This window comes from Netta rufina (genome assembly GCF_964035555.1).
Source record: "Netta rufina genome assembly, chromosome: 1".
Lineage (NCBI taxonomy): Eukaryota > Metazoa > Chordata > Aves > Anseriformes > Anatidae > Netta > Netta rufina.
This window is the reverse complement of record NC_140123.1, coordinates 45,886,050-46,030,228: the sequence shown is the minus strand read 5'-3', so window position 1 is coordinate 46,030,228 and position 144,179 is coordinate 45,886,050. Positions and strand designations below refer to the sequence as shown.

Sequence of the window (144,179 nt, the reverse complement as noted above, 5' to 3'; positions counted from 1 at the left end):
TCCGTCTAACTTCTGGACCTAAAAAGACATGGGTACTTTTTTACAAATATAGAAAAAATGTCCAAACTTTCTGACATTAATGTCACACTACTGTTTTAGGCCCTAAACCTTCAAGTTCCTCTCTCTGGGAAAACATCAACAAGTGCCCCTTTTTGCTTAATTTCCAATTCTAGATTTTACAGTAACTTTTCTGAGAACAAGATCAGGCCTCAGTCATTTGTTTTCATTGGGGGAAAAACAAGACAAAACAAAACAAACAGAACCCTTTATTACTCTTTGACAGAAACAGAGTTAAGCCTGAGGGGGTTATTTTTCTCCCATTAACTTTTTCTAACCTCATCCCTCCCTCATTCCTTTTCTCATATTTACTCCCAAACAGTTCATGCATATGTGTGGATGTTTCTATGTGCCTATCGGTGTGTGCATGTATGTATATGAGTACATTTATCCATGTAATGAAAAGGAATCTATCTGTTCAGATAACTTGCTGTTGTTTGCAACATGATACAGCTAGTCCTTTTGACTTCAGTGTGAATAAACAGTGTGATCCCATAAAATAGGACTTTTCTCTCCCAAGAGTTTGTTCCAAGATTGCGGAACCCAGGCTAGCAAAGAACATCTGCAACAGTTAGTGGAAACCCTAAGAATTCTTGTGAATAAATAGATTGGAAACTAAGTTGGAAATTTCTCAGTGAGATATAAATTTTAAAAAAATGAAATCCAGTTTCCCTGGGAGAATACAAGTCTAGCCAACCCAAGTCTAAATACATGTGGTAGTGATCACTGTATGCTGTTTCCAGTTTATTATCAAAAACAATCATAGCTAAAGTATTGTCATTTAAATTTAGCTTCTAACAAATAAATGTTACACTTTTTATCATAAGTGTCATTGCAAATCTCCATTATAAAGAAGATGCCGGAAAAAGATGGAAGAATATATTTTTTTAAACTTCCTATATTTTTCCCTATTGCCAGATGTACCTTGAATCCTAGATGAACATTAAATATGTCAGTAAAATCTACTGATAGTGAACAATACAGATCAGGTAGATATAAGTGCTATAATCAAGGTTTCATATCAGTCTGCTTTTCAATGTATTTATAATGGTAACTCTGCAAATCACACTCAGTGAAAAAACCTTTCAAAGGCTGAGGTTTCTTAACTACATTGACTTTCACTTTTATACTCTCACTTTCCTTAAATATGAATTCTTCATTTCAGTTGCATGCTTTCTCTCTCTCTCTCTTTTTTTTTTTTTTTTTCTTACCACTGGCACAAAAGGAAGACATTTGGGTTATATAGATTATAAGCTAATAGATAGAAGTTACCAGCTTCGTGGGAAATACTTCACTCTTATTAAAGAAAAAAATATATATTGTTTGGCTTGATTTAGTATAGCTTTAGTACGTAGAATAAATCATTTGCAGCTGGCTTACCCATGCACATGCTCTGGCAGTGAGGAACACATGCATGTTATCAACTCATTATTTGTGCTGCAGTTCATTACCACTTATGTGCTGGACAGCGACATCACTGTCTACCCTACATCTGAGGGTATAACATTAATGGCAACAGATATCAAGCTGTTGGGAAGAAAGCAAAAGCTAGACTGTGGTCGGATTAACATTTGATTGCCTAAACAGTAAGCTTTGAAAGCATGGGAAAATTTGCCTAGTGAGCAAGCTGGATTTTTTTAAAAAACATAAAGCCTGCCAAACTCCTAAACCTAAGGGGAAAAAAGAGCTTGTGGAGAACTTTAATTAAAGTAAATGGAGAAATCTCCCCTCCTCATTCTGAAAAGGACTTAAATATGTGATTTTAACTCTATGTTCATTCTGTCTTTTTTTTTTTTTAACTAAAAAAAAAAAAAAAAAAAAAGAAGTTAATCATGAAACTTTCACAAATGTTTTCTAGTTTCCAAGCCCTGCTTCATCTTCTCTGCCTATTATGGTGAAGAGGAGAAAACCTCTTCTAGTGAATACTGACCTGTATTGATCCACAAGACCTAGAGTTTTTCATAAATATGCACATGTACCAAGTGTTTTCTCAGTTTGAGCTGTTTTGGAGGCAATATGAAGTTTGCTCCCACTCTTTGCTCTATGGATACAGTCTACTGAAGTGACTGTACTAAGGATGCCCTCTACTGAGAAAAAATGATAGAAGTCTAAATATTAGAGCTGCAGAGAATCTTCATTAGTTAGTACAAGTAACAAAAGACTGTTTTCAGGAGGAGAGAACACTGAGCTTTATTTATTTTTTCGATTTGAAAATGGTTCTGATAATTGTGTGGGTAGACATGACCACAGAATTATAGGTTAAATCTATACTAGCAAATTAAACTGGGTCAGGGAATGTTTCTGAACAATTCTGACCATTTACACTGTTCAAGTGCTAGAAGCATCTCCCCAAAACTGTCTGACATAGTTAGCAGCCTCCAAAACAATTTCTGCGCACAGCTTAGCAGTTGTCACAGGGTCAGTGTCTCTTATGAGTAGGGTGGAGTTGGCCACCTTGTTTTGGGTGGCAAAGGAGTTTAATACTGTGGATACACACTGCTCTTTACTAGCTAGCATCATGCCAGAAAAAAATTATCCTGGACAGACTTAGCAGTATAGATGTGGCCTTAGAAAACAGGGGCAGAAGGAGCATAAGATCTTCTGCTTTTTGAAGGGAAGCTGACCATGCATGGCTCAGTGCTTCTGACAGGTGTTTGTTCTGTCCTCAAAAATCTTCAGGAAGAAAGATCCACTGGCAGCAAATTAACTGATAACCGTAGTTGATTTTCTTTTTTGTAGCCACCATTTAATTATTTGGGATGAATACATGGTTTCAGCCTTTTTCCTATTAACACTAAAAATACTCAATTGTTTTAAAGTTTCTTGTTTGTCATTGTTTCCAGATCGCTAATATCACATGCACATATATCAACACACAGAAAAGTAAAACACAAGAAAATTCAGAAAATTGTTCAGTAAATCAACCACTTCAGTGGTCACTAAACCATTTCTTAGCTCATACCCTTGTACCTTGCTAGGAAATTAAAACAGGCAAATAAACATATGGCTTCAGACTGTAACAAAAACAATAAAGAGCCTGTTCTGCACCTAGTTTCACACTCCTCAACCCTGCCATGAACATTAATAATGATATTTATGATACCTTCTCCAGGATGAGACCTTCTTTTGCAAATATACTGTAGGACTTTTTCTCTATAAGGTTTACTTATTATTGTTATATTATTTTTAGTCATAGTTACCCTGCTTCTTACAGACAGGAGGAGAGATTGAGGAATATTCACCTCCTCTACCTGAAGAGTTTGAAAGGCAGATTTCTAAGACTGCCTCTCTTTTGTCAATGTAAAGACACATAAATCATGAGGTTGAGTCATCTCATCCAAAACCAGACATCTAATAGACGTATGATGGGTATTTTCTCAAGGTACCTGTTTCCACTGACAACAGAATTAGTCCAATATTACTAACTCCTATGGGAATATCTTAGAGACAAGTGCTAAAACAAGATCTAGAGAAGAAAGGATGATCTCTCATGATTGTTCATGAACAAAAAAAGTCCTGCTGAAAAGTCCATCATCAAACCCTGAATGCTTGAAAACTACAACTCCTGTGAGGTATATTTGTGATAAATATTACAGGTCTAAACAGAATCAGATAGCTTCATGCCAGTGGGGGTGATTTTGCTCTTGCTCATATGTTTGCATGATCTGGTGTTTTCAGTCACCACATAGCATGCGGACATTTATGGGACATCACTAAATGTTCTACATACTGAGCAAGTGGATCTGATGACCACGATGTTTGTGTTCAGAGGAGTGTCCTGAGGGAAAAGCAAATATTCTCTCTACATGGTTTTCTTACTACAGTGCACAGGATGACATACTTGTAAGACACTACCAACCATTTAGGAATGCGCTCTCAAAAGTGACAGGTTCCATTGAGACCATTGTTAGAGAAGCGTCCAAAATTTGCCTGCCTACTTTTTATCATCCTTTTAGCTATGAATTAGAGACAGATATAACTGTTCTTGTCCATTATAAGAGCCCTCTTCCTGGAGCCCAGGCATCTTCTACAGTAATAAGGAAAATATTTGTATTTAAGGAAAGAGCATTTGTTTTATTTTTGTTTGTTTTTGTTCTTGTTCTTTTTTTGTTGTTGCTGTTTTGTTTTGTTTTGTTTTGTTTTGTTTGGTTGATTGGTTTATGTTTTGCCAGAAGGAATGCAATACAAGGAAAATTATTTTTCAAATTATGTTACCCACATGTATTTAGCAAATTTTCTCCACCCTATCAAAAGGAAGGCCTGTTTTATTACCAGTTTCTGGGTCAAAAGATGTGGCCTACTCCCTCCTTTAAAGTGGGAGGAGGGAGCCCACCAGTGTTTTTTCACTGACACAATCTGGGCACTCTCTTGATCCAACCAAGTCTCCTCCCTTTCCAAGTATCTTTGAGGTTTTTCCATGTCTTTGATCCCAGAAGAGATGGAGCCAGACAGGCAAATGCTTCCCATCACTCGATGGCCTAGCCATTGTTATCTGAACTCCTTTGAAGCTGGGAACCTGCAGCCCTTATCTGAGACCATTGTCTCACCTTTCCTGTTAAGTTCTGCAGCCATTCCTTTTACAGTTGCCTTTGACTTCACTTCGCATTCAGCCAGGCACAATTAGGAAAGAAAACAGAACCACACAGAATCTCTAAAGATCACACAGATAGTTTTCCAGCAATGTCAGAAATGCAATTTCAGGGGATAGAGGATCATATATAAATCTCTCTATATATATGCCTTAAGAGAATCTGTCTAAAATATGATTTTAGAAAGTGAATTCTTTCTGACTATTACAAATCACCCAGGGTACATTCTAGATAACATTCCCTGATTTCACCCTCTTTTGAATGGAATGTGCACCTGGAAGCTGCAACACAATGATGTGAGACTGCCTTCGGAGGCTGAGGCACCACTATCATTGGTGACAAGGAGTCAGTATGTAGCTAGATGTCTAAAAACATAAATTAATTCAACACTGTGTTCACACTTGCACTGCATGTTTTTTTCTGTATTGACATACAGACTATGTGACATAGAAATCTTTATCATTCTCGAATAAAGTTAGTTAATGATGAGACAGCAAGGGAGTATCAAGATGGGAGTAGACATCTTGCATGGAATATTCTCAAAGTAATTAATGAAGTGCCTAAATTGGGAGATTAGGGTGCCTTGCATTGCCCTGTAACCGATGAAGAGAGACAGAGAGAGAGGATCTCAAAAACTTTATCCAGAAAACTTCTCTCAAAAGTAGTTTTTTGCTGTAATGATAACCAAAAAAATACATGGAAGAAAACTATTGGAAGAAAAATGTAGTGTCTTGTTTGATCAGCTGATGTGGGTGGAAGAATTAGATAAACTTTTAGTTACAGAAGTCTTTCTTCAGGATGGAAAGAGAAGCAACAAAAGCTTTCACAGTTATGTCTCAAATTGGAATTGAATAATATATCCTTTGTTAAAAATTTTCAGGATGTATTAATACAAGCTTTTGATATGCAAAAGAGGGAATTATCAAAATGAATTGAACCAAAAGGGGAGGCATCCTTAAGAAAATCTAGTATCAGATAAGTAACAGAAGGAGTGGCCATAATTGCTGGATAATTTTACTTTGTCTCAATAGCTGTCAATTCTATCTTTATGGCTTCATATAACGGTAATAATAAAAAAGGTTTCTTAATAATCTTTTGATGTACTAGTACTTTCCTAGTAAAAGTTGTGGTCTCAGCTTGGACTGGAACATATTCAGAGAAAAAAAAACAGTCATCTCAGAAAAGAACTGAATGAATATTCTTTCTTTTTTTTTTTTTTTCAGAAAAAATGCCCCATCTCTTAAAAAAAAAAAAAAAAAAAAAAAAAAAAGGGGGAGAGAAAAAAAGAAAGAAAGAATGGGAAAGTGAGAATAATTTCAAAAGAACCAGATAGTCAAATTATTATTATTATTATTATTATTGGCAAAACAATAACCCAAGGTTTTAAAGAAGATTTTTGGAGTACTTAATTCCAAACTAAAGATATTATTTAATTTGTAGTTTAATTAACTTCCCATCCCTTTTTAATTTAATCTTTTTCTTGTTTTGGTGGTGGTGGTGAAGTTTTTACTTTAGGTCACCACTATGAGTGAAAATATCACTTAAAAATGAAAAGTCAGGAAGTTCAAATATGTCAAAAACTGATAAGCCGATAGACTGGGACCACTGTTTAACATGATAACTAATACCGTCTGATTGTTTATCTTCTTTTTAGTTCATCTGTTTTGATCTCATGTCAACAGTCTCTTGCTATCTCTGTGAGGCAGAATGGGTTTTTACACCATGTTTCTAGAAAAATAAATAAATAAATAAATAATCTTGTCTTAAAGTATCTTGATGTATGTGTAAGCCTCTTTGAAATTACAGCCAATAAAGCTTCTGGGCTTTCAGTAGAGTTTTTCTGGTTGAAGAGAGGTGATTATTCAAAAAAGTGAAATATTTCTCAGAAATGATATGAGGCTGACAAAATTTAGAAGCACACTTAGGTTTCAGAGTCTGATGATTCTGAAAGTTTCCATCCAGAATCTGACTGCTTGGTTTCCTGTCATTTCACTTGCTTTGCTGATAGGCTACAAAGTGCACTGCTGATAAGCTGAGCCTGAAAGCTGACAACCCTTCAATAGCTCATATGGTAGGTAAATATACTATATAGTTAAATGCATTATTCCCAGGGATGTCATTGACATCGGTTTTCTACCGTTGGAGACACAGCAGCAGGTTTGTCTTTATTGAACACTCTCTTTTGGAAGAGTAAATCACCATCTAGTTTGTATTTGGTAACAAGTTTTTTTAATGAAAATGAGTAAATATTTTGATGGTAAGGAGGCTACTAAGGTGTATGTAAATAGTGTTTTTGTCCAAGGAAAGATGATTGACGACCACAACTAAGGAATGTGAGCAGTTTCAGAATGAGCCAAAGATGTTTTGCTAAACAGAATTAACATTTCATAATAAACATCGTAGAAATTATGTCAAATAAGATTAACAGCTGGGTGAAAGAAATTGGACCACAGTAAGGTCAGGACCATGGGCTACTTGGCTGTACAGATGAGGAAAACATGAGAGAGAGGCCATTACAATGCAAAATTGGGAATAAGATACAAACCATGGAACATTATTGAAAAGGAACAAAATTTAGTGTAGGATCCTGACACCTCACTTGTCCATAGGTGCCTCCATGATAAGTGTAGTTCTCAGACAAAAGGAAAAGCAGAAGTGAAAATCAGTGATTTATGCATGGCCTACCAAAATCTAAGTGCTCAAAAGATGAATAATTTTGCTTATGGTGTTATGTTAAATGTTCCTGACTTTGTCTGGGAAGGCCACAGATAGCTGAAGCAGCCAGGGCTCAGAAAATACTCCTCAGAACATAGACTTTTTTTTTTCAGTTGCATATGTATGATTTGAAAATTAGTACCTTAAAAATGTTAATGTAACAATATATATTACTAGATTTTACAGTGAAAGCACACACATCTTAATCAGATCACAACAAAAACACACACACACAAAAAAAAAAAAGTAAATGTTTTTCTAACCTCCAATAAAAACACTTAGAGGCAACCCTGCAGAAAGTAATTGGCTATGCCTCTGCTGCTAGACACACACACACACACAGCAGAAACAGAAAGAGATTCCTTGGCTTTTAAGCCACATGACAAGGACTTTGTATCACCCTTGGTGTTCAACATGTGTCTCAGCAAGCATCATGCCACCCTCCTCCCCCCCCCATGTGAAAACTGGCCTTGATCTTATCTACTAAGTGTAGTATTCCCTCAGCCCTGAATCATGATGACTATTCTGTGTGTTTATTTCAGTCTGCAATGTCTAAAGACTGAGGGCATTTTCAAAGTCAACAAAGTGTGGGGTTTTTTTACAAAATTAATTCAAAGGTATGTGGGGCATGACCTGTGATGTGATATGAAGGCATGCAGGTGTTTCTTTGGGTGCAAAAACAGGTGGAATAAAATGAGATCTCTGTAGAGAGCTAGTAGATGCTAGACATTGTACAGTGTCATCTGTAACACCTTCAGAAATAAGTTCTGGAGTGAACTATCACCCAAACCACCTAGGAGGATTGACTTTGGTAGAACTAGCAGTCGATATTTTTTACTTCAACTTCAGTAAGGATTTGACATCATCTCACATAACATTCTCATAGACAGGCTGACAAAGTACAGGTCAAATAAGTGTACAGTAAATTGGACTGAAGTCTGGCAGAATAGATTGGGTCAGAGGATTGTGGTCAGTGGCACAAAGTCCAGTTGGAGACAGATCACAAGTGATGTACCCCAGGAGTCAATATTGGGACCAGTACTGACCCAACACTGGGATAGACTGCACCTTCAGAGAGTTCACAGATGAAAAGAACAAACCAATTAATGAACTAAAACCACAACTACCACCAACACTAACACCAAAAAAAAAATAAAAAATAAAAAAGGTATAGGAGGCTGATACACTGGGCCACTCAGGAGGACCCTGACAGGCTGGAGAACTGGACAAAAAAAGCACCTTATGTCATTCAATAAAGGGAAATGTTAAGTCCTATGTCTGGAGAGGAATAACCATAAACGTCAGTAGTTGGAGGGCTAACTGGTTGGAAAGCAGTTTTGCTGAGAATTTCAGGTTGCTAGTGGACATAATTGACAGTGAGGCAGACAGCCTCCTGGGCTTCATTAGAACGAGTGTTGTCAGTGGGTCAAGGACAGTGATCCCCACTCAGCACTGGTGAGGCTGTATCTGCAGTACTGTGTCCAGCTCTGGGATACCCAGCACAAGATGGATATGGACATACTAGAGAGAGCCCAATATAAGTCCATGAATATGAAGGGACTGGAGCACCTCTCCTGTGAGGAAAGGCTAATAAATCTGGGGATGATCAGCCTGGAGAAGAGAAGGCTGGGTGGGAATCATTAATGCATATAAAAATACACTTGGATATATTGATGAAGAAGAGGCAGACAGACTCTTCTCAGTAATGCACAGTGACAGCACGAGAGGCAATAGGCACAGGTAAAAACACATGAAACTCTATCTGAAATCAAAATAACATTTTTTTAATTATTATTTATTTTGCTTTGAAGCTGGTAAAATGCTGGCTTAGGTTGCCCAGAAAGGTTGTGGAACACCCATCCTTGGAGATATTCAAAACCTGACTGGACATGGTCCTGGGTAACCTGCTCTAGGTGATGCTGCTTGAACAGAGTGGGTGGACTAGAAGATTTGAAAAGCTCACCTGCAACCTAAACCACTCACTGATTCTGTGAAACTTGGAAATGACACAGAATCAGACAGGAAGTGAAATAGCAGTTAGCTGTGTGGACAATCAGGAGTCTGGTGCTTGTCATTTTCTTAGCAATGTGGGTGAACACATTTTACAAGCAAACTTTCTTCATATTCCAGAAAGGAGGGACATGAATGTCAGTGAGATAATTGCCTAGTAAGGTACATAAAGGCAGCAGCTCCAACGTGTACAGACAACTGAGGCCTCAAACATGACATAACTTGAATTAATTCAACAACTGCTAACTAGAAAAAAATTATGACTGATGGAAAAACTATGCTACAGCATACAGTGCATCAAGTCACATCTAAACAGCAGACAGATGTTTGCCATGAGGTGTCTTGGTGCATTGGTCATGCAGACTAGGGGAATGCACATGGCTTCACCACATGCGCAGGTTTCCCTTGCAGAATCAGGCCTGTACCAGGAGTAACATGCACACCTCAATCTGCCCCTCATGAACAGCACAGATGAAAAATGACAGGTATCTGAACTCTGAAACTGGGAAGTTGCCCTTTTTGAGACATACCTTCTGAGATTACTGGAACACAGTGAGTTGGCAGCAGTTGTTATAAGATATAGAGGCTTATTTTACCCTTGAGTGATCAATGAGGAATCAGGGACTGCAAGGAACATATAACTGCTAGATTCCTCAAGACTGCATGTATCATCATCTGCTGGACACACGTGATTCCATCTACACCATTGCTCCTGCCAGCCCAGACCATCTGAAACCAGAATTTGTTTGTGGCCACCACCTTTCTTTCTGCCACAAGGGTTATGTGAGGATAAAGCCATACAAGACAAAGAGATGTGTGCCACAGAAATGTCTGCTGACCAATGCACATTCAGAAATCAAGAGCTCACAAGGAACTCAGTCTATAAGCCCTCCTTTTTACTCCATTCATTCACTTGTTTTTCAGATGGATTTCCAAATAAGAGTGATGGAGTTCCCCTGTTAACCTGGCTCTTTGGTCTGTGCTTCCTACCTAGTCAGTGAATGTGTCCAGAGTCCAAATGTGTTCAGGAGGAACAGCCCCCTCTCCCACGAGAGCCCCCCCTTTTATTGCTGAGTGTGACATCAGGTGTTATGGAATATCCCTTTGGTTGGTTCAGGTCAGCTGCCATTGCCCGGCAATGTCCCCTCCCCATCACTTGCTCACCCCCATCCTGCTGGCTCTTGGGAGCTTGGAAGGAGTCCTGATGCTGTGCCAGCACTATGCAGCAATAGACACAACACTGGAGTGATATCAGTGCTGTTCCAGCTACGAGTGCAGAGCACAGCACTGTGTGGGCTGCTGCAGGGAAAAGGTGACTCCAGCTCAGACAGACCCAACACAACTATTTAAATGTGTTCTATCCCATTGACTAAATATCCAGTTAAAGTTTTCATATTCACTGATTTTTTTTAATGGGAAGTGAGTTTGAAAGGTCCCAAGCTTCTTCCTGTGACCAAAGACCCATGAGCTTTTTTTTTTTGCTTTTGTTTTATTTTATTTTATTTTATTTTATTTTATTTTTATTCCCCAGAATATCAGAAAGTTTTTAGTGCTCTTAGAAGAAAAACAGAAATACCAAAATTACTTGGTAATACCTGTTATCTTGCCAACCTAAGACTCACACTGTGAAGATATTACATTGAGCAAGTTGAAAACTTTTTTAAGAAGAGAGGTAGGCTCTATCTGTTTTCATCCACGCTGTTTGTAAGCAGAAAATGGTTCTGATATTGTTTGATCTTTCTTTTAAAAATTTTAATAAGGGGAAAATTAAATAATGGAAATTACTTCTCTTAAGATGCTGAAGGAAGTTTTGCAGAAACAGGTATACAATAAAGCTGAATGAAACAATAACAAGGTGGAAAATGGATTTAAGCCTCCAAAATGAAGAGAAGCATATTCACAAAGAGTTCACTGAATTACACAGTCTGACTCCATTACCATCAATGTTGCTACTATTTATTTTTTGGGTTATCATAGCACAGAACAGAAAATGTTTTATGTATTTCAGACAGTGAGTACAACTAGGCAGTTATTAACCAGTGTTATTGTGTCTAAATCTGAGACAAAGATAAACAAATGTGTTAAAAAAATCCATGTTGGAACCGCTAGTGTATAGACTTTAGTATCAAGTGTAATAACCAATCTGTAACAGGAGAAACCATGAGCATGTATATTTTTAGAGGTATAGGAATGTTTAAAATTCAGCCTGACTGGACTACGTCAAAAATGTTCTCAAAAAGGACGTTATTTGTGTTATTTATGAACTCATGGTGTTAATGATTTATTTTAGACAGGCAGGTGAGATGCTATGTTTCAGGGCATAAAAATGAAATGTTTAGTTTGTGCATATTATGTTCTTTTTCCAGCAAAATTGTCTGACTGTAAGAATTACTAAAATATGTTTTTGAAACTCACATTTGTGAGGCTAATTTTCTGAGACAAAAGGAAAGAGAAGAATAGGAAAAAAAATGGAAGTTGAGCTAAAAAAAAAAAAATCACTACCATCTGTAATATAGTTTTAATGTAAAGATTTTAAATATTAAACTTTTGATCATAAAAGTAGGTTTTGTACCTTCTAACCAAACTGAAAGAAAGGCAAAGAGAAGAGTCTGGAATTTCACTGCTTAGTATGAAATAGATCAAAATGCATGCTCATGTGAACAGTAAATATGTTAAACAGGTAATTCTAGAGGCTCAGTTCTGAATTTTTTAAACTAACTTATTAAATAGAAACAAGCATTTGAACCATGGGTTTACCTTTCTTATTTTAATTTATTTTCAGATAGCATATCAAAATCAGTGCAGTGCAAGAGTACCGGATCAAAACAGCAATCAGAGAATCAGAATTTATTCATTGGTTGGATTTTAAAGAATTTTGCAAACCAAAGGCACTTCCTAGAGACTATTTTATATATTATAAAATAGTATAGAGACTATTTTATATTTAAGCAAGCAAACACTATTGTTGACATTGGAGCCTAATAAGGAGGCTTGCAAAACCATTAATGATAATTAATGCTAGAACCAATGTGTATGAGACAAACCATTCTAAATACAGTCTAAGAAAGCACCTTCAGCAACAGTTCAGTTTCTTATATAAATACAGTACAAGAGAAGTAACCACTTTGTACTTGGTGCATTACTGCAAATGCATGAATGAGTGAAACAAAATATCCTAAAGCCTGTTTACAGAAACTTTTGAAACTTGACCAAGAATGTTATAATTTGGTCTTGTTTGTTTTAGAAGAGCAGGCATATTTCCTGACTCTAAAATATGGAAGTTGAAGAGAAAGTAATCCAATTTTCTTCCCCACATATGGTCATCCAACCTTCCCTGAGAAGTCTCCGTCAAAAAAAAAACTTGATAACTCTCCAAGAAACTCATATACTGCACATTTAACTTCTGAACAAGATGATGGGGTGATGGCAACCGGAGGACTAGACCACCATCTGTGTCTGGTCAAGTAACCCAGATGTAGCCACCCTCACTGTATCAGATGATAGGATTTGCCCCAAAATCTTGTCATGAGACATGGTGTGAAAATCAGTGGCAGGTAGCTGACCTATACCATAGCATTTCTTAGGGAGAGAGGGAAGCTGTAGGATGACATAGTCACCAAGGACTGGACGATGTGTCAGGGGATGAGAGAGGGGGACTGAAAGATTCCTGGATGACCTTAGTCTTCTTCTTCTTCACCCCTGATACAAGAACATCTGAAACAGTGGCAATCAACTGTGAGAGACAGACCAATGTCACATATGTATTCATACATACATGTATACATATGCATATGCATACGCATTCACACACACACACACACACACACACACATATATGTATGGAAAGAGGAAAATAGGGAGAAAGAGCCTTCGGTGCTGTCCTGAACAGCTAATTTTTTGATCTTCCCCAATTCACCCTTATTTTCCCTTTGATATTATCTCCACTTTTTTGTCTTTACATCTCAGTGTATCCCTCTTTCTGCCACATACTTTTCACTATACTGTGTAACAAATGCAAAAGACAGTCTCAGAAGTGCCAAAGAATTTGGGAAATAAATATAGCCAAGCTGCCCTATGAGCCTATGTAATCATATATTATGCCATTATTAGTTATATCCTCTCTGATACAAAGGTTTGTATCTCTGAAGTAACATAATATTTTAATTCTTTTACAGTCTTAGATGCAGAACAAGAATTGCAAGGAGTACGGATTTAAAAATAAATAAATCAATGATGTCCAAAGAGTACAGTGAATACATTATTTCCTTAAGATAAAAAGTCTCTATTTAAATCATTGCCAAGGCATGTTGTGATTGTCAATTGAATTTGACAAACCTGAATCATGCATTCATCTGTAACTATTTCTCTTTTGTCCTCTTTATCTGCTACAGAATTAGCGGTCAGAGTCAGTTTTGAAGATGTCATTTATCATTTTGAGTATTTTCCTGTGAATCAGCCCTACTTAGTCTACTCACTGGTTCATCTCGTATATTCATTCATTCATTCATTCATTCATTAAGGTCAAAGAAACTATAGTCATATTCACATCCAGTGTTCATGCAACATTCAAATATTTGTGTTTAGGCCTCAATGCCTCAATGCTGTAATGTGATGGACAGCTGGTGTTTGATATAGAGTTCCACTCTTTACCCTGAGAAATAAAAAAGAAATGCACAATTTCTGAATAAGCTTTTTTTTTTTTTCTTCTCATAAGGAGCTCACATGGACTAGCATACCTGCTGTTATTTGGTGCAAACAGAAAGAAAGATCAATTTCTACAGTTCTTTTTTCGTTATTGCAGTTTTTTTCAATGTGCTGTCATTGCAGAGGTTTCTTCTTTAAGCCTGCAGACAAAAGCATCATATTCTTATTTGTGAATAATTTGGGTTTAGAATAAGAACACATACCAAATGATTGTCTTAGAGACAGTCTTGGCAAAAGAAAATCATATGGAACTGCACTGCAGTTCAGGAGTATTTAAACTGTGAATGGCTTTGTCTCTCTTTTGATCTGTTTACTCACTTTCCTTATGAATGAACTCATGGATACTTTGTCAAAATTTATATTCAGTTAATGTTCTTCACATCTTGCAAATGAAGGCAAACTTTTCTATTGCATCGGGTAAGTCCTAGACAATAAGAAATCAATACTCCACAATTCTTAATTTCAGCTTTAAACAATAGGGGAAAAAGTAATTCTATCTGCATATCAAAAGAAAAGTATTCCCGTGATACCTGGAACTATTAAAGCTTGCATGTTTATGGGTATATGTTACTCTTGCAATTTACCTATTATGGACACACATTCCCCTCATCATTTAAAAAAAAATCTTTTGACAGAAACTTTTGATTATTACATTAAAATACAGAAATTACTTCACTGAAAGTGACCATGAACCCTGCAAGTTTTCTTTATGATATCTTCTCTACTCAGGAAAACAGAAAATTTCTATTTAAAAAAAAAAAATTACAAAATTGTAGGAACAATTCTGTCCCAGATCATACTGAAAGTTCTGGACTTCCAGTCTCCTCTGTCCTATTGAAAACAAGAGTAAAGCATGTTTTTGTTATTTTTTAAAAAATAAGTATTTGTCAGTTACCTATGAGCTGTGTTGCCTACCAGTTTAGCTATTGTTGATACTCTCCTGTGGCCTGATTTTTCTGCTATGTTTGATTTGTAGTTATCTGCAGCCATAAAAAGCTGATGGATATTGATAACAAGTCTGCAAGGCAGTTCTTTGCACATATTTTGTCCTGCCATTCAGAAGACTTTCCCTTTAATCATAGAATCATTAAGGTTGGAAAAGACCTTCAAGATTGTCTTGAAGATTGTCAACCATCACCCCACCACCAATGTCACCTTCTAAACCAATTCCCTAAGCACCATGTCCAAGCTTTCCCTGAACACCCCCAGGGATGGTGACTCTACCACCCCCCTGGACAACCCGTTCCAATGTCTGATTGCTCTTTCTGAGAAGAAATGCCTCCTAATTTCCAACCTAAACCTCCCCTGGTGCAACTTGAGGCCATTCCCTCTAGTCCTATCACCTGTGAGAAGAGGCTGACCCCCACTTCCCTACAACTTCCTTTCAGGTAGCTACAGAAAACGATAAGGTCTCCCCTGAGCCTCCTCTTCTCCAGACTAAACAACCCCAATTCCCTCAGTCGCTCTTCACAGGACTTGTGTTCCACACCCTTCACCACCTTCATAGCCCTTCTCTGGACATGATCCAGGGCCTTGATGTCTTTTTGGTAGTGAGGGGCCCAAAGCTGAACACAGCACTCGAGGTGCAGCCTCACCAGAGCAGAGTATAGGGGATGATCACCTCCCCGGTCCTGCTGGCCACACTATTCCTGATACAAGCCAGGATGCCGTTGGTCTTCTTGGCCACCTGGGCACACTGCCAGCTCATGTTCAGGCGAGCATCAAATAATACACTTTAGGAAAGATAATAAGTGCATATAATTGAATAATAATTAGAAACGGATTGTATCACAAGAGTATTTCTGCCAGTTGTCAAATTAATCACAAATATCCTTCCATATTGCTGAGACTCGTTTCAGAAACTAAACAGTTCTGAGCCAGAAAGTCGTTCCAAAATTTATTTATTATTTTTTGTGCATATGCAAGCAGCTAAACCAGGAATGGATTTCTACAGCCAGAGCAGCTGCAGTGTTGAGCTGAGCTCTTTCCTTCCAGGGCTTTTCCTTGCAACTCTGAGTTGCGTGCACCCAAGCATGGGCTGTAAAAAGGAACAGACTGTCACTCTTTTTCTTCCTTCCTCCAAATGCTGTGCCACACTATATGCATACAAGAACACAGCCAGACAGAGAAGCCTGTTGTACGTAGACTAAAGATTCTGCAGATCAGAATAATAGTTCTTTAAACTAAGTAGTTTAAACATTAAATATTAGTAGTTCCTTAAGGGTGTCTTTCTCCATCAAGCATGATCCATCCTACACCTAGTACAGAGCTGATATAATAGACTAATGACAAAAATGACAAGGAGAAAAAGTAGGCTGGGGTAAGTTCACTACCATTCTTGCGGTCTGGTGACACCTTGTTGAAGGCATTAGATAATAAATGAGAAATTATTGTGAACTTTCTATATTTTATAGAGCAGGGAGGATGTTTACTTCCACTTACCTGGTGGCTGCATATCAGAACTTCCTCAATATCTGACTTGAAGCAAACAGGCCACGTTATGATGACTTTGTCACCTCACTTTGGACTTATATGTAGTCTCTATAGAGCCTGAGAAGCAGATGGATATGAATAGTCTTGACCAACAGGTGAGCTAAACAAAGAAGTTGCCAGAGCAGGAAGATAGCATTCCTCCTGTACAAATGTATGCACCAATCAGCAAAAGAGAGAACAGGACCGTGAAAGTTGTGATGGAGAGTAGCATCTGGTTAAAGTTAAAACATTAAACAACGGTAATGAACAGGACTGAGAATGAGAAGAATGCAGAGGGAGCTATCTCAGAGAGGTTAATCAGGCCACATCAGTCCTGACTCATGGGGACAGGCAGGCACATGTGGCCTCTGTGTGGGGAAGGGAAGGGAAGGGAAGGGAAGGGAAGGGAAGGGAAGGGAAGGGAAGGGAAGGGAAGGGAAGGGAAGGGAAGGGAAGGGAAGGGAAGGGAAGGGAAGGGAAGGGAAGGGAAGGGAAGGGAAGGGAAGGGAAGGGAAGGGAAGGGAAGGGAAGGGAAGGGAAGGGAAGGGAAGGGAAGGGAGTAAAATTTTTATTTCAGAGTTTTCTTCCATAGAATGTCTGAATATCTTGGAAAATATTGGGGAGTGGAAGGGAAAAGAGTGGGCACCTACTATTCTGGTCCCTGCTCCCATGACAGTTCTTGTTTATCTACTAATAATCTAATATAATATAATCACTTTGCAGTTAGCTGGTTCTAGCTAGTCTCCAGTAGGAGCTCTAAGGGCACCACATGCTCTTTGGATGAATGAAAGATGCTAAATAGCATTTATCTTCTGTTGTCAGTTTTCTGTCACTGTGCTAACCACCCAGCATCGTCCTTCTGTCAGCATGCTAGACACCAAGCTAATCAGCAACACATGGGCAGAGTAATTTTGTCAAAGGAAACTAATCAGTGATTTGATGAAATCTCATTTTTCAGGTGGCTTTTTTTTTTTTTTTTTTTTTTTTTTCTTCCCTGAGGGATTTGGGCAGCATTTGAGCTCCTGTCTTCCTCAGCTTGAATCACAAACTGCTTTGGATGACAGACAGGCACCCATTTCCTAGCAACAGCAATCTGAGCATTTACAGGTGAATAAAATCAAGCTACATCAGAGAGGTTTCAACTAGGTAGTTGGCTTAGAGGCTTAGTGAATTTTGGTGCATACAGAATTAAGCAAGACAAGAAATGGAGTAGCTTTGGGGAATCTGTCTTAGCATAAGCACGATTTGCAGACTGGCTCCCTCTGAAAATTTTTTCCTGTGATATCTTAAATGAAACAATTCAAAAATCTACAGAAGAAGCCTGATTTCATTGTTTCTCCACCTCCCATATTTCCTTAACACAGAAGCTTTTGAGTTTAGAAATGCCTATGAAAATGCCTAAATTCATTTTCTGTAGCTGCATTTAACCACCAAATCTTGACAGCTTGAATCTATAGCAATCAATTAGAACGTAGCCAGTACAACTGTATACCCTCTCCCATAATCATGAACCAGTGATTATTTCAGTTATATTTTATACTGTGAGTCTATTCCCTATTAGCATTACATTGGAACTAGACAACATCACTCACCTTATATGACACAATTTAGTACTGTTGCAATAGCTGATAACACACAAGAGAGGAAGGGAGGGAGGGAAGGAGGGGGAGAAAGACATGCCAGGGAATGAGCAGCAAGTGCTTGCACAAACCTTTCTTTCAGTTCAAGTATGTAAAGTGAGATAAATGGTCAAGCTGCAGACATACTGTATGCAGCGAGAGCCAAAAGCTGCTCCCTGGATTGGCAGCTCCAGAAGCCATCAGCACCGGATCCTCTCAGCAATTACCAGCTCGGAAATGGCCTTCTATTGATTGTGATGGACGTAAACCAGCTGTGTTTCAATAGTGAGAGAACAGAGGGAGGAAGAGCCAGACGGCAGGACACAAACAGTACTGAACACTGGGACCAGCTGCAGCCTGCAGGTCACACTTCCATGTCAACAAAAAATGTTATTTAATATTTGCCAAACACTGAAGTAATTCATCACAAGGTATAAGTGGATCTATAACGTCTGAAATCGCCCGTTGAAGATTAACTGGACATATCATGTTTCCAGTGCAGTGACCTAAATGGGAAACAAAACAGTCTGAACCTTGTAGGCACAGCACTTATTCACTCCCTGCAGTAGCAGGGTTCCCATGCTGGTCAGCCTTGCCCATGTAGTTTAGGAAATCCTTGTGCCAGAATATTTGTGAGCACAAAGGACAGTGCTAAGACAGGACAGTGCCAAACTGTCAAAACACAGCTAATGTGAGAATCTGATCAAATGTATGCAGCTGCCTTCATCTAATCTAGAGCCTGTATAAGAAAAAATTACTGTGAATCACCAACTGAGAGCGGAAGAGGTCGATTATTGTTTAAACATAGAGATAAGCTGGCAAAAAAAATGCTCATTGCTGGAGGGTGCCTCTAAAAATATCTGTTTTCCCCTGCAGACGTTCTTCAAATGGACACGGGGCTTCCTGCCTGTAAAAGGTGGCACTTCCATGAGAAGTGGCGTCACAGCAAGCTGCCAACACTGAAACACCGTGCTTGGTTTGCACCCCCTCAAGCTTTTACAACAAAACAAAGAAAAGCCTTTGAAACACACAGAATGGAGGGAAGTCCCACAAGAACTTTATAGAGAGAAGAATTATCACACACATCCCAAAGTGGATACTAGAAAAAAAAAAAAAAAAAAAAAAAGGAAAAAAAAAAAAGAAAAAAGAAAAAGGAAAAGAAAAAAAAAAAAAAGATGAGAAGTGGCTTGTAATTTGTTTTATTACTTTTTAGTACATCTGCCTGAATCTATAACTGCATCTAACAGGAGAATAATTGTTAATTCAATCCAAAGAGTCATCTGACAACTGTAATGACTAACATTTCTGTTCGCTGACCTGTCTGTCTGCACCCCAGTTGGACTCTGGTACTGCTAGACGTTGCCTCAGGTAGAAAGCAAAGCTCAGGTAGTGACTATGGAGCAACACACTTCTGGCAGGGGCTGCAATACTGCCCCTTGTATTGCCCCTTTGGAACTGCAATTTCCTATTGCAGGCATCAAGAAGCAGTAAGCTAGCACGTTATGTACATTCTTGTAGTTTTTATAACTAACCCACAGAGTGCTTCTACAATATAGTATTTCACAGGATTTCCTCAATAATTTCTTCAGGATCTACTCAGGACTGTTGTGCAAAAGCCATAAGTATGCCTCTAGAGAACGGAGTAATTATAAGAGGTTTTAAATAACACAATTAAGTATTTAAAATAATAAAACATATCAAGGTCACACAGTGATGAGAAAGTACAACATGAAATGTTCTCCTTCTTGCCATAACAGTCTTCCTGGAACTCTGCAGAGCTCATTATGTGAGCTTTCCAGAGAAGCTTTCTGCACATCATAAAAGGCAGCAATCGAATCCTTTTTTTTTTTTTTTTTTTTGACCCCTGACACATGGGTTCAATGCTGCAGCAGTGTGAGACTCAAGCTCAACCTCTTTCACACTTTGAGGGTGTAGGTCCTGACCCTGCAGGCCCAGCTCTTCTTCAAGAATGGAGGCCAATGAGGTTTTATACCCCATTAATTCACCCTATTCCACTTGTCTTCTCTGCCATCTTTCACTCTTACTATCCTTCTGCAAAATCCCACTGCCAACCCCTATCTTCTCTACTCCACCCCACTAGTTCCACATTGTTTACCATTTCTAGAGCACATTATGCATTTCCTTAATACTTCTTTGTAAAAGTTACATTTTTACTCGAAAAGCCACAAGTCAAATGCTACATTAAAAGATTTCGAGAGTCTCCGAGATACTAATGTTTGCGATTAGAAAAAGACATTTTTTTAACATATGAATACCTAACAAGGTAGTGAATTTCACAGGTCATCCTTCACAAGTCTTTAATTAACCAGCAAAATTAACAAATACTACTATTTCACACAGTCTGTGTAGATCCCAAGACCCCACTTTATCCATTCATTCCCCTCTCTCTAGTCATTCTCCAATGCCAGAGTCAACAGTATTTTTGCTTGAAGCACTGAAGATGCATGACCCTACAATTCATGGAAACACTGATTAAATACAGAACTTACTGCAGTACCATTTTTTCCATTAGACTGCAGTCATAAGATTCATCAGCCCTACTGCAGGTGTCCAAAACTTAGATGGACAAGTCTGAATTCAGTAAACAAAAAGAGACACACAAAAAAAGTCACCATATAAGCAGAAATTTCATCTGATGCCCAACATTTATTTTTTTTTCAGAATGTTCCTTCAGTAATTTTTTTAATGATCTGTTACCACTGAGAATAAAGTTCAGCGCTGACAATCTGGAAGTCTGCTATAGCTTTTGCTTCCATATAGATCCAGTCAGCAGTGCTGGAAAAGCATTGCCAAAACCATTTGTTAAGTTTGAAGAGGGAGAAGAACATGCCTATTCCGGTTTACTTTTTCATTGTGTTAAAATTATTTTTAAGCCCTCTCTCATTTTTCCAAGACCTTGTCAATACACATCTCTCTGAAATTGAAAGCCTAACAAGCAAGAACTGATGGATATGCAGCCAGTAAAATTTCACCTTCCTGTCTGATAAAATTCCATCTTTCATCAGCTTTCTTAAGAGTTAATTTTACACTGGAGTAATGGAGAGGCAGAGTGGAACATTCCCTGCTACACTGCGAAAAGAAGAAAAGGAAAGGAAAGGAAAGGAAAGGAAAGGAAAGGAAAGGAAAGGAAAGGAAAGGAAAGGAAAGGAAAGGAAAGGAAAGGAAAGGAAAGGAAAGGAAAGGAAAGGAAAGGAAAGGAAAGGAAAGGAAAGGAAAGGAAAGGAAAGGAAAGGAAAGGAAAGGAAAGGAAAGGAAAGGAAAAAAGGAAAGGAAAAAAGGAAAGGAAAAAAGGAAAGGAAAAAAGAAGAGAAGAGAAGAGAAGAGAAGAGAAGAGAAGAGAAGAGAAGAGAAGAGAAGAGAAGAGAAGAGAAGAGAAAAGAAAAGAAAAGAAAAGAAAAGAAAAGAAAAGAAAAGAAAAGAAAAGAAAAGAAAAGAAAAGAAAAGAAAAGAAAAGAAAAGAAAAGAAAAGAAAAGAAAAGAAAAGAAAAGAAAAGAAAAGAATGTATGCAGTATGCATAACAATAACAATACGGCTATTGTTACTTCAATTTCATGTAAAAGTAAAGGAAGCAAGACCTTTTCTTTTTTTTTTTTTTTTCTTAGAAGCAGTCAGTGTAGTACAGTATCTCTGTGCTACCCATCATACTTAGCAACACCCTTTCAGGGTTCTGTAGCTGTCTAGCTGTGTTCAACAGAAGCCAGTTTAGCCACAGCACAGGCAACATGTGCCCCAGAAGTCAGATATATTAGTTAATAAGTGAAGGGGTGAAGCAACAAGCCTGACAAGAAACTTCCGAATGATGTCATCAGGACAAGGGCTCGTCTCAGCGTGATCCCAGCAGGAGAAACCACTGGAGAGAGAGAGAAAACTCGCCGTATAACATACAAGGGTTTGCTACAGCCAGACTTTTCAGCATAACAGACAGGAGCAGAGCAGGGAAGGACTTTGCCCTGCCTGGAGGAGATGTGAACTTCTGATCATTAATAAAAGAAGGATGACTGACAACTGATGACATCAATTTCCTTTATCACGGCTGGTGGTCTCACAATTAGCAAAGCTTTGGGCAGTTACAGGATTTAAATCTCTTCCCTTCTAGGTTTTGTGGGTTTTTTTAAGTGTTACTTTACAGTATAGTATTACTCTAGCATTTTGGGGCTGAAGTGAATTTTCAGACCATGCACTGAGGTCTCAGTCCTGCAAGCCAGTCAGACAAATAAAGTGGAGACTTTAATACCATGACTTCTGAGAGTCCATGAAATTAGTAGCAACTCAGAAAGAGGTAAGAAAATCTTCCCTGGTGAAGCCTGTTCACAAGATTTGGGCCTGTCAGTCCTGTTCAAAGTCCACCCGCCGCACACCCCTACACCTAAATTTGATCTTGATTTGTCTTTTTTAGAAAGATGAATGGATAAACAGGTGATATGTAATCCTAGGTGATGCATACATTTCAACACTAAAGTAATATACAACATTATTTGGTTTGCAGTGGTGATATGTACCTACAACATTCAAATCAACTCAGAAGTATACTGTGCTGTGCACACATGCAATAAAATCCAGTTCCCCCACCCCTTACCACCTTATTAAGGAGTTTCTAATCAAAATAAACACAACAGACAAAAGGTGTGAAGAGAAACAACAAATACTATGTTGAAATGTCCTTGTTTGCAGTGAGCCAGAGGCTCAGCAGCAGGGAAGATACTGATGCCAAGTCTGTCCACACTCTTCCACCTGAATATACCCTTGCTCAGCTCCACCAAGAGCTTTTCCAAGATCTACTATTGAAATTGAGAAGTCAGGCTTTTCTTCAAAAACTGTTCAGCCTTTTTTCCTTCCTTTCAAAATGTGGAGTGGAAGGAAGGAGTGTCCACTTCTATATAACAACACAGTATTTAGAGATCACTTCTGGTTTGTGGGAAGTGGAGAAGGCTCTGCCTTGGAAGGAAGGCTCTGCCTTGCCTTCAACAGGTTCCTTTCATGCCACTATCTGCAAAATGGAAACACAGGTGGACTTAATTAATTAGGTGGGTAGTTTGGACTTGCTGAGTGGCAGAGGCATGAAGCGTTTAGTTGTCTTTCATTTAGGAATGTCTCTAGGAGCATCCAGGACTGTAGGACCCCAGTGTGAAGCATTTCCAACTGACCAGGCAGGTGGCTCCTTTGAGGCTGCACTGGCTGACTCGCCACATTGGAAGTGCCTATGCTAGGTTATGCAGAGCATCCAAACACCTATGTTTGCTCACGAATTTGCACCTCTTGGTCCTCATGGGAAAGATGGCAATAAAAGGCTTCCTTGTTCCACAGGGTGTTGGGAATGCAAATATGTGAAAGACGTGCAAGGCTCAGATTCCATACTGAGGGAATCATCCTTTTGTCCCACAAGCATTATTTTAACAAGAAATGCCCATGATTAACTTTAAGACAGGGTCTTTTCAAAGTGGCAAAATATGTGTCCAAACACATTTTAGGAGAAAACTTGTCATGCATTGTCCTTTAAAAAGGCCAGACTCTTCTCTGCACTGAGTTTTTAAAACTTTCTCAAAAAAAACAATAAGCTGCCCTTCCACCCCCCCGGATCTCTTACCCAGAGTCTCCATCATGTGCCTAACTGAAGTGTTGTGTTATGATTGCCATAGAAACAGCAATCCAACAGCTGCCTTGACATTTCGTCTTCTGCTGCTTTTAAAATGCTTTCTTTTTGCCAAGAAAAACTTTTCTCAATTATTTATTTTTTTTCTTTGCTGCACACTGTTCATTCCACTTTTACAAAATAAACATTTAGAAAAAAAAAACAGCGGAAACTGCTTTGGTTCTAACCACATATTTTGCTAATTGCTTTTATTCTTCTCTCAAGTCATTTTAAAGGTTTCCGAGGCTGTGCACTAAAAAGCTTACGCTTTATTTTGCAGATAAAGTGATGATTATGCACCACTGTGCAGAGCCACTGTGGATTGCCAGAAGACACCTCCAACCCCCATGTGCAAGGGCAGCTGCGCAGCCCTACCCAGCCTCTTTAGATTGAAAGATGGAAACACTAACCTCCTCCTCATCCCCTGAGTCTGTTCAGATTTAACCTTCCCACTTAGATGTCTCCCCATTTTGCTACTCACTCTCCTCCCACCAATGCTTTTGGCTCCCAGCTCTATCTTACACATTTTCAAGGAGCTTTTCCTACTATTTCCACTTCTTTCTTCTATTGAGGAGTTTAGGAGATAAGACAGTAGGGAATATGAGTAAACACACCTTTTCACTCCTATTCTGGAAGGGGCAAGGTTGTGCATTGTGAAGCAGGAATTTGGGGATGCCAAAGAGGGTGCAGCCACAGAAGGCCACAATCCCCTGCTGGTGACCCAGTGTGCTCTAACATCTGAGCTACATTTCACATACAGAAAGTGATAAGAAAGCACCACATAGCTTTTAAGTATATACAAATGAGCTCTGCTAATTGACAATTTATTTTACTAATTCCACAAATAAAAAATAACAAAAAGCCCACGAGTTGTTAATTATCTAAGCTAGTCATCCCTTTCTTTTCCAAAAGGAGAGAAGGGCACAGTTTTCCTTCACTGCAGCAGCAGCCAGAGAGGTGTGAGAAAGCACTTTCTCTGCAGCCTCTCAGAGCGCTCCCCCCAGGATTCTTTCCCATCCCAGCCTGCACTTGAGCATGGTTTCAGGTAGCCTGGTGCCAGGAAGGTGTGGGCTGGAGACGTGCTGGGGCATGGAGACACACACAGGACATATTGAAAAGAGATTGATTCAAAGCCTCAGTAGGCTGGATTGTCTACAGCTTGACCAAGGTGGGAGAGGCAGGATGCATGTGTGTGTTGAAGGAGTTTTGGCAATTGTAAAATAAGGTTAAAACTCAGAGACATTTGGGCTAAGAAGATTTAGGGTTTAAAACGAGTAAAGGGGTGAGGGTGAAGGCATGGGCCTGACAGCTTCAAACTGCTTTTTAACTATTTTTCCTTCTTTAATTAGTGGATAAGCTGACAAATTAAAATTAACAACCTTTATCTGAAATGCATGTATGTTTAACATGAGGAAGAAGGAAAACACCTTCAGAGGCAGTCAGCTTCCTGTCTTATGTTTTTGAAATCTAGCTGATGGCTCGCAGAACGGATCTTAAATATGTATATATATAATCCGCACAGCTAAAAGTCATCTATTTTAAAAGACAAGTGTTTGCTCACATGAGGAACATTGTACTCAAGCGTTCAGTCTTTGTGATCCATATGGATTTCATCAACTTGTTTGCCAGGAATTTAGGAAAAACAAACTTTATTCATGTTCCTTAGAGAAATGAATTCAGTTCGTGGTCTGTGCAAAAAGAAATACAGCTTGGGAACAAAAAAGCCCAGGGCATTCCTGGAACTGGAAGGTCAGAGAGCCAAAATAAGTGATCTACTTAATATGTGAAATGAGTGACTTTCAATGGCATCTTCATCAGCACTTGAAGTATGGGGTTTCAGCTTAGGAAGTGATTTCATGTCACATCCCATAAAGGGCCCCCAAATGTGAAGTGTTCTCCCAAGCCGCCCTCTAAGCCAGGCACTCCTGTTGCTCTGAGAATAACATTAATTCCTAATATTGGATTCCCATTTCTGCTCTTCCTCTGGCTTGAGAACCCCTGAAATCTTCTCTTTTTTTGGACAGTCCTTCAGCTGGACTGCATGTGCCTTGTACATTGGGTGTGGGACCGAAAAGAACTACCCTCTGAGCACAGACCCAAATCCTCGCCTTCCCCCCAGCCCACTCCCCTGGTCAAAACACAACCACCATGTCTCCTTGGCCTTTCTGTGTAGCACCACACAAGTTACAAATTACTCATTTTCTCTGGGATCTCTTTTTTTTTTTTTTTCCTACTTCCTGGTCTGGACCTGGTCTGGAATTAATTGGGAAAGGATGGTCCCCTTGTTCATTTGAATGAACATAAAATCTTAGAGTTCACCACTGCAAAGAAGAGGAGAAGAAGAGGAGAGCTAACAAACACTAGAGGAAAGATGGAGCTGCCAAGACCAGACTGCATGAGTTTGTTTCCTGTCTTTCCTTTCTTGCATGAAACACATTTACACCAGTATCTGCAAGTGGAACATGCTTTCAAAAACGGGTACCTACTGCTAGCTAAAATATACTTGATATGCCTATATGGAAATCTGAGGTTCTTCTTCTGCATCTTTGAGGGGGTTTACTTCCAGCAAGAACACTTTTTTTTCTAATTCATAACGTTTTCCACGTCTCATAGTATTTCTATAGAGAAAAAAATGACAATTTGCCTCATTTGATGTGTTAGATGTTTAGGTATTTAGATGGGGGAGGGAGGGGAGGATGGAGGGAAATAAAAAAAAAACTTCAGATGAGAACCTTTTCAACTGTCTTAGACTTCCAACCTAAAAATGGGATGTATAATTGTCTAGAAGTACCTGAGGCCTGGTGCCTAACCTTTTGAAAGCTAAATTTGGGTGAAATACCCAAATTATCCTGTACTATGACTTAGTACATCATTTTTGAGTATAGGAAAAATTTAGTTGTATAACCCTGAGTTTCATTTTACTAGTGATGGTGAAAACCCGTGTTCTTTTATACAATGTACTGGTGTTTTGTTTTCTGTATCAGAAAGAACAGTTTTGCTTTTCTTTGAAGATGAGTTAACATATATTGCTACTGCAAACAAAGGCATTTATCTCCAATTACACTTATTTTAAAAGTACATTCTAATGCCAGAAATATATACTCTGATTCATTCTCAAAGTTAAAGTTAATAATTATGCAGGTTAATCTGTATGCTGCTCAATTTTAAATAGCCAGGTCTAAAAGTAATGCATTACAAATCTTTATGGCTGAGACATTATAATATGGTATCTCACTGACTTTTAAAAGGAAGTGTATTACTGCTCAGTGAGATGTTTGTTACATTGAATTAATGTTGCATTAGAGCCCTTTCAATAAATCAAATGGCATTACTCACTCATATAGTATTCTTGGCAAGCCTCAAAAAAACATTTTTAATACTTAGGAACTGTGAGATAGAGCCAGACAGTGATCTGATCTTTAAAACGGGACTAGGCACCTTGTTTCAAAATTGAAGCAGAGAAAAAAAAATAATTGAGTGATTAGTTTTTTAAGCCTAAAGGCACTGCATTTGGTAAATATTCCTATGCACCCCTGCATCCAGATCAAGATAGAGAAATCTAGTCTTTTCTTCATGTGTTACTGTGAAAAGCACTGTGTGAAACCAGAATTATTCTTCAAACAATGTTGAGAAAAATATTCTTAGCGGACATGTTCTGAGAAAATGAACCCAACTTTTTGCAGAGGCACTGAACACACACAGCCTGCTGCTGTCATGTCAGGACGGGGAGGGAGGGACGCCCTGTCCCCGGCTGCAGAGACCTCAGCAGTTTCCTCCATCTCTTTCTGTGCCCAAGCAGTGCAGAGGGGCCAAAACATGTGAGCACATCTGTTGTTACCCCTGTTTAACAGTGACACTTGTCCTGTCTTTCTCACAGCAACAACCACCCCCAAATGCCTCATTCAGCTCCTCAGCTGTGTCCATCTCTCCATGAGTCTTCGGGTGGTTATGCACAAGGAAAGTGAAAAATCCTGAATGGCATGGGTTAATTTTTATACTGGTGACGGCTGTAGCTGTTTACTTTTTAAACAAATGCCTAATATACACTGCAACTGGCTGAGTGCACAGCCAAAAACAGACCACAGGAAATCTCTTTGACAGCCAGGAAGGCAGAATTGTTAACATGGGTCTGCATTACAGTGAAATAATAATAATAATAAAAAAAAAGGAGGGGCAGGGGGGTTGTGAAATCTCAGTTGATGCTACAGAAAAACACCGCAAATGGCTGTTTTCTAAGAAGAGACATCTATTAATAGCACAGGCATAAATAACTCTTTCCATTTTGTCTGAAGGATTATTGTGGCTTTTCACCTCAGTTTTTTCAACGGAAGTGAAGAAGACAGTGTAATACCAAGCAAATAAACCAGCCTAATATAAAGTTCTCACTGGCGATAAGAAAGCACATGAGGTTATTTATTGCTATATTTTTATATTTTCTTTCAGTTCTCCTTTGATCTGTGTTAACATAGGCATTAAACTGACAGCTTAAGGTCAAAATATGTACTGCGATATTGAAAGCCAGCTATGTATAAGGGAGTATCAAATCATTCATTTAGAGTGAGTTACAAAGCTTGGTTAATATAGTTCTCCAGGGTCTAGCTCCATCCACACAGATTTACTGTCTTTTTCAGAAAAAAAAAAAAAAAAAGAGAGAGAGAGAAAAAAAGAGTTAATAGAAAATCTGTGCGTACTTCTCTCCTTTTTTTTTTAAGGTACAAACATCTGCACCAGACACTGGGTTTGATTCTCCATCCACTTACGGTGGTGTAACAAGAGTTGCTTTACAGACAGCAGTGGAATTTCAGCCTTAAATGAAAAAAGAATAAGGCTCATTGTGCTTTTAATTTTGTTTCATGTAGGCAAGAGGGGAGAAAATTGATTTTGGTTTTAGCCTTTTTTTTTTTTCTCTTACATGTCACTGATGCATTTCCAACCCTTGGAGAATTGGTGAATGTGGGAATACAGGCTCTAATACAAAACACTTGGCCTGTTTTCAGTTCCTAACACATACTCCAGAGTTCATGTTATGGTTATCAGAAAGAATCTATGAAAAATGAAGCTGTGCACAACTGCAGACCATCAGCGTGGCTTAACCTTGTCAAGCGGGGATGAAACAGGAAGTGCTTTGTGACACTGACTGGCAGAAATACAAACTGATGAAGAAAACACGCTGCAGGAAAGAGGATCTGAGACGGTGAGTTAACGCTGAGGATGTTAACTAGAGCTACACTCTGCTATGGCCAGGATCAGAGCAGCCTGACATACTTGTTAAATGTTTCATCAAAAGGATTAGTTCCAGCAGCTTTTTTTAACCTTTCCTACAACACAATTTACCCGAAGGTGGCTGGGGGCAGCAGGGCTGCCCTGTGCGATAACATTTTTAATTGTACAAATGCCATTCTTGATGTCATAATCCCAAGGTTAATGCAGCTGCAGGTCCTGAACAGATGTGCTGTAGGCTGCTAATAATGCAGAGAGGTGGCCACACAGGCCCAAAACAGTTAAAATAACTACATTTCAGTGGCAATTTAAGTGATCAAGGGTGTTTTCCTACATGTCACCCATGTATTTTTGCAGGCTATTAAACATTCTCAGCCCCTATATAAAACAAACAGATCACTCATACGATGTATGACAGAGGATCAGCAGCCAAATATAGCCACTGCCTACTGGGACAGCTCAGACAGGGCAAGACATCCTGTGATTTAAGGAGAGGACAAGCAGAAAGGGAAGAGACCGGAAAACTTACGGATACCAGCATGCTAAATCTTACACCTTGCAGTACTTTGTCAGTACTGATTAATAAGAAATACGTTTTGAAAAGAGAACCTCAACATGTTCTATTAAATATAAATACACCTGCTGGATTTTAAGAGAGATCATATTTTCCACATGCAGAGAACTTGTCGATGGGTTTGCACATGACGCACTCTCTCTTCACTTAGAACAAACATTTCTTAGAAGAGATGTTCACACCACACAGTTCAAAGAGCACAGTTTTCTTCACTTTTAAATCGAACTAAAGGTTTGTTCTACATGCTAAGCTGACGCCTGTACCACTGGTTCCTAAGTAGGGAGGCATGTCTCATTGATGTGACTCCAGAAGATGAGAGTTGCAGTTCAGTTAAGCAAATAAATGGAATATGGGCAGGTTTACACAGGGTCAGCTTGGGCATTTCTGCACCATGTTTCCAAAATCCATAGAGAGGGATAGCATAGTTCAGAGACATTCACACGGGGGTGGGAATGAGCAAAAAGCAGAAGGCTAGGGCACTGGAAGGGGGAGAGCAGTTTTAAAAAGGGGCAATTCCTATTGTGGGGTCAGAAATTTGGGTTTGGAGTGGCCAGGAGGTGTATCAAATTGGGCTACTCTCTTATGGGCTTCAGAAAGTTTGGGAAAGATCAACAATTGGTCATATTCCCCTTTCCTATGTGGTTGCAGCATCAGCTACAGGGAAGGAGTTGTTGCTCCCAGGTGCAGCAGTCACATCACAGGACTAAAAGGTATCTTACCATGTATCCACAGGTCCCCACTGCTGGCCACAATCTTGTACCACACATCTGGAGAGGATTTAAACAATCATGGCAGTGACACTTTGATTGTCAAAAACATGACTTAAATTAGGTTATTAAATCCTCTCTCAAACCCTTTCAGTTCTACTTGCCAGTTAAACCTTATGATCTTAGGCCATGCCCAAACTTCAGTAATATGACTGGTGTAGTATTAATGCAGTTTATCCCTGCACACATCTCTTTATTCCAGTATGACTACACAGACCTTAGGGCTGCTGCTAGTATGAAATTGCCACATAAATCCTCTCCTGAACTGCTCTTCACTGCTGCATAACTTGTAGCAAATGGTAGGGATATTTGCAGAAGTGTAAAGGAAGGTTACTTTTCTTAAATACAGGTTAAACTACAAATAAGGAGAGGAAGGGTCTTACATAGAAAGAAGTACTTAGTGTGGTGGAGCTGAGTTATTCAAAGGTGACAGAACTGGGAGGGGAAGGGGTTATTTAAAACAGGAATTGGGGAAAAACTAACAGGTGCTAGGAAGCACTCAGGTCAGATAAAGACATCTGCTAGAGATGTCAAAAGCACAAAGGTAACTTTGTATCTGGTAGTAAAGGGTCAGATAAAAATGACAACTGAACAGGAAATGGGAAAGACTGGGACTGTAGAAGTACACCCCAGCCCAGAAACAGGGTGTCAGATAGCAGAGTAAAATACAGACAGAAAAACTGTGAATACAGATTCTTGTAAGGAAAGGAAAGGAAAGGAAAGGAAAGGAAAGGAAAGGAAAGGAAAGGAAAGGAAAGGAAAGGAAAGGAAAGGAAAGGAAAGGAAAGGAAAGGAAAGGAAAGGAAAGGAAAGGAAAGGAAAGGAAGGAAAGGAAAGGAAAGGAAAGGAAAGGAAAGGAAAGGAAAGGAAAGGAAAGGAAAGGAAAGGAAAATGCTCTAGAAAGGTTGGCACAGAAGGCGAATAGTAACGTAAAATCATTTCTGAAATGTGGTGAAGTGGTAAATATGCAATATTTAGTAGTAAATATGCAAAATATGGTGGTAATAAAATAATGCAAAATAGATAGCTTAATTAATAAATAAAATTAATTATAATAAATTATATATATAAATAAATCATATTCTATATAAATATTATTATTATATTAATGTTATTGACATTGTGTAAATATATATTTAAATAAATAATAGATTATAATTAATTAGATGTAATTAAAATGAATAAATAAGGCAAAGTAACATGGTAAATATGCAAAAATGCCATTTTTTTAGGCATTGTAAGTCAATGAGATGTCTTTTAAGAGACACTCCAACTTCTATAGACAGCATAGGCTTGATTCAGCACTGTTAGTTAACCTATGGTCTGCATTGCATAGGAGATATAGGATCTTCATAACAATCCTCTGACTGAAATATAGAAATAAGTTGTATAAAATATAACAGATGGACAAATCAGCTTGCACAGATGAAGCAATTTATGTCAACAGTTCTGCGAGATTTTAAATCATTGAAAGCTGATCTTTTTCCTTCACTAAATGTGCCTACGTTTAGTCAGCTTATAGTAAAGCATATTGCAACATATGTGTTCATTCATTTAAAGGAGTGAAAAAAGAGTTCAAAAAATAAACTGCCAGAGCTTTTATGTAATATACTTTTGTTTAATACAAAGAACACGGAACCTTTTCATTTAATTGTATGTTTGATCATCAATATCCTGTCTTTTGCAAGTAAATACTCCCACGCAACAAGTTCAAATAAGGTACTTCTAAGTAGAGAAGCTTTCAACTACTTTCAGTTTATTTATCTAGATTGTTCCACATGTTGGTGTTCATCTTTCTCATAACAGGACTTAAAAACAATCATCATGATGAACTTTAACGAAAGGCAATAAACAGTGCTAACAATGTAAATTGAAAGTAAATACAGAGGACCAGTAGCATCATATAACATGATGAGATTTATGAAATGACTCTCAGTGCAAAAACACTCGATCGGATTTTTGTCCCCAAAACATCTATACCTAGGACACGTAAATTCAAATTGTCTCCAAATTAATTGCTTTTATGAAAGACAAGCATTGCTTTGCTTCTGGCTTCTCTGTAAAGAAAAGCTTGTAAGGTAAGTGTGAAATGTCATTTGTGGTAATAGCACAAGATAAAGTCCCCACATCAAGCAGAACAACCCCCAGGCACCTCAGCTCAAAGGCAGGGGTACCTTCTCTCTGCAGGTAATCTCTTTCCTACAAAGGATTTCAGATGCACCTAGAATCCTAATGCCTCTGAGGTTCTGAGTCTCAGGGGCTAAAAGCATGGTCTAGAAAATGTATGGGGTCTATATCTCTAATATAGTTAAAACTGACCCTACAGCATATGTAGAAATGTTCATAACTTGGGCAGCAAACCACAATTAAGTCAGTTGCTTCCACATGGGCCCACCTATTATTTAGTTATTTAGGAACTGGAAGTTCTCTAGCCCCCCAGTTACTTAGGAACTGGAAGTCCTGTAGCCCCTACACCCTGCAATTCATGGCAGACTGCACAAGTGAAATCTGATAAAGACTCAGAGGGTGATCCTGGTCGCCATACAGAGCAGCTATTAGGACATGCCCCTTCCACAACTGCTTTATTGCTATTTTATGTCTCTAGGGCTAAATTTGGATTTTCAAAATCTCTGATTAGATGCCATGTCACCTTGGAGGCACCTAACTCATGATTTCAATAGTAAACTTCCTTTGGTACCAAAATACATTTCTCCTGGGTACTCCCACAACAACCTAAGATGTGATGGTGTCAAGCAAGCTGACCCACAATTCACATCTACAGACAGAAAACTGAGAAACTGCTCACAGTTCTGCCTGCAAATTCCAGTCTGGGTGTTATTTTTGTGCCATCTTTCTACTTTTCTCAGAAAAAAAGTAGACACCTGTGTCTGAACAGCAGGAACCTGCGTCCCTCCATGTGTGGAATTCTCTCTTGGACTTCAGTTATTAAACCAGCCCTTTGTCTCAAATGACAGAAAAAAAGCAGAAAGTCAGGCTTTATACTTCTCACATTGCCAGGGAATACTTTAATTGCTGTCCAGAGATGTGGTTCCCATCTTCTGGTGACCTTTGTGAGAAAAAATACATTAAGGTAACCAGCTCTGAGAGTTGTTTCATAGTTATGACCCCAGTTAGCAATAGGCATTTCTTTGCGGCCTCAAAGTAGGTATTGCCCTTTCAGAAGTATTGCCTAAACCACACTATCTCATAAGTATTTCCTAACAGCCAGCTAAGTTTTTCCACTCTGTACTGACTTCTGTGAATTTGCTTTCTGGCACTTTCTCTCCTAGTGGTTTGATTTCACTAGTGGCAAAGAGTTAGATGCCTCTAATCTGATGTCAGCAGTCTGAAAGATGAATGTGCAAGCTAAGCTAGTCCTTTAGGCTCCCTCTACAGTAAGTGAAGAGGAACTGGTGTTTCCAGACAGTGCCACATCCCTTACCACAATAGCCCCATCTAAGATACTGGGTTGAATTCACTTCTAGGAGGAGCTTCTAAAAGAAACAAGATGCAATGAAATTGTGAAATATGGTACCAGTTAGAAGAGTTTCCCATTTTCTACTCAACAATATTGGGAGGTCTTTGAAGGCTTTATCTAAATCCTTAACACCAAGGGAGTGTAAATCAGTCTGTCAGTTCCTGTGACTGTAAAAGCTGAAAACGTTATCTTCCAAGTCAAGACTATATAAGGCTTTCCAGTCCCAAACAAAGAATATTGGAAATGGCAAGAGCATGTGCAATGCAGAGCCAAGTACTGACAATGTTTGAACTCAAGCTGAAAATACAGCCACTATCCAGATCCCAAAGAAGGCAGACAAAAACTGCAGATGGTTTTAGGGGACACAGTGGCAAGGATACATGAACACATGTGCAGCAAGACATAACATTATATAATCATTGTGTTATCACACTCAGGTGCACAGGAAGACACAACATTAGAAATCTCTGCATTGCCATACTGCCTGCTACCTCTGTTCAGTGCATTTCCAAAAATTTCTTATAAACACTTATTTATTCTATATTAATTCTGGAACATGTTTTACCAAGTTGGCAAATTGAAGTCAGTCAGGGCTTGGCCGCTTGGTTTCCAGGTTTGTGTCATGTATCTCATTAATTCAAATGGCTTTTCAGCAGTCCTTGATGAGCAATGCAGTGCTCATTCAGAATTCTGTTATAATCCCTGTACTCACACATTCTTAGCACTACATAACGTTTTCCCACAAATTCAGATTCATCAGTTCAGCCATTCTCAAATGCCTTGCAAGTCAGCCTCCTCCTTTGGATTCCTGCTCCCCACAGAAGCAGTAGAAAGGAGACTTCTGTGCCCAGAGGAAGTGTTGGGAACTTGTGTGTTGGGAAGCCCTTGCTGTAACTTTGGAGAAAGATCCATCTCTTTTCAGTTGATCTTGTTTCTTTATCCAAACTAAACCAAAGTTTGTATAACCTCTTACTGAAAAAAACTCTAGTGGTAGATTTCCATTCAGTTTAGCATTTAGTCATCAGAACAACTTTTTATTATTATTATTTATTGCCAAAACCTTCTTCACTCCAGTTTAATGAAATTACTTCTCGTTCCTATGAATCTGAAAAGCAGATGATTCCCCTCCTATTGGAAGAAATCAATTAAACTCCGTGATCATTCATCCCCCACTTCTGCTACATCTTCACTAAATTATGCTCTGCATCAGCAAGTAGCTTTGGTAAGTACATGCTGTCATATACATGTACGTTACAGGTAGAAGCTCCTTCCATCTCTTAAGGAAGTCCTCTGGGTAGCTTTATGCTATAGGATCTACTGAGGAATTGTTGCAAGCGTCACTGTATTAACCTGATCGTTGTCTGGGTACCTTGGCTTCCAGCTGGGAAGCACTTGTGTTTGGTGGGATTTACTTTGTCTAAATGTGAGCAAGTAAAATGCAGTCAGTGAGTCTAAGCTGGGTTACCCATGAATGGATGGAGGGAAAGATCCCTGGAGAGTGATTCGCTCCATCTGCTTTAGACTATCCATCTTGAGTGGGATGAATCCATCACTCTCAACCACAGAGGGACCTTAAAGGATGAGTTTAAGATGGAGCTAGAGAAATTTTAACCCTTGCAACCAACTCTGGGATTACAATTTTTAAAATTAAAGCAATTTAATTTTTTAATTTAAATTTTAAGTTTAACAATTTTTCAAGAAGTGTCCCATGTTGTTCTAGGACAGCAGCAATATAGTCCCATCCTATGTACAATGTATTAGGACCCTATCTTGTCAAGCAATACTCTCGCACAGCTTTGCAAGCAGTACCCACGTGCTGTAGCACTCGTGGGAATTCACATGACTTGCATGGAAACAAGGAATTTGTCACATGGAGTTACATGAAAAAATGTAGACAAAAAGTTGGGATTTGAAAGCCAGAAGACAAACCTATTAATTGGGCCTAAAAGGCGGACCATAAGGTTAGAAAACATTTGGACATACTGATGCACAACCTGTTTCTTTTCAAAAAACAAAAACAAAACAAACAAACAAACAAACAAAAAAAACAGCAGATCTCTCAGATCTCCCTCAAAGTTAGGAGGGTGATAGTGTTTAGGATGCTTTCCCCACTGATGTTTAGATACAGTTGCTGGCACTGCACCCTGCCATTTAATTTAGTTTGTAACTGTGCCTTAAAGTGACAATCTAACCCTGAATAAAGATTAGGGAATATGGTTTTGTAGAAGCACCAAGAGCTTCTTTTCATTGTGTTTTGTTTTTGTGTTTTTTTTTTCCTTCCTTTTTTTTCTTCTTAGTATTGAATGCAGAGAGGAAAAGACAGGCAGATGCATGTCATAAATAAACCCAAAGTGAACAAAGAACAGATCTCCCAAGGAACTTGCTGTCTCAGTACTTGGAGCACAAAGGAATGAAGTCAGCACAGCCCTTCATAGAGGAAGTCCTTCACTTCCTCAAAAAGTTCGAACATGCCGAGAAAGCAAAACAATTTCACAAGGCCAAAGTATATGGGCTTCTAATCCCATGAAAGTAGTATATGTGCAGTTGCAAATCCAGAGTCAACAGAGCTTTCCTTTAGCACAGCTACACCATGGGTCTAGGACCGATAAGGTTGTTATCACTTAAGATTTCTTTTAGAAAGTGTCAAGTTTTTCTCTGCAGTGTTAAAGCAGAGATTAGAAAATAAAAATAATATAAATCAATACTTTTTTTTTCCTCCCCTAGCTAATTTAATGGACTATAACATGGATGGATCTTAGTGTGAGTCACACCTGGGGGACAAAACTAACACATGCACAAGGAAAACTCACTGGAAAAAAAAAAAAAAAAATTTTCTTTGAAACCTCATGATCCAAAAAACAACCAACCAAACAAAAAAAAAAAAAAAAACAAAAAGCAAGCAAAAAAAAAAAAAAAAAAAACAACAACAACCAAACAAAAAGCAACAACCAGCAGACAGCTGGTAAAAACATGCAGAATTCACCACACATTGCAACAAAAGGTGGGTAGGACCTGCTTTATTTACTCTGCACCATTTTATTTCCCTTTCAGCAAATCTCCTGGGGCCAGCCAGGTGCAGCACTGGGGATGTGGAGCAGGGCCAGACGTCCCTTGCTCCAGGGGCATCTGCAGCTCAGCACAGGGGCTGTAGGGTGGCTGCACAGGGGTGACAAGGAGAAGGTAGCTGGGGCTGGAGACAGCCTGAGGGAGGGACGGCTCTGAGCTCTGTGGCTCTGTCCCTCTGTCCACAGACACTCAGTGATAAGCACTGCTGGAGTGACGGTCTGGGGACATAAGCAAGAAGAATCTGGAAGGAGATGTTGTGGCTTTTGTTAGACCCAACTAATAACTCTGGGAAAAAAAAATAAAAAAAATAAAAGAGAGAGAGAGAGAGAGAGAGAGCGACTTACAACCTAAAGATGAGACAGTATGTCTGAAAGCTGTCTTTTTTTTTTTTTTTTTTTTTTTTTCAGTGTGCCTAATGAAAGACACTGCTTTTCCCCATGAATCTTGCTTCATATAATTCCGGATCAGCATTTTCAGCCATTACATTTCTCATCCAGACTTTCAGGACACTGATGGGAAAATAAAAATTAATGGGCCACTGACCATAAACCAGAGGGAGATGTACACAAACAAACAGACTGGAAAGCTGCTCTAACCCTACGAATCGCATGATCCTTGCAAGTTGCAGGTTTTGGACCTCGGTGTGTACCTGTTTTGACAGCTCTAAGCACTGGTGTGTGCTCAGAAGGAGACAAGGTGGGGCTGCGGTGGCTGGAGCTCCCAGCTTACCCACAGCAGTGTCGCGGCAATTGAAACACTTGGATGGGAATGGAGCTGCATTCCTCTTCCAACTAATATGGAAGGTGGCAGTGAGGGCAGGGTACATGTAGCTGCTGGATGTAGACTTCTGGTCCACAGTAGAGCTATGACTCCTCAAGTTGTGAGACCAGCCCCAGAGCCAAAGGCAATCTGTCCTCACTTCATACACAGGGGCTCTGTTTTTGTCTTTATTGGCTGATGTTTAGCTTCCTCTCTAACTCCCACCTGTGGTCTTTTCATTCTCTTGCTTTCTTACCTCTGTTTCTGTGCTTCTCTGCATCTCCCTTCCCCATTGCATGCTCAGCATCCCCTGCCCTGCTCCTCTCTCCTCCTCCTGTTTCCTTCTGCAAGCTGCTTGGCCCATCCAGCTCTCCTTCCCAGCCAGCATGGCAGCAAGCTGTCCCCAAGGCACCACTGCTGTCATCAGACTTCTCCTCAGCAGGAGATGGCTCCTCTAAGCCCCAGATCCTGATCGCCTTCAGCCTGCCCATACATCACCAGAAGCAGGAGGTTGCAACCAGAAAAGGCAGGCATGTCAGCTAAAAATGTATTAGCCCATGGGCACACACAACCACCAGCCCACTTTTTCCTACACCACCCAAATTTCCACCATCCTTCCAGTACTTAAAGGGGGCCTACAGGAAAGCTGAGGAGGGACTCTTTGTCAGGGAGTGTAGTGATAGGACAAATAGTTTACTCTGAAGGTGGTGAGGCACTGGAACAGGTTTCCCAGAGAAGCTGTGGATGCCCCTTCCCTGGAGGTGTTCAAGGCCAGGCTGGATGGGGCTTTGAGCAACCTGGTCTGGTGGGAGGTGTCCCTGCCCATGGCAGGGTATTGGAACTAGATGAGCTTTAAGGTCCCTTCCAACCCAAACCATTCTGTGATTCCAAGAATTTCCTGACAAAGGGCCCCTGGCATCCCTGTGAGTGGGCAGCAGCATGCTGCAGCAGGGAGAAGGGGAGGTGGGTGAGTGCAGAGAGCAACTCACACCTCCTAGTACAGAAGCATCATGCAAGACAGGATCATGCCTGCATTTTGTAGTGAGGCTGAAGAGAAATGCAGAAACCATAGCTTTTGGAAAAATCACATCTATAACTATGTGACCCTTCCCCCCCCCCCCCCCCCTTATTTTCCTGTATCAGCTTTCTCTCCCATGCATAATACATACATATGTCTTCTTATATATCTTCCCAGCTGCAATGACAGCGTTTGTCCTACAACCTCCACAGAGAACTATGAGTCCTGGCTGATATTAAAGCATTTTTTTTATTTCCTTCAGTAGAAGAACTGAACAGAATTAGAACAGAATTAAAATCTTCTATTTTTTTCCCTGCAATTAGCTTCCAAAGGGTTAACTTAGGATGATGTTTTTCAAAAATAAAATAAAAGCTTACAGCTCCTGAGATAGTATCAGCCCATTAAACATAGGTAAGAATATGAGAGGGAAAGAGAAGGGAACAGATATTATATATGTAAGGAAAATTAAAACTCAGGATGTTGGGCGTGGGGGGAATGTGCTTTGAAGTACAAAAGATCCATTGTTAATGTAGGACAAAACCTCCCCAGTATGGGACAGAGATAAAAAGGAGGGAGTTTCTAACAGATCAAGGTCAACCAAGATATATGAATAACATAAATGCTATTAATCTCGTACAGCATGAATCAGAGAATTGCAGCAGGGTATAGCTGTGTGGCGGAGTTCATGGCATGAGTGTTTTATGCCACTTTGTATTAGATAATGAGCGTATTCATCACAGACTCCTACACATCATCCAAACTGGCAGAGAAGGAGCTTTAAGGAGCTTGAGAGAACAAATCAAAGAGCTGGCTCTAAAGCTCATAAAGGTAATAGGGATGTTCAAATACTGCCCCAAGTTTAGATATTTGCAGGCATCCATACAATCTGACTCTGCAGGAAATAGCGTGAGAAAGAAGCTCTTAGTTGGACAGCTTGCTGCTTATTATTTATGATGTTGCCTCTGTCATAACAGCCGATTTTACCAATTAGAAAAGATGTAGAGCAATACAGGAAAAGATTACACCAGGAAAAAGAAAAGAAAAAAAAAAGTCTCCTTCTTGCCTTTTTGTTGTTGTTGTTGTTGTTTTTAATTCTCATGACTGAAAATTCAGAGACACAAAGAGAATCAATTTTCGTCTTGAAGGGCTTAATCTAAACATTGTTGGGAAGCAAGAAGCTGAGCCATACTGGAGTCAAAAAGTACATAACCAGATGTAATTCTGATTTCACATGTTGCATTTCCACACATTTTAGTCTCCTTAAATTCCAGAGACACATGTGTTCCACAGGAGAAGCTTAAGGGATAATTTATCTTGAGGAGGAAGGAAATGAAAATGTATACATGTGTGTATATAATTTTGACAACAATCTGCAAACAGATTGTTTGGAGTGGTTTGCACTTCACTTTATTTATTCCAAACAAACATTTTAACTCAATGACATGGATCTATGTAGCATGGTTTTCCTGATTTTTATGCTTTTCAGATTTTTGAAAGAAAGCTGAAATACAGTTGGGACCAAATTAAAATTCCAAAACCAACTAATTCCTTCTCCCTGAGGTTAGCAGGGTTTTCTCAGCATGAACTTAGACTTGCATTCAATTCTACATTTCGGTGCCATGTAATCAATGGAAAAGGGCAAGCCCCATAATGGGGCCAGCTCTCCACAATGAGCATATCTAAACATTTGAAGAAAAAAAAAAAAAAAGAGAGAGAAAAAAAAATGAAAGAGGGGCTGGTTGTTGGTAGTGCAGTAGCATCTAGAGGCTAGACTGCATTCAGAGATATTCTGCATTGCTCTCTCTATATATGCATATATATCTGTACATGTATTGTACATAGACACATATGCAAGGTATGCTGTTAACTGTTTGTCTACCTGACCTTTAGGCAACATGTTGTTTCAGTTTAGTGAAGGGGAGCTGGAGTCGGGGAGTGTGGAATAAAAAGAGAAGCAAGGAAGGGAACAGCTGAAGGTAAGGCACCCCTCAGCAAACTGCTGAGGACTGTTCAAACATAATGCTGTCAGATACTGTCACTCCTCCAGCCAGCTTACAAAGTGGGCTTGAACAATACAGGAAGAGCAATGGGAGACCAAAGGAAAAGCAGCAGATTTCTTTAAAAAACTGCCAGATCAATCTGCAACTTGTGTAGGGAAAATCAGACAAAAGGACAGAGCAAGACTCAGAACACCAAATTCTCCTTGTGGTTACCCAAAGGACCCTGAAAGCTTCTAGTGGCCAGCAGTGCCTAAGCCTGAAGATCCTGCAGTCTATCAGCATCTGCCTGGTGAGCTCAGGCATCTCCAGAGCACAGTCTTGGGCAGGGTGATCTCCAGGAAAAGGCACCAGCACAGCAACAAGGCTCAATCCATCTGCCACAAGAAGATGCTCTGCTAGTCCCAGCTTCACATCCTGCAGACCTTATCCATAGAGTGGAATATAATAGGCCTGAGAAAGCTAAATGCTCTTCCTCTTAAAAGAGGTGTAGCTGCATTCAGTGTCCCATCTGGAAATTGCTCTGGCACATGCAGTCCCTCATGCCCTTGGTGGACAGTATCTCTTAGAGGTGTTTCAGGTTCCTCTCACCTAAGAGGTCTACATAAAGATCCCATGTTCACAGAATCACAGAATTGTCTAGGTTGGAAGAGACCTCAAGTTCATTGAGTCCAACCTCTGGCCTAACACTGACCAGTCCTCCACTAAATCATATTGCTAAGTTCAACATCTAAACGTCTTTTGAAGACTTCCGGGGATGGTGACTCCACCACTTCCCTGGGCAGCCCATTCCAATGCCTCACAACCCTCTCAGTAAAGAAGTTCTTCCTAATATTCAACCTAAAACACTCCTGGCGCAACTTTAGCCCATTCTCCCTCGTCCTGTCATCAGGTACGTGGGAGAATAGACCAAGCCCCACCTCTCTACAGCCTCCTTTAAGGTACTTATGAAGAGCGATAAGGTCGCCCCTGAGCCTCCTTTTCTCCAGGCTGAACAATCCTAGCTCCCTCAGCCGCTCCTCGTAGCACTTGTTCTCCAGACCCCTCACCAGCTTCGTCACCCTTCTCTGGACTCTTTCAAGCACCTCTATGTCCTTCTTGTAGTGAGGGGCCCAAAACTGAACACAGTACTCGAGGTGCGGCCTCACCAGAGCCGAGTACAGGGGGACGATCACCTCCCTAGCCTTGCTGGCCACACTGTTTCTTATGCAAGCCAGGATGCTGTTGGCCTTCTTGGCCACCTGAGCACACTGCTGCCTCATATTCAGCCGACTATCAACCAATACTCCCAGGTCCTTCTCCGCCTGGCAGCTTTCCAACCACTCATCTCCCAGCCTGTAGCTCTGCTTGGGGTTATTGCGCCCCAGGTGCAGGACCTGGCATTTGGCCTTGTTGAACTTCATACAGTTGACCTCAGCCCATCGGTCCAGCCTATACAGATCCTCCTGCAGAGACTTCCTACCCTCCAGCAGATCGACACATGCACCTACCTTGGTGTCATCTGCAAACTTACTGAGGGTGCATTCAATCCCCTCATCTAGAAAAGGAGAGTGCATGCTGCCAGCACTCTCCACCTCACCTTGTAGGGAAAGACACCATGTAGCCAAGAGTAGAAATCAGAGGAGAAGGAGGAGTCAGGGGAAGAGGAAGCCTGACCTTAAGGTCTGATAGTCAGGGCCTTAAGCTGAGAGGGGAAATAAATATCAGACACAGCTTCCACAAGTTTCTAGCTAATGTTTTCCCAGACTCCTTCTGCTCCTCAGAAAATGCTGGCTACACCAAACAAGTGCAGTGCTGAGGGAAACCAAGGCAGCCACTGTTTCTGTAGGTGCAGAGGAACAACTGTGAGAGAAGGAACAAGAATCAGTGCTTTCCCATGAAAATGTGGGCTTAGAACATCTTCCTAACTAGAGAGAATTAAAATGTTAGCTTGTCATTAGTGACAGATCCCATCCTTCCAGAAACACTACAACAGTAGGATAATGTTCCCAGGTAGGATGCAATTCTTTCATTTGGGTCCCTAAGATAACACATGAGGCTCTTTAGGCTCAGCATTTCCATCCCTGCCATAAAGACACTCAGCCAGGACATAAGAACAACCCCCCAAAAATGGCAACACTCATTCTTGTATAGTTATGGAGCTGTGAATGAAACATTTGTTTTCATTTCAATATAATTGCTATGTTTGATTCCTTTGGATGTGTGAGATGGAAAAAAAAAAAGTCTCCCAGAGGCTTTTACCTCATGGTTAAATATAGTGGTGAAGCAGTTAACATAGTTATATATCACTGTGTTTGCATGGGTTTGTTATCTTTTATTGGCATCATTTTATCCCTGGAGACAATAGGAGATTGTTCTTGCTGTGTATAAAAAGATCTTGTTCTGGCAAGTAGGGTTTTCCCAGTCAACAGGTTTAAAACCCTTGGTAAGGAAGACGTGTGCCTTGCTGGAACCGGCCTGTGAAGCATCTCCTCGCTGCAGCCATCGCCTCGCTGTTAACATTTCCATGGGCTGCAGAGCACGCAGATACTGCACGGTTGAACCCAGCAAAGGAGAAAAGGCAAGGCTCACAAGTCCCCGCAATACTATTATTATGAAGATGGGGAAAAAAAAAAAAAGTTGATTCATCTTCTCTAGGTGCCACCTGTACTGTAACATGTAGACACTGTGTGGGGAGATGAAAACCCTTGTGCTTGTAAACCATTTTTTTCGCTAAAAATGTGAAATCCGTAAGAACACAATGACTCTGATTCCCTGCATCAGGTGCTTCTGTACACTCTAATATGTAGAGGGTTTTCTCTTTTAATTTTATCTTTTTGATTGTATAAATAGCGCATAACACATAATTGCAGCAGTTAGAGGCAGTAGGAATAAGAAGATATTTACATCAGAGATGTACATACAAGATTGTGTGTGCATGGTAAATTTTTATCTCTGACTTTAAATAAATATTATGCTTTATCCACACCCAAAGTCTTGAAAGAAAGCTGTTTTAGTGTAAACAGTTAGCTTCCTGGCCAATTGTTAAATTATTTGATGACTTGTTGCTGAGAAATTCAGATTCTGTACTGCTGAATACACTTTACAAATTTTGATTAGACAGATAATCCACCCTAGATTTGTCCAGACATTGTAGTTTATTTGTAGTCATATCACAGCATTTGGCTGGCCTAGTATTTCAGTTGTTCTCATTTGCAGAGGCTGTAAAGTGCTTTGGTAGCTACCAGACTTTCAGCGATTAGAAATACAGGCATGAAAAAACGATGGCAGCCTTCGCTCTGTGTTTTATGAATACCCACATTTCACCCTTCAAAATATGCTCTCCAATCTCAGGTTACACTGAAAAATAAAGTCTAGCAGTTGGAGCTGCAGTGTTAGCTTTCAAAATGTTTACTAAGTGTAAGGCAGTGCAACCCATCAAATCACCAGGCTGCCGAGCGCTATGAACTACGCAGAAGGTTGTAGCTGAACTGCGATCCTATAGCCATGACTATTTTCCAGATGCAGTTAAATTCATCATCTTGTGGCAGATGGAAAATGAAATGTCGAGAAACCCTCTCTTTGCCCTGCAGGGATCAACCTGCAGCTGCATTTCCCTCTCTGTCTTTTCTCTGCAAGGCCCAGGTAGTTATAGATGTGTGAACAAATTCATTTTTGTTGTTTGTTTTACTTAAGCCTTGGAATTAAACCACTGAAAAATTCAAAAGACGTTTTTCTGTGGCTTGAAGAGAGGGGTTCTCATTGACATTCAAATAAAACAAAACAATCTGTTCCAGGTCAAGCAGAATCTCTTCTCTAATGGTTCAACGGCTGTGCTTAGACACTGTTTGCAAAATGAAGGCAGCACCGCTCTTATTTAACAGCCCACGTGCAGGACTGGGGAGATTCTGGTTCAACCTCTTGCTTTCCCCACTGGGGATTTGAAAGCCACAGCAGCCGTCTCTGGGAAGAGGATCCTGCTCGCCATGACAAAGCAGCCATGCTCTGCCAAGCTCTCCTCCTGGAGCTGTTCCACCCCTTTGTATAGGGTAATTACTTAAATATACATTGAACAAAGAGAGAGGGAAATGACTTTAAGGCCTATCAGTTAAGGCACTCTACTGGGAGGTAAAGCAAACCAGTGAATAATTCATTCATGATATTATTTCAGTAAGCCAGTCGTTTTTATTGAAGAAGGAAAACGTCATCATCAGGGATTGCGGGATTGTGAAAATAGCCCCCCGTCAGCCTGCTACTTGGGGCACCCCTTTGGGAGGTAAGTGTCATGGTTTAAATTGCCTGACGGTGAAACGAGGATTGAAGCCTCCTCAGACAGGTGCTCTAGTGACAAAATTGCTGGACAATGGGAATTGGGTTTGTGTGTGTCTCTGTGTGTTTTTTTGTTTGTTTGTTTTCTTTTTCCATTTGCTTGTGTTTCAGAGCCTTTTTAAATTCACATCATTAAACAAAATTGCAACTACAGCTTTTAAGGAACTCAAGTCAGCCCACATATTTAACAAATTAATTATACATAGGGCTGAAGTACAGAGTTATTGAGCTAATTGCTTTCAAAAGAACCCTCCCTGCCTCATTCCCGGGCCCTTGGATGCAGGTGGCAGGTTATCTCTGGGTCCTGCTAACGTCTGGTCTCTCACCCAAAGCCAGGCACAGCTCCTTTGCTTCTTGGCACCGCGGTCCAGGAATGGCCGGAGGTACCGGCTGGCCAAATAGACTGCCTGAGAGCAATTCAGGCACTGCAAAAATCAATAATAAACTCCCACATTTCCTGATACATACGAGAGGAAGAAAACTGAGATGCTCGACCGTGCCACATTAAAGAACCCAAAAGTCTTGCAGAGGGACAACTGGAAAATGAAGTCTAAGAAACCATCAGCAAGAGTAATGACTGTGTCTGTCAATGAACTTTATACCCATATTTTAATCTGTAAGCCACAGTAAAGCAAAGGGAGGGTAGCTGGTTATGAAGAACACATTATTGTGACAAAAAGCATGTTGCTGGAGGTTTTAGACATTCCTGCTGCAGAAAGAGGTCACCCGGTGCCCTGAGGAGAACTCATCCCACCTCCTCTGCCTCCTGGTCATGAAAAAGCCTCTCTCTGACTTCCAGAGCCTGAAAACATTGCCATCTGTTCTCACTTGAGGGAAATACTTGTTTTATCTTTTCCATTTGTTTTAAGCTGTTTTTAAACAGGAGAGGCTCAAAATACAGGCTGTGCAACAGCATATGATACAGTTAATTTCTCTCACCATCTAATGTTAACAACATATGGAGAACGGCCCGAATTGCCAAGGACATAAATTTATCTCTGCCTGCTGGTTTGTTCACTGAATCTCCATTTTTTACGACTACACATTCCTACACAGAACTTCACCAAAACACCTGGTGGGGACGTTCCAGATGAATGAATCTCACTGTGCAGAAGGGACTCCTCTTCTCCCTTCCCCCAGAAAACACCTCCCATCAATCTCCTTTCCCCCAAATCCAGATTCCCATTTCCATTGATAAATCCCATTTCATTAATAAGCTTGATTCCTTTTTACAGTTTTATACAAATGACTACAACTCACTGGGTTTTTCCTTATAATTGTTTCATTTGTCAATGACTTCAGGGCTCATGACAGCAAGGGACATTCATATCAGCTAGAGCCAAACCAACTGTGGGCAGGTATTGTGCAAGCTTCCTCACCATTTTGCCAGCTGACCTCATTCTTGACCTGCAAATTCTCTGCTATTCCCTTCCCATGCCAAACTATGCAGTGGTTTTGAGATGCACACAAACAAACTCTCAAGCTCTTTCCAACATGCTGAATTAACCAATATTTGAACTCAGGTTTCAGGCTGAAGACATTTACACAAACCTTAAACTGCATTGTAATCAAAATTTGGCATTTCAAGGCCACTTGTTCAAATGGACATTAGTCTTGTACGCTTTGTAATTGCTGTAGAAAAATAGCTGGCCTAATATTGGGAAGCAAATTATAACAGCAATTTTTGCTGAGTTGCAAATGGGCCTACAGGGCAGCTAACTGGAAAACCACTGAAACGCAGAGTGATGCTGAGGACTTGAAATGGACATTTTTATTTCATGTTTTTGTCCTTTTCCCTACGTACTGCACTGAACTGTGTTTTTAGGTACCTTATACATGAAAGATGGACTCTGCTTGCAATCAGCACGTGCATCTGGTCTCTCACAAAGCCTATACGTAATTAAAATGGAACAAAGTCCAAGATGTGAAACCCACATGTCTCAGGTGAAACCAGATGGTAATGGATGCTTGCTTATTCTCTTATGTATCCTGTCTCCTTACAACATACATAATGTATATATTTTGCTATGAATATCTTTTAAGTCTGTCAGAGATGGGGAATTAAGCTGTCACCAGTAAAGTCTATGAGCTCCTTTCTGTTAAAGGAAAAGTTACATAATGGAAGTTTACTGGTGATGTTTTCTTTTAAAATCCTTAGCTATCTGTCTCAGGGACAAATTCTGACCACAGTTCTCCATAGGAGTTAACTACTGAATAGTTTCATAAAAAAAAAACACCTGACTGCACAGACTTGAGCAATATTTCTGGTTGTCAGCATTAATGGACTATCATATGATGAACTGGATTATTCATTAGAAACTTCTCTTGCCATACCATCTTGCACAGTGTGAAGTCACCTGGGTTTCAGACAATGTATAACATTGCAACTTTACTTTACCTTTTTCCAACTGCTTTTTCTTAATTATTGTGATCATTTCAGGTTTGGGGATATTTTTCCCCCAGTTCTAATTCTTACCCCCTTTTTAGGGAATACATTAAGATTAAAGAATATCAACATGTGATAAATATTTTTTCAAGAAATGGTCTTTTCTTTGAATGAAGAAATTAATCCAATGTTTCCTATGTTTGAAAGAAAAAAAAAAAAAACTCTCAGACTGTCAGGTGAGGAGAAGGAAGCAGAAATGAACCTTATACTCTATCCAGACAGACATCAGGATCGTTTCTTTTAAAGCACGACATGCCAGATCCAACCCCATTTCTTTTTTGGTGCTAGGACTTATTACACCTTTCAAAAGCAGTGAAAGAAAGCACACTGTATGCCACAAATGCTGTTTTATCACTATGTCAACAATAGCACAGGCCTCAGCATTTAGCAGGAGCTATTTACTTTAGGGCTGAAAAGTCTCTCATCGGCTGGGGCAGACAGTACACAACACCAGTTTCAACACAAGGTGCCTATTTTTTTCTGATGTTGATACAGCAAGGTGCAGAAATGCTGTGTCCAGCTGTTGTCAGCGCTGTATTTCGCTGCTGTCGACTTCAGTTCAAGCTATTTCTGCCTTGGTCACGTTCCAGCTCAAGGGGACACAGAGGAAAGGGGGGGTTACGGTGCAGAAAGCATCAGGAGCTCCATATCAACGCTGTTTGCCAATCCGGAAAGGAGTTTTGCAAATAGGTCACTCATTAAAAGTTTATAGAGCTGAATTCAGGAAGCCTCCTCTAAGTAGAACAACGGTAAAGAAAAAAAAAAAAAAAAAAGGTTTTATTGAGCCTTCTGGGTGGGCACAAGCATCAGGCTGAATCCAAAGCCTACATAAAGCATTACCCTTCAGATACTTATCTAGCCCCTCTCTAAGCGGCCAGTTATTATTTAGCCCTGTGTAAACAGCTCTGAAATCATTTTTGTACCTCTTTACAGAAGCCTAAAGGAGGAAAACTTGACTACAATATTAAACAAGTCACATTTGCTGTGTTTTCTTTTTAACCAAAAAGACTAATTGAGATGGAAAAAAAAAAATCCAGCTGAAAACCAATCGTACAAAAGAGGCCTCTCTTCTTAACTCCTCCTCTTCAAAAGCGAAGGGACCACTTACAAACGTAAAGTGAAGATTATGTGCTAATGTTGGCAGGATTCGGGACTTTACAGCTTGTGAAACTATCTGAACTTGGTCTCTTTGGCTGGGCAGGGCAAGTGTATTCTGTAACACACCTTCCTTTCATAATTGTTCAGATCCAGGGATATTTTCAGAGCTTGCTGCAACTCCCTTCCTTTGTACGGAAACCGGCGTGCCAAAAGATGGGATGCAAAGCCGAGTCGGGAGCTGGGAGGCACTCCTACATCTTACAGGATGGAAATTAAACATTAACATGCATCTCCTGCTACCTGCCTGGAACTGAAACAGCATTTTAAGTTGTCGAGTAGCAGGGAGGTCAGGTTTGAGCTTTTGAGTTGTGGTAGGCTCTCCTGTTCCTCAGCAGCCAAAATTAAACACTCCTCAAGTCCTTCAGCTTACGGCACTGCATTTTGAATAATTTCTTATAAGAAACTGAAACATTTATACCTTTAAATTCTGCTTAGTTTGGAGCAGCTGAAGCAGTTTTCTGGAGCTGAGAGACAGAGAATCTACACAATTTCTTCAACAGTATAGAGGCTTGTTCTAAATTTCTTTGATTGAGCTTGTAGCTAAGTAATTTTGCATCATAATGGAAATAGGTTTTAAGGTTATGTTCACATTGCTAAATGAAAGAGTTGGGGATTGAATGCAAGCACTGGAGCCCTGATCTTCTGCACTGCTGAGCTGTTAGGTCATTCTCTGGCGCTATTTTGGATGCTGTAGCTAGGCTCTCTCCCCATGACCAAACTTGGATGAAGTTCTGGTGAGAAACTGTACTCCAGAAGATGCTCTCAAAAGGCAGCATGGCTAAGACTGCACCAGGTCTGAATCCTCCAAACACTGTCTCAGCAGCCTTTGAACCTTTGAACTCTTCAAAATATTGCAGACCATCTGCTCCACACTAAGAAAGCACCAGCCTGAAAAGTTGCAGTGTAGGCCAGATTTCAGACACTTTGACTTAAAACACAAATGCAAAAATAACACTTCTGACTTAGGACTCAACTACAGTCAAGGCCATGTGCTGTGGACTTATGTAGTGTGGATGCAGCCAGCCCGCTCCAGGTCTGCTGGGTAGCAGTAGTGCAGATGTAAGCCACTCTCCACCACTGGCCATGCACCAAGGATCCCTTTCTGCCAGTGACACTGTTAGCAATATACTAAAAGCCACAGAAACTCTCAGAAAATTAGTTCAATTTAGACTTCAGGTACCTCATATCTTGAAAGTGTTTTCTAGCAGCGTAACAGCATTTGTGGAGCAGGGTTTGTTATTCTACAAATGTTATTCTACCAATTAAGACTCACAACTGATGGATCTCTTTCATGGGAGAAGGATCCAAGAGTCAAATGAGGCCATAAGTCTCAGAATACTTAGGTGAACTCCTGAAATCTCAAAGCCTATCTAAAGTAGTGATTAATCCAGAAATAACAGCTACAAATGCCATTCATAAACTAGGTAAACATGCCGGGAACATGACAAATTTTGACTGGAGGCTCGCTGCTTGGCACTCTTAACACACCTCGCCAGCTTTATCACAAAAACATACAGACCCTACAAGCCATACCAAAAAGAAGCATAACCATGGAAAGCTGTTTCTCTCATTTCTCTGGTCTTTGTAAATAACTTGGTCACTCTAATCACAGCAATATACCAAAATACTGGGGAAAGGAGTACCACAGCTCAATGTCATATTTTGTGGAAAAAAAAAAAAAAATCAACATCTGCATACTTGCTTCATTATGTTCCCTCAGTTCTTGGATCAGAAAAGAGCAAACAGCTGATCCTTATTTACTTGTGAAATAGTCAGTAGGAAAACAGGATTTCACAACGCCCAAACCATTTAATTTGAAACACCACAGACTGAAGTCTACTGCCAAATACAAGGCAGGATCCTGGGGGAGCCCAAGAAATTGGCAGCTCTGGAAGTTATAGTATCCTCAGCCACAGGACAGATGTGCCCAAAGGGCAGGAACACTGGAAGCAGGGGTAAATTGCTCAACAGAATGCAAAAGAAAGAAAAAGCCGGTTTCCTATAAATGAGAAACTCTTCAACAAGCTTCAATGTGACCAAAAGCTATTGTTTTCTTAAGAATCTGCAGGGCACATTCTTTAAAAGGTACTGAAAGGTGCAGCTTGCAGTCCAAATACTTTTCAACACTGATTCAGTTGACTCCATTTGTGACAGGAAACTTTGGGTATGGAAAAAACATCATTTGCAGATGAGTCTCTTGATCTGACTGCAGAGCAATCCGTTGTGAATAGCTTAGACTAGATGACTAAACTTTTAGGTAAATGAAATTAGATGATGTAAATCCCACTCCAAGTGATTTAGGTACTTAAACCTAAAGTGCCACGTAGGGAGCAAGAGGCCTCCTAGAAGTGACAATTTTAGGAACTATTAAGAGAGTTTACAGCATCCAGAGCTCTGGGTAGTAAGATCCTTGAGGAAGCTGACAGTGAAAAAAGTAGAAGGCCTGCCATCCCTTTTTCAGTGTTGGAAATGTCAGCAGTTCATTGGAGACTGAATACTCTTTCTCCCTCTTTACACTTGACAGTTGAGCAGTTTGCATGGCTACTCAGTAACTAAGACATCCTTCCTCCTGCCCCAAAGCCTGGGATTCAGATGCCAGGAGAGAGATCAGAGCTGTGGGGTACTGTGGAAGGAGTCACTGACCGTATCTCTTGTGGAAACTAGGTCAGTGATGATCATGAATGAGGATAATGAAGCACTGGAACAAACTGTCCAGAGGGTGTGTGAAATCGCTGACCCAGCTGACAAAGTCCTAATGTGATCTGAACTCAGCACTGGCCCTGCTTCGAACAGGAGCTTGCACTAGGTTACCTCCTGTGCTCCCCTCCAACCTGAATGACTGACTGCAGCAAGTGTGGAGACTGCTGGTCCAAAGGAAAGAAGATAAGAGGATAACTAACTCTTTAATCTAGCTGTAGCACTCAGTCAGGAGCTGGGATACTCAGGGGATGATATTTTCCTTCACACTAAACATAGAAATGATCCTGACAGTAGGAACTCAGCTTCTACCTGTTGTATACCTGAACTATTTCACAGAATTTCTAGGTTGGAAGAGACCTCAAGATCATCGAGTCCAACCTCTGACCTAACGCTAACAGTCCCCACTAAACCATATCCCTAAGCTCTACAATATATACACCAGAACACAGGTTCCTAAAAGAACTTAAATACTATATACCTCAGCTTGATATTCATTTCTCACTACCATGAAAAAATATAAAATTATCTATTTAATATGGATACTGAAGATGTGCTAAAGAGCATGATGCTGATGCTCAATGGTCAAAAAAGTTTGAGCCTGACCAAATTTGCTTTACCTGAGTTACAGCCATGACACAAGCTGGCTCCGCACTGAAATCTCTGCACAGTGTTTCCCGCTAATCCAAACACACAAACAAATTAGAGACTAGGATAACCCTGAATGCAGCTAGCCTGGGTTCAGCGGACTTACTTCCTCAGGATCTGTGACATACAATGGCAGCAGTGCCATTTCCAAACTCAAACCTAAATCAGGACTCACAGGCAGTATCGTTGCTGTGACTAAACTGATGAATGCAGAGCTGGCAGCCAAACAAAACCACTGCAGGTGTCAGCCCATGGCATTAATTAATTTATAATGCAGATAAACTACCTCTGGATAATTGAGAGTTAACTGTATGGCATTTTTCATTCGAAGGGCAAAACAATTCTGTACTAATTAGGAGCACAAATACTAATGGATTGCATTTTATGCATTTCACAAGCCCCAAATCTGGATTAAATCATACACACTGGCTGTTTAATCACTTTTATAACACAGATGCTGTACAATTAGATGCTTTAAAAAGATGTGGTGCAGGATTGTGCTCAGCACTGCACAATAGTTAACACAGGACTCATAAAAAAAAAAAAAAAACACACTATGATTCTACAAGGAAATCAAGAAGCAAAAATCACCATTATCACTACAGTTTATACTTGAGGGCAGAGATGTAGAAGTGGTAAATGGCCTGCTGAAAATTCCAAAACAACCCAAAACCAAAACTCATTAGATTTTTATTATTATTTTTTATACAGATGCCATTTTTTCTCTTGATATCATCACAGAAGTGCATACTACTGTATGTATATAAAACACACATCACCATGAGTATGGAGTCATTATGGGTATAGACCACAGACACAGCTAAAATTTTACATGCATTGTATATATTGCCCAACTTTCATCGTTAGAAAGACTTACAAAAACTGCAGGAAAATAACAAACATACAAAAAACATGCTGTCAGTAAATGTTATCACAAAGAGTAACTAAATAATTATTTTTAAGTTCTTTGATTTAAAAGCACAAAGCATACAAAGAACATATCTTCTCATTTTCCAAAAATATTGTTCTTATACTACGGAGTCAAAGCTGAAGTATCTTCTTTCATTATGCATTGTCAAGAGAATTGAGGAAGGCAAGAATAATATATCTTGCTCCACACATGCTTGTCAGAGTTAACCTGTCTTAAGTGTACTCACTTCACAATATGGCTTTGAAGAGTCTGATCATAGGAGGGGAATTAGGAAAAAAAAAAAAAAAAAAAAAAAAAAAAAAAAGGACATTTCTCATAAAATGGCAAGTGCACCAAATTTTAGGTTAATTAATATAGGACGGACACCTTTCTTGACTTACAAAATCACCAACTTTCTGTTTTTCTGAGTTTTTGTAAAACAGACTATATGCACGTTGACTGTGGGAAGCCTAAATACAAATTTAATTGTGAGAAGATAATTGGAAGGATTCCTTCCTCTGATGAGATTTTATTAATACTGATGATTTGCAAGACAAGACCTTGCAGAACTAAAGTTAGTTTAGCATGACTGGCATATGGAAAGTGGAAAAACTGAAAGAGATTCCACATACACACACACACACACGTTTGACTTTATTTCTTGTGTATGTCTTCTTGATCAATTTGATTCTTAAGTTCTTGATGACTCATCGATCTAGAAAACTCCCTTAGACATTTTCACATTCACATTTCAAAGAAGAACCAAATTTCATGGCCCAGCTTTTGAGAACATTCATCCTTTAGCTGTTACATCTCCCAAAGAAGAAATTAAATGCAAAAACCAAATGAAAGCATGTAAAAAAAAAATAAATCAATCCAACATGAAAAGTTTAACATGGTGCTTGATTTTTCTTTTCTCACTGAAATCATGTATTATATTAGACGCTATTAGCAAGAATGATTAGTGTTCTGGGTAATATTCCTCCTACAGCTGTTGCTGTAACTGGATAGATAATATTTCTAGTAAGCACCAGTTTGTCTTACAAAGTACAAATTTTATGAGTAAAATGGTAATTCCTAAGAAGTCAGTCACGAATCACAGTACCCCCTTTGTATCAGGTAGTTACAGAAAGTTCCACAAAAGATTAGGAGCAAATGTTTATGGATATATTGCACCAACCTAAAAGATTTTCAGAAATATGCTGGGAAGAAACTTTTTCCCAATCCCTCAGCTGAACCTTGTGTAGCTACCACTCTAACTAAAACAGTAAGAAAGATTCCCAGCTTCACAAGATTTGTGACAAAATATAAATGTTGACTGATCTATCCATCATTTATCAACAGTCCTGGCTATCAGGGGAGGTTCCAATCGACTGGCGGCTAGCAAACGTGACGCCCATCTACAAGAAGGGCCGGAGGGCAGACCCGGGAAACTACAGGCCTGTCAGTTTGACCTCAGTGCCAGGAAAGCTCATGGAGCAGATCCTCCTGAGAGTCATCATGCAGCACTTGCAGGGGAAGCAGGCGATCAGGCCCAGTCAGCATGGCTTTATGAAAGGCAGGTCATGCCTGACGAACCTGATCTCCTTCTATGACAGAGTGACGCGCTGGGTGGATGAGGGAAAGGCTGTGGATGTGGTCTACCTTGACTTCAGCAAGGCTTTTGACACCGTCTCCCACAGCATTCTCCTCAAGAAACTGGCTGCTCTTGGCTTGGACTGGCGCACGCTTCGCTGGGTTAGAAACTGGCTGGATAGCCGGGCCCAAAGAGTTGTGGTGAATGGAGCCAAGTCCAGTTGGAGGCCAGTCACTAGTGGCGTCCCCCAGGGCTCGGTGCTGGGGCCGGTCCTCTTTAATATCTTCATCGATGATCTGGACGAGGGCATCGAGTGCACCCTCAGTAAGTTCGCAGATGACACCAAGTTAGGTGCGTGTGTCGATCTGCTTGAGGGTAGGAAAGCTCTGCAGGAGGATCTGGATAGGCTGCACCGATGGGCTGAGGTCAACTGCATGAAGTTCAACAAGGCCAAGTGCCGGGTCCTGCACCTGGGGCGCAATAACCCCAAGCAGAGCTACAGGCTGGGAGAGGAATGGTTGGAGAGCTGCCAGGCAGAGAAGGACCTGGGAGTGATGGTGGATAGTCGGCTGAATATGAGGCAGCAGTGTGCTCAGGTAGCCAAGAAGGCCAACGGCATCCTGGCTTGTATCAGGAACAGCGTGACCAGCAGGGCTAGGGAGGTGATCATCCCCCTGTACTCAGCTCTGGTGAGGCTGCACCTCGAGTACTGTGTTCAGTTTTGGGCCCCTCACTACAAGAAGGACATCGAGGTGCTTGAGCAGGTGCAGAGAAGGGCGACGAAGCTGGTGAGGGGCCTGGAGAACAAGTGCTACGAGGAGCGGCTGAGGGAGCTGGGCTTGTTCAGCCTGGAGAAGAGGAGGCTCAGGGGTGACCTTATCGCTCTTTTTAGGTACCTCAAGGGAGGCTGTAGCGAGGTGGGGGTTGGCCTGTTCTCCCACGTGCCTGGTGACAGGATGAGGGGGAATGGGCTTAAGTTGAGCCAGGGGAGTTTTAGGTTAGATGTTAGGAAGAACTTCTTCACTGAAAGGGTTGTGAGGCACTGGAACAGGCTGCCCAGGGAAGTGGTGGAGTCACCATCCCTGGAAGTCTTCAAAAGACGTTTAGATGTAGAGCTTAGGGATATGGTTTAGTGGAGGGCTGTTAGCGTTAGGTTGGAGGTTGGACTCGATGACCTTGAGGTCTCTTCCAACCTAGAAAAATTCTGTGATTCTGTGATTCTGTGTGATTTTTTTGTTAATGTAAACCTCAATATTGTGAGAGTTGAAAAGGCTGCATATTCCATGCAGATACTATAATCAAAGCCAGGGCTGAAGATTACACTCCTCCTGGGAAGGCAGGGAAACAGCCAGAGGCCTTTCCCATAGGGCCAGCTAGGCTAACAGCTGTTGGCCAAATGCCTTCATGGACATCCAGATGGGACCTCCTTTATTCTCCTCTGTCCAAGTGGAGGAGGATTTGCTGTTCTAGTTGCCTCCAGGAAGCAAAGAAAACCTAAGGGCTATTCTCACAGATTACGTAGGTACACAAAGCAGCATAGGCATAGTGCTTGTAAGCTGGCTAGAAAGAGGGTGATGACTGCACATAAATGTGCTCACATCATGTTGCCAGAAACACCTGCTAAATCAGCTGCTGCAAATGCAGAGTTAAAGGTCTGAGTAGTTTCTCTCCCTCCCTTAATCCCTTCGCTGTAAATATATGCCTAACATGCAGGAAGAGAACATGCAGCAGCAGTCTCAGTTTGAACCTAGGACATATCCTGAGCACACTTCATAGCAGGACTCATGATCCCTAAGGAGGAGGAATCAGGCACAGGCCTGAGCCAAGCCACATGTAACCGAGTCCAACATGGCACATCAGTCAGCTTACAGCCAGAATTCACAAACATTTAAGTCTCTTGAATGTTTACGCTTACAATTTTTTAACCAGGGGATTATGCTGTCAGTATTTCTTGTATTTAACGTGTACCCATGTTGCAATGAATACCAGCAGAACTGGTATGAGCATTGTGAGTTTCCAACTAGAAAAAAAAAAATACTAAAACATGCAAACTGACTCCTCAGCAGAAAGAGAGCAGCAGTTCAGAATTCAGAATAAAGTAACACTACAACTGGCTGCTGGTAATTATTTACAATACAAAATCCTGTTTTTGCTTAATTGCAGTGTCAGCCTATCGTCAAAGTAGCAGCTTTTAAGTTGGATTTGATTTTCAATTCAGGTAAAAAGTAGTAGAATTTGGCTCAATTTCTTTTGCAAAAGTGATCCCCGTTACAGTGGGAAGTGAAATGACAGGCCTGCCTTTAGAAGTTTGTTGTTCTGAGAGCTGGAGAGGTAAAATGATCAAAAACAATTTCTCATCCTTTAAGACTAAAAACAGCACAAAGAGTTTCTATGAAAATTGCAAGAAACAGATTAATTAGCTAATTAGAAGTCACCTAGCGATGCAAAGAGCAGACCAACTGAGCAATGACCCCACAAGTGCTTGTTCTACAATTACACGGTGACTAGCATCAGCTTTATTCTACTTACACTTCCAGCAGACTTCACTCAACTATCCTGTCACTGCTAGTAGAAAAATACACCGAAAACTTCAGAATCTAGGAGTGAGAGCTCATCGGCTATGTATAGCAGAAGTGGCCTAACATTACATTCATGCAAGGACAGGATCTAAGGAAAGCAGCAGTGCTACTACAATTACATTAAACTGCAATACTCATTTAATGAACATGTGCAAGTGAAGTGTGTTTTACAGTTACTTTGCTGTTAAACAAATTATACCATCAGCAGTCTGTTCCATGTGAAAATGACCATTTAGAAGTCATGGTACTACACCAACCTAGAAAATGAAGCTGGATGGGCCTCTGTGCGTGCATAGTGATGAATCAATGAACTTCTTGGATTACATTAAGGATATCTCCACAAACATACTCCTTCTTTGACCACAAGAAAAATTGAGAGTGAAGACTACAAGAACAGATGTAATAACAAGGATAACTGCAACCATCCCTCCATATGAAAAATCCAAACTTTCTCTTCTGAATATATACTTTTCTATTTTCCACAAAAGGAACAATAGCTGGAGACCCGACGCTGTTTTGAATACTTAAGTCTCACTGCTTGTAAGTTTCCTAAAGTAAAGAACAACTTTAGACACTACAACAAAAATCCAGGAAAGCTGACTTTTCTTTCATTTGGAAGGGGTCGGAGAAAAAGGTAAATATATTTCAGGAAATGGTTTACAGTAGATCATGTAGACCCTTAAGGAGATAAAGGAAAATATACCTACAACAAATTCTGCCACCCTTTTAATGCCACTTGCACATGCAATACTTACAAATGCTGGATGGTGCAATCACATATTTCACACATTTTCAGCTGTCTGAAAGTCGTTGATTTTGAAAAATTAGCTTACCTGTAAAATATGGACTTACAAAAATACTAACCATCACTGCAGTTAATAAAAAATGGAAATTGCTCGGTGGGTTATTTATCAGCTGCAGCGAACATGCAGTAGCATAGCCTTCTGCCTGTCCTTACTGTCCTTTATGTACTCGACAAGTGCATGAAGAAATAAGAAAGGACATGAAAGTGGAAAAGATATGCAACATGGAGAAGATATAGACAATGAAAGTATCCTTGGAAGCTGAGGAAAATGATCCGTTATCTTGGGATAATGGAAAAGAATAGCATATATAGGACATACCGGACTCCACCATTTCTGGCTAGCTGTGCACAGATGCTAATCCAATTTTAGGATGATTAGAAATATTTTCTTTATTGAAAGATACCTATTGCCATACCAGATGTTATTCACTCTTCGGAAGTCCAAGAAGCAATAGTAATTTCATGATAGGAATATTTTGTTCAAGTGAATAAAGCAAGCAACCACACAAGAGGGACTAATGCAGAGCATTAATGGAAGAACATTTACAAAAGGTGGAAAAGAGATTAAAAGCTTTCTGATATTCTGATAGTATGTTATTAAAATCACTTTTCCTCACCTGTTGTTATTCATACATAGCGAAGGAGGCAGATTCAAAAAGAGTATGGCATTCAAAAAGGGTTAAAAGGTGTTGTAGAATGAGGATTACACCCACACTCCAGGTGAGTCAGTGAAATGAAAGACTGGAGACAACCTTCTTTCCCCAAGAATTATAATTTCATCAGGTATCTGTACAGGAAGTGTTAATGACGAATCGTCTCAGATGTGTGAGTTGCAGGCTACCTGAATCACATTCATGATGTCCATCTACCCAAGGTGTCCACATCAATAAAAGTAGATGACAAAAACTGAAGAAATTACATTCAGACAGTTACTTGAATAAAATGAAGTTTTCTCTCTCCTTCCATTTTCTCCCTCCCCCCCCCCCAGCTGTTTTTGCACCATACTTCAAAGCCTTATTTACATTCATACCAAATCTGTTTACAGTCAACTTCACTGTGATACTGAAGCTTTTTTTTTTAGCCCAACTAAGACACAAAGCAAAGCTGGCCAGGTGTCTCTAAACCACAGAGCCAGCTGCTCCTAACCAAGCTCACAGGAAATAGCAAGGAAAATATGCAGCATTTGACACATCTGGAATAGATTGCAGAGTCTTTGAAAACTGTGTCCCAATTCCCTTCCTCCTGCTGATGAGATTTCAGGCTACCAAACTGCTGCATCAACTAAACAGGATTAGATAACGTGTACATTTTTAACCCTACATATTGTTTGTCCAAAGGAGAATTTTTGCAAGCTAGTCCAGCAAACAAATAAAAAATAAATAAAGAGGGGGGCAAAAAAAAAAAAAAAACCACCAACAACTGAGTATCTGTAGGAAGCTTTCTGTAAAAATATAGTAGAGCAAACAAAAAAAAAAATCAGTCAGAAGACTGCTATTTAATTTAGGAAAATTGATACAGATGGAAAATAGTACTAGCTGACACTGGTAAACATAGAAAAGGAATCGATACTGCATGCTTTGCACAGTTGCATTAACTCATTAAAAGAAATGTTCTTACAGTACTGTTGCCATAAAGCACAAGATGAAAAGGAGAAGAGCAGAGAAGAGAGATTAGTACTTATTTTGCCAACTAATTTGTCTGTAATGCCAGAAGTACTGCAGTGTGCAATTTTCAATGTGAAACCCACCTCCACAGCCAAAACAAAAAGCCTAAGTCTTAATTAGCAAAACAAAGCAATGTTTTATTATCTCCATTTCTTTTTCATAAGGACAATGAATGCAAAAGAACACAGAAACAAACAGCTAAGTTTAGAAGGAACTTCCAATCAGATATTGAAGATAACACAATTTTATTTTCCATAAAAAGCTGGGAAGTGAAGGTGCCCCTAAAGTTTTAGTCACTTTCAGTACCTCTGAAAGTTTAAGAAAATTAATAATGTAACCAGTTTACATACGCATTTTTAACATTCATTATAGATACAAAATTGAATACAGCACTAGCTTAAAACAACATAAACCTCATTCTTAATGTTAGTAATAAAAGGCAAAATTCTAATACAAAAAGAAAAACTGGAGGAAAGTATTTGTAATTTTTCCCCAAAGGTGCAACCAATGTATTTTGCAACTGAGATTCCAGTTGTACAAAGGACTGAGAGATGTGTTCTCCTACTTAGGTAGACGCATAAACCATTAAACATTAAAGGAAATCAAATGTGCATGAACACTAGAGAGTACCCCTTAAAAGAGATGATATTTATAGGAAAGTAATGGTATAACTTAAATGAATACTGAGAGAAGTGCAACACACTTTTTCCAATTTCAGAGCTTTAAAAGTAAGATTTCCTTCATAGGCTATTTCCAAGGTTTAGCTTAAATTAGTTTATTCTTATGAGATAGAGTATTTATTCTAAACAAGCATTCTAAGACAGCTTTTTTTTTTTTTTTTCATTATACCCTAAGAGTGGGTGTTGAGTTTATATTAAACTGGAGACTTCTTAAACAGATCCACTGTTATAAGTCAGGGGATACATTTGCAATACTCTGTTTCAGGAACAAAGGTGCACACACAAGGATCTAACTGCATAACCAAGGGCTACAGATGCAAGGCTGTCCATCCCTGCTAACATGAACTCCATCTTTTAATAGGATCGTGCATAAGAATAAGGGCTTTCAGGATCAAGCCCAAAACAGATAATAAAAATCCATGTGAGTAAAGTTGTGACAAGACAAACTATTCAATGCTTTTACCTCCAAAATTACATCTAACAATAATTATACCCTTAACGGCCAAATTAACAAGAAAATATGTAGTCATATGAAGATTAAACATAATTTGGAGAACATGCTGTTGCAAAATATATTTTGCTGTAATTCCCAAGAAGCAACTCAAACAGTAATTTATGCAGAATTATTTACAGGGGACTCAACATGGAGCATCAGCTTTAAGTAAAACAGTATACTGGTTTGAATTTGATAAAATATTGATGAATACAAATTTGTGACACCAAGGAACGCTGGGTTTTAGTAAATTTAACAAAAAAGTTCTACATAATTATATAATTAGATGAATCTAAAATATAGAAAAAACTGCCTGAACTGGTTAATCTGAATCATTTAATGCATTTCATTTTACTCAAACTTCAGGTCAACAAGTCAGTGGTACACACGTGCTGTGAAACAAGTTACCACTTACATCTGTCAGATACAACAATCACAGATTAACCAAATCTGACTGTACCTAATCTATACTAACAGATGGTTTGTTCTTACTTCAGCACTATCTTTTTAATAAGCACATATGCAAATGTGCTGAAATAAAAGGCAGCAGTTATAAATATTTACTAGAATGACCACAGTGGGCACTTGAGCATAAGCCATCCTGTCATTCATTTTTGAAGCTGTATCTTCACTAATTTGTCTTCTGTTTTTAGTAGTCTTCTATCCTATTAACTTGGAGGGTTACAGATCATCTGGAAATTTCACACTGGTATAGGAAAGGAATGTCTGTTCGATGCAGTCTGAAGATAAAGAAAGAACCATACTTCAGTTCATTGGAGTGATTAACCATAAAGCAACACTACTAAATGATGTTAAATGTAGAAGCAGCAAAGAACAGCCTTCCCCCACCCATGTTAGGATGGCACAAAGTGAAAATTTACTATTATTTTGTCAAAGCTACATTTCCTAACACCAACCTCAGAATATTTTATGATTTTAGAGTTAACATTTGTTATTTATTAAGAGTAATAGACATTGTGCAGGAAGTTAACAGGCTACTTAAGATAAAGGCCATTGAAGTGTGATAGCAATTAATTTGAACTTCTCGTTTCAATACTTAAGACACTTCAACAAATAGTATTTAGGTGTCCAGCTCTCTAAGGAAACTCCATACCCTTATCACCTCGTACATCCCGGTGGTGAGAAATGCTTATAGCTAAAAGAAGCCATTGAAGTCAGGTAGGACAATTCATTAACATCACTCAATACTGACTAAGGCCTTACTGTTTTGCCCTAAAACAGATTTTAAATAGCAGGAGAATAAAGAATCACAGACCATGTTTTCTGCACTCTCATTCTTCTCTACAAGGTACAATTTTCAAATACCGCTTAGTCCTCATGATTTTTTAGTGTTTTTACACTTCATTATACTGCAAGCTAATGGATATACAGATGTTTTCATACAGTCTCTATTCTATGAATTTCAGCATTCTGAAAGGGTTACCATATTACTAATAAAGTGAGAGACATGTTACTCTTACAAAAAGGAAATGCTGCCATACAGGTGCCATTTTAGGTTGATTACTAAAATGCAATATACTATTATTTACGTTCAACTTACACATAGCTTTGACAAAACGACACATTAAAAATATGTCACAATAACATTAACAGGTTCATTCCATGATCAAGAACAATTACTTATCATTGCTGGTTTTATATGTATCTCACTGTCTTATATAAAAGGAATCATCTTTTCTAGGCAAACACCGTTTCAGTGTTTTTCAGACTTCCAACAACGTGTTATTGGTTACCTCATATTGATCCTGTGTCCAATCTTGCAAAAAAGTTAAGAAAGTCTGCTTTATTACAAACAACACTGCTTCACAGTTAAGTCAAAGGACGGCATTTAAAACATTTTAAGTAAAATGCAGAGCAGTGAAGATGCTACATTACTTATTTCTGGACTTAAATTTAACTCATCGTGCAGTTTAGGTTAAGAAGTTAAACACAAATGGAGACCTCGAGTTTAAGATACATAGAAGTCCAATAGGTCCACCTAATGGATAAAACATTTTTAAAAAAGTGGATATGTGCCAGACTGATTAGTCAGCTACCTGAAGGATATATAAAGCACATTGTTGCATACACAATAATCATCTTTGTACAAGACTATCTTAAGCCAGTCATGTAAAGAGAGGCAATACTTATCTACTGTTTGCATGTTCAGACCCATGTCAATCAAATTTAATATGCAGGCAGGTTGGTGATTCCTAGCACACTGACAACAGTTGACTATTAAAGCCAGTTTTCCTACACAAAGTACAGTATCCTGACAGGATTCTTGCATAGGATAAACAACCAGTTCTGCTTTGTTTTTGTTACTGAACATTAGTTCCAGGGAGGACATGGGGCAGCAATGAGGACATATTGTTTATTTTCAAATTTAATGATTTCAAGAGTCTTAAGACAGTCTCAAGTACATGTAGAACATATGCAACATTCATGACAGATGTTGAAAAATCATGCAACAGCAATATGTTCTTGATGTGTGACTCAAGTTTGATTTTTTTTTCTTTATTGAAAGTATTGTTTTCTTCTTAGTTTGCCTAGGAGAATCTCATCTCAATACTTAAAATTGCTTACCTTTAGTACAAGAAAAAAAATCTTGTTCTGTGAGCAGCTGCCATGCTTTCAGACATATTTCTAACTTTAAGATAATTGACAAAGCCTCGAAAGAACAGGAGAAGTCCTGGAAGTGTAGAAAATGCACAGAATTAATTATATCAACCTAAAGTACCCTACAAATTCTTAAGATTATTTAAAAATTCAGATTTTATAAAAACAGTGAGATCTTTACGCATCACTCACAAATTTAACAAGCAAGTCTTCCACTTTGATCTTGTGTGATATAAGAATATATCATTACGGAAGCCTTTTCTAAAATTTTGCACTCATTCTCCGTTTACATACCATCTGCTAAAAAGACATGAAAAAAAAAAAAAGGAAAAAAAAGAAAAAAGAGATATGTTCCACATTATCTCCAAACATGCTTTGGAAATGTTTAAGATTAAAAATGTACTGCTAGTCAAGAGAAAAGAAGAAACAAGTCAGTACAAATTGTTCTAGCAACAAGCCAACGATAAATTATAGGAGATTACAACTTGAGATTTAACCATCCAGGAATATGCACCTGACCAAGAGGAGAAAGAAGAGCAGTCAGTTCAAAGAAAGTTACTCAACTTGTGTTATGATTTATTTGTTAACTGCACAATTTAAATTATTTTTAAATGTTTAAATTTAGCCGCATTTGAAATAATATCTCTGCTCTAATAATAAGAGAAGAGATAAAGAATTGTCACACAACTTACAGATGTAACAGTGGAAATAACTAACATATGATGTTTTGTTTGTTTTTTTTTTTTTAAACCAACACAGATTCACACACTGGACACTTCAGCAAACAAACCCAGAAAAACACGCTGTTGTATAATGAACAGCTCTCTTTGCTCCATTCTCTGCTAAGTAGACTCCAACAGATTATTTTACCAGATTATTTTACCTCCGTCAGATTTTCCCTGATCCAACAGATGAATTTGCCCAAAATGTTGGGGTTGAAATCTGAATTATACATAAAACAGAGAAGCAGAAATCTGGAGAGCAATTCATCCTAGAATAGGTTGTACTCTCTAAGCAGGTCCCTGTTTTTTTTTCCCCACAGTTGAGCAAGGGCCTACTGCCAGTGGTTCAGACAGAAAAAAAAAACAACAATTTTTAAAGGTCCAGGGCAGGGCAGATGAAGAAACTAGGGTGTTTCCCTTAACCATAAATGTCATGCTATTCATTTGAGAGCTCATTTTTGATTTTGACATGCATCAAAAAATATGGTATTGTTAAATATTTTCAAAGTTTATGGAAAAAAGAGACCGCTAACATTTTTTTTTATTATCTGAGATGTTGGTACATTAAATCCTTGTACTTTCTTACAGTGCATCTGGTGTTTGCTCATAAGACAACACTCTGGATAAGATCAATACTCAGTTGAGTTGAATCCACCAGGAAAAGTCTTTGGTTAGCTTAGCTATGCACCTCGGTGTTTAAAAAACAAGCTGACCACAAACAGAAATTTAAGTTTATCATAAATACATCTGAACTAGATAACCCAATTCCACATGTAGAATTATTATACAGGGATTGGGTTCATTTATATGCTTAAATGAACATGTAGGTTCCTTTAAGATATATACACATATGTACTGAGATTCCAGAAGTTCAAATGAAAATCCAAACAAAAGTTAACAAATTTAGCAAAGGATTACATCCTGTTCTCTTACATCTTAATAAACAATCTCTATGGTTACTCTGGTATTTTGCTATGTGATGCACTTTTTCTTCCTGCTGTCCCTGCTGAGACCCTGACTGTTTCCTATGCTCATTTATTTTGTAAAATAGAAATTGGCAAGCAAAAAGCATTTACTTTTTTTGCTTCTTTAAACCCAAGTCTCCATAGGACACACACCGAAGAATAAAAAAAAAATCCAGATAATGCTCTGCTAACTTTGACCTACAACAGATACATTTATGTGATTAAGCTGAATTCTGCATGGAGAATAATGTAGTAGGATCTGGATCAAAAGTCTTCTACCAAAGCTGCTACACCAACATTATCAGAGATAGCCCTACAATCAACCGAAAAGCAGCTGAAACAGCAAAAGGTGGACAGGAAGATTTTCAGGTGCCTGAAAGTATATTTTCTGCATTACACGTGCTGGGAAAACAGTCCAAGTTCAACCCATACTTTTATATTTCACTGTTTAATGGAGGAGGGAAAAAAAATACACCACAGAAAAAAAACACTTTCCATTGTGTTCCTCAAAAAGAAACATTGGCTAACATTTAAATTTTAAAATGAGAATTGTCTCTCTCTCCAATTTGTTCACTGTGCATGACAGGTCTTTGGAAGTTGACCATTTCACATTTCCATGAAGTGTGAGCAAATTTTTCCAGACTTTAAATGAAGTGAAGGGAACATAAACAGATAGGTGAACACCAGAAGAGAGAAAAAGATAGCAGTACATGAGCTCAAGTATGTCAAAGGATCATCCAAAAGAAAGACTCCAGTTTATTCACTATGAAAAAGACATAGGATATACTACTTCGCATGTTATGATTGGGAAGTTATCTGAAACAATGAAATACAGACTTGGTTGGCAGAACTCCCATGACTTGATAATAGTCCTTCATTTCCTACTAAGTAGGTCTATGGGGGTAAATCCTCCTGTAGTGTTCCAAACTGCTGTTGGTCTATGTCATACAAAATGTTTGTAAGACAAGGGAATGCTAACTGCTGGATACATACAGCGCCTTTTATTGCAAGCTTTGTGAGGTTAAGAAAAAAAGTCTTCTAACAGTTCAGGCTGAAAATAAGGCTTTCCTAAATCTAAGTGATCTGGCTTCTGAATGTGAAAAGTCCTGTGAAAGACTAGTAAAAAGAACTACAAATGCACAACTTTTTCTATATGCCTCAAGTAGCCAACAGTAGAGCAAGCTATTAAGAAATCTGATGAATACTCTTAAACTGTATTGAAAGAAGGATATGGAAAACTTTTTTTTTTATTATTATTATTTAGGATTTTTGGCATTTATTGTGAAACAAATAAATCAGAAACAGTCAGAATCTCTCTCTCAAAAAAAATTACTCAACATTTTACTCCAACATTTGTTGTAAGCCCGCAGCAGAACTGACTCAAAGGGAAGACTGCCATCTACTGAATCAGCAGCAGCTTACAGTTCCCAGAGCAAAAAAATAAAATGGATAGCAGCATTCACTCCTGTAAAAGCATGTCACTCCAGACTTCACATTCAAATCACAAAATCCATAGTAAGAAAAAAATTATAATGGCTGGTGTTTGAAATATCAAAATTAAAAACAGACAGAAAGACAGAACTTGATGTGTATAAAATTTTGAACACAGGCATGCAGACCTCTTCAGAAAAAGCTGACGTCATGGAAGCACTGTGATCAGAAAGCATGAAGCCATTCTCTTGTCTGACTGAGTAACTACTGATGCAGCATGCATTTCAAAGGAGTAGAAAAGGACATTTAATGACCTGTGTACAAGACAACTGACTCCACCTTCCTAGGATCAGTCACATTTCATAAAATTTAAAACTTGACATACAAGCATATATATGTAAGTACCTGGTATCACTTACTTTCACTGCGTTCTCTGCATAAAGCCTAGAGGTTTTGTTACACAATTCTGCACCCTTAGATGAGCACGAGCAGATTAAAAAGCACAAGCTACAAGTCTCAGGTATGTACATAATTACAAATGTAGAATAACATTTTGAGTTGGATGTTATTTGAATAGTCTGCAGTCCACACAGTAACACTACGGTAATAACCTGGTGAACACTACAGAAATAAGAACAGCATACAAAACTATCAACAGCAAAAGAAAAACATATAGCTAAACACCTTACAGAACTCTAGCTACAAGGACATGATATACCTTTCAGTACTTCATCAAAACAGAAATGTTTTCCATTGCCACTTACCAAGTACAAGGAATATCCACCAAAGCCAGTACTGTCCATTGAAATATCCAGTAAAGTAATCTGAAAACTGGAATTCATACAGAAGACTTAGCTGTAGCAAGAAAGATGACTAAGACACATTTAATGCTTTATGCAAATACAGGAAGCTGAGGAAAAACTAAATATATATATACTGTATTTTCCTAAGATAGAAAACTGGTATTTGTGCCATAGTTTACCATACAAATAACACTTCCAGTACCAGGTGGTCTTTGGCAAAGTTATTTCAAAAGCTCTGAGATATATATACATGTATATATACATGTAAATACATGTACATTGCATATACTACTTGCCAGAATCATCTGACATTTTCTGTTATAATGAATCACCACTGTCAATTTCCTACCCCCCACCCAATGCCTGCTGTCCTGAACACATTACGGCAGCCTGCTGCTTTAGATATTAACACCAAAAGCCACATTAGTTTAATCTTATCAGACAGGGATGTTCTGCTGACCCCTCAAAAGAAGAGCTTTTGACCTTCTGTATACCCCCTACTGTTAATCGCTGCCAAGAATACCAGCCCCATAAAGACCCCCAACTCATTAAAGTCTTTTCATTTTCAAACCAGCATTCAGTTCCCAGCAGTGAGCTGAACGCAACTAAATGAACCTTGAAGAGGCATTTCAACTGTTCCTGTTAGTGACCATGGTAGACAGTTTTGTCCTCTCTGATGTGGGAGGCAGCTGGAAGGCAGGGTGTGATGGTATTGGAGACAGGTATCTTTGCCTTTACCAGACTCCAGACTGCATGCTTCACTGATAAAAAAGGCTAATCAAATGTCTCCAAAACTCACACAAGAAGTAGGAATGAGGAGATGTGTGAAAAGTTGCCAGAAGGAATAAAATAACCTATTTAGTAGCTCTGCACACATTTCATACACTTCCCATCCTGCTGTCATTCAGTATGTTTACTGCATCCTGCCACAGCACATCCTATTTGTCATATCCAGTGCGCTTCTGTAGTTATCAACGAAGAAATCGTGTGATTCAGGCATTATTTTCTCTAAAATAACCAGAGACGATACTAGGCAACATATTCAACCAGAGCTGTTAAAAGAACTGTTAGGTTTTTGTTCTCAAGTAACTATGCGTTGAGATTCATGTTTTCTTCACAATAAAGCCAGATCATCAGGCTCAATAAAAAAAAAAAAAGGTAAAGAAAAAGAATTGCCAAGTTGAATGAAAAGAACAATTTACACTATCACTATATAAATACTAGCATATCTATTATTCAGCAAACTAAGCATTTTGTATTTTGACAGCTTGTTAAAAGACCAAATGAATATTCAACTGCAAGAAAGTTCACTGCATTATTAATCCCACTTCACCTGGTAGTTAATATTGTAAATTTTCTTAAGCATGTATTTTTTCTTTTTTTCTTTTTCCTTTTTTCTTTTTTTTTTTTTTTAAAACTTACAAATTCATTTAACTGGAAAGAAGATGTATTAAAACCACTGACCAATCAATTAGTAGCCTAACATGCATTACTCTAACATTTTTAAGCAAAAGAAATCATTGCTGCAAAATTCACTGAACAACAAATCTGTGTTTTTGTTGTCTAGAAAAAAAAAAAAAAACACAAAACAAAACACTTTTCTGGATATAAAAAAAGTGATACAGAGAAAGCATATGTAAACTAGAACTGTTTAGACACTATATAGTGTCTACTACAGTACTACTGAGCCTGAGTGAGAAAGTTCAGTGCAAGCTTTTTGAAAAGTTTGAAGCAAAGGAAATACAATTTTGTGTATACATGCACACTTGCATGTCACCATTAAAACAAAATTGTTGGCATATATCCTATGCGCTTCTGTTATTTTCTCCAGAAGAGGATACAGCACAGGAGGTTTATTATCTTGACTACAAAGAAAGCAGCCCCGAGGTCTTGGAACTGGTCAGCTCTAATATTTTGAGATTAGTAACAGACTATACACAAGATTTTAAATGCAGGCTATGACTCAGTAATTCTTTAAAGAAGTTTAGCATGTATTCATTTTAGTGGTTGTTATGAGCACATTCTCAAGTAGACAGGAATAATAAAACTGACACAACGAGCAAGTTCTGGCCTCTGTTTAGTATGCCTCGAGGAAAGTTCAAAATAGCCCCAATGGATACACAGTTGAAAAATTCACGTCTTCATGCCCATTGAGATAAACTCCATTCCAAACTCCAAATTCCAACTAATTACACCAGAACTGCATCTGATCTGGTAGGATTCCTCTGCCCTGGGGAAGCAAAAAATTACCTCTCAGCTGTAAAAAGGATGCAGGATGTGTGCCATAAGGACCAGGTAATCTCTCCTCTCTACAATCCTTGCACTAATTGTACTAAGAGCCAATCAAGTTAGATTACCAGCACATACAGAAAAAAAAAAATTCAGAGTTAGCATGGTATAAAAGATGACTAATGACCAAAGATCCTTAGACAGGATGAGATTTTAACATTGTGTCTCAGAAGTGTAGAACTCAAGTTCAGAAAGAATTACCAACTTCCACCACTTAGTCAGCTAAGGAACTTCTAACATAACTTTCCGAAAAGCATCTAGTCTCACACTAAAAGCATCAAGAAATTGAGTATCTGAGCTGGTAAAAATGCAGTCATGTATTTGATTTTGACTTGATTTAGTATGTATGTGCTTTTCTTTTGCCCTGTAAGATACAAGTGAGAAATGCTTTTGTTTGCTTGTTTTTTTTTTTTTCCCTGATAGACTTCACCATTTATGTTTTTCTTTTAGAACACTTTCTGAGTAATACGATTGACACTTTTGGCACTTGCTCCACTTCTGCATGATTTTTAAATAATGAGAATGAGTCACTCTATTTATCTTAACTGGAAGATCAACGCAAAATGATAAATCAGATAAAGACAGATTCAGTTTCATTCTTCTTAAGCACTTACGAAAATATAGTAAGTAAATTGCCTACTGAAGCGAAGGTTAGAGAAAGTTAAGTGCAGAATTTAATATAGTTATTTTTAATTCTTTTACTATAGATGCTTGGATAAATTGTTATGGATTGGTTCTACAAGCAGAATCAAAAAACATACCCGTACAATGAGAATCCATTTGATCAGGGAGAGACCGAATCCACAGATTGCACCATACCTTCCAGCTATGGTATTTGTTATACAGAAGGATAAACAAAATCCAATCCAGTTGAAAATAAATGCCACTATAAAGTAAAAGAAACAGTAGCTTCTGTTAATCTGCATAGCTAAGCAAACAGACTTAACATTAATTTCACTTATAAACTAATAAGGACATGCTTACACAGTCAGTAGGAGTTCCATTCTGGTAATTCAAGACTTCAAAGATTTACTTTGAACCTAGGCATTCCCAATGGTATAGTCACTTAATAATAATAAAGCAAATGGTAAACAGGCTGTAACCTACTACTTTAAACAAGAGAACATTACAACATTGAGGAAAGTATTACTTTGCTACAGAAATCTGACCAAATGACGCTAGATAAGTAAGGTAAATGCAAACAGAGGGCTATAGCATACAAATCTGGATTAAAACAAAAAATAAACCTTGCTACACTTTTATAACCAAAACCAGAGTTATATGCACACATAAATGCACGTGTCAAGGCTGCATATTCAGCTTTATCCAGTTTGGATAAAACAGAATAAAGTATCTGATCTTGCTCTTTAAACACAGTATAGAGATGAAGATAAATTGAGAAGCTGCTGTTTCACTAGTTACTGTCTTCTCTTTTAGATGTATGTCCAAGCCCACAAACGCAAAATTCAAACAGTCTGTAAAACTCAAGTGGAACTATAAAGAAACTGATGTTCCAAAAGAAATTTTGGAAGACTTTGCATCATCGCCACAGTCATTTTGTACAAGTGAGAAGACATCTTGCCTAGGGTAGCAATGAGAAAGCTTACTTTTACGATAATTACAAATCTTCAAAACAAAGAAAAACTTTGAACAAATGCTAATAAAAAAAAGAGTAAGCATTTTATCACATAACAGCTACAGAACAGCATGTTGGCAATCTTTATGTTTGCCTAGCTTCCCAAAATAGAAAAGCTTTTACATTTGAGAAAGTTTGGATACACTGTCCTGAATGCAGGATTTTCCTTTTTTAAGCAAGCTCTCCAAATTCAACATACTTTTAAGAGTAACAGATTTAGGAAGCTAGTTCAGCATCTGTCTGTTCCTGTCTCAGCATAAGAAGTTACTGCTCTCTCCCATCCTCCCTATTAGTCAAGCTACAAAGGGTGACGGATCATGGCTCCACTGATAGGCACGCCAAAGAGGACAAAAGACAGACAAGTTTCTAATGGGCTATGGGAATCCCCATCATATTTACAGTTTTAATGTGTACATAAAATGATAAGGATTTAAAGTACCTAATAGCTATTTTTGCACATAATAAAAAAAATCCCAATCAAAGTATATGAAGGGGAAACGAACTTTGAACACATCAACAATTTTATCCTCCTTTCAAATTAACCTAGAAAAATATTCAAAATAGAATCCACAATCGCTGGATGAGTATTAGAAGGTATTTAACCTTATGTTATTTGCCCAACTCTTGAAAGACAAGGAATCATCTTCCAGTACAGTTCACAACAGCTTACCTCCCCCTCCCCACCCTTTAGTCAGCGTGCTGTTTCATCAAGTTACAAACTGACAATAAAAACAGGAAAGAAAAAAACTATATAAAAGTTGTAAACTACCCAAGTTCACATACTCTAAAAAAAACAACTATAAATATTGAGATTTGTTTTCTATATAAGTTTCTGTCCATTTCTAGAAAAATTCTGCAGTGAGGACCTAATCAAAAATCCATGTCTTCAGCAATATGAGAAAATCATTATTTCTACCTCTGTAAAACTTAAGCAACACCTTAGGGAGCTTCCCCCAACATTTCCTTGGCATTGCATCACCTTAACAAATGCTGAAGTCAACATGTTTTCAGTATTTCCTATTGCTTTTTTTCCCTCCCTTGTGTCCCGTCTCTACTTCTAAAATCATCTTTATTGTCTCATTCTGTTTAAAAAAAAATAATTCTTTCCTTGCAGAAATGCATCTGCAGTTTCTAAGCAGACTGCAACAAATTATTACTTTTTAAAAATCTATATTCAAACTGCTCTCTGCATCAAGATTAGGCTCATTTATCTATCTTCTTCCATCATAGTTTCCATGTATATCCTCTGTCAGTGATGCAAATTCTGAGTTTTGTGGCCTACACTGCATCTGGAAAGAGTTACTACAGTAAATTTATGTAAAATTTCTGTCTCACATAATTACTGCAATAAAAGTTGTCTATATCTTTCATCTCCGTATTGCCATTGTTAAACCATAGCATGAGTTCCACACCACACCAACAGAGAAAATAGAATGAGGAGGAACTAATGGAACAAAGTACCTACTGCCTTCTCTGTCTGCAAGATGGAGACTAATAAATCGTGCAAGCTTCTTGTTGCAACAAATGCTACCATCTGCATTCCGTAACAAAAAGTGTTCCTGAGGTTGAAAATTAGGAGAAATTTCTTCTCAGAAAGAGTGGTCAGGCACTGGAAGAGGTTGTCTAGGGAGGTGGTGGAGTCACCATCCCTGGGGGTATTTAAGGAAAGGTTGGACTTGATGCTTAGGGACATGGTTAGTGGGTGACATTGGTGGAAAGGTGATGGTTGGACCAGGTGATCTTGGAGGTCCTTTCCAACCTTAATGATTTTATGATGCCTGTCCTTGAGAAGACTAACATTCAGACTCCTATGTGAGCTCAACTTTCTACTACTGGCCTCTTACCTTTAATAAATTTAAGACAGAAGCAGCTTTACAAGAGGAAGATGGATAAGCTAAAGATATTTTTTTTTCTCCAGTAACGTCTTCTTTATATCGTGTAGTGCTCACACCATTTTATTTCTTTCTGATTTGTAGTGCAAAAAAACAGTTGAAATACAAAATGCAGGATGTTCTAAATGTTACAGAAGTTTCAGAATTTGACGTTTCAAACAAGGTCATCCATAAACTATTTGTAAAACCAAAGCCCTCTTCTGAGGGGCAAGGGTCAGCATATGATTTTTGATATCAAAAATAATAAAAAGCAAATGTTTTATTCCTCTGCACTTCCAAGAAAAATGGAGTAACACAATCCAACTTGGTTTTGCAAACAACCTTGCATCTATTGGTATTTTTTATACTGTAATAGACATAGGGAAAAGCAAAGATTATGTATGATGCAGTATACTTTGCCATTACTATTTTATTAATCCATCAAGAGTACCACCTCTTTCAAAAAAAGTTTTTTTTGTGTGTGTAAAAAGTTGATATCATTTTTATAAGCTCCTTTTAAGTACTGAAAGGCCATAATGTCTCCTAGAGCCTTCTCTTCTCCAGTCTGAACATTCCCAGCTCAATCAGCCTTTCTTCACAGCAGAGGTGCTCCAGCCCTCTCATTACCTTCATAGTCCTCTTCCGGACCCGCTCGAACAGACCTACATCCTTCTGGTGCCAGGGGCCCCAGACCTGGACACAACACTCCAAGCAGGGCCTCACAAGGGCAGAGTAGAGGGGGACAATCATCTCCCTTGACCTGCTTGCTGGCCTTGGCCCCGTTGATGCAGCCCAGGATACAGTTGGCTTTCTGGGCTGCAAGCACACACTGCTGGCTCACGTCAAGCTCTTCCTCCACTGGAACCACCAAGTCCTTATCTGCAAGGCTGCTCTCAATGAGTTCTTCTCCCAGCCTGTACTCATGTCTGGCATTGCCCCAGTCCAGGTGCAACACCTTGCACTTGGCCTTGCTGAACCTCATTAGGTTCACATGGGAACACTTCTCAAGGTTGTCCTTCGGATGGATCCCTTCCTTCTGTTGTATCGACTGCACCACTCAGCTTCTTTTTATGATACTAAACATAGAACTGGTCTGAAAACACATGCTGGTTCCAAAGTTTAAGTACAGGTCAAGTCTATGACATGATTAAAATGGCAACTATATACACATAATGAAACCATGCTCAATTATGTCCTTTATTCCCTGCTTTGTCTGTCCAAATACTTGTGTTTTTTTTTTCTTAAATATACAGCAAACACCAAAAGATCTTAAAGTTTCATACCTTGCCTAGGTTTACAAAGCATACAGTAATAAATCTTTTCATGCACCACCAGAAAATGCTCTTCCCACTCCTGCATAGAATTTATTCCATTCCTGAACTGGTATACATTTTTCCTCCTTCCTGGTGGCCTCACCTTAAGTCTGCTGATGATCAGTAACAGTATTTGCTAGCAGCCTCTTTTTTTTTTCTGCTCAGTGATGAACATTCAAAAACTTCCCTAGGCAGTTTATCTTTAGCACTTCATTACCCATGTTGGTAAATTTCTCTTAATGCCCAGTTGGAAGCTTCCTCATTCCAATTATTTTGTATTACATCCAATGCATACGTAGAAACCACAGAAGTCAATTTCTTTCTGCATAAAGAAGTTAGGTGATTGTGTGCCAGGCTCCCTTGATGATCAGAGGCAAACGAGCACAATTCCTTTATCTCCTTCCAATATTTGCTATTTCAGTCAAACGACTTCCCCTTAGTTTCTCTTGCATGATTAAGGGAAACCCGCATAGCATTAATACACGCACAAAGAAGTCAGGTTTCCTAAATTCACACCAAGGAATCTTCCCACTGGCAATTTAGACCATGCTTACCATTTCTCAGGAAGCATACAACAAGAGGCTGTGCTAATCTGGGGCTTGTGCTACAATTCTGCCTCCCAATTTATGCCTGCTTGCAATGCTCCAGGTTGTGTGCAATTTATTGTTCATTTGAAGCACCTGCTAGGTTTGAAAACAGCATGGACATTAGTTTCTGAACTACTGTTATGGGTGTTTTCTGTTCCAATATAACATCTTGAACTAAATTTACATTTACATTTCTCTGTATTGTGAGAATTGTGAGAATTTTTTTTTTTTTTTGCTGTTGAGTTGTAGATGTGTTTAAATTGGCTGGCCACGTTATTCAAAAGTGAATCACATCTCCAGATGAGAACTTAAACTTCAGCTGTCTCAAACATTTTTCTCCTTTTCTACCTCCTTATCAACCCATTTGTGAGATTCGAATTAATATTTAGTTTTTCCAGAACAAGGATTGCCCAAAGCCCTCTTCCATGGTTTCAAAAAATCCAGATGAATTCCACAATTATTTTGGGGTCCACAGGTGAAAATGCTGGTAATATTCTAAAGTACTCCTTAAATACAAGGGAAAAATCTTTTATTACTGTCACTTAGCCAGGATAAGCCAATCGGACATGATTCAAACTTCCGCTATGTGCACAGTAAGTAAAAAAAATAAAAATAAAAAAAATTTTGGGCATGACAGTTACTTGCTCTGTCACCATTACAGCCATGTTCAAAATGATAAGAAACAGCTCACAAGTTCCTCCTTTTTGTTATGCATACAAAAAGTTACTCTGAGTAACGTACCTACTAACTTCTTTCACTGGCATTCTGAAAAGTTTATACTATGCTGTATAAGGCACATCTGACTAAAATACATAAATGAAAAATATATTAAGTGGTCTGGTGGCATAATTTGCTGCATTGACTTCATAGATTAATTTAGCTCCACATTAGAAACTGACAGACACCAGCCCTGACCATTGGAGAGCAGATTGTTCACTTATCAACATAATCACAGATTTCAAAAGTGACAGCAGTTTCTTAAAACAGTTTCACCACTTCAGCGATAAAATAGGTCGGTTTCCAAATTTTTCTACAAAGTTTCTGAAGGAAGTGTTCAAGCAAAAAGCACACAAAACCCAAAGACATTTTACAAACACAGAAAAGATGCTCAAAATACCTGCTCATGTAAAGGAATTTTATTCTTTAAACTATATTGTCTCCTTTTCTTTAGTTATACTGAACACAACGGTATTTTTTTCAACTTAGATGAGAAACAGATTTGTAACTTGCACGCACCAAGATCCAAAATGACAAAATAGAAGAGACATCTGGCCACTAGATGGCCTCAAGACAAATATTTTTGCAATTTAGGCAGCTACCACTAGATGGCAGCTACTCATCACTAGTTGATTGTAGGCAAGAACAGTAAAAAATGTATTTGATTACACTTTGGTTGAATAAAATGAGGTAATAAAAACTAAATTCTGTTTTTATATTTAAAATAAAGGTAATCAACCCCCAGGATCTTACTACAAGTGTTGTACCTAACAGTCACAGAAAGGATGCAGGAGAGCTCATCCACAATGAGTCATTCTTTCCACAATTCTCCTACTACACCACAGCTCCTGAAACTGTTGTCCTGAATTTTAACTACATGATGAAATTTACTCTAGATTCTCAGTGTTCTGCCACCTTTGCTTCCAGCATTTAAACATATTCCAGCCAGGAAAAAAAAAAAAAAAAACAACAAACACATATAGCTGTTCCGAAAATTTCACTTCGACTCCCACTCCCTTAAGTCTACATAGATCTAACCTAAATTAATTAAGTTAAGCTAATTTTTTATTTAATTCTCTAATCTCACCATGTAACGTCCATTTTCCAAGTTTTTTTCACATCTATATATGCAACAAGTTTTCATTAACTCCTCATACTGCGAACACAAACACCAAGTAAACTATATACATTCCCATACGTAACTGGTATCCAGTACCAGTTAACACAGAGACCAATTAAGCATATGTTTTTATATATACCTTGCAACCTGTTTTATTTTGAAAGCACTCATTTTATGCATTTCATTCAAAGATGATCAGAGTTGGCAGTTATATAGTCTCAAAATGATCAAGAAAAAAAAATTATGATCTACAGGGTATTTTTGACAAATATGCAGAAGTAGTGCTCTGTGCAGTCAGTCTCAGATAAATGACTGATTTGAAGAGGAAGAAGCCAGTTTATCTGAGTTAGCCTCTCCATTCTTGAAGATGTGTACAAGGTTCTAGGTGTGCAGTTTTGGCCAACAGCATTTGATTATCATTGGATTCTTTGCTTCTGCATAGCATGAACGTTACTTCTACTATAGTCCTAACTGCAAGCTAACAAGTCTTTTTTAAACTCTGATAAAAAGGACTTAAAAACATTTTAGACCCAAAAATTCACCCACTTGACCTCCCAATGCAGTGCTAATGAAGGCCTGGACCAGGACTTGCAAGAGCAAGTTCACACAATAAAGAACTTACACAGTTAAATACTAGGTTAAACACAAGACATTGCAGCACATAGGGCAAGGGAAGAAAAGAGAAAAATGAATAAAACCCTTCACCCCCAAGAATACATACCCTTTTTATGGTCCAACCACAGACAGAGGTCAGACTACAAAAGTCACTTTGTCACCGTACATATATATTTGCATATTTGCTATGAGAGATATAAAAATTATAAAAAATTATCCCAAGATGCAACCCCCAGTTGTCCTAGTGATTTATATATCAACACTAAAGAGCTTTCATAAAAAGTTCTATACCCTGTACCTCTAGCTTTTAAATCAAGAGACTACAAAAGACATAAAAGGTACATGAACTAAAATGAAATGTAGGTTGAAAGACAAAGGGGATTTCAGTAGATAACCAATCAGGTTTCATCCTGATGAATGCTAAAACGAACAGCAGCATCCCCCACATCAAACTTTCATTAAGGCTGCCAGAGAAGCATTTCAGAACAGGGAAATATCTTTAGAAATGATAAATAAATATCCAAGTGGGAAAACGAACAGCTTTTTTCTACAAGTAATTTCCAGTGGCTAAATCCAAGTTTGCTCAACACAATAGGTAAGTTATAAGACAAGGCATGCACAACATACACAGGGCCTGAATAATTGTAAAAGTAGCACCAGCAGCAATCACATATTACCTAAGACAGTACATATTTATATGCTAGTGGTTAGTTTAACCTGAAAATAAGTGTGGCTGGATTTGTTCCGTAATTAACCTAATTCACTACACTAACACAAGTAGCTTTTATATGGTACATCATTTCTCTCTAAAATTTCTAAGACCTGATGGCCAGATTTCTGTGATCCAGCCTTTAAATAAGTGCAACACACTTGCTACATCTGGAACAGTAAGTGCTTACATCTCTGTACAAGTAAAAGTAATAGTAATTCATTACAGTACATTAATTCAGTTTATCACAGTTATCTTTCATATTCCATAGAAATAAGGTAAAATTAAGATATACCTCAATAGGTCTGCAATACCAGATAACTTACTGAAAAATGCCAACATGAAGATGCCATCATTGCCCACTCTAAGCTGATCTGCATCACTGAAATCATCTCGTGGTGGATACTCTTCTTCCTGGATTTACAGGTTAGCGATAATTTAATTAAAAGTATAGAATAACTATCTTTAGGACTAAATTATTGTGTTTCTAAATCTAGAAAAAAAACTGACATTTCTGTAATACGTCTATATCAAAGAACTCCAGAAGAAAAATAATTCAAATCAATAAAAGAGGCTTATTGGTGCTTATGTTGACAGAGCCCAGAATTAAATCAAAATTGCTATAGAAGATGCATACATATCATATATTCATCTTAAATGAGAACAGAAATTATTTCAGATGAGTACTTTCAAATCAAAACCAACAGAATTCCCCTTTCTTATTGAAACTATCTTGGTATGCAGCCAAGATGTTAAAAACTTAATTGGATAAAATCATTACATAGTATGCTCTATTTTTTTTTCCTGACAGAAAGGCCTTTTAATACTTTAAAAACTATGAAGATTTAGAATAAGGTGTATCTTAATATTGCTGATGCAAAAGCACAGCACTAATCAATTTATAGATTATCCAACAACCTGCTGCAAAACAGACATAAAGCAAAGAAAATCTCTAGGGACACTAGAGGGCATGAGTACGTTAAAATTGTTTTAAAAACTTCTAAACTCAGGAAAGACAATCATTAACTTACACAAAAGTAAACAGAGATATCAGTCAAACCAATGCATAAATTTCTCTGGTCATGTCAAAATACTAGGTCTTAAAATACAGAAATTATGAGTTTGTTTTGTTTTTCAGTGCTTCATTGTCAACAGGACTTGGTAAATCTTATGTACTGTTCTGTAGGCTGGGAAACAGTTTTCTGTATAACAGCTCTCACTAAAGAGAGCATGATGAAAACTATAAAAAACAGTTAAACAATATGTTAAGTAAACAACAGAAAAACAACACAGGATGATACAAGTCAAATAATGCTGCCAGTAACAGTAGCAATCTGGTCTAGACAGAAGCAGAAGTAATATTCTTTGACTTTTCCTGTACTTTTTCTCCAACTGATGATCTTAATGACTTAGAACTGAGGTAAGAAGTATCCTATTAAAAATAGTAATAAAAAATTTTATCAAGGAAGATTAAAGATTTATTTTGCTGATTGACCCACATCAAACAATTACTAATGAAATAATGTAATTCTGATTTTAACATTTTATTCACTGACTGCACCAAATGTTACTTTATGCGTGTTTTATCCATATATATAAATACATGGATATATTCATAATTAAAAGGGCATTAAACAGTCACAATGATCTAGAGCTCTGTCATGGGATTGACATATTCACCTTTGCGAACAGTGCAGATTAATCTACCAGGGTATAGTGATTACAGTTAGAAGTATGCTAGAACAAACTGTACCAACTCCAGGCAGCCAGCACTACCCTTCATAACATGGCCATGAAATTCCAGCTGTTCTCTTTCCTTTCAGAGTAATTAACTAGGCCTCTGTATCACAAGGTATTTTAAAACCATTGCTTTTCCAATGAAATCACAAAAAGCTAGTCCAACGCAATCTTAAGAAGCCATAATTCAACCATATACACTTTCAAATGTCCCTAAATGGTCATCTTAAATGATTATGAAAATATCAGTTTAGCACAATTTTGCTACAGCTGCAAGACTGATGGGGAAAAGTAAAAGAAGGACTAAAGATACATTAAATAAAAGACTACATTTGAACATGTTTGTATCAGAAACATATGGCTCAAAAGTTCGGACTATTTTCAATTTTAATTTCAAAAGCTCTGTAAAATAACGTTTTTTTTTTTAAATAATTGGCTGGCTACTGTTCTTCATACTGGCATTTCCACAACAATTATCAGATTTGCTCTATGCAAATTGTTCCCCCTGAAAAACAAGATTTGCCTTAGCTACAGTAACAATTTTAACAGGTTTCTCTATATGCATGTTGCTAAGGTTTACATGTGTAAGAAATGTGAATTAGTAAATAATCCAGGGACATGAGAACAGGCATTTGCAATAAGCATGAACAACTTATTGCACTCTATTGCAAAAGACAATGATAGTAAACTAAGCTCTATTTACTGTCTCCAAAAATTGGCATATTGAAATTACCAGAATCTTTAACAAAATGAAATAGTTTCCTACCTTTAAACTAGATTCAGCCCTTGCTTACATCACTTAGTATCTGGTTTTACAGTCAGTCCCACTGCTCAGGTCCCACTAATATAGGCTGCCCTTTGCAAGACAGTGCTCTCATTTAATCTAGTTAATGTCAACAGTCTTAACTTTCCTTCGAAGTATAATTGTTTGCAACCTTTTTGGTCCCATTTTTGAGGAATGAAAAAGGGACAATGCAGAATGACTCTGTCCTCTCAGCTGATGCTCAGAAAATAAACAATTAATGACATTTACTGAATGAGAATGATTATATTTTCTTCTTTGTGAGAATGTCATTGATATCTAGTTATATAGAGAGACAAAGAGTTATCTACACATAGTTTATACATATACACGTGCAAACTATTTTTGACAAAATTAGCCATTGTAAGGATCACAGAGAATTCATTTGATAGTTAAATATACTGAAATTTGTATAAACAGAGAAAATTTGTATTCCTATAACCAGGAAAACAGTTAAATAGCAAAATATATTATCAACACGAATATCAAACAAAGGAACTTCTTTAAGCTAAAGAACATGAAATAGTACACAGCATCTATCGAAGGCAATCCTATTAACTCCTCTGGAAACAGTGTTCTCTGTAGCTATCTTACAAAAAGAGGGCTGTGGTTCCCCCCCCCCCCCGTCAAGGTTTTGTAGCTTCTTTTAAATTGAAGCCTAGCATGGCATACTGTGAGAAAAACACCTTTACTCAAGGAAAGAAACAGTGTTTTCAGTAACCCTTTGGACAGCTGAACTGGTAACTCTTCTCAATGCAGACGATTTACAGAGAAAAACTTCATGATGATATCTTCACGCATACAAAACAATATGGAGAAGTTAAGGAGGAGGAGGTGTGGGGGGCATAATGAAACCCAGAAGCATTTGTTTGCCAATAGGAAAATTCATAGTTAAAGTCTAAACTAGAGAGAACTATACCATACCTCGGGACGACTGAGGAATATTTCATCAAACAGACTCCTAGACTCCCTAAACTGGGCGTGCTAAGCATGTAAAAACAGAAAAATGTAAGACAAATGCAACTGAAGAGCATTAAGTAAAAGCCATTCATTGCAACATACAAACAAGCCATTTACCTGTTAGCAATATGTTTGCCCATTTAAATTAACCTTTTTAAAATGACCTTTACAATTTGAAAAGGAAAAAGATGAAAGCCAGCATAACTAATGCTATCACAACTGATGACAAAGAATTGCTACAATTTCTTTGGTACATTGAGCTAACTGGGAGAATTTGAAAGAAATAAAAACATAGATTTTGTGTAAATATTTAAGATTAAATACACAAAATCAAGCACAAAAAGTATCCATAAATTTTAAGTTTGGATTGTTCATACAATCTATGGATGCAGGGACTACGAAGTCTATAACGTGATCACAGTAATTTTTTTTTTTTTTTCATATCATCCCTACCTCATTCAGGAAAAAAGTATGAAAGTAGTTCATTAAATGTGCTATCTTCTTATACCATTTTCCTTTCTTTTGCTCAATTAATAGGTTTGAAGCCTTCTTTACTGCACACTTTCGACTGTACCATGAAATAGTTACCAGCTTCATGTGTCACTCGAGATAAGGGCTCTGCCTCTGTTCACATTACAGTAGTGCAGAAGCACTATATCCTCATTTTACAAGCAAGAAGCTAGAGGCACATCGTAACATAACTTACATCCTTAAAACACTAACTTCATAAACCTGAAAATTAGAAATGGAAAAAATACATTATGTAGTTTGTGTACATTTTGCAAAGTGTGTAATACAGAACTCAGACATTGCGTGCAGATGTCACTGCTTGTGATCTCAAAGATAATGAAAATGAGAAAATAATTGCAAGCTAGTAAAGTCCACGTGACTTATTCTTCCACAGGTATGTAGAGCTAAGGATCAAAATCCTTCCCCTCTGGATGGCAAACCACCACCCTAACCATAATGTGACTTTTTCCACAGTCTTAATACCAAGTCTTTAATATAGCTTGTATGTTTATGCATGAGTGTGTGCTGAAAGGGAAAAAAAGAGGGGAAAAAAAGGACAGAAAAAAGAAGAAAAAACACAGAAGCAAAACAAGCAGAAACCATCAAATCTGAGATCCTTAGCAGTCTGAGGCCCTTAGGTACACTGAGGCAGCTTCTGATACAGTACTGCCTTAGCCTACAACTTTCCAGTTAATTTCTGCTTTGGTGGAATGATGGTGTGTTCCTACTCATTCTTCATATGTACGTGAAATTTATAAGAATTTCACCTAAGTGTAAGCACTTGCTGTGTTCCTCTGTGCATGTTGGAAAAGCATGCATACCAACAGGCTTCATGCAAAAGTTCGTTTATCCCTTTGTCACCATAACCTACTCTCCTACTTCTAAAATCTAGATTCCTCCTCACCTCCATTTTACTTACTGTTCTTCTGCCTTGGCAATTCTTTCTTTACCGATTGACTGCTCAGTCATTTTACTCACTTTTTTTTTTTTACTATGTTCATATTTTCCAAATACAGTCATTTCCCTTCTTCATCTCCACAAGTACCTCCTCACAAAGCAACATAATCTTATCAGTGTTCCTTCTCCATTCCTATTCCCTTCTTCTCACTCACCCACTTCAGCTGCTCTTCCAGTACTACATTTTGTCTTCACTTGGTTTCCTTTCTCCACCAATCCCAGTTTATTCTTTTCCCTCTTGCTTCTCATTAAGATTGCTCTGTGCTCCTTACATACCAATGCTCTCCATTCAGCTTTGCCTTTTCTCATTTTGACTTAGACCCATCACCCTCACCCTGTCTGTGCTCACTAAGTAACCTCTTTGACCAACCAAAACCAGACTACTCTTCACAAAACAAAAGCTGTAAGCTTTAGAGACTCGGTCTTTGTCCTTTTACCCTTCTACCTAATACAAATAACCTCGTGGTTATGTACTGATCAAAGGCCAAGAATAATAAAACTATGTCACAGCACACCAGAAACTCACAGTTCCAGTGTTTTCACCAAAAGTAGTCATGAGCAGTCATATGGTGCATTTACTTTTAGCCTGATAATCCTATTCTGATACAAGACATCTACAAATGTTCTCTGGTGACAAAACATCTGCAGTCCCATCTCCTTCAGACTTATGAGCAGTCTGTCTTCCACGAACAAGTTCAATCTCCACAAATGTATTAAAGCTGTATGCATGTACTATGGAAACTCATATTCTCAGTAACTGAATTTGGCCAAAGCCAGGCAGATTTTCTGAGAATGAGAAAAGATGTTTCTGACACAGTGACCTAAACATGTGAGAATTCAAGTGCTCCAAAATAAAAAGGCTTAAGAATACAGTTTAAAAACTATTGTTTTTGCTTAACTCTATTCTTAGAATTGGCTGAATCCCAGCCTGAGGTTTTTTTTCCCAATTAAATTCAGGTCAGGGACAATTGCATTTAAGTCTAAAGCTTTCACCCCATAGGGTTCCAGATGTACAAAGTTAAAAGCAACAGGAATCTTGCAAGAAAGTTGCATGTGCCCCATCTGAAGTGTCATAGGACTGGTAACAGTACCCTTAAAATTAAGGTTTGGGTTGCTAATGTTTTGAATTTAAAGGTTTTTACATAATTTCAGATTAAAGGTTTCTTTCGGACCAGTATTTCATCAGAAATTGTACTTATATTACAAGCAGTAACAACAGACGACTTAATTACTCTAACAGAAGCACGGATTAAAAGGTTACAAGATCACCACCTCCTAGCAGGAACTTGGCAAGTAACCATGAAAAATATTCCAGATTCACTGCTACATTTAGTAAAATAGACTTGTACAACACCTTCACTGGTGATGTTACACAAACCCATTTTAAATTTAGCTGCATATACTGATTACTGCATGGCAATCAAGGAAGAAACCGACTCCACCTGTGTAAGTAAAAAATTTTTCCATTCACAGGCAAAAATGTGCCCAACAGCTACAACCCAGTCAGTAAGATTTTAGAGTCATAAAATCATAGAATGGCTTGGGTTGGAAAGGACCTCATAGATCATCTACTTCCAACACTCCTGTCATAGGCAGAGATGTCACTCACTAGACCAGGTTGCCCAGGGCTTCATCTAACCTGGTCTTGAATGGGGTATTCACAACCTCTCCGGGCAACCTATTCTCAGAGGGTGGTAAAGCACCACTTTAAAATCCATCTGAGGTGGTGAGGAACCACCTTATAATCCACCTCAAATCACCTTGTTCTTAAAGTGGGGATTTCTAGTGAAAGCACTGGAAGCCTAAATTAAATACAGCATATTATGGCCAATCCTATCAAATAGCAGAATCTCTTTTTCTCTCCCAAATTTTGAAAGGTGGAAAAAACAAAATCATCAATTACAAAACTAACATTTAACATTAATTGCAGATATCAAACTTTTGGTTTTACTTTGAGTACTGCATTCTTTATAAGGTTAGTTCATATGAAATTAAAAACACTGCTTATATACCGATTCATTTACTGTTTAGTATAACTTGGGGTGCATGATTTTATGTTTTTATTTTATTTTTAAGTCATAGAATGGGTTGGGTTGGAAGGAATTCTATAGATCAGCTAATCCCAACCCCCTGCCATGGGCAGGGACACCTCCCACAAAACCAGGTTGCCCAAAGCTCCATCCAGCCTGGCCTTAAATACCTTCAGGGATGGGGCACCCACAGCTTCTCTGAGCAACCTGTGCCAGTGCTTCATCACCCTCTCAGTAAAGAATTTCTTTCTTATATCTAATCTAAATTTACTCTTTCAGGTAGAAGCCATTCCTCCTCATCCCTGAAAAAGGGTCCCTCCCCAGCTTTCCTGTAGGCCCCCTGTTGCTGTAATATCTTCTAGAGCCTTCTGTCATTCTGCAGGCTGAACAACCCCCATCTCCCTCAGCCTGAACATTCAGGGATACTTGGAACATTCCATCAAACTTAAGTATTAAAGCTTTCACGTAGCAGGGATTTTTCCTTTTGGAAGATCTCTGCTGTTTGGTATCTTAACCCTTCCAAACTATTGGAAACCCCTTCCTCTCCAAAACTCTACCTTCTTTACTAATTAAATTTTTGTTTTAAATCATCTGAAACACTCAGCATCAGCACTCACTTTAGAAAGTAACATTAATGTGGATACTTAAAAGGTGACAAGATAGTAAATTAATTATTAAAACAGGGCAATATTTGGCCTTCAAAAGTGTTTAGCCAGCTGCTATGCCTCAGAACAGAGTGAATACTATACAGTTTCCACAGTACAGTGATCTATTAAAAAAATATACAAAATATATAAAATCATCTGTTCACCATTATTTTTAGCAAATAGGCCATAATACGATCCCAATTACTGTAAACAATTAGAGTATCCTTAGGTTTCACGAAGTTGAAATAAAGAACTCCAACACTTACTCGTTGGGCAACTTCTGCTGCAGCAGCTGCCATTGCTGCAGCTTTGGCCTTCTCTGCTTCATCATATGTAGGAAGAGAGGTAGCTACACTGTATGGAGGTGGTACAGGATAAAACTCATTGTGTGTTTCTGTTCAAAATAAAGAGGTTATGCATTTTTAAACCAGAAAGATGTCAAGAACAATAAGCTTTATGTGCATAAAACTACTTTAAAACTACTTTAAAGTGCATATTCTCAAGAGTCTGAAATTGATTATATGTGGGGTTCAAGTTCTTATAAACTTTTGAAACATTTATTTTTATGCAATTAAGTGGTGAACATATTAATGGTTCTCTTAGTTGCTACTCAAGGCAGAAACCTTAAAATAGATGCTTCAAGAAGCAAACAGTTTATGAAAACAATTCATGAGCTTAGTTATATCTCCAGGTGTTCCAATCAAAGTCTTTTTTTTTTTTATAAAATCAGAGACATGCAAAGAAACATCCTAAAAAAGCTTTTAATTTTTAATATTAACCAATTAGTTAAGTATATTAATAATCACACTATATTTTTATTAGCAAGATCCTGTTGCTAACTCCAGTTGTTCCATGAAATTCATTTTCTCCAGATACTCCGTTTCATCATATTCTTTTAAAAATGTTCCTTATATCAAAACAAACCACAGACTTAATTGTTACATATCAAAATAGCAAAGTAAATATAGCATAGAACCACTAATGAAGTGAATAAATCTATTTACAATATACCTCAAGCTTCTGCCTACAGCCAGTAATAGTTTGCACAAGATTGCTTACATGGGAAAGATTTGTCAGCACAGGTCACATGGCAAAAATATGTCAGTACACTACAAAAATGTTTCACGTAGGGCTAATTCAGCACAGCTACACGTTACACTTGCAAACACTGTCTGACAGAGCAGGGATAGGAAATTGCTTCTTTAATCAACGTTAAAGAATTAGGTCATAGATTAATTCCAAAACATTTACTTGGCACATGGGAGATGCAAATCCAGGCAACTTTGCTGAAACAGTGACTTTGATGTTGCCTGCTGTTAAGTCTCCTATACCCTAAAGGAAAGTCACAGTCTCATCAGAAAAGGAGTACTGAATAAATGGGGAAAAAGTCCTGCTTCTAATTTTTCACAAGAAGTTTTATGAAGAGTCTTTAAAGGAAAATGAATCTTTTTCATGGCAATATTTTCACCAAATATGGCACATACTTTTAAGAAGTCTTAGGTTTGACAGGGGAGTGGAGGGGTTTTAAACAGGCAATGAAAAATCCTAATGAGGTCTAATAATGAAGCACTACTCAAACATGTAGATTAAATGTGGAACTGAACTACAGGCAGACTTAAATAAAAGCTAATCATTACACTAATTAATGAACAACCATTTAGTCTAGCAATTCAGAAGAATCAGTGTAATTTAGAAGCGTGCTTCTGAACAAACTGGACAAAGGACTGTGCATGAAAGCCTAGCTTTTTGCTGCAACTGTGCGCATAGAAAAAATACTGCAGCACCGCACCACTCTGAACCAAGTGCTGATTCATACACACTCCGCTCTGACAAGCTGTTATGTAAGGAAAAATACCTGAGGTTGCAGCTGCTTCTACAGCTATGCTACAGTAAGGTGGGGGGGAAGTATCTGCTTCAGATACGGCTGCTGTCTGAGGAGTCTGTGTAGTCTCCGTAGAAGTGGAAGACTGCTCAGCTGCTGAAGACTCTGGTGGGTCATCCTCATTGTGAAGCTTAAAAGAAAAACAAGCAAATTTCAGGCAATTCTTTACACAACCACCTAACACTTGCAGGAGTGTGATCAAAAGGAGAAAATTGCTCTTCCACAAAACCAAAGGAAATATTTAGGCAAACAGCACATGACTTCTTTAGCCCAGTTAAGTACTTTTAAAGTAAACAGCCAAAAGTAATCTTAACTGTCCCCCCCCCCCCCCCCCCCGATTACTTCTGTTCAGTGACATTCACAGAACTCAGTTTTATAAATCTGCATTTTTAATGTTTTCTATTGAGAAAATGCTAAGTTTATATACTTTCTATTCCGTTAATATTTTAAAACTATTAAACAATCTTCTTAAATATGTTCATAAAATATATTAACTGATTTTAAAATACAACAGGTGAGCAAAACTATTTTGACTGTATCAGTCTAGAGGAAATCAAGAAATAACACTACTTGTATGAATGTAATTCTTATATTGTTGCATCTCGTTAGAGAGCTTCTCCACTCAAATTTTAAGACTTTCCAAAACATTCTGCATTTCTCTACCTTCTGGAAAGAATCCTTTCCTATAAAACTTTAAAATGCTGGTTTGCTTGCTTTTTAAAATGTAGTTCTAAAAGGACACGTCCACTTAAGCTTAAGGAGAACTGAGAATTACGATAAGCAAGCATGTTTGTTAAAACAATAGAATTCAGATATATCAACCAACGTATTTTCTTTGAGAAAGTGTTTTTGATTATTTTAGCTAAATCGATAGTGTTTAGAATCAAACTAAGAAGGAAGAGTACAAGCTTGATAGAAAAAAAGTATTAGTACATACTGAACATTAGTATTCACACCAGGGTGAACTACAAGATGCCTATGATGACTACTGAGGCATTCATATTTAAAACACACAAAGTCAAGTGAATAAATTGAACATATCTGAAGCAAGAATTCTGTATGATGTTTTTAGAAACTGTCAAAGCTATAGAAGATTATTGTCCTAGCAATAACAAAAAAATACTAAGAATATATCATTACTTTTGTATTGGGCAAAGTGTAGTCAGATTATTGGAAAATAAGAATGCTAAACAAATCTTATTACCTAGCATCACATTATTACAAAATTACTGTATATCCAGAGTATATCTAAGTTCTGCAGGTTATAAATTCTGTGCTTTTCTTTCTAACGATCAACTAGTGATAACAGAACGAAGTACAAGCAAACACGACATTTAAACTAAAGACAGGTAAATTGAAAAGACAGGCCAAGGGCAAACAGAAAATACTTCAAAAAAGTTACTGTGACAGAACAACTTCATGAAATTTTCATATTACTTCTATGCTATTGTCTTTAAAGGTGTCAAATTTGAAAAAGTTGTAAGTTACTTGTTAAAGCCTTTTTCAAGAGTCCTTCCTAATACTGCATCCAAAGAACTATAGCTTGAAGAGGAAAGGTTTTATCTGTATATATAGCAGACATATACACAAACCTACATACACACACATACACGCAAACAAGCACATGCTATTAGAGAGGTCACCTTGCATAGAACTGATAGAGGTTATTGAAGGTCTCTGGGTACTGAGCAGGCAGGTCATTTAGTGTCTAATCAGTGATCCAGAAAAAGCAGTAAACTGAGAAATATGTAAAGCTATTTATAGTAGTTAAGGCCTGAAAAAAGAAAACCACTTCAAAATAACCTAATGTATTTAGAGACACAGAAAGCATGTGAGAAGACAAGACACTTGATTCTAGAAAGGTCAAGCAGATCAGAGAAATATCCTGAGAGATAGAAACCTCATGGTTCTACATTAAGTAAAATCATTCACAAGGGTAATATGGTATTGATATAGCTAACAAAACTACTTTTAAATAAAATTGTCATTTTATTAGCAATGAGACAACAGAATTTTGTCTCTAACAAAATTACCGTCTTTTTGTATTCTATGATTAATGGCTAGTACACAAAATACAAATGGTACCTGGGATGCATGCATAGGTCTGACTACCTCACTGCAACAAACTGGAGAAGAGGAAGTAAAGCCTAGTTAATGTATTTCTGTCTGTTATCTTCGTTCCTCCTTCCTTCTTGTTGTCCGCTTCAATAACAGCCTTTTTTCCTCCTGCCAATATACCGCTTGTGCTGTGACCATTCTACAAAGATTCACAGCACCAATTGGTCAAGGAGCAGATCACTGCTCAATACCCACTCTGACATTACTGAGGAAATTAATTTTGTCTCTTCTACTCGGTTTCTTGAAAGCTACCTTTCTCCAGATTAAAATTTATTAACAGCTACAAATGATGGAGGTAACATTAGGTGCGTATTATTCTCCCAACCCAAGACTGCTTCACTTCACAGTGTTAACAAGTCATTCAATTGTTGTAGCAAGTGCAATTAGGAAACAGAGAAACTCCATACTACAGGCTTTATACAAAGGAGTCCTGTTATGCCTTTTAGAGCATTGAGAAGGCATAGTTCTGACTGTTGTTTAGTATGACTCATTCAGGGACTAAGTATTTCTATTTATGATCCTGTCTTTTACTTTACTCTATAGACCTTTCAGAAATTCCGAAGTGTATAAAGGTTATCCTGTTGCAGTAAGACAATCACAACATTCCTTACAGGATACCCCAGCATTAAAATCACAGGAAGCGGCTTAAGAAGCTTGAGTATTTACAGCTAGAGTAATAAATGCTAATTGTCCCATGTGCAGAAGCTAGCTTTTGTTAGTGCTGGTTCAAGTGTTGTCTCCTACTCTCTCCTCAAGGCAGTAACTTCAGCTCTTCTGCTCTCCTCAGACTCCAGTGGGAAAAAAAAAATAATAAAATAAAACGAAAAGCATAGCTTGCTCTGGCAAGCTGGAAGTTCTGCCTATGCCAACAGGGTAGACATGCTGCAAGACAGGACGGTACAACCGCCTCTATCTGCCTTGTCTTCACAGGGCGCTGATCCTCCTCTGTGGAGTCACCAGTTTGCTGGCAACCTGTAGGAGCCCAACTCTCTTCAAACCTCCCCCTGCCCGTTTAATTTTGGCTTATACTGGCTGGTAAATTTAGAAGCTATTTTTGGAGACAGGGGAAGAAGAGGCCTGACACACTGCATTGGTTTCATTTCCATAGAAACCAGGCTAAAAACACTCAGAAGGGAACAGAAAACGTCTGTTTCAAGGTATTACTTAAGCTACGTACTTAAACATCACCTTCGCAGTATTTAACATTAAAAGTGAAGAAATTAGACCTAGAAAGTTTTCCAACTGCAAGATTACTTTTGCCCGCCTTTTTAATTAAAGGAATAAGGGGAAATTACAGATTACAGTCCAACCCCCCATCACCATGACTATATAGTTGTAAGCAATACAACTGAATTTGTCAAGATAACGGCAAAAAAAAAAAAAAACAAAAAAAAGAAACAAAACAATTGCTAGGACCTCTTAAACTACAAACAACTGCAAGCTACCACCTTCCCCTGCCCTCATCACAGCATTTTAAAAGTGGGATGCAAAGACATTTTTCCCTGTTATTTCTGTATCAGACTTTCTTCTGAAAAAAATGCTTTCCTGTGCGACTGTAGTTTAGTTGGCCATACCTAGCAATAGTTAGCTGTCTAGAAATTCATCTTCATAAAATCCAAAGCAGATTCCTTTAAATGTTGGTTGTATGCAGTGTATCTGGCCGACCAGAAGCTTTACAATTAAAAAAGGGAATATTTGTTAACAGACTTGTATTTCTATTAAACTATACACACAAGTATTTCAACTCCAGCTTTCACAGCTCTTGAACTACAGTACACTCCAGGCTGAAGAGTCAGATGTATCTGTCTTAGCAGATACATTGCAAGATGTGTCTGTCTTAGCACAGCTAAAATTCAAAGCTAGATATAGCAGCAATGTTTTTTCTGACAAACGCTCAAGATCTCATGGAGACTGCCAGAGAATATCTGCAATGTAGAAAAAAAAACACATGGTAAAAGTCACCTGAAGAAAAATAATACACCTTCAGTTTATTTCGCAGAAAATGTCTATAAAACAATAATTTACTATTTCATTCCAGAAGAAGCTAAAAATCAGGGACAGAAATTTCAGCATAAAAATGTTTGAAAATACAGCTATTTTAGCATTAAATTTTTATTACAAATCACTTCTTCAGGTGCTGCATCTTCTCCTTTCCTTAAGTCCTCTATTTTGTTTGTGTGGTTATTTCCAAAGTAATCAGACTGATACCTAAAATCTACTTACACACTATACAGAACATGAAAAAAAAATAAAGTGCTTGGCACAGGGTCCTTTCCTGAAGGGACAGGCTTGGGTATTTTTACTCTTTAAGCCTTTAAAGAAGAAAAAAAGCAAACAAAGAAAAAAAAGAGAACTACCTCACTCTCTGCTTACACTTTTCTTTTGCCTGCAACAGTAATTTTCTCTGACCTACAGAACTTTGCTGGGCTGGGTAACATTTTGCTTCATTTCATAGAACGGTTTGAGTTGAAAAGGACATTAATGACCATCTATCTCCAACCCCCCTGCCCTAGGCAGGGACACCTCCCACCAGACCAGGTTGCTCAAAGCCCCATCCAGCGTGGCCTTGAACACCTCCAGGGATGGGGCATCCACAGCTTCTCTGGGCAGCCTCTGCCAGTGCCATCCTCAGAGTAAGGAATTTCTTCCTTTCCATCTAATCTAAATCTCCCCTCTTTCAGTCTAAATCCATTATTCCGGTCAATACATATGTGATGCATTGACTGACTTGTAGAAGAGTGGCAATATAGGCAAGTTGTTAAGATACACTAAATTTTAAAAAGGGCACAGGAAAAAGATATCACGTGATGACGTCTAATGCCACGTGTATGCTATTTGCACAAGATCAGAATGATGTTTTCTGGTTAACATAGATAAAGTAACACATGCCAGCTCTATTCGCACTGATAGGTTAACATACACAAAAAACACTCAGTAATTCTGGTGACTAATTTTCTGCACATTCCTTAAAAAGTTGTAGGTTTCAATTTAAAAAAAAATGTGATATACAGAAGTTCAGTACATTGTAAAATTGTTGCAACATAATTTCAATGGCACATTACAAGCAGCATGAAAACCTTGTTTAAAAATATAAGCTACTTTCATGCTATTTATAAAATCTCTTCAGTATAGCATAAGATTATCCAGAAGATGCTGCCACAGACAAAAAAAAGCATCTAGCTAGCTTGCTTCTTCTGTCTTTTTTAGATCTTTATGACCAGCTCATCTTGACACAGCCTGACTTTTAGGTAAGCTTTTGCATAAGTTTCAGTAGTAATGGTTCTGCCTGGGACACTGAAGACCAGCATTCTCACCAGCAATTTTCAATTTTGAGTACTTGAATTTGTCCTCCTTTCTAGCCTTTCCCATGATATTACTACAACATTTTTCAGAAAGGTTGGCTCCTCCAGTTTTGAACTCACACTGATCAGTGTATGAGTTCATCCCGATGGTGTTAAAATGAATATAATGCACAGAAACTCCAAAACACCGCATCTTACAATATGCTTTAAGAGAAAGCATGGAGATAACCTAGTTGATCATGCAAATGTTCAAAAAGTTGATCATAATCTAGCTGATCATGCAAATTCAACCTTTGCATGCTAAGCCAGTCAACTGGTACACCTCCTCCATGAAAAGCAATGCTCTCAGCAGCAGAGGCTCATCTTTGTCACTTTGGAGAAGTTAACACTTCCACACTTTTAGTTTTCTACAGCAAGTTTCAGACCATGCCGAAAGGCCAACCGAAAATATCCACTTACTGCAGCTTCTGGTGCTGCAGGGAAGGACTCATCCGAAGATTGCCTCTGCAGTGCTTAACAGCTATCCAACACTTCTGCAGTAGATTCAGGACCCCTTCCATACTGGTGCACAGGTATTTATTCCACAGGAATTGTAACACAGTAAATATTAGAGGTGGAACTAACAGCAGGTTAACAAGAAAACTTCCACCATCTTTATCAGGCTTTCAGGAAGCTTCTCCCTTTTTTTTTTTTTTTTTTTTAAATGTTACACATGATATCTCTATGTACTAAAAAAAATAAAGTTTTTTTTACACCTGCCTATTGGTAATTATTTGTAAACCTACTCTTAACTGTTCCATACAAATGAGATGCTATTCATAAGAAATGCAAGCTTGAAAGGAGAAGGCTCTATCAACATAAAAACAATTTCACTAGACCACATAAGGGTTGCATATTAAGTGCTGGTCTTGTAACCACATCTTGCATTGCCTTTTTCAGTTTTAGTAGTGTAAAGTAGGGTTTCTTCATCTGCAAATAGCAAAGTGTTTATCTTTAGATTTTCTAGGGAAAAAATAAAAACAAATTTTATTTCAAGATTGCTTTTAATTCTGAACCTGTTGTAAAAATAGTTCATGTTAGAGAGAGCTTTTAGTTCAACTTCCCTATCTCTTTTGTTTCTGAATGGCATTATGGTCTCACCAGCTCACACTACACACTAATTGCTTCCGTATTTTTAGAAAAAAATAAACATAAAAACCATACCATTAACCTATAAGTGCCATTCAAGTGTTAAGATCAATCAACTCTCATTTAGGTCACCAAAAGCCACTGAACAATCAAAACTAAAGCCAATAATGTATAAATACTCTTAGACAAGAAATACAAGAGCAGAAGAGAGACATAAATCCTTCCACTAAAGAACTATTTTCTTAGAAGGAAAATAAAAATTCACAACAGCATTCGGAAGAAATCTTTCACAGTTTTTTAAAATAAAATAATATTCGGGGGATGAAGCACACATCATTGCATTTTAGGTTGCTAACTTTATTTTAAGTACAGGTTTTCATCCTTTACCAATAGAATAGCTTACAACAAGATGATGTCTTTTTCCCCAAGCTCCTGTTGTAACACCAGCCCAACGCGAACTCACACAGAGCAGAGTGCCAACTTCCCAGCAAGTTAGGAAGCAAGCTCCTTGTAGTCAGTCATCATCACATGCAATCTCTCCTGAAACATGCAATACTGGCCACAGACACAGAGCTCTAGAAAACTGAAAGTCTCCGAAGATGAAAGTCTCTTAATAAATACCAAACCCTGAAGCAATGAAGGTTATAAGGCACTTCAGTACATTCCGGTAAAACACCGAAGTACAGCAACTTCCAGCTACCTTTTGCTTTTAATTCTTTGATACTTATCTGAAACTAACTGCTCAAATTTAATCAGCACTCCCAAGCACATGGAACATACATTTTTTTTCCTCCACCATCCCATCACTTGGCAAGTCTCCACTATCACATGCTGAGATCGAGTGACAGTCACGATAGTGGAGTGGGTTTTTTTTGTTGTTGTTGCTGTTTTTTTTTTTTTTTTTGCCTGTTGTCATTTTTTAAAATGCTACATCTCTGCAGAAAGTTTTCAACAGTAGTCAACATGTTTTGAGGTCAAAGGTGTAAAATCTGCAGTAGAAGCAGAAAAGCAGAACAGAAGTCCATTGCTGCCGTTCCACAGCTGTGTAGAAATACCAAATGTGTCTGCTAAATAAGGATTAGGTACCATGGAAACCCGCAACCTCTGTCGGCAAACTTCTACTGAACAGAATCCGAAGAGATTTATACTGAATGTTGTTGAAAAATATGTTGCAACAGGATGGCTTTTCTGCCAAAGTTTGACACCCATGTTAAAACTAAGGTGAACCACAGACACTGAAAAGGTTTTATAGGCACTTAACTTAGGAAGCTGTTAAATAATTTTAGTCACTTCTGTTTAACTAGAGATCTAGCCTAGTGGATTTACCAAATTACCAAATTATTCCTCAAAGAAACGTATAACCAGTGGGGGAGGTGGTACTTAGAAATGGTGATCAAGACTTCCTCCTCAAGGGAAAGCGTTCATCTCCCGCAGTGGCTACTTTACACATACAATTTTACTTTTTTTTGGATTGTAATCCAAATTTAAACAATTGCACATTTGATAGCATGACATAAGCATTTCCATTCATTCCCTGTGGCTTCTTAGATATCTATACCTTCCCGACCCCTACATTAATAGCAAATAACCTGCTCATAAAGGACATCAACATACCACGTGTCAATATCAGAACTCTTTTCTAACAGTAAATATTCTAAAAACTAAACTATTCTTAGCAGTGTTAACACTTGCACTTCTCCCCACTTAGTTCTTCAGGTTTCTTCTCTAATACAGAATTATTCAGAGATAATTCTGAATACTTAAATTTTGGTATGAACAAGATAGATCTTTCATATTTATTGTAAAATTTCAAGTCAGATATAGTTTCTAGAAGTTTTTCCTATCACATGATTATAGGAATTAATTGTAAATCTACCAACAAATAAGCGATGTCTCTAACATTAACAAAGAGGACAATTAGGACCAACAGCTTCCAAATCTTTTTTCTGCTAGTGTAAAAATATTTCTAGAAGTTTATGAAAGCGTTCCCTAAAGCCTGTGCACAGTAAGAAATTGTAACTAGTAACTCTAGTTACTAAAAAGATCACCATGTACCACCTAGCTACCTGTTTGTCAAATGGTAACTCAAGAACAGTTTGAGGAACTAGTTTAAACTCTATTTAAAAAAAAAAAAAAAAAGTATAAAACAAGGCTCTCCTCCTTGAACACTTTATCATTCAATTTGAAAATCTAACATACAGACCCACTGGTAAAGAAAAAAAAAAAAGTATTACTCAGTCCAGAGGCCAGTCTAAAGAAACGTTCCGTCCCCAGCACAACTATCAGGAGATGCATGGAAAGCACACAAAAACCTTAGTCACTTATTTGCCACCCATTTTCCTCAAACTTCTCTAACATTCCCAGCTGTTATATTATGGCTGGTAAATGGTACATCTCTGCTTCGTTCATTTAGCATCTGTTATGGATTTGATGTGCATGAATTTACATTCTTGAATCTGCTAATAGTATCTGCCTCAATGATCCTGTGTATTAACAAACCCCATATATTCATTTCTCTTCATGTAGCTTATTTCCTGTGATTTAAACCCAAGTTCAGCATTTCTGGGGGTGAGTAACAGCTCTGCAATGGTTGAGCCCTGATGATCTTACGAGCACCAGGCACTTCCAACTCCCACCACTCATTTTAGACTGCAGTGTTAAGAAGGCTGCCTCCCTTTGCCTGCTGTAGCTCCACCAGGCTCTTGTGAGAATCCCCAAGTGCATACAGTACCCAGCATCTGGGCAGTTCCCAGGTTTCATACAATGAGCCTTCTTGTTCATTCTCAGTATCTTCCATGGTCATGGCCAATGTTCCGTCCGGATTTGTTGGCAGCTGCCACTAACCAACAGCTCCAGCAAAATATCAGCGACAGCTCCAGGAATCACAAATCAAAAGAGGCACCCTCTGACTTACCAGCAGCTTTATAGAATCTGTTCACAAAGTATATTCTGGTCATTTGTCACAAACAAAACATGTAAACTGTAAAATTGCTTAAAAAACAATGACAAAAAAAGTAAATTTGGGAAACAGACAAGGCTTTCACCAATAGCAAATTCAATATTCAACAGCTAGTTCCAGCTTCCATTTTAGCTTGCATTCATTTGGGCTGAAAAATAATCAGTGCTGATTCAAAAAACTGAGTATTATTGTAAATGTAATACATGCTTCACTTAAAAGTCAAAGTACAGTAGAACAGCTCACACACAGTTTCCTAACAAGGACAGTGCAGGAGGGTGCTAAAAATGGCAAATTCATTTTACAGGGGGAAGGATAAGGAAAGAATAGTTTTTTTGTTGTTATTGTTATTTCGTTTGTCTTTTTTGTTTGTTTTGTTTTTTTCTCTTAGAGAAGTATCATAACTGCACTGCAGGAGGAGCATAAAATTTCACCTTAAATCCCTGACCAAAGTTAGGCAGAAAAAAAAAAACAGACTCCAGTTTATGCCTCTTATATCACAGGTAATTATGTGTCCTTGAAAATTCTGGAGTGGAACTAAGAAAAACCTTAAAGTGTCTCAACTTTTTTGAGAACACTGAGGTTTTTTCTCTCTTCTGTATTTGAAAAAGCTAGTCATGAAGGAACAGTCTCCTACTCAACACCACAAAGTAGCCCAAAAACAAAAATATTAATTAAATAACACAGATCAAAAAAATGATCAAGTCAGTAAAAACTCACTCCTTATAAGCAGGTCAATTACGTGTGATTTTTTGAACATAGCTCCTTCTCCTAGTAATAGGAAAATGGAGTATTCAAGCTCATCAATTTAATATAACAATAAACTGTAGAGAAAAAATAGAGACAGTTGTTGTAACAGGTTAAAAAACCCACACAGATACACAATATGACCTGAACATACTTTCTATGCATTACATGCAGAAGAACAAGCTCTACTGAAGAAATCCTCAGTTTGATTTATTGTCTTATCCTTCTCCATCCACTACAGGATACACAGCTTTAATAAAACAAACACAACAACAACGACCTATAGGCCCTTTCTTTAAGGAATGCATTTTTATGTCTCAACAGATAGTTGTTAGATAGAGCTAGAGTGTTTGAAAACAGGTCTACATAATACATGGCCCAAAGGACAATTCTCTGGACCCCTCAATATTTTGATGATGCACACATCTAGAAGCAGGTACTTTCCAGCAGGCCAAATTTTTAACTGTGAGGAAGCTAAACATCAACAAAACAAAGCACCATAACAGTCTAGGAGGAAGCTCAACTGTTCAGAGGAGAGTAGCAGATCACCAAACCGGTGCTACCTCTGAACCCTGGTAAGTAGATAAGAATAGCAGACCCTGAGGTACAGGGAAGGAACACAGAACAATGCTCATCACCAGCTGTAGACCAATACTGCAGGGCCTTAGCAGCCTACTGATCTGTCTGAATTATGCTCTCTCATTCTAGGATTTGGAATAGGTTTTTAATAGTATACAGCTTATAACGTTATTTTTCCTAATTGCATTTGGTGCAAGCCTATGTTGTGACCCCAGTGTTAGAACTTTAACTAAGAAAATCTTAACGCTTCGGTACATTCCTTAAAAATACCTTAGGTACTGTTTCCTTTAAATTGCAAAATGACAATAAATTACAAACACCACAATCAACTGCACAACTGGCCTCAATAATACCCAGCATTGTTATTCTAACCATTTTGTGCTTTATCTAAGGCATCCCTCACCTCACAAAAATAAGTGTTAACCACACTAAGCATTACCAGAGCAATGTTTAAATGCAAGCTTACGCTATTTTGCAAAAGTTAAAAGGTTATTTCTCAATAAAGAGATAGGATGATGTTTACGGTATCGTCTATCATTTCTTCAAGGCTGCTCTACATAATCTTTTCAAATTCAGCAAGGAAAAGCAAAAACAGGTTCACTGATTCAGGCTACATACACAGCTTTACCAAGAACTTGATCCTGACCCCTCTTACAGTTAACATTAACAGGTTTAGTGCCAAAATGTAAAATATTCTTCAAAGCTAAAATGGACAAATTATGTTTGTGAACTACTACACAGTAGTCAAGAGACCGAGATTTCTCCTCTCTTTTTATTCCTGGAAGGCCACGTTTTACAAGAAGGAATATGACAAACCTCTGCCAAGTACTTCCAACAGTAACCGAAGAAAATGAAAAGTGGTTTTACAGACAACAACAAAAAAAAGTAACATACAGGATATTGACCAGATTTTGTTGTGTCTACATCAAAGTTTTAAGGCCTGTTTTCTAAATCATTCTGTCCATTCCTCAGCTGAATGAGGAACAGTCAGGGACGAGGGGAGGAGGGAGGAGGAAGGGGGTGGCTCAATACCTAATTGGAGTTGGATTTGATGATCATCATGGGTCCTTTCCAACTCAGGATATCATATAATGCTTTGGTTACAGCGTGACTGAAAAGTAAGTTTGACTGTTCCTGCTTTAGGCTAATCTTAGCCTGTGATAATGGAAATGATGCTTAAGTGGAATAAACAGTTAAATGTTAAAATGGAAATATATTTTCCACTTTCATTATAAGACTCAAAGTCATAAGGCATCCACATCCTGACATCTGTGAGCCCTGGCTGTGCAAGTCAGAAATGACTTCAGCACAAAACAGAAGAAGTTAGTCATTTTCATTAAAAACACAGCTGGCAAAGGGGGTGCCCATTTTATTAAAACATGCTAGCTGTTACAGTACTTGTCCAGGAAGTGGGAGACCTAAGCCTGAGGCAGCTCAAACCCACAGTCTTGGCTGTACAATAGTTCAGCTTTAGTAGGAAGCATTGGCAGTGCTTCTCCAAGCTAACAAGTTGCCAATTTTTTTCATTCTTTTTTGCCCATCTCCTCTTCAGATTACTTTTCTTCTCAGCATGAAATCAATTTGCCCACTGTGGGTGTGCTGGTACGTGCCCATTTCATCACTCCCCTTTCCAAAGCAACTTAAGCACCTGAAGTCTAGAAGGAGGTTTGGAGGCTATGCAACTCAACACCACGATCAGATCTACAACAGAAAACTAGGGACTACGTCCCAAGAAATTAGGATTAGCAATACATACTACCAGTTGTACTGATGATACATACTTCCTTGTTTTGTTAACACTGTCATTAGGAATAATGTTCCAAAAATAGCCTAGAATTAGGCATTTCTGCTAAGTGCCTCATTTTCATCCCACCTGGAAGACTAGTACTAAAACTTTGCATTAACACAGCACTTTATAAGTACTACATTTCTGATGCTCTCCTAATGTACTTCCCACCTCATTTTTCATGCAAAGAAGCTCACAGAGTGCTTCAAGTTCCTCTTTTTTAAAGTTGAATGATCTGAACAGATCAAGCTTGGCCACATCACAGGCGTCTTCTGCTGAGAACCGTGTTATTTGAAAGCATTTTCTTCCCGTTACCAAACTTCTGCCTTTTATTACTATTTAACAGTTACAAGACTTCCTAGACGTGTCAGATACACGTGACAGCCTGAAGATTTCCTTGTACCTTCCACAGCTTAATGTCACATCTTAGGGCAGGCACATCCTTCTTTTAAGAACCTAAAAAACCCCCACAGCTTTCACAAGCCAACAGCTTGCTGCACCAGAACAGACACTGATATTCCCATCCTTTCCTCCCCGCCTCTCTCTCTTGCTCAGACTTAACCCTAAATCTATGCCTGAGAATACTTTTGGAGAAAGACATGAGTGGAATAACCCAGGTACATTTTACCAGTGTACATTACTCATTTTGCTCAGTACGGTAATACTGGTGCCCTATATAACTAATCCAGTTTGTACACGGGGCTGATGAAAACCGCCTTACTTCCCCTCGCGCCCCCACCAAAAAGACAGGAAGCTGCCCACATGCCACAACCTGCGCCCACACAAAGCAGCAGCAAGCTATTGTAGCTGCAGCCGCTCCTGCTCATTCAGTGAGACAGGGCTTCTTCCTCTGAATCAGGCACAGAGCTGGGTATTAAAGCTGTGGTCCTCCAAAAAGGGATCCAAAACCATGGCAAGGACAGCACACTGAAGTCAGAGCACACCAAGTCAGAGCATCCTGCTTTATAGGTATAACACCTTCTGTCTCCTTGTAAATATCTAGTACCTCATCTCCTTGACTTGAGAGGCGCACACAGAGATTTGAGGTTTAGTTCCTTGTTTCATATGGACCAGAAAAGCATTCAAAAAGCATAACTGAAAGTGAAAAATTTAAGATTTACTATTTTTTAAACATTCACTGCATCACTACCATATCCGAAAACATACCTGAACATTAATAAGTTTTCGTCTTCATTTGTAACAAAATTCCTCAAAAAATAGGGGAAGTTTATAAGGTAAATTAGGTAAACAGGTAAAAATGTTACAGAAATATTCAAAATTCTGTTTATTATTACATCATAAAAATGAGACGTAAAAACAGTCCATTCTTTAAAAGTGTAATCCACCTCATTTCAGTAGATCCTCTTTAGTCCTTCTAAACTATTAAAAAGGTCCACACTAGGAGCTTCAAGTACAAAATTAAGGTGCACTGAAAAAACTTTATCTTCAATGAATACGAGGTTTGTACCCCTGGAAGGGCCAGCTTAACTGTCATAGGCAAGCAACAGCAAAGCTTATCACTTAATGCATCTTTACTCAGTATTCTTCAGTACCATAAACTGAATCTCTTAAGTGCAACATCTTATCTCCAGGTCTGACTTCACAATCAGATCTGTGGAAAGCAACAGAAGTCTCCCTAATGTAAACTGGCTCAATCTGCTCGGTAATACCAATTACATAAGAGCACTCCAAAACCAATAAATGTTAGATATAGGCTAGAGTTCTCATTTTAAAGATGCTGAATAATCAGTGTTTGGTTTTATTTATTTGCCAGTCACTACTTAGTCCCATGAAAAGAAAGGAAGGAGAAAATTTCCTTTGTGCACATTTCCTGTGTAGGCTGACTTTCATGTTTATGTAAGACCTACAAAGACCATTTGACTTTGATTAAGGTTCAACCAGATAACATTGTGAGAGGAAAGAGTCAATGACAATGGAGTTAAGATGTACTGTTTATGTGGCAAGGTTTTGGTTGCAGGAAGCTGCAGGGGTGTTTTTTCTCTAAGAGACTGGGAGCTGCCCCCCTTTCCCTCACATCAGAGGGGACCAGTTCAAGCCAGCTCCAAAAGGGACCCACCGCTGGCCAAAGCAGCCTGTGGAGAGGCCTCTGGTGGAACAGGCTGTCCCCCTGCAGCCCATGTGTCCCACATGGAGCAGATCTCCACGCTGCAGCCCGTGGAGGAGCCCCCAGTGGAGCAGGTGGATGTGGCCTGGAGGAGGCTGCGGCCCATGGAGAGCCCCCGCAGGAGCAGGCCCCGGGCCGGAGCTGCAGCCCGTGGAGAGGAGCCCACACAGGAGCAGGGGGTCTGGGGGGAGCTGCCTCCCGTGGGGGACCTGTGGTGGAGCAATTTGCTCCTGGGGGATGGACCCCGTGGTACGGAGCCGTGTGGGAGCAGTTCCTGAAGGACTTGTATCCTACAGGAGGGACCCCACACTGGAGCAGGAGAAGAGAAGGAAAAGGAGAAAAGAGTGGCAGTGACAAAGCACTATGGGCTTACTGCAGCCCCCATGTCCCTGTGCCACTTGGGGCTGGTAAAATAGGTAGAAGAGTTAATATTAAAGTTGAGCCTAGAAGAAGGGGGGTAGAGAGAATGTAGTTTTAGTGTTCTCTTTATTTCTTACTGCTCTACTTTTATTAATTGGCCATAAATTAGTCTTCCCCAAATCAAGTTTGTTTTGCCTGTGACAGTAACTGGTGAGCGATCTCCCCGTCCTTATCTCAGTCCATGAGGTATCTCATCCTATTTTCCTACATTTCCCATTCACCTGCCTTGCCAAGGAGGGGGAGTGAGAGAGCAGCGTGGTGGGCAGCTGGCAGCCAGCCGGCAGCCAGCCAAGGTCAACCCACCACAGAAGAGATGCAGATCATTAAGCATTACCTGAGATAATTTTAAAACTATTCACAACGTGTAGCACTATGCAGGGGAATTAACTGGAATGAAGTATTTATAGCAGCAACTTTCATTTCTTCATCCTGTTCCTAAAAAGCATACACATCTTAACTTTTATATAAGATTCACACACCTATAAAAAAAAAAAAAGTTTCTTTAATCCTCTTTAATCCTATATAGTGCCATACAATAGCAGGCTGAGGTCTTGGGAGTCTTGCATCACACATCACTCACAAATCACAGCAGCATTCCCAAACCCCACCAAACTCCAGGTGCTCCTGTGACAACAGCAAGTCCAGTGACAGCTAAACTGACACCCATGTGGACAGCTGCTTCTGGCTCTACCTACCTAGCCATTTTACCATTCACCTATATAGATATGACCTCCCATACAAATCAAAGATCGCTGGCTACCTGATCCCAGAAAAACAACCTAAAGTTTTCATCAGGAACATCCAGGGGGGAGTTATAATTATTAAGCAGTTCAGAATATAAATTCTAGAGCTTTTCATTGGTTTTATGCACCTAGATCACACATATATTTGAAGTCTTCCCTCATGACACAGTTACCTGGAAAACCACATTTCACAGAAAAAGGCAATCCCAAGCTTTAGGACTTGGTTGCTCACTCAGTTTTACGCACTGCAGAAAACAGCTGCCTTTCTTTTGCTTCGCTTCGGTAGAGATTCACGAAGCATCATTCGAGTCATCTTTTTCTGCAAACAAGTTGGACTATGAGCAAACATTTCAGACAGCAAGATAGCAATGCACAAATTAAAGTCAGATGACAAAGAGCAAGAAGTTAAAAAGAATCAGGAAAGTGATCACTGAAGAATTTTTAATTATCATTTTCCTAGAGTTGATGCCTCATTCCGCTTGTCTACTAACAAGCAGAATAGGGGAAGAAAACAATCAAACAAAACAAAACAAAAAAAAAAAGACAGCAAGGAGAAAGGAAAACAACTGAACTGATTATGCCTGGATTGAAGTTTTAAGTCATTTACCAACAGAATTGCAGTATGTAAGTGACTAAGAAGGGGGGGGGGGAGGGAAAGGAAGTAAAGCAAGACAGCAAAGATTGGCTGATTTATTTCTGATGTCATATTCCTGCAGGAAAGCATGACAAGTTCTTACCCATCAATTAGTTGTCTTTTTGCCCTATAAAGGGAGGACAAAAAAGGAGGGGCAGAGAGCAATACAAGTCACACATGCCTGCGGCAGACAGTTACGTAATGCTGATTTACTGCCCACTCTTAGTTTACAACACTTACTTCGCTGCAATTCCAAACAGCAGCTTTTTAGCAGTTGCATCGTTTGAACATTTTTGAAATGCTTTTTAAATAAAATACAGATGCAAAAGAAAGAATAGGATGCAGAATGAAGCATTAGTAGTGTTTCTGTCAAAAAAAAAAAATAAGAAAAAACGAGGGCTAAATTTATGATCAGATATTCTATCTCATTAAAAGTGCTAAAAGTGGTTTGTGGTGCAAAAGCTTAAAATTCAAGTGCTCGTAATTCTTGAAGCTTTTTAACTTGTTTAAAGAAGCCACAAACAAGAAGAGAGAGCAGTGAGATAGCTCCTTCAACTTCACTGAAGTCCTACTGTTACTGCTATGAACAGAAACGTAAGCCAATAATTGTTATTACTTAGAAGAGAACTTGCACTGAATAGACAAAGAAGAAAAGAAAAAGATCAGTTAGAAGTAAAGGCAGAACTAAAGGAAAAAAAAAGAAAAAAAAAAGAAAAAGGAGTTCTTGCTATTACTCATGAAGGCAAAAAGTAAAGGACGTAGAGTGAACATACCAGAACTGGTCAGATTTCATAAGCTTAGCACTCAGGGAGTGGTACATGCACAAAACCAATGCAGTATTAGCCACGTTAAGTAGTATTTCATTTCTATATTTTGTCCTCAAGGATTAGGACATGACCATAAAATCTGCAATAATCTACTGCCTACTACCTATCACAGACATTACATAAGCAAATACCTCATAACACTTAAGATCACAAGCTTGAATAATCAGGTGCTAATTAAGTACATCTGCAATTGCTTGGTTCCTTCCATTCTCTGACCCAACACAGTAAGTATTACAAAAATCTCGATGTCTGACAGTCAGATATAATGGAGAGAAAAATCAAACAACATGGTCTTACCTATGGGATAGTAATTAGGAAGGTATTTTAAACTTCAGAGTACATCAGAGATTAAAATTGCACTTTCATTATGACTTACAATAAATTCAATGGAACTTAACGTGCTGTAATTACAAAGGCTTCAGAGACACTTCTCTAACAAAACCTCAGTGACATAAATTGGCCACAAAATTTAACATACATGGGGAAGAGAATGGGCTAACACCTACTATGTAACATTAAGATTAGCCCTTTCGGAAGGCCACAACAAGAAGCATTTCTGCAAAGCTAGGCATCAGCATCACAGCTGGAAGTTACAGATGTAACTTAAAACACTAGTGACAAATTATTTCTTTGTTCCATCCTCCCGTGTTCTACTCTACTCCTTTGAATAACAGAATTATTATTGTTTTTTTAAACTTTGAAAACATACCCAGGTTATTTTAGGCCTTGGGGAGGATACAGCATTTGAAGGCTGTTAAAAAAAAAGTCTGCCAGCATTCCCATTCTCCTCTGCAAAAAAAAAGGAAGGAATGACTTCAGGACTTCTGCTGACTTTAGCTAAATTACGGTCATGTGGCACAGGAAGAGAAGCACTGACCCACAAAGTGCTTTGGGACCTGCTGCTGTACGCAAGGCACACGGCGCTCCTCAGAAGTCACAGGCTGCTGGGTCTGCTCATCTACGACAGTCCCAGTGTACCATCACCCAAGAGCATATAGCAACCTCCCACACCGCTTGCCGAGCTCTCAACAGAAATATGCCAGACCTGTAACAAGGTATTTGCTGCTCTGGTTTTGTACGTCACGACTGAGGAACCTGAATATAGATATCAGCTTTTATTTCTACATTAAAATGTAAAGCAAGCTGATCGCTTGCAACCCAGAGGCAACTTTTATATCTGGAGAAATGTGTAAAGAAGCCTCGGACATACAAGGTATGCACAGAAGTGGACGTGATGACTTCTGTCGACGTTATTTTCAATACTCGAGATGTAAAAAAGAAAAAAAACAGAACAAAACAAAAACAAACCAGTAAGATAAATTCAGCACTTGGGCAAACGATCATAGAAGAAACAGGATATACGAGCAGAGATTTCAGGCTTTCACAGCGTAAGTTATGTACACAGCAAAGCCATAAAACAGAAGGAAGCGAGGGATTAAATGGAAACTTTTGGGGACACGAGCTGTGCTCACATCCTCTTTTTCGACCAACAACCTTTTATATCGAGAGCAACTGATATTAAACGAGGCTGGTCCGGAATCACAGGGTTCTGGATGGGTATAACCAGCGACAAGACCCACAGAGGGGCACAACCGACCATAAATCAGTAACTGCAAAATAATAACAACTATGAAAATAATGAAAATAAAGCAGGCGGTGCCAGCAGCTCGGGCAGGAGGCAAACCCGCACGGAGCACAACGCCTGAAGGTCACCCGCCTGCGACCCACAGCCCCCTGCCTCCAAGCGAGAGGCGGCCGAGAAAAATAGGGTGGGAAAAAAAAAAATAAATAAATAAAAACAATTAATTTAAAAAATAAAATATAAAGGGTGGGGAAAGGGCTCGCCCCCCTCCCCGCCGGGGACAAGGCGCTCACCACTCGGTATCGGCTGGCGGGCTGGTGGTGCTCCATGCTGGCCGCTCCTCCGACCCCACCGGCCCGGCCCAGCCCGACCCTTCCCTTCCCTTCCCTTCCCGTGCCGTGCCGTGCCGGTCCTCCCCCGCCCCTGTCCCCGTCCCTTCCCCTTCCCTTCCCTTCCCCGCCCCACCGAAGCCGCCGCCGCCGCCGCCCCGGCACAGCGCGGCCCTGCCCCCTCCCGGGGCGGAGCCCTCGGAGCCGCGGCCCCGCCCCGCCTCCGTGACGCGCATGCGCGGGGCTGCGGCCGCTAAAGGGAGCGGTTGGGTGGGAGTGGGGGGGTTGAGTGCGGCTCTGTGGGGTTGTGGCTGTCCCCAAAGGCGGCCCAGCAGCTGCAGGGCGCTGCGCTGCCCCTACAGGCAGCAGGGCACCGCCTGGGGGTGTCTAGTTGGCATCTCCCTGTGTATTAAGCAGTTGGGCTGGTGTGACCTCAGTTCAAAACACTCTGAGGGGGGCAAGCTGCCGCCATTTCCTTCCCCTTTTCCCCTTAAATGTCTCCTAAACCCCATAAACGTCTCCTGGAGCCCTTAAACGTCTCCTCAAACCCATAAACGTTTCCTCAAACCCATAAAGCCTCACCACACCCGCGTGCTTTATGACCTGGTGGAGCAGAAGCAGTGAGAAACACGGTCGCCCACAGCGGGGCCGGGATGAGTCACACCGGGGCTCTTGCACGCTGGGCTGGGCGGCTGCGGCATGGGGCGACCTGGAAAATGCTGAGAGCACAGCTCCCTGCTGCTCGCATGCAGCACGGGGCATGGCTGGCCCCAGAGAGGAACACTCCAGAAAGCGGTTTCTTGCCACCGCTGTTGTGGCAGAGCTTTATCCCATCCAGGCGGCCGCCTTTCACCAGGCCGCTGGTTTACTTGGAGGCCGCCTGGAGCTGCGGGGTGAGAGCTTTCATGCAGGCAGCCTGGAGAAAGTCTTGAGGGAGCTGAGTTTTAAGTCCCAGCGTGTAGGAGGGCAGAGAAGTGGAGGGAGAGCTCCGTGGCTGGTCCCCAGTCGGGCGTGGGAGTGAAGCTGTGCTGGATGATGAGGCAGGAGGGGGTGGATATATGATGCCTGGTGGCCTCCTGAAGCCAGCCTCTGCCTAGCGCAGCTCTCAGCAAAGGGACCCCAACGAGCCCCAGGTGGGATGTTGGGGGACTTCTCTATTGCTTCTTGCGTTTCTTATTGTTTCTCCTAGAACTTTGTTGCGTGTGTAAAGCCCTGCCGGTTTGGAAACAAAGTTGGCAGAGACATATGGGTTACAAATGGATTAAAGTTATTAGTTTCCTAGCAGGATTTCCTCCTTTTTCCCCTCTCCCTCTATACATAATGAAAGTTTCTATGTTTAATTATTCTGTCTTAAAAGGAACAATTATTATTAAAGGTCATGTTGAGTTTAGAAATAGTATGTACAGAGTCCTGTACTGTGCTTCTGTTACCAAATAGAAGGAAAATCTCTTAATTGTATTACCAGATTCCATGGCAAATGGAATTTAGATCACTCATGTAATAATAGGTTTAACTCCATGTCTTCTATACTGCTCAAAACAAATTTCCCAAAAGTAAACCCTTTCTGAAGTGTTCATGGCACATTTTGAAAATGTCACCTGACCTCTTTTTTTTTTTTTTTTCATGTACCTCTCAGCTCTGTGGAATGCACTGTCCTAGAAACTCAAACTTGGGCATTAGTTAATAGCTTCCGAATACCATTTCACTCTGTAAATGTTAGAGTACAATTCAGCAAGCATTTATTAAGATGCAACTTTGATATTTGAACTTCTACAGATTAATTCTCTTTTAAAAGAATAAATGACTGTAGGCAAGATCTAGAAGGTCTTAATAGCAAAATTTAAAAATATTCTGTAGAAGCTTGGAAAAAGCACCCATAGAGGTAGCAGTGGATTCAGAAAGTTTGTGTGGGAAGAGAGTTTCATACTTAGGGATAAATTTTGGATGAGTGATGCAAATGAGAAGATACACAGAGACACAGCTTCTTTTTCTTTAGTAATATTATCAAAGTGCTTATGGGACTACCCTCAAAATAGACAATGTGACTAATTTAGGCTTTGAATGTGTCCGTCTTTCAGTTCTTGTTCTTTCTGGAACATTGTAGATCTCTTTTTTATCTCTAAGTAGCTGAGTAGGTGGCTGTGTCACTGCACTGATAGAAAGCTAAAAAAGGAAGGTCATGCATTTCTGTCAGATCTTCATATTTTCAAAATAGTGCTATCTCTGTATTTTAATTTAACTGTCTGGTGCCAGAGGTTTTGACTATGACATAATATTAAGTGACAGTAATCATAGTGCAGGGCAAAGTAATCAGCAAGCACTAAGACATATAAGTATATATTGAATATATTTAAGTATATATAAGTATATTGAATGTAAGATGTTAACTTCAGAACTATTAGAGTTTTATTACTTTGATGAACAAGTCATGTTGACTAAAACACTTGAATAATGTTAGTTTTTATGTTTACATTTTCAGCTTGACCTTCTTAAACCTTAAGGGCCTAAAGAGACAGTAACACTTATCACTGTTTTCTGGATCTTGTAGTAAATCGTTTACTGTAAAAGAGCTGCATTTATGGAACATGTTCACCATGTAAAGAAAATAGTGTCAAAATGACATTTAAAAAAATACATTGCTTCAGATTTGCTTCAGGAAAGAAGAAACCTATTTGCGTTTAGTCAGCAAGTTTGCAACAGTTTAAACTTTGCTCTACTATGCAAATGAGCCTACAAAGGAATCTTCTTGGTAGTAACAACTATTGCAAGCTCAGTTCTGTGAAAAGTTGACTTAAAGGATGTGATCTGAATTCAGACAAGTCTGAACTTAATCACACAAAGGCAAGCAGTACAAGACTTAACAACTTTAAACTTGTTTTTCACTCATTGTTCTATCAGTGGTCACCAAGTACAGAAGGGCTATATTTAACTTTACACTTCTTCACCTGTATAAGTCTATTTGAAATTTTATTGTTTCTGCTGGAGCACACACATTAAGAAAATAGATATCAAAACTAGGCTAATGTTATCTTAATAAACATACATAAAACCAATGCTGCATGTTTATATCGCTTTACAATTTTACACTATTTTAAGTAGATATTATGTTTACTGTGCTATTTTTTTGTTGTAATATATAAAAAAATTAGCATAAAAGCTGTACCTTGATATTCAAAAACTGAAGAGAAAAAAATGCCAGATTTTGTGGCTTCATTTTGCATCTTGAACAGTGATCTTCAAATCTCTAATGCAAATAATGTCAGGGGAAATAAATAGATTTTTCCAAATACAAATTGAATAAATTAACGTACCTGATTTAGTCATGGATCAATCTGAAACCAGGGTGTGAATTTACTGACTGTATTTATTTTCTCCACTTCTTTCAACCTCTTATTATAAACTATTTTGTTTCAATTCCAAGTTCCTGGTTATGTGTACAGTTTCTGATCTCTTTGTGGATGTAGATACTTTAAGCAGGAAGTTGGCTTAAAGAAGCCACTGGGACTGAATTTCTTAGAAAGAAACAGCAGGAGGTTGGCTTGGCTTTCTTCATCTTTTCTTCTCCTTTCCTAGGGAACACAGGCAATACCAGAGCTATCACTAACAGGAACACGCATCTACTTTTAAGATTTTTTAGATGAATACGCATTTTCAATTACGTTGTCATCATCTTTGTTGAGTGTGTTTATAAATGTCTTGCAAACCTGGTCCTTGGTTATGTCCAAATACCACGCAGATAGATCTGAACAAGCTCAAACTGTAATTACTGCAACACAATGCTTAGGGTGGAAAACGTCTCAAATATTTGCCTTGGTCTAGGACGAATTTTGCAGTCTGCGCTGATCTTTCTATTGCCACAGCTATTTCCTGTTAGTCACAGAGACAGTTTAAAACTAGTTCAGGTATATAATGAGAAGCTTGTCACAGCTAGGCAAATAATACTTTGTCTAAATTTGTAGTGTGGTCAGATCCTTATGTCTCTTTTGTCTCCCAGGCAATTAACACTAATTGCCATGAGCATGGATAAAAGAGGAAACCAAAGAAGTGAAGGAAAATGATCAGCCAAACAGACATAACCATGCTTCAGACAGATTCAGGAAGCCAATGCTCACAGTGGCGTTGATGCAGCTTCTCCAGTATATCTTGATGTTTTGGGGGAAAAAAAAAAAAAAAAAAAAAAAAAAAAAGGCACAGCAAGCTGCCACAGAGCTATGTTTTCATAGCCAATTTTGTGGAGTAATCCGTGAAGCCAGAGGAAATTGGACTTAGTCCGTAAATAAAGGCTGCTGCAGCGTGTGCTCGTCTCTGAGAAGTTCTTCCTAAAAGCTGTATTTTTATGTAATGTGATACAAACTGGATGTTGCTGTGAAGAGCGAATGAAAGAACTGACGGAGTTTGACACAAGTGGCAGAGGGGGTTACAGCAGTGAGCAAGAAGTGTCTGCTTCCACCTCATCGGAGAGGTATGTGTGCTTCAAGAGAAGAATCACAGCAGTGAATGCTTGCCTGCATGCAGGTTCAACTTCTTTTATCTTTAAAACCAGTTATCTGTTTAAAATCTATATGTTTATAACTTTTTTTAAACACCTTGTAATAAAATATAATCATTTAAATATTTGTGGCCAACAAACACAGGTGGTGAGCACTACCTGAGAAAATACATCCCTGAATTAAATACAATTTTTAAAAATGTGTGTGGTATAGTTTTTTCAGTGTTTCTCCAGGTACAGGTATGATGTTAAAACCCTAGTCTTGGCAATACCCAACATGTTATGTTATGGAAATAAACAATGTTTAAAAAAAGAAAAAAAAAAGAAAAAGAAAAAATCCCCATATGGCCTCAAAGTTTCCGTTTAGCAAACAGAGCTGAATGGAATGTGCTCTGTCAGGCAGAGCAAATAAAACTGATGACAGTAAAGTAGAAATACAGAATGTAAATATATGCCAAATTATGAAGTCATGTAGTAAATATGTGAGAAAGTATCTCCTGTTACAAAACAATGAACGAAAAAAAAATCCCCAAACCCTTGGTCTGATGGAAAAAATGGAAGAAATGGTAGAAAATACAGATGGCAGTATGCTTTGTGCATTGACAGTCAATACAGATGGATACTGCAAGAAGAAATCTTTTGCTCTTATGAAGTCCTATTTGGACAAGGTATTTCTGCTATCTTGACAATACTTGTATTTTTTGTTGTTGTTGTTGTTCTGACAAGTAGGTTTGATTAAGTAGGAAACAATTCTAGTGTGTATTACTTAGGAAAGAGATTATTCAAATATTTTTTCACCCATTAATCTGAAAGTTACTTGTCTAAAAGCTGTTCTCAGTCTTCTTGGAATTAAGTGAATGCTGTCTACGTGTTAAAACACCCCAAATTAAATTACATAAGAACAAGTGTGCAATAAATCTAAGCAGTAAAGGCCTGGATGCTGTCTGAAAATCATTTTGTTATACAACTAGAAGTGGAGAGGCCAAGGAATAGATACACAAGTAACTCCATGCTCTTGTAGTTCCAATGTTGCTTTGAAATATTAACTGCAATGTGTGGTCTCTGTCCCACAGGAACAGAGGGAAGCTGAATATATATTCAGAGTGAGTTACTGCTAGGTCAGTAAGTTTAATGCATTGGCATTTCTCCTAACACTTATAAAACAATATAAAAATCTGCTTGAAAAATCTATAAAATGAAAATTTTATTTTCATTATCAAAATGATACTGATGATTCAAATTAGATGTCCCATGACACACTGTCCTGCACACTACAGATAATAGTTTTGTTCTGGATAACATTTATTTTTCTCATCTTTATATATGTTTCACATACGGCTTTTGAGCAGACTTTATGCCCAAATTGATTTTCTTCTATATAAAATAAAGCTCTGACAAATTATAATCCTCTTGGATTAGGAAGCACCATTCTCTCCTTTTTGCAATACAATTGCATTAAAAATATACAATGCTGCACAAATATACAATGGCTTCATATAACGCTAGCTTAACTTCCTTTGTAAGTCAGAATATAAACAAAAATATATCATTACCTTATCATTACTACCATATCATAAACTGAATCTAGCCAGTTGCAACACTAATAATAAATTCTGCCTAAGGCCGCATGCTTTGAGTTTTCTGTTGATAGGCCATAAGTATTCTATATCAGGTAAAGCCCTTCATTTAGAGGATTTCTGACATACATAGTTTTGGCTATTAATTAGGTAGATGTGTTTAGATGGGAGTTAAAGCTGAGTATGGCTGAATACTTCAACAGGCAACTAGTTAAACATGGACAGAAGTATGCTTTTTCACTGGACTAGCAGGTTAACAGTCAAACGTGCTACATTGCCAGGCTGCACTGTACTGTTTTGGCTAAATAGTGGCAGTCACCCAAAGTTTATACAGACACACCTCGGGAACTGGTAATACCCAAACACATAGTGACATCTGTAATTAAAATTGCTCAAGTCTTTCCCATAGTTATGTTTTCAAAAGCAGGTAGCTTTCTGGGAAAAAATGATTAATGCACTCAGTTTTGAGTGGAAGCGTCCTTCAGCATCTGCAGTGACTCAGGACTGCAGTGACAGAAAGTAAAACTGAATTTTGAGACATCATCTTCACTGACAGTTTCCACTGAAGCTAGCTTTTAGTCAGTTGTGTGGTGCATGTATATAGCTTCAGGCATGGCATTTCAGCACTCACATTAGCTTTGAGGCAAAAATACAGTGCTACGCTTGAGTGTTTAAATGCTGCTGAGTTTCAGTCAGGGCTTGATCCCGCACAGGGTTATGCTAGTTCAGCTAAAGGAGGAACATTTATGTTGAAATATTGTCAGCTGTGTTGCCCAGATTTATTCTACTACAGAGGTGTTAGTTCACCTAAATGTAGATGTTTCTGTTACAGATGTCTGCATCTGATCTAGATAGCTGGTCATTCTTTATACTCAGTGGAGAAAAACAGGCACTTTCAGCATTCAATTCTTCTTCTCATTCAAAGATAGATGCCTAAAATCAGTTAGATGAGATCAGGCTGTTGCTCTGTTTCTCTTCCATGAGTACAAAAGCAGACACTGATGAATAGGTTGGCTGTAGATGTTGACACAATAGACACACGGAGTTTGGTAAAATTAGTTTTACCTTAGTGACCATGTGTCAAGGTCAGAGCACGTTGGCTACTGGTACTCAGTGAGGATATGTAAGACCACGTAGTTCCTTTGTGTCTCTTGCCAAAGTTATAAGTGTTGAATTGAGCAGTACGTTGGTAAATTGGCCAAAACCGAATATTAATTTAAAAAGCTTAATAATAGCATAAGAATAAATCATATAGACCTCTACGGTACTAGAAAATTCTTGGCCATCAGAAGATGGCCAAGGGTCCCATCCCTGCCAACAAAAGCCTGGGTCCCATCCCTGCCAACAAAACCTAAAGGTCCCAGACAACTACAGTTACATTGAGGTAAATACATGTAAGTAGTCCGTCCTTGAAGGGCTTGCTCTTTGCTGATTTTCTTCATTCACAAGCAGTGACCTTAGCTGAGGACCAAGGCATCGTTCTTCTAAAAGGAGTGTCAGCTCCGTCACTTCTGTCAAGGACAAATGCCACATAAAGCAGATGCTGAAATCTGACCATTCTGCATGTTACAGAACCACAGAATCAGAATTGTGGAGTCACAGGATGGCTGAGATTGGAAGGGGCTTGTTGAGATCACGGAGTCTAACCCCCCTGCTCATGGAGGGTCACCTAGAGAATATTGCCTGGGACCATGTCCTGTTTTGAGAATCTCAACAGGTGTAAACTCCTCTTGGTAAGCTGTTACAGTATTTGAACATCCTCACAAGAAAAAAGAGTGCATTTCAGGAGAACAGACTTCACTCTTTCAGAGATCTGATGGAAGAATCCCATGGGATTCCAGAAGAACTGGTTGATATTCAGGGATCATCTCCTCCAAGCTCAAGAAAGGCCTATCCTGACAAGCTGGAGATCAAACAAAGGCAGCAGGAGGCCTGCATGGAGGAGCAAGGAGTTCCTAACTGAATTCAGATATAAAAAGGAAGTGCACAAGATGTGGAAGCAGGAGAAAGTAATTACAGGGTGTATGCTTGATGAGGGTGTGTTTCTTAGAAAAACAGCAGAAGCTACTTCACATCCGTGTTGAGTCTCATTTTGTTGTTGTTTTTGATTAGCTCTCAGTTGATTAGATCTTAATACATCTTAATGGCACTTTGCTTTAGTTTCTAGGGTTCATTCAATCTGCTCCTGTAGCCTTTGAAGGCTTTGAAGTCTTCCTCTAAATGCATTAGTTCTAAGCAGATATAATAGAGGTAGTCCTGTGTATTTCTGGCTGGAAAAGTGATGAATAGCCCACTTAAGAGATAATTTTGCTCATCAAGGCATAAGGGGAAGAAAATGAAATGGGAAAAGGATATTCAAAAGTTTAATTCTAGGCATAGGAAACTAGTCTGCTGTCCTTCTGGAACTGTGTCTACCTGCCCGCTATATTCTCCTGAAAGTAAAAACTTTTGGGTATCAACCACCATGGTAGTTCTGCAATGCAGCCACAGCAGAAAAGAAAACCAGGTGCCCATCTCAGACAGGAGAATGATGGAAGACTGATGATCACAGTCACAACATATTCTAGCAAATAAGTGTACAGTTTAATAATTAGATAAAATAAGACTTAAGTGAGCTTATTTCATTGTGTTCTGGAATATTGTTCAGTGACATCTCCCAGGAATGCCAGATCATGTGCTGATAATACTCTTATTAAGCTGTTTGCATTGACAAATGTAATAAGAAACAAGATGTTGGGAAATGAAAATGGGAGACCCTGTAAAATCTGCAGACATTGTTAAGTCTCAGAAAGAAGAGAAGGTATCAAAGAGCAAGGAAACAGGAGATAAATTATTTGCAAGACCCTTTGAAAACCTAGAAACTAGCAGATGTGAGAACCCATACTGCCTAGGACATTGGCTGATACTTTGAGAGAGTTTGACTGTAACTAAGAAATAGTCCTTTGCTCTCTATACTCATGGGTCGAAGATTGCTTTCCTAGGCCCTGTTTTCCCTAACCATGACCCAGCTCTTCTTCAAGGACAGACCCCGGGCATGCATCATAACAAATTTCCCAGCCTTTGGCATACACCATACCAAATTTTAACCACAAAGAAGCCCATAATTTTGGCTTAATGAGAGACACATATTTTTTTTCATACATATATATCTAAAGAAGTGAATCTACATGTAGCAGGTAGAGCAAAAAGTCAGCAAGTAGTGTAGGAATATGACTGGAATTCAGGTGTCAACAAGCAACAAAGAATGTTGTTTATCTCAGCACACCAATGTCTACTTAGAAGAACATACTGGTCTGTACTATTTCTACTCTGAGGCAAATGTTCCAGTCATGAAAGAAGTAGAATATTTCTTGGGCTTATTTGGACAACATCAAAGTTATGAGTGATTGAAAAGCTGGTTCCAACCGTGTAAGGTACCAGTTGTTCTGACGTATGAACTCTCACAGAGGTAAAGCGTGTGTAGATAAGGCCATGGTATTTACATTTCAAAATAGTTTTGCCAAGCCTGTGCTTTTCAGGAAGATTTGCAGAAACAAAAAATATATCTTAGCAGAAATGGAGAAAGAAAATGTTAATAATTCACTCTCCTTGAAGATCAAGGAATGCATTGTCAAGATTTAAAACAGATTTAAGACACTACATGTGGGTCTGAGCTGTTCAAAGGGAGGTAACTGTTACAGGGGGAGCTGAACTCCAGACTCTTCAACTGTACAGCTCAGGGCACACAGTGCTCCCGTTACCAGTAACAGGCTGCAGGCTCTGTGTTAAGCTGACAGCACAGGCATTAGGACATGTTGGGATTCATCTGGGCTGGTCTTGGCCTTCCTAGAGCTTGTTTTTCATCTGTTTAGCTGTAGCAACTGTTATCTGACATACAACTGTTACTCAGTTTGTTTCATTCTTTGCTTAGCTTTGTACAACTGGGTGGTGTAAGACTTGCTGTAATTTACACTTTTATGAGTTATAGATATTCACTGCATGTAGTTTTTCTTTCTGTAATAAACTATGACACTAGAATAAAAATGCAGTGTAGAGAAGTACAGACACAGGAAGATAACTGGGCCTTGAAAGCGCAGACACAGGATGATAACAGAGGTCCCTGGGTCATAAACAACTCAGCAGTAGTCATTTACTGTCTGCAAAAGGAATGCAACCTTGGGAGCTGGGTAAAACAGTCCAAGGGGAACAAAAAGAACATGGAACAGGTATCTGATATATGTAAAAAATACCATACATAGTAGATTTGGATGTAATATGGAATAGCGAACCAATAAATAAAGATCAAGATCGTGTTAACCAGTACATAATAATAACACAAGGCAGACCCACGAGTGAGGAGGAAGAAACCGACACCTTCATCGTATTTCCAGAAAAGAAAAAAAAAAAAGGAGAAAGAACCCCCCAACGTCACACCTTTGCCAGTGAAGGGCGGGATGTCAATGACTTGCTGTGACACCTTCACACCACAACTGAAGCCATCAGCCTGAAGAGGTGGTCTCTGAGTCACCAGTGTCAACAGAAGGGTGAGCATGATACCAGAGAAAGAGCAAGAAATGACTGCTAGGAAGTTTGGGTATTCTGGTTTTAGCTGTATCATGGGATGAGCTGTAATAATTGGATAATTTGAAATATAATTGTTAGTATCATTGTACCTGGACTAATAATAAGTCTTTGATTAGACTGTCAAGACTTTAATTAGACTAGCAGTAAATTCCCAGTTCTGCATAAAATGTGTGTGACCTACATAAACTGCACAAGTTGCGATGCACCAAATTGGCAGGAGCAACCTGAGATGTAACTTAAATGCAACAAATTAGTAACAAGTGTATAGAGAATGTGGGCAACCTAGATTCTTAAAATTGAGTGCAACTGTCTACTGTATTAATTTGATATCCACTGACTGTAGTGGGAATTTGGGCATCCAGCTCATTTGTAGACAACTATATTTAGTTATCATTTATGTACCTCACATTAAAACTGATCTCAATGTAATTCTTTTACCATTGGATTGTAGAAATTATAGCTATCACCTATCATAAAAGACATGAGAGCAGAGGGAAAATTATCAATCTGTAAACAAGTCTTTGCTACTAGTTATTTGTATAGTCAGTCCTTTGATCTTGACTTTTTAAGTTTGCCATGCAACATATCAGAATTCACCCAAATTCAGCTAGTAGGTATAGCTGTAGCCTGTGTGCCTTCAAAATGCTACAAAATGTGTGTTTTGATGTTCTCATTGCATAACTGAAAAGATCCCAGCTGAGTGCTAGAAAGATTTGTTTTTCTCCTACCAATGGATTAGCAGTGTATGGGCACTAAATAAAAAGGATAGAATCACAGAGTTGTGTAAGTTGGTAAGGACACATGGAGGTCAGCTAGTTCAACTCTCTGCTAGGACTAGACCCAGTTAGATCAGGTTACTCAGGGTTTGCTTAGTCAAATTTTGGGTATCTACCTCCAAATACAGAGAATCTGTTTCAGCTGGAGTTCACATCTATGCTCCACAACTATGTGTTCACTAGTTGTGAACAGAGAGTTCACAGCTCTCTGTTGGCTGTAAGAAGGGTTTCTTTGCTAACTTTAGACAAAACTTGATGAATGGTTGAAAAATTCAATGTGTAATCATGCTAGCCGTATCGAATATGCCATGTGTTGTTGATCAGTGTCAGAGAGAGGATGCCAATCATTTTTTTTTTTTCTTCTTTTTTGTCTGACTCAGTGTAGCTATTTAAATGCTTTTAAGTAACATCAGTTTTCTTCCTCATTCAGCAGGCTTTGAAGGCACAGTGATAATTCTGACCAAGCATCCAGACAGGGTAAATCTCACTTCAGTATTTTTTAGAAGAAGTAGCCAATGGACACAAAAGTTTGGAATCCTACCAAGGCATGAATATTTATAGCACAAGATGTTTGAATGAACTAGAAAACCCTTAACTCCATCTGAACCAGATGGGAGAACGTAAGAACAGAGCTCAGACAGGACAAAAAAAAGGCTTTTCCCCGAATCACAGAAAGAAAAGTTCTGCTTAAGTAGGAGAGAGGTTTGTGTAATGGGAGTCTAGAGATGTGTTACAGAATTAGCCTGTATAAATTTTGAGAAGGTTGTTTATCACAGGAGAGAAAACTGATACAAAAATTCAGATTTAACAAAGGGAAAATAAGTATGAATCTTTGTTGTAACTTGTTACTCCACTGTTCCCAAGCATCATTCCTGATGTTTATTAATGACAAATGTACTAGTGATTGATATGTCAGAGAGAATAACAGTGAACTAGTCAGTATTGAGGCAATCAGTACTGGTATCCTCTATCTTTTAATATAAGAATGTTGATATCATGCTCTTCTATATTCTTTTTGTCTAAATCTAGCTGGCAAATGAATAATGTCCAATATAGCAAGTTGCTGATTCACTTCACTAGTTAGTACTAATTTAGTACTATTTAGTACTGTTACCACTAAATGCAAGTAATTATATTCAGTGCTTGTGTTTGTAAACTCTATTAGAGTTGGTTTATGTGATCATTGTGTCACAGACACAATGTATATAGGCTCTTAAAACTAAAAGACTGAGATTCAATTCAAATCCCAGGGGAAAAAAATAATAATATATGTATATATATAAACAAATGACTAGAGCAAAAATATCAAGGAGTCTAACCCATGCCCCCAATACCAGGTGGCATTAACTAGCTTACTTCCCAACAACATGAATAGGGGAAAAAAAAAAAAAAAGTAAAACAACCCTAATCCATGACTAGGCTTCTTTCTCCATGTCTTCAGTACAGAGCCTGGCAATATTAAGGACACAAGCACACAATCCCAACAGACATTGTTAACTAAAATGTGTCTTAAGTATGTGCACTATGTATGCCAAAACTGGAGTATTCCTAAACAAGTGCTCAAACTTGATTCTTCAGAAAAACAAACCACTTTATGTTGGCTTTGTACTGAATGTCATGCAGAGTTTGAGATTTGAAACACCTGTCTCCAAATCTGTCTTTGATTTATGTCTGTGATAACGAAGAAAAGATGCAGATCTGCAGTGGCTCTCCGCTGTTTTAAGAAAATGAAGAAAGCAAAAGTGAGTGCAATGGTTGTTTATGATTTTTGCATAGTCCCACCATATCTCATTATCTCTTGTAGACTGTAAAAAAAACAAAACAAAACAAAACAACAAACAAAACTCTTCTTTTTGCTTCAAAAAACAAGCTGTAATGTAGTTTTCTCTCATAGTAAGATACAATGACAAAGGCTGTCCAGTTCCTCTTCATAAGAGCAAAACAAAAGAGGCACAGTATCTCAGCAACAGGTATCTCATCAAGAAGGTGGCAATGAATGCAAAAAGACATAAATAAAAGTTTTCTGAGTTTTAAGGAAGCACTTAACATTAATCTTTCTTCTAAGACTATAGCAGGATCCTTAATATCTTGCTTCATAAAGGCAAAATATTAAGGCAGATAAACATAAATATGTGCAGTTGACAGCAATGAGAGTTTAAAGTTATTACTGAATTGCAGGTAAATGCAGTGGAAATGCTGTTGTTGTGAACCTTGTAAAAGAAAAATCATAAAATTCATAGGAATGAGTTCCTGAAGCCCCATTTCCTTCCTTCAAATTTCTACAGAACAAAAGCAAATTTCCTGTGAAAGATCTCATTCATACATCAATGAGAGCAGGATTGGGTAGTTAAAAAGGAAAGAGGATAAAAACAAGGCTACTTTGCAGCTAACTGAAAGGGGAAGTATGTTTTCCCTGGCTACTGTAGAAGAGCTACTGCATTGTCTGGCATTCCCCTGAAGCAGTGTCCTTGTCTGCACAGAGGCTGCATGAAAGACCTTGCATCACCTTTTATCAGAAGGAGACACAAATACTAAAGATGTTGTGCCAAAGTACACATTAGTATTTCCTTTTTTTTTTTTTCTTTTTTTTTTTTCTTTTTTTTTTTTTTTTTTCTTTTAATACCCTTGTGTCCAAAGCTAAAGAAACCAATACAATTTTATATTTTCCTGTATCCTGGTACAATAACATGTTGTCACTTCAGCCAAGTATGAATAATTCATTCAGTGAATCACTATCATTTCTATTTAAACAAGCATAGAATAAGATAATAGTGCCTTTTGCAACCCCACAATAGCAGAACTTCCTAGGGTTAAAATAAGCAAGGCTAAAATAAACATCTCTGACCCACAAGGGTCAGATACTTTACATGTCCCTAACAGTTTTGATCTGCCCAAAGGCATGAAGCAGCTATGAAAACAGGGTTCATAACTCCCTCTGAGAGAAATTCTCAGGTGCCGTCAAGCTGCTATATTGCTCCAAAATGTCTTTATTTATTTATTTATTTATAATATTTTCTGGCATAGAACAGCTATCCCATGAATCAGAATGTAGACCACAGGAATTTAGAAAAAAAAAAAAAAAGTTGTAAAACACTATTAACTTTTGACAGTCATTAGACTTGACTCCAGCTGATGGGATAGTAAGGCTGGATTAAAGCAGTTCTTTTCTTTCTCCCTTGATATTTTGGTTGTACTACACAATTTACTCAATCAGTTGGAAATACGAGTTAACAAACAAACACAAAAACAAAAGAGCCCCACACACAAAAGTGCTTTTTCCACCATTTGAGACCCTAGGTGAGGGTCATCTGAAATGCCCTAAAATACCTCAGAACAACCCACTAAGATTGGCAGAATCTAGGCTCAGCTTTCTTAGGTGTCAGATGGCATCCATCTGAGAAACCTGAGGGCTTCTAAGATGGAACTGAATGGGAGTTCTCTTGTCTAGCTCCATAAGAATATTTGGCCATATAATATTTATTCTGAAATCTGACTGGGTTCCAATCAAGTATTAATGAAAACTAAAAGCTATGGACAGTAATTACACTAGTTTAATAATGTCTACCTCTCAAACATTTTATATTTAAGGAACATTTATAGCTAGCATACTCATATTTACTTTTTTCCTCTATTATCTATATAGAATATATAGATATGCTTTACATATACTAAATTCAGCAGATGCTTTGAAAAATGATGATGCCAGCTGGTGACCACTTAAAATTTGTCTGCCAGAATACCAGAAAGGGAAGTTGACTGTGAATCTGCAAGGCAGTGAAAGCAAACAAATAAAACAAAAACAAAAACAAATCAAACAAACAAGCAAACAACAGGGCACAATAAAGAATAGGAAAAAAATAGCTGAGTTGCTCATAAAATACAGTGATTTTGAGGAATCCAAATAAAGATAGGGATATCAAATAACAGTAATAAATCAGACTTGTAGATTTTAAAAGTGTGAATGTTATGGCTGATCTTGACATAAACATGGAGACTGTCAGATAGCGTGGCAACAGGAATGATATGAACCGGGATTTATGAAGACTGGAACACAACAACTGAGAATTGATATGCATCAAAGATCACATGTTGTTGGAAACAGAATCTCTGAAAAATGTGATAAAGAAGAGAGGACAAGGACAGCATTACCAAGTCACACAAAATGTCCTGGTCCCCCCATGATCTTGTTCACAAAGTCTGTCTGTAGTAGCTGCATAAATAACAGGGTAAAAATAAAATAAGCATTTAGTAATGCATCCCCAGCATATTTTCCCAGATTCCAGCAACTTGTGGCTTAAAAGCCACATGAAAGAGCTTTGTATCTAACAGGTCTTGGTAGGATTTTTTTCAATAAATTTGTTCATTGCTTTCTGAACCCTTGTAAACCTTTAATATCCCAATGCAAAATGGCCAAGGGTTCTACACTATATGATGAAGTATTTCCTTTTTTTTTTTTTTTTTACCTTTCACCTGCCAGCTTCATTTGATACCTCTCCCCCCACCCACCCGAGACAATGAAAAATTGCTCTCTATTCATGCTCTTCCCCCTACTTGTATAGACTGATGTTGTATCTCAGTTGGGTCTTCTCTTTTTCAGACCTTCTAAGTGTGGTATTGAAAGAGCCAGTGAAGTGCTGGTATTAAAAGCACTGCACATATAGCTCTGTGAAGGAGATAGAGCAGGAATATGGGAAGATACTGGAGAAGAAGTTCTGATGGAGAACAAAAAATGGGAATATTTTCATAGAATCACAGAATGGTTTGGATTAGAAGGGTCCTTAAAGATTCCAACCCCCTGCCATGGGCAGGGACACCTCCCACCAGACTAGGTTGCCCAAAGCTCCATCTGGCCTGGCCTTGAACACCTCCAGTGCCTCACCACCCTCTGGTTAAGAATTTCTACCTTATATCTAATCTAAATCTACTCTCTTTCAGTTTAAAACCATTGCCTCTTGTTCTATCACTGCACTCCCTGACAAAAAGTCCCTCCCCAGCTTTCCTGTAGGCCCCCTTTAAGTACTGGAAGGCCACTATAAGGCCTCCCTGGAGCTTTCTATTCAGACTGAACACCCACAACTCCCTCAGCCTGTCTTTGTAGGAGAGGTGCTTCAGCCCTGTGAGCATCCTTGTGGCCCTCCTCCACACTCATTCGAATTGGTCCATGTCCTTCTTGTTTTTTAAATAACAGTCTTATTAAAAAAATAAAAGAAAGAAAAAGGGAAACTTTCAGTAAGCTTCTTAATTATCTTAAAAGCAAACTCCTTCTGGAAGAAAAAATGGGAGAAGTAAATTTTTAAAGAAACTGTAGAAAAGATTAGATTGCTTGGGAACAGCTTGTTAACAGATAATGGCAAATCTATTGATTAATTATTAAACACGTAAAATTAAAGAAAAAAAAAAAGAACTAGGTTAAGGATACTGGAGGTATCTCAGTGGAACAGAAAAACATTAACATATACCAAATTAATATACCAAATTATGAGAAAACATAATTTAATAATTTAATCTAAAGATTATTATGCCATCTCTACCATGTATGCTATCTATATTAAAGTATCTCAAAATCAAAAAAAAAAAAATGAGAAGGGAACATCAATATAGTATTCAGAATAAAGGTAGCCTTAGGGATAAAATATTTTAAATTTGTCAGTGGCTCAAGAAAAACATGGAAAATACTATGGTATTCCATAAAATAGCCTTGAGCTCTGATTAAATACTTGGAATCTCAAATAAAACAGTTGAATGATAAAATCAGAACTTTTTCATGCTTAGAACTGAAAAAATACACTGCAAAGTTAGGGAAGGATATTTCTCTTTGTTTTGTTATCAGTTCATGAGCACACTGGGAAATACTCTGTCCTCTTTAAAGTGACTATGGAAAAAATAGTTTAATATAAGGTAAAATTTTCAGAATGTCACAACTACAGAATTCTATTATCTTTTTATATATGCTAGTTGTCTAGTTATGATAGGAGGAATAGAAGATGAGTGAAAAAAGTTATTGAATTAGGAAAAAGGAGTTAAGATCAACAAACTGAAAAACAAACTTATTGTTGTAAGTCGGCATACAATATTAACCTGTAAACGTAAATATCAGTAAGTTAAAGCAGGTTAAATGCTTACCAGCATTAATTGAGAATTATCTGGGGACAGAGTAAATTGAGGCCTGGTTGCAGAAATTGAATGCCTCTAATATTTCTTTAGACAATTTTAGCTCTAAAAAATCAGTTGTGAAAGACTGTCTTTTATAGAAAAGGTAATAAGGAAGAAAGACAATTCCATATATCATAAAATAAAGAAACAATCTATAGGTTATTGTTTTTTTTTTTTCTTTTTCTTTTTCAATAAATTTGTGGAAACCTAATTATCATTTGAATTTTCCTTCCCTTCTTTCAGAATACCTTGAAATAGTAAATAGATTCAAAAGGAAGGACGCAAAGAAAAATGTCTAGGTGGTACCTACATATACAACTGTTTTTCTAATTCAAGCAACCTGAGGATTTATGAAGATCCAAGTACCCAGGTGCAAATTATACCCATGATATTATCTGTGTTCATTAAAGGCAAAAGCAAAAAGCAGCTGTACGTTCCAAGGAGTGAAGTCTGGGCAATGTTGATTTTTTTTTTCTTTGAGCATGTAACATGAGGATTTCTTTTACTTATTTGAAACCTTAGAGTTGTTAGCTCATCTACTTTTTCTTCTTCTTCTTCCTCTTCTTTTTTTTTTTTTTTTCCTCAGAAATGTACTGCTGTAACAAAGAGGACAAAGGAGTATAAGCAAACCAAGTCAAGTCATTTGTGTTGCTATTTTTGTCACAACTGCTTGCTGGTTATAACCTAAGCTTTTCGGTGTACATAAATCATGTACAAATGGGTGATGGAAGGAGCATTTCTGGGCACTTATTGAGCAGCCAAAAGAGGGGAAAGCCAATAAAGGGCTCATAGTGAGTGATCCAGCTGAGAGCTGGCATGTCTCCTAGCCATCAAGTTCCCTTCAGCATTAGGGAAGAACTCTTTGCCCTGTACTTGTTCAGTTATTCAGGCCAACATCATTTTAAAAAGAAGTCTATAATTAGGCCATCAATCCATACATTTCAACTTAAGTAATCAGACTTCAGAACTGTCATGCATCTGGAAATTTCCACATCAGCTGGCTGGTCTAAATTAAGAAATCAAATGCACCAAGGACTGTTTTCTGGCAATAAAGGCAATTGGCATGGAGCAGCCCCTCACTACCATAACTATGCTACCAGACTCTCCAGAATAGGGTATCCTGACCTTAATTGGGAATGGCCTCTCACCCATGTTATTTCCCAAGCCATGTGCCTAGGAACTGTTAGAAATCTGGAGAAAGCCAAAACTTCTCCAAGGATCATTCCTGCAGTTTAATGATATAAGCCACTGAATTACAATGCCTGAGATACTCCCTAGACTCTTAAAATTGCCAGTAGAGGCAGGCAGGTGTGGCACTTCTAGGTCTCTTTTTTATTTTTTCCTTTTTTGTTTGTTTGATTTGTTTTTCTTTTCCTTTCATTCTTTTTTAGTTCCTATTTGTAAAAGCCAAGTGTTTTTTTTTTTTTTGTTTTGTTTTTTAAATATCAGTTATAGATCTTCATATCTTTCCCACTAAACTAGGAAGTTCTTTCCAGCAGTTCACCACCTTTCTTTCTTTGATAAGGGGGTTACACATTAACCTCGGAAAATTAGAAATGGACTTGTGCAATACTTACTCTTGCCTGTCCTCTGATACTCTTGCTTATAGTAAACAATATCTTACTTTGAGTACTCCACTAATATCAGTGGGATTCCTTGTAGTAGAAATAAAAAACAATGGTGGAAAAACACTGCTATGCATGGGTATGCATCGTTTCTGGAACTCACTTCCCACCTTATTTTCCATGGTTCTATGATTGTCATGTCAGTTAACTTTAACCTTTCATAACACAGTAAATCAGTAAAGGAAGTGAAAAATAGATTACATTGCTGGTTTGTAAGTTAAAAATTAAAGATATCTGTGGTAACATTGAAGATACAGAAAAAAGAAAAAGAAGAAAAAAAAAAAAGAAGAAGAAGAAATATCATTCAACCAGGTATTTACATCTTTCATGACCATTTAAGCTTTCTAGGCAAAAAAAAAAAAAAAAAAAAAAAAGTGTTGGTTTGAAAGACGAAATGTCAGGAACTTTCCAAACAACTCTTACAAAGTTAGCTTTGTGAATTGCTGGTTTGCTTATAAGACAAACTGTATCGTTATTTCCCCAATCTTCTATAGATAAAGACCAGCATGGGTAGACATGAGACATGCTTATAAGGACAGTGTCATCTGAAGATAGAAGGATGAGTCACAAGTGCATTCTCAGCACTGCCATCAGGATAACATGGAAGGAAACGTAGGGGCAGGAAAATTCTTAGATTTAATAAGTGTTAAAGAGTTGGGTTAAAGTGGCTGAAGAAAACAATATTTCAGACCTGAGATTGCTTCTTTTTAATATTTCAGAAGTCTTAGAAAAGCAGTCTACATATATTTATGCCTAATATAGTATAGTATTTTGAAGAAAGTGGCAATTAGAACATGTCTAATTCTTCTGTAGTTGACAATTATAACCTGAAAGTTGACTCAAACCAAGTTCAATCATTATAATTTAAAACGTAATTAAAACATTTTCTTATCTTCCATTTGGATGAAGACCACAAAAAAATCATAAAAGGTACTCCTGTTCCTCCTGATTTGCTATCAAAACCCATATTTTGTCAGAGCTATCTACTTCTGGTATCAATTTAAGGATGGTATTATTTGAACAAGAGATCTTGAAGTTATGTATCTGAGCTCTAAAATATTAGAGAGCAGCCAAATGGCAATAAAAACTAAGATTAAAGCATCGCTTTCCTCCATAAGTAAAAAGACACTAATCACTATTAAGAGTGTAGGAAGCCTTAGAATCCAATACTTGGGAATCATCAGCCGTGATAGAAAAAGGAGATGGAAATTATTTAATATATTTTTCTCTAATCAAAGGATTTCAGTCTCTCTCTTCTCTCTTTTTTTTTTTTTTTTTTTTTTTTTTCCCTCCAAGATGACATGCAGGGTAAAATACATCCTTTTATTTTGCCCATGAACTAAGCAGAACTATCCAGAGATTTCTTTTCCCAAAGCAAGTAAATGTTTAATGTTTATACTCAAAAATTCCTTATGGTCCCTAGCATGGTCAATCAGACTAATGAGGGTATTTCATGTATATAAGAACTACTGAAATCTTGATTCTTATTTGTTTATTTAAAAGCCTTCACAATCAGGCTATGGAAAAGACTACACATTGGTTTCAAGATTCACTAGTACATTTGAAATTATAATATTCAAAATGTATGTGTCTCATCAGTAACATAACTATAAAATGAGTGACACCTGGCAAAACAGAGAGACACAACAAAAAGATGCACAGAATGGTTACATGTTCACATATACTGACAATTTTTTAAAATTATTTTTATTTTTAATTGGGCAACATAAAAAAAAAAAAAGATTAATATAGTGTTAGGACGTTGTAACAGATAAGCAACAAACACCGTCATTATGGAATGACTATTTTCTAAAAAATGAAACAAGCAAGAAAAATCTTTTATTTTAAAGATCATCTAGTTCTAACCCCCCAATTATCAGAACATATATTTTGCAGGGGAGGGATAAACAACTGGATGGGCATAATTGCTTCCATATTTGAACAGTGTCTGCTTCAATAAATAAGGACATGAATATTAGTTTTACCAATCTTGCTTTTCATCAGAAATATGCAAAGCCTGTATGAGAGCACATTTTAATACCATTTACTTTCATTTTTGTCTTTCAAGTGTTTGCTTACTTTCATTCTTGCCTTTCAAGTGTTTGCTTTCTCAGACAGAGCTATGGTATAATACAGAAAATATTCTGACATTATAAAGCATGGGCGCTGAGTAAAGTGAGTAGGTGAGAAATTTGTAAAATATAGTTCAAATACTCTTCAAATATTCTGCAACAAGACTTATCCAGCATAGAATTTCCTAAGTGTTAATTTTGCATGGGAATGTTACTTTTTACAACAGTTCTATTTAGATGTCTGAAACTGAAACACTGTATATGTGTTTCCAAGACTGAACACCAAAAAATAGGACAATATGATTTTTGAAGGTGTGCATATTCACAAAGCGAAAATGGAAAGTGGCATTATTTGGACAGGTATCTAAGATGTAATTCCATATACTCTTTTGTTAAAGATTTGTGGAGTTTTTGTTGTTGTTGTTATTGTTGTTGCTTTTTTATGTGTGTGTTTTCTGTTGTTGTTTTTAAATTTACACTCTTCTTTTAAAACAATCATTTCCTCACTTTATCTCTCTGTTCCTTTTCTGAAGCATCAGAAAATGGGTACAAGCAAAAAACTCCTATCCCTTGCAACCCAATCCAGGATAAAACACACGCTCATTCTAAAGACATACAAATCTGAGACCAAGTAGCATCCTAATCCTGAAGAGAGCTAAACACATTTTGAAAGAAGCTGAGGGTTCTCAATTTGCTTTGACAGCACGATTGTGTATCTAAGTATGTGTTTAAAGACATGCAAGTATTTAAAAAATAGCTAAATACGGCACACACAGTAGCACTATTTTTATTCTTTAAGTTAAGCACCCATTTAAGTTCTCTGAGGTCACAGGAATCACATCTTTAAATCCAATGTTTTTAATTAAATCTTTATTGTTCAATAACATTTAATATAGGTAAAGATACTATCTTTAAAAATGAGAATGCCAACAAACATTATTTCAGTGGCTATGATTTTTTACCAATTTTGTTATTTAGAAGGTATTTTCCTTCCAATAGTTTAGCACAATAAATGCAAACCAGACTTTCTTTCATAGTCTAGTACAAAATTAATCTGTCAATATGTACAAAGCCTACAGTTCACAGTAATTACAAACATAATGTACACATCTATAGATGAGATGGTGAAAATAAATGATGGTAATCAGTCCTTATTCTGTGCTCAGAAAACTTAACTTTGCACCCTGTTGTGAATTAGAAATGCAAACAAACTTCAAAAGAAATTACACATTCCCAAGACTCAGACATATGTGTGCCTTGGGGTGGTAATGTTTGAAGACAAAATACACCATGTAGTAGCAAGAGTTGTGTCAGGAACACCTACAATGTTGAATGTAGTATCACATTCTTGCTTTGAATTATTATGAACAAAGATGTTTGTTGCTTGAATTGCGAAGGAGAAGGTTACTAGCATGCAAAGTGATAGAAGAAAAATAATGTAAAGTAAGGTGGCTGTATAATGAATATACAAAAAAAAAAAAAAAAAGGAAAGAAAGAAAAAAGATCATGGATCACAGAACTATAATAAGGCATGAAAAAACATGGCTAATTAAGCTAAAGGCACAATTTTGAAAAGGCTATGTTGTAGCATGTTATGGACACACCATGGGATTTATTTGCAATAAAAATAGTCAAGAACAGCAAAGATGTTTCTAGCAAGCTTGAAGGTGTTTTGTTGTTACTTGTTTTTTGTTTTCCTTCTCCTGATCTTTAAGTTGAAATGGATTAAAAACTACTGAACTTTTTCTAATATAGAACCTGAAAGGAGTTATCAAGGGAGAATTCAATAGTATCATACCTATTATCATTTATTGATGTATTTAATTTTGTTGTTGGTATCAACATGTTATTACTAACATAAATAAACATGATGAAGTTTTTATGGCTGCAGGTATAAAATGTATTTGTACGTGTAAACAGATTCTGTCAGCTACAGTTACACTGGCAAAGGTGCAAGATACTGTGGTAGCACAAATGTTATTTCTGTAGTCTATTTACAAATCACATCAAGAAAGGTATTTAAAAAAAAAAAAAAAAAAAAAAAAAAAAAACAGTTTCAAAATTAGATCTGTTTGCCAGAAAATGAAGTCCCACCAGAAGCACATTAACAAGTTGTTTTTTTTTTTAATATAATTTTGCTGGTGTTGAGGCAATCCAGTATTAGGCCTACTAGTTGGACTATTTCCTGAGGAAAAGGGAGAGCTGGTCCTGTGGTTTTCTCAGGGAGAAGCCATGGTTCCATCACAGCATGAGAGCCCAATGCACAGTGCACAGTGTATGGTGCACAGCCCAGTGCAAGGTCTTGGGGACCAGAGACAGAATTAGGCAAAAACAAACAAACAAACAAACAAACAAACAAACAAAACAGAAAAAAAAAAAAAACAAAAACAAAAAAACAACAGGATGAACAGAGAAATGCAGAAATCCACAGTATGGGCATTTGTTAGTTCTGTACCAATGAGGATTTGGATTAAAATCAATAAATAAATAAAGCTCCAGATTTCAAGTATCTTTCTTTTGAGGCAAGCATTGTAGCTGCTGTGGCATTGTACAGAAATAACTTCCTTCTTCTCCCTGATGTTCAGCTGGGGCCTTCAAGGAGCTGGCACAAACACACAGAAAGCAAACACACAGAAAACAAACATTCACAAAATCACGTAATCACAGAATGGTTTAGGTCGGAAAGGACTTCTGGAGCTCATCTGGTCCATCCCCCTGCTCAAGCAGGGACACCCAGGGCAGGTTACCCAGGACTATGTCCAGGTGGCTTTTGAAGATGTCCAAGAGGAGAGACCCCACAGCCCCTCTGGGCAGCCTGTGCCAGTGCTCCGTCAGCCGCAGAGTGAAGTGCTTCCTGATATTTAGAAGGACCATCTGACCTCATTTTAGATGCCTCACATGTTGATAATCTGAGCTGTCTAGACTATCTTCACAGTGAAGAAACAGGCAGTAGTATGGCAACATTCCTCTCATAATTAGGTCAAATTAATCACATCCTAGAAATGTTGTTAATCATAAAGAGAGTCCAAGGTGACTAACAGAGACATACACCATAAACATGCAGGATACCTCAGTCTAGGAGTGACCTCAGTAAATCTCCAGGCCAACCACTTGCTTCCTGAGGTCAGAACAGGTTCATCAGGGCTTTGTCCGGTCAGGTCACAAAAAGCAGCAAGGATGGAAAGAGCACCTCTCGTGGCAACCTGCTCCACTGCCTGTCAGCCCTTGTGGGGAAAAATTTTTCCTGATACCCAGTTTGTTTCAGTTTGTGCCTGTTCCATCATCCCCCACGCACTGCTGTGAAAAGCCTGGCTGCGTCTCCCTGTTGACCTCTCCGTGGGCACCAGGGGCTGCTGTGATGTGCCCCTGAAACCGTCAGTTCTCTAGGATGAAGAAGCCTTCCTCTCTCAGCCTCTCACTGCAGGGAAAGTGCTTCAGGCCCAAACACCCTGGTGGCCCTCTGCTGCTCACCCCAGTTTATCAGTGTCTTTACCAGTACTTGGGAGCCCAAAACTGGGCAGACCTTTTAGATGTGATCTAACAAGTGCTAAGTAAAGCTGGGGATAATCACTTCCCATGCTACCCTGCACGCTGCTGGCTGTCTCTGCTGCCAGGGTGCACTGATGGCTCATGTTCAGCTCACTGTCCTGCAGGGCCTTCTCCCCTGAACAGCTCTATCACTGCCAGGGAGTCTTTTTCCCCAGAAAGAGGAGTTTGCATTTGTTCTTGTTTAGTTTAATGAAGTTCCTGTAAACACAGCCTGTCTAGGTGCCTCCGGATGGAGTCTTGCCTTCCAGTTTATCTACTGGTCACCTCTAGTTTTGTATTGTATGCAAACTTTCTGGGAGTGCCTTACCTCCTTCAGGTCACTCCTAAAACTGTTAAACAAGAGAGGTCCCAGTACAGATCCTATCAGTTACCAGCCTCCAAGCAGAGCTACCCTCTCAGACTAGTCATCCAACTGGTTCTTCCCCCATCTGGATCATAGTGTTCAAACATGGATACAAGAATATTATGGGAGACAGCATCAAAACCTTCCTAAAGTCAAGGTAAATGCCATCCTGTGCTCTTGTCTCCTTCATAAATCCAGCTACCTTATCACAGAGAGCAATCAGGGGGGTTGGGCATGACTTGCCCATAGTAAGTCCATGCTGACTGTTCCCAACAACTTCTCCACCTTTGTGTGTCTAGAATTATGTTCCCAGAGGGCTCATTCCATGTGTTTCCCAGTGCACCTGATGGGATCGTCCAGAACATCCTTTCAGATTATTTTTGAAGATCTGTGCAATATTTGCCTTCATCCAGTCATCAGAGATCTTTCCTGATCTCTGTGACACTTTAAAGATGTTAGAAAGCCTTCCAAAGGCTTTCTCAGCCCTGCTCTCAGCCCTTTTCTCAGCCAGCTCTCTCAGCCCTGCAGGTTGCATGGACTTGTTTGGAAAGAGTCTCCTGATGAAATTCCTGATTTGGTCCTCAACTACAGCTGACTCCTCCTCTCCTCCTTCAACCTCACGGGGGCCTGGGAGACTTTGTTGGTGAAGGCTGAGGGAAAGAAGTTATCAAGTTTCTCAAGCTTATCTCTGCCTGTTGCAACTAAACCACTGACACCATTTAGCAGCAAGTCCACATTTTCCTTGTTACAGTCCCATAGTTTTCTTGTTGTATCTACAGATATAAAACCAGGTATATTGAATCATAACTCTTGCTCATATCACCTGGCTTAAGTCAAAGGTAAGTTAGAAGTTAAACATGTTATGCAAGATAATGGTTGTGTGGGTGCCTACATTTATGCAGCTTTAGTTGACTATTTCATTATGAAAAGAGAAGTGTCTTTGATTTACAAAATATTAAAGAATTTTCTTTACATTTATTTTGGTTCCTAAATTATGTCTAAAATGAAAAAATATATAGGTTCTTACATCCCATCTTGTGTTGTACTCAGTGAGTACTCTGCACTCAGGGCCTGACATTCTTTGGTTCTGGTGTCCTGTAAAACACACGGTGCCAGTGCTGGTGCCAGCTCTGGTGTTTGCACATCTGCAGGGTAGATGCCCTTGCACTTTCTTCAGTGAAAATGGTTATTCTATACATTGAATCATTTCCACATGTAGAGATGAGAAGCTGCAGTGAATCCTTTCTGTACTATGAGATGGGCAAAAGCTGACAGTCCTTTGGGTGGGATACAAAACAGAAGGCATTTTTGCTTAATCTCATGAATTATAAAGATGCCATAAGAGTGCCAAGAGAGTAAATGGTCACTTGTCAGCATTGCTTCTTTGAGGGGTTTGGAGCCTGTTAATTTTAGGAGAAGAAGAGCTTAAGTCTACTGACTTCAATTGGATTTAAAACCATAGTTGAATTGACTGTGTGATGAAACAGTTAGCTAAATCAGGATGAAGGATGCATTAAATATGTCTACTGCATTATGACCAGCAAAGTCTTAAAGCTCTTAGAAATCTTTAGCACACTGAAGATACTCTAATAAGCTGATCTATGACTTTAGGCAACTCTCTGTTTCTATTGTCTTTTATTTATCTTTTTTTTTTTTAACCTTTTCTCTCTTTGCACTTCACAGCTTTAGTAGCCTGAAATGTATATAATTTATTTGTTCAGAGCCCATAGTCATTTGGGAACTCTATACAATTTAAAATTATAACAGTAATCAATAATATATAATTTGCATGCATTTAATAAACTACTATCACTTAGAGCACTTTTTGTACTTTATGTTATAGTTTTACAGTATCCTTAAAAATTTATAAAATATGATGTCTAATTTATTGCATATGTACATACCAACCTCCATGGGCTAATTGAAGATGCAGAGTTAGTCTATAGGTTATAAACCATTCCAAAATTAGGTAGTTTTTAACATCTGCAGGGCAGCACTAATACACAAAACACACTATGAGAGCTAGAAATTTTGCATAACAGATAATATGTCAGCAACTGTTCTCACATCTGGAATTTTAGCATATAATGTTAACATCCAAAGTATGGAATTTTTTTACCATTTGGAGGGCTCCATTACATACAGTTATTAAACAAATCAGTCAGTTAATTTGCATTAAATTGAAAGTCTGCTGTGTATACTTAAAATAAAATGAGACTACAAAACAATGCTGTTATTCAAGCCAAATCTGTGACCAGCCTACAGTTTAGTCCTCTTGCCTGTTGCCCAGTGATGGCTCTTGTATCTCCCAGGACGAAATCAATTGAAAAAAAAAACACTCTTTCTCATAGAAATTTGAGGAAAAGAACTGAGTGGAAATAGATATCTAGATGGTCTGTATTACCTAGTGATCATTGCATGCAGCAGGAAGGGGCTAGATGGTACTGGAATAAACATGAGACTTGAGAGTTGAGGAAACGTCTTAATTGAAGTAGCATACTTGTGATAGGACTTGTAAGTCTTTTTGTAAGTCTTTTTCTTCATGTCTAGGCTGACCTACTGGGGTCATGCTGTGGGGTCCTGAACTCCTGATAGAACTGACATGTAAGCAGCTATGGTTTTCTGGTTTGTGTTTATACCTCTTTCTTTCCCTCAAAAATGAGGGTCTACAAGGAGATAGAGATGCTACTGTGTGCCTGTGTCTCACAGCTGGCTGTGCATCTGGCCTGAGGAACATGATAATAACCCCAGGTCTGATAATATAAACATTGCTATTGCATTCACACACTGCTCAGTTAGCAAAAATGTTTGCCTATGGTTTGGTCAAATCACAGGAGCCCTTCAATACTGACAACAGATCTGTGTCATGGCAGCTTCCAGCTGGGAATATGCAGTCATTGATCATTACCAGGGAACCTGGACCATTTACCAGCCAAGTGATGGACAGAGGGCTGGTCTGGCACATAAATTGTTAAACTGAATCCAAGCCCTCTTTCTGCCAAAAAGTCTTCTTGTATAACTTGGAGCAAGTTCTGTTCCTCATTTTAAAATGAGGCTAATAGTACTTGTATTTTCTGTTTAGCTTGTAAACTTTTCCATTGCAATCTTTCCATATGCATTGGCATTCTGACTGACAGAGTTCTCAGTGTCAGCTGGCATTTGTAGGTATTTTAAAAACAGAAACAAACAAGAAAAAAAACACCAATGTAGCATTTAGCCGTGTTGCTGGCAACAGCATTGTTCCAATACCTGGGATGAAATGTATACTAAAAACAAAGAAACTGCAGTACATCATCATTTTGAATGGCTGCAAGAATTCTTTTTCAATCTATTTGTCCATTCCATCAGGACTCTGAGCTTGGACTTACGTCATCACTATGGACATGGTTGGACATCACTGGAGGGGTGGCTGACCTTGGCTGCTGTCACAGACATGATCCCCATCCACTGATAAGACTTCCTGCTTGACCCCAGACCTGTCCTGCTGCTGCAGACACATCCAGAGACCTGGGTTTTTGGCTGGCCTGTTCACCATAACCTGCCCTCCTCGGTTCACCTTGTTTAGGTACCATGAGTCACTGCCCTGCCAGCCCCCAGGAGCTGGCCTCCAACCCCTGAGGAACACCCATCCCCGGCTGCCCCTGACAGAGGCGAGCCCTAAAGCACCCAGCAAACTCAACTGTGCACACAGCACCATGTGTGTTTTATTACAGATGGTGCTACAAAATATTTTGGAACTGCTTGTAACTTGTCACGTAATCCTCCCTCCTCATTCAACTCCCTTCTTAAAACACTTGTTTGTTCCCTATATGGCCCAATATTTACTGCTTCACATATTCCACTAGCATCATAGGTAGCTAATTTTGGGGATAATGATTGAGCAGGAGCATGGCTACTTTCTCTGTACTTGTACGGAGCCAAACACACATTTGAGGGTCAATAACAGAAGTATGACCTCTAACAGCTACAAAACACCAAAATTACAGTGAAAAAAAGGCCAACTGTAGAGAATATATCTAGCCAAATACTTTTTATAGTCTATCTGTACGAAAGTCCTTTATCTTCACTTCCTGGTAATTATCTTTCAGAAGAACAATAATCCAATATATATTGGATAATTTTGGCTACATATATATTGGGCTATATGTAGCCCAGTATAACCTTAGGCTATACCTTTGAGAAAATCAATAGAAAATATCTGCAGGTTTTTGTAGTGTGTTAAATCCTAAGATGTCATTGCTTTCATTTCATTTATTAAAGCAGTTAGTTGGGGACAGTGATGAGATTAACTGTACTCTACTTAAGTTACAGTACAGTTAGCTTTATAACTTTCATTAAAGAAAAATTAGATCATGTCTTCCAAAGGTATTTTGTGTCCTTAGATAAGACTGCCCACTGACTCTAAATACAAGCTGACTTTCATGACTTTATTTTTACTGACTATTAGTTCAATATTAGAACTAATTTAACCTGCTTAAAACTGGCTGGGCTTCAAAGCTGGCTGGTAACTTGCCTTGCTTTGCACAGCAGAGAACTCTTTACTCAGCTAATCTGGGTGCTCCTCATGCTCCCACTGGGCATTGGATGTGTTCCCATGTCCCACTGGACACTGCACCTATCTAAGGGCTTCCGTCATCCTCCTCCCACTTTGAATAAATAACGTGGAACACTGTTTTTTACACCAAAGAGATTAGAATAAATATTGACGGGAGTCAAACTTTGCAGCTTAAAGAGCTCTGCCTCAGTGTCTTGTGTCTATGCCTTTATAAATTTAAAGAAGTTATTTCTATAGAATTTCTATTGTAATATGACTGCAAACAGCACCATTATCTGTATTTTATCTACAGTATTATCCTCATTGATACTTTAAAACTTTTTTTTTTTTTTTTTTAATATTTAAATGCATGATTTTTTTCAGATTGTTCAAAATAGGATGTTTCATATGTTGAGTGTTTCTTGCATTACTACTATAACAATAAACCATTTGTGTGTGTGAGATCTGTTTATCCTTGGTATTTTTCTTGTGTTATGGATATTATGGTCCAAAAAGCATCTGACACATTCTTCAATTTGAACTCCTCATGGCCAAATGTGGGACAGTGACACTGGATAGTCCTGACCCAAAGACTGTGAACAGCCAAGAGACTGAAATTTTATCATATACAGGTTTTGCCTAAATGCTCTGAATAACTAACCCATTTATAGCAATCATTTTCTGATTACAGATAAATTTGGAAACACTAAAAGGTTAATAGCAGGCAAATAAGTTATTCTTTATAAAATGTTCAACGCCTTTAATTCCATGGCCTACATTTAACATGTCACCAGTTATTCTGAATGAGTTTTTGGAAACCTTACCTGAGTTGTAAATGCATCTTGTTTTGAGAAAATGCTACAATCAGAAAATACTACGCAATCATCCTATGAAAATTTGCCCCTTTTGATGCATCTCAGATAGAAAATTGAAATTTAGATACTTAAAACCACAGGTTAATATTTGAAAATGTAAGATAGACATAGAAGATATCCCAGCTTGAATGAAATTCTTAACAAAATTCTCCCCAAGAAATTCATCTTTGTGGATAGTATTTTAATAGTTGCTCAACAAACAAGAAATTTTTTTTTCTTCTTCTTCGTATTCCTTCTGAATCAAGGCATAAAATTAAGGATTTTTACAAGCAGAGTAGTTTCCCTCAAACCTTTTCTATCCATCCTACTTCCTCCATTCAGAGGTATGTCGTTTGGTTTGTTTACATATCCTTCATTAGATTAAACTAATCCACATGTATCTTAGTATATTTATAGGAAATATCACTCCCTCATGGATACCCTTTGCTGATGACAGTAATTCCTATTTTTAGTTCAACAACATATTTACTGAGTGCTGGTGCAAGTGTTTAGTTTCAGATTTGTAGCACAGCAAGGTTTTCTTGAGCCAACAACGTTATAGGCATATTACTGTGGGTGATAATGAAGATAAATATTATTTTTTTTTCTGTAGAAATTGTGTTTATTCTTTCAAATCCAAAATATATATTTCAAAAATTCTGCCAGCTTCATATGTCAGACTGTGCATGTTTCATTGAATTAAACACCCAGCAAGTACACAACCATGTTAAAATAAGCAAATATCTTTTTACAAAACCTGGCAGACATTTGATTTTATTTCCTTGCAGGCTAGTCATTACTCTGCCTGTCACGCTACTAAAAATGCCTATCTAGTGTAGAAGAGTCTCTGTCACTGGAGCCATCCCCCACAAGAATTTTGGGAGAGACCTCTACTGGCAGAAGAGAAGGATATATATATATATATATTTATTATTATTATTTTTTTTCTGTCACATCACATGACTGAAGGGCAAGATAGGTCAACTCTGCAATAAGGAGAGTGGAAAGAATAATGGGCATTTTGCCAGAATAATCATAAGCTAGGTGCAAAAAATTGTTGTAGATCAGGCCAGGTCATACTGCTTTAAGGAACTGTGAAACTGTTGTGATTATTATCTTTTCTGTGTGCATTTCATAACTTCTTCTGCCTGAGAGGGGGGAAAGAAAAAAAGAAAAAAAAAAAAAAAGTTGTAGATTTGTTATATCAAGTGGAATGATGGGATGATGGGATTTACCTTTTTATTTATTTATTTTTTAATGGCAAAATCCTGCACCTTTTTCCATAAACAGCAGGTAGGAAATACCTAGTTATTGATTCTTTTAAAAAGTAACTTCATCATTTCAGATTAGCCTTTGAGGTTGTGTTCTTGCTGTATTTACTTTTGAGGAAACTCAATTATGCTTAAGAAGCTGAATCTTATAGCCATGACCTATGAGACTCCATGTTGCTTGGACCTGGGCCACTGACAATCTCTAGAGAAAACTTACATCTTGAATAGGGCTTTATCCTGCAATAATCGCAAACTGTGTTGGTATTCTGTGTCTACATTCATGGCTGATGCTCTGCAAAGAGGGAAGGACCATGGCTTGGTTTGCTGCAATCTGCTATGCTTCTGGGGTGTTATTGCTCTATTGCATCTCTTCAAGGACAATGAAATCTGTGCCAGTTGTCAAAATATGCACTTCAACATTCTGCTGTATTTTGGATTTGGTAAGGTTTGTGGCTTCCTCTCTGGTATGTTTTCTCTCCAGTGTTTAATTATAGAAGAATTACCACAAGGGAATTCAGCAGAGTATTCAGCACTTTTAAAATGGGAACCACTGCTGGTGGGGGCCTTCTACCAAAGGACTTCTTTTGTGACCACAGGATTCTCAAATTGTCCAGTTCTGCCCACCAGAAACCCCTCAATTTTATTGAGGATTTAATAATCTACTCTGTGTCTATGTAGCGCCTAATACAAACATTGTTCTTGTTTGGTTACAAGGCATACCTTCACACTTAATTCGTAATAGGCTTTTACAAATCCTTTCCCTTGTGTGGGGTTCAACACACTTTTATTCAGTTTGTTGTGTGGTTTTGTGGGCTTTTTTTTTTTTTTTTCCTTTTTCCTTATTTTTTCTTTGAATTGTCTTATTGGAAAGATTGGGACTTGTCAAAGAAATTCAGTCACTACTGCAGTAGAGCTATTCTAGGGACGAACAGGCCCAATTAAAAACCTTCCTGTAGGCTACAGTTCCATTTGCTTCCACAGAACTATGCTAACATAAACTTGCACAAAGGATTTGTGAACTTGACCATCCTGCAGCATCAGGGAAATATGTTCTCAAAATAGAATCCATTCACCATCATATACAGAATACGGTATAAGTAACATTTTCCCTGTCTATTTTGATGCCAATCAAAATCATTCTATTTGTGTTTTTGTGAGTTAATGTCTTTGGAAGCTGAATTTCGTGCTTAGTCACTATGGTATTTAAGATTAAACTTCATTAATTATCTGACCACCTGCATGCAGTTCTGCAAAGAACATTGACTTCAGAAAGAGATTTGAAGGAACATATATGATATTAGTCAAAAGACAGGAGCTGGTATGAAAGAAATTTATAAGAAAGAAAAGAAAGAAAGAGAGAGGGAAAGAGAGGGAAAGAGAGAGAAAGAGAGAGAAAGATAGAGAAAGAAAGAGAGAGGAAGGAAGGAAGGAAGGAAGGAAGGAAGGAAGGAAGGAAGGAAGGAAGGAAGGAAGGAAGGAAGGAAGGAAGGAAGGAAGGAAGGAAGGAAGGAAGGAAGGAAGGAAGGAAGGAAGGAAGGAAGGAAGGAAGGAAGGAAGGAGGAAAAGAGGAAAGTTTCATTTAAATCTATTACAAAATTTACTTACCCTTTTGTAAGGCCAAAACTCATAGGTTAAATCCATTCATTTAATGAATCTGTAATTTCACCCACAGGGAGTAGCAAAAGGACCAATATTTTAGGAGTAAGAGCAGTATTTAACTATGCTCATCCAAGAGGGCAAGACCAAGATCATAATGCTGCATACAACTTGCAAATGTCCACTCTTGGAAAGAGTAATCCATAGATGATCTCAGATCCTACTCACACTCCCTTATCCTGCTGTTCATGGCTAGTACTCTGAAGACTGGAAGTGTTAAGTAACTTTGACTCCTAGGGAAATATCCTGCCTTGCTTCTTACACTGAAAATCACTACTCTTCTTGAAAGTCTATATTAAAGCAAATGGAGCTATTTAAATGACAAGTATTGTTATTCAGTGCAATAAAAGAACAACAGGTCAGGAACTTAATAAATGAAATGCACAATTCATAGCTTGCAGAAAGGATTTTAATGGAGAAGGCCAGCAGGTGATTTGAACACAGTTTTCTGTTTCTATATACTGTATCATAAACGTTTAATTAGGTCATATCTGAATGTGTGTTTGGAAGAATTTTTAAAAAAATTATTTTCTTAAATAGTTACTAGAAAATGACAGAATCCAGTGTTGTTGAGGTTCGAAGGGACCTCTTGAGATCAAGGAAGGGTCAGATGCTTTCTCAAGCAGGGTCAGATGTCAAAATAAAACAGCTTGCAGACAAAAAAAAAATAATAAAACAAATATATACATATATATATTAATTAGTAACAACTAAAAAACATATATAACATCCCTTAGTAAATAAAAGCCATTTTAAGTACAAACAATGGGGTAAAAGGAAATTATTTTTTTTAATAGTGCAAAGCTGTCACACAGATCATACATTCTATTTTATTTCAGTGGTTACCTAAAAAACAAAACAAAACAAAAAAACAACAAACAAAATTCATGCAGCTCCTGCTACAGGAAAATAGGACCACCCCCCTTTTAGTAAATTAAGCAGTAGAAATGACTATCAGGGTGCAACAAATAATTTTTTGGTGACTTTCTCTATAAAGTTAGGAACATCTAAGTGGTATGAGAAATTACAACAATTGAGAAATGTGAGAAATTATATGAGATTTGAGCAATTATAACAATTAGTATTTAAAAGTTGGAGGACGTTTTTATATATACTTTGTGTCTTTAAAATACTCTTTAATAATTATATTTGAAAATTCTCAGTAAGTATGTGATCTAAGGGTAGAACACAAATATAGCTCACAATAGGAGTGGTTAATAACATGCTTAAAGACACTAATATTAGACTGAAGTGATTCAAACATTTCTAGCATATTTGGGTTCTGATAAGTTTCCCCTTTCTCAGTGTCTGCAGAAGAAAAAAAAAATCACTAAAAGGTTTTATAAATCAGAATACTTCATTTACTATTTATAAACTATCAACAGTTTTTATGCTTGATAAGAATTGCTGATAATATCTAGATATTAGTTTCACCTTCATTAAATCTTGTAAAAGAGATCGTAAAAATATTTTAGAAAGCCTCCCCTAAAGGAAAATAAATAAATAAATAAAGAGAGAGAGGAAAAAAAGATTTATTGGTTTCCCCAAGAGAAATCATCTAGGTTGCCCCTACAGCATGACCAACAAGAAACAATGTTTGTGCTCCCTCTTGTGGCTCTGCAGCAGCATCGACCTAAAAAAAAAATACGCTGACATAGAGCACAACAGAGAATTAAAATGTAAAGCACCATATTGTTTCACCTTCTCTAAAGAGTAACATAAAAATTAAAAGTGGCTTCAAATGGAAAAACAAATCATTACAAAAATATATTGTATTTCCAAAGTGGTGTGTTTGTTTGTTTGTTTGTTTGTTTTAATTTTGTTTATTTGCTTGTTTGTTTGTTTTTCCCAAGGACTGATAGTTGAAAAATATAAAAATGTCTTGCCCAATGGATGACAGCAGTTTTTCAGTATTTGTAACACTGGAGTAATTTTTAGTAATCCAAACAGCTATTGAAATCCTGATATCTGTGGTGGGCAATCTGAAAACTGTAAAATAACATAGTTTATTGAATTAATTCTTCACACACACTTTTTTAATGCTAAAATTAGATCATTTTTAATTAATATGTAAACCCAATTACTCCCCCAGAACAAATAGTAACAGAAATTAAAAAATAAAGTCCTTCTCTTGGGGGTGATTTATTTGTACATTTCTGTAGTAAGAACTCAACAACTGAGACTTCACTGCTTTGCTATACTTGATTCTGTATACAGTAGCCTATTGTGAAGAACAATGGGTGCTATGAACAATACGACTTTCGCCTCCAATATGAATGTATCCTTCAAAATTCTTTGTCAGTGCTTTGAATATGTTGAGTACAGAGCTCTTCCATCCGTAGCGTGAAGCCATCTTTGTTGGATTAGTCATGTGGCCCGTCTGAGCAGCCTTTCAAGATGGCTGGCATTTGGTTTTAACTGAAACAAGCATTTATTTATAATTAAATTAGTGGTTTCAAGGTAAATGGATAAAGTACATTCTGCTACTTGTGATTATTGTCTCATTTACTACAAGTTCGATTATGACCTTAAATAGCTGAGCTATCTCAGAGGCAGAAAATGGTTCACACCATGATTCAGGAACGGCTGAACTCCAGCCTGATGTATCCCGCACAAACACTGGTTTGGGGGGTGGGAATTGAGGAAGTCTCCACTTTTGTTCAATTTAACAGGAAGGTGGGCCAGCCTAGGTAGCAGGAAGGGCAAAACCAAGATCCTGCTTGCTTCCTCCCATGGTTTATGTATAATATATAACTTTCAAAGGGTACTATGCCTTCTGTATATCTACATAGGATTTGTGTACCAAAATACATCAGGTAGTACCAACTCAAAATCTGCCAAGTCAACAGTCCATGTACTGTGCAACATGTCACAAAATTGCAGGTTTATGGCCCCAAATGGATCAGAGCATTAGCTGGTATGTAAGATGCATGGAAGACAGGAGTTTGAGAATGACATTTGGGATGGCCATAATTAATAGAAATTAATAAAAATTAATAGAAAGACAGCCTCTCTTCTCCAGTGGGAAATCCCCTGTACAGAGCTTGTGCTACATCATGCAAAGGCTGAGACCACAGTGCTGTCATCAGCGTCACAGCTGCATCCAGCCTTGACCAGGCTCATCCAGTCACCGTGTTCCTGCAAAGGAATTTGGGAATATGCACAGCCGCTTAGCCCATGTGCAGGCACAAATCCAGGTGTGGCTCTGCCCCATAATTGTTTGCTCGCGCAGAGACCAGAATGACACAGCTGGTACTTGCTGACTGCACCAAGAAGCTTTCTGGAAGATGAAGCTCTGCTGGTTGGTGTCATAGGGGCAGAGTTATGAGCTGTGTCTTTCCTTTCCTGCTCCACCTCGTTTGGGGAAGAAGAGTATGTATTAATTACACCCTGGGCCCTTTCTCAGTCATTCTTCCCATAGCAGAAGTAGGGGTTAAGCTTACTTTTGCTGCCATTGGCAAAATGGAGCAATCCACAACAAGCTGTCCCTGCATTAGTGCAAACTAATGAGGCTCCACAGCATGAGCATCTTGTATTGCAAAACTCACACATTTTATTTTTTTTTGAACACAGTAACATTTAGAGATATACCATATAGACTTAGTATATTGTGACTTGAGAAGCATGAGGAATGTTGTTAAATATCCACTACTGGTAATGTCTCTATATTTAAACAATAATAACACAGAGAGTTTGTAGATTTGACTTTTGACTGTAACTACTTGTTCTGACCTTGACTTTCAAGAAAACCTGTTTAACAACTGTTAATGTCAGTCCAATAAAGCAACGCTCAGCTCTATGACCTGCAAACTCAGGCTAAATGTAACATGCAGCATCTACAAACATCTCAAAGACCTGT

At 38.3% G+C, this 144,179-nt stretch overlaps 1 protein-coding gene across 2 annotated transcripts; it reads right to left on the bottom strand.

The window, feature by feature from the left end:
- Positions 1-59,609: 59,609 nt before the first annotated feature.
- NDFIP2 (Nedd4 family interacting protein 2) lies at positions 59,610-106,931 on the bottom strand. Of its 2 annotated transcripts, XM_084302066.1 has the most exons (9): positions 106,823-106,931; positions 87,556-87,712; positions 85,967-86,094; positions 81,521-81,580; positions 78,384-78,471; positions 70,251-70,375; positions 67,162-67,228; positions 63,247-63,352; positions 59,610-61,400 (listed from the first exon to the last, which is right to left on the bottom strand). In XM_084302066.1, exons 1-8 carry the CDS (start codon positions 106,856-106,858, stop codon positions 63,249-63,251), a joined length of 765 nt encoding a protein of 254 aa, XP_084158192.1. In that variant the 5' UTR covers positions 106,859-106,931; the 3' UTR covers positions 59,610-61,400; positions 63,247-63,248. The 2 variants fall into 2 exon arrangements, with proteins under 2 accessions (XP_084158192.1, XP_084158191.1); XM_084302065.1 differs by lacking the exon at positions 81,521-81,580.
- Between the last annotated feature and the right edge of the window lie 37,248 nt (positions 106,932-144,179).

Coding starts and splice junctions, on each gene's coding strand:
- NDFIP2 (XM_084302066.1), bottom strand. CDS start 106,858: ATGGAGCACCACCAGCCCGCCAGCCGATACCGAGTG. Junction 78,472..81,520: donor TATTCCTCAGTCGTCCCGAG/GTATGGTATAGT, acceptor CTGTAAATCCAG/GAAGAAGAGTATCCACCACG. Junction 70,376..78,383: donor CTTCATGTTGGCATTTTTCA/GTAAGTTATCTG, acceptor TTTACTTTATAG/TGGCATTTATTTTCAACTGG.